This window comes from Nothobranchius furzeri, chromosome 8 (assembly GCF_043380555.1).
Source record: "Nothobranchius furzeri strain GRZ-AD chromosome 8, NfurGRZ-RIMD1, whole genome shotgun sequence".
NCBI lineage: Eukaryota > Metazoa > Chordata > Actinopteri > Cyprinodontiformes > Nothobranchiidae > Nothobranchius > Nothobranchius furzeri.
This window is the reverse complement of record NC_091748.1, coordinates 53,348,737-53,492,915: the sequence shown is the minus strand read 5'-3', so window position 1 is coordinate 53,492,915 and position 144,179 is coordinate 53,348,737. Positions and strand designations below refer to the sequence as shown.

The window sequence follows — 144,179 nt, the reverse complement described above, 5'->3', positions numbered from 1 at the left end:
GCGGATACAAGCAGCTGAAATGTATACAGTACAAGCCTCCGCAAGTAACATACAGGTGCTGGCCAGTAAATTAGAATATCATCAAAAGGTTGAAAATATTTCAGTAATTCCATTCAAAACGTGAAACTTGTACATTATATTCATGCAATGCACACAGACCAATGTATTTCCGATGTTTATTACATTTAAATTTGATATTTATAGGTGACAACCAATGAAAACATCAAATCTGGTATCTCAGAAAATTAGAATATTCTAAAGGCCAATGAAAAAATGTTTGTTTCTCTAATGTTGGCCAACTGAAAAGAATGAACATGAAAAGAATGTGCATGTATAGCACTCAATACTTAGTCGGGGCTCCTTTTGCCTCAATAACTGCAGTAATGCGGCGTGGCATGGACTCGATCAGTCTGTGGCACTGCTCAGGTGTTATGAGAGCCCAGGCTGCTCTGATAGTCGTCTTCAGCTCCTCTGCATTGTTGGGTCTAGCGTATTGCATCCTCCGCTTCACAATACCCCATAGATTTTCTATGGGGTTAAGGTCAGGCGAGTTTGCTGGCCAATCAAGGACAGGGATACCATGGTCCTTGAACCAGGTGCTGGTGGTTTTGGCACTGTGTGCAGGTGCCAAGTCCTGTTGAAAGGTGAAGTCTGCATCCCCATAAAGTTGGTCAGCAGCAGGAAGCATGAAGTGCTCTAAAACTTCCTGGTAGACGGCTGCATTGACCCTGGACCTCAGGAAACAGAGTGGGCCAACACCGGCAGATGACATGGCACCCCACACCATCACTGACGGTGGAAACTTTACACTGGACCTCATGCAACGTGGATTCTGTGCTTCTCCGCTCTTCCTCCAGACTCTGGGTCCTTGATTTCCAAAGGAAATGCAGAACTTGCTTTCATCAGAAAACATAACTTTGGACCACTCAGCATCAGTCCAGTCCTTTTTGTCCTTGGCCCAGGCGAGACGCTTCTTGCGCTGTTTCTTGTTCAAGAGTGGCTTGACACACGGAATGCGACACCTGAATCCCATGTCTTTCATGAGTCTCCTCGTGGTGGTTCTTGAAGCGCTGACTCCAGCTGCAGTCCACTCTTTGTGGATCTCCCCCACATTTTTGAATGGGTTTGTCGTCACAATTCTCTGCAGGGTGCGGTTATCCCTAGAGCTTGTACACTTTTTTCTACCACATTTTTTCCGTCCCTTCGCCTGTCTGTTAATGTGCTTGGACACAGAGCTCTGCGAACAGCCAGCTTCTTTAGCAATCACCTTTTGTGTCTTGCCCTCCTTGTGCAAGGTGTCAATGATTGTCTTTTGGACAGCTGTTAAGTCAGAAGTCTTCCCCATGATTGTGGTGCCTTCAAAACAAGACTGAGGGACCTTTTAAAGGCCTTTGCAGGTGTTTTGAGTAAATCGCTGATTAGAGTGGCAGCAGGTGTCTTCTATATTCAGCCTTTTCAGAATATTCTAATTTTTTGAGATACCAAATTTGGAGTTTTCATTAGTTGTCACTTATGAATATCAAATTTAAATGTAATGAACATTGGAAATACATTGGTCTGTGTGCATTGCATGAATATAATGTACATGTTTCACGTTTTGAATGGAATTACTGAAATATTTTCAACCTTTTGATGATATTCTAATTTACTGGCCAGCACCTGTAGTTTGGACTGAAAGCAATTATTGGACCATCCAGTTGTTGGTCTTGCTGCACTTCCCTGGATCCTTCATTAATCATACACTTGAGTACTTAGCACCAGAACACCACTGGTGTGAGAGCTTCTCCGCTCAGTAATATCAGAGAAGGAGAAACAGCCGGCTGCTACCACTTCAACTTTAGGACAAACTACCAGCGCCCCAAAATGAAAAGCACCATTTGAAGTCACTGACAACAAAAAACCATTGGACCTAGAAAATGGTGACTGGTGCTTAACACTGTTTTGTTTCCTCTGGCATTGCGGGGTTCTGGTTCCTGCAGACGTGTCAGGGAAAATACCCCAGGGGAGAGTTGAGTGGTCTGTGATCGTGATTGCGTTCAAACCCTAGCTCTCTCTGTAGATTCACTTTAACAGCTTTAGAAGTTTTATATCTAATGAAACCCAGCAGATTGCATCGAGTCACTGACTTGTGTCAGAGACTTTACAGCAATCCCTCATGCTAGCCATCTAGTGACAGTGGAGAGGAAAACTCCCCTTTACAGGAAGAAACTTCCAGCAGAACCTAAGAATGAGCAGCCATCTGCCATGGCCAAGAGGGGATTTAAGAAAAAAAGAATAAATGAACTAACAAATGAATGAATGAATGAATGTTTATTCCAATTGTACATACCCCTTTTAAACCTTTGTACAGTTACAGATCACTAAATAAATTTAGCTCAAAATTGAAAAAGGCTGACCCAAGGCTTATTTGAGCCTATCCCATATTTGCTTTGTGCTCAACTGTGCAGTTGTAATGAGAATAGTAAACAAAGTAGTAGAATATAAAACTAAGCATCTGAGGTGTGTTCTTGCTTTGGCGTGGTTCTAATTCCATGCTGTCGTTCTTTTTAAAACACAGAAACAGTTTTGTTTACCTGTTTTGTCGCTACGTTTCGCCGGCGGCTGCAGGCTGGTGCCAGGGTTGATGGTTCATCCCTTGGGTCCATGTGGCAGGGGTGAGGAGTGAGCACCACCTCACCCCTGCCACATGGACCTCAAGGGATAAACCCTCAATCCTGCTCAATGGTCAACTTTCCTCACGGGGTCACCCATAAAGACAGTGGGAGGGTTAAGAGACCTGTGTTATTTAGAGTTTATAGTTGTATTGATACCAAAATCCTAATAATCACATTTTTCTGGCATTTAATGCATCTATCATACCTTCTTTTTTCATCCTTCAACCAGTGGTGGGTGGTGAAATAAATTACTGGAGGGGAAAGTGTGAATTTATCTTCTTCTTTGGAAAAATATGACAATTTCAAATAATAATTTATTTCCCTTCTCCAAATGAGCAGTTTACAGGTGGCCACTGATCAAATTTACAGATAAACTAGATGATAATACAACTCAAATAAATACACAAGCATGGTGTACACCTTTAAGAACAACTGCAAAATGAATGCATTACTGCAAAAACAGGTGTTACGAGAGAGAGAGAGAGAGAGAGAGAGAGAGAGAGAGAGAGAGAGAGAGAGAGAGAGAGAGAGAGAGAGAGAGAGAGCAAATTAGAGAAAAAGAGAGTGAATTAGAGAAAGAGAAATAAAAAGTAAGAGAACAAGAGAAAAAGAAAGAGAGCAGGGAGAGAATAGAGAAAATTTGAGAAAGAGAAAGAAAGGGAATAAGAGAAAGAGAGAGAAAGAAAAAGAGGGTGGTTTAGAGAAAGAGAAAGATAAGGCGAGAGAACAAGAGAAAGAGAAAAAAAGAGAGTGAGAAGGAGAGAGAATAAGATAGAGAGAGAAAGAGAAAAATAGAGAATAAGAGTTAGAGAACGAGAGAGAGAGAGAGAGAGAGAGAGAGAGAGAGAGAGAGAGAGAGACTGTGTCCAAACTCAGGAGTTGCATGCTCATGAGTACCTGTTCTCATAGAACTCAGGAGAATGTGTTTTTCTGGGACTGGTTAGACCAGATGTTAACAGGTGTGAATTTGCACGTTCTAGCCTTAAATAACAGTCCCACCCCTACTTTGACAGATGTCCTCCTGTCACCTAGCCGCTACCGCACTAAGAAGAAGCTGCAGAAATGGAGCTCGCACATGTTTGAAACCTTTTCCTTGTTTTGTTACTGTTTGAAGAGCTGCAGCAGATGTAAGGCCAGCGCAGGAATATTAGTATGTCAGGGTGAGACACAATGATATGCTGGAACAGTATTATTTGCCTTTTTGTACGTCTAAAAGCTCTTACCAATTTCACGTCAACTTAAGCTAGCTTCACGACATGAGTAATTTGGGGTACTGAGAAACATGAAAACGCTACTGGGTTTCATATCCGTCTGTGTGATATCCCGCAGTGCATCTCTGGATTTATAGAGGTGAGGAGACTATACACCATACCTGTTCTCAAAATCGGGGAAAAGAACAGATTTCAAGACCACATTCTGAGCAGTCTTTGAATTTGGACAGTCTTCATCGCGGCATTGTGCACGCAACATCTGAAGTTGGACACAGCCGGAGAGAAGACCCAGCACCTTTCTATCCTAGCTAGCTGTTTCATCCAGCAGGCGTGCTACCACCTAGCATCAGATAAATTCTCCACTTCTCCCGATCAAATGAGACTGGTTATTTTGCTGTAAGTTAGGGGCAACTTTTTCAGCACCCCAGGACTGATATTAGTGAGTCTGATGGAAATTCACTGTTTAATGCCAGCTGGTGAAGAAGATGATGCGTAAATAAATTAAGACAGGCACACTGTCACGGCTGCCAGCCTGAAGAGGGGAAAAAGCAGCCAGGATCACCCAGCTCTGGTGATTGACTGGACACCGCCCCTCCTCCTCCTCTCTTCCAGGCTGCTGAGGAGCACAGCTGAGCTGAATCCTCCTGATGAGCCACACCTAGGATAAAAAGGCTGAGCCTTCAGCAGTCTGGGAGGCAGCAGTGCAGGGGTTCTGCTGTTCTCCAGGCCTCATTTAGTTTTCAACCCCTTTGAGTTGAAGAGTTTTAACTTTGGTAGTTTTAACTCTGAGTGATCCACATGGATCTTTTGTGCATGTCACCTAGTGTTGACTGTGTTCGTTGGTTTTTAAGGTTAACTTCGTTTGTTGCAATTTTATTGACTTCGTTTTTAAAACACCTTCTGTTCCGGTAAAACTTTTAATATAAGTTTTAACCAGGTGTTTTATGTCAATGAATTGTTTTAGAACTTTTATCAACTTTGTGGATTTAGAAACACCTTCTGTTTTGGTGAAACATTTAATAAGTTTTAACCAGGTGTTTTTAATGTTGGTAACTGCTCTTTTAATGTTAACCTTTTTGAGAGTATATTTGTTTAGCATTATCTTAATAATGCTCGCCATCTGTTTGCTTGTGTTTTTAATACCTTTTTGTACAAATAAACCCATTTTAAACTCCTCCGCCAGTTTTTATGTTATCCCCATCCTTCACATTTTACATCTCATGTCGGGGACGTAACACACACATAATTAAGCAAAACTGACAGATGTATAATAAATATATGAATAAGTTGTAATTTTAATATTCTTTTCTCTCATCAGTCTCGTCAGGGAGGCTAGCACCCAAAGGACGTCTATGGGCAAGCCACCACGGCCTTCATCTCCTCATTCCTGCTTCTTGCTGTTGAGGTAGCTCTGGTAGTAAAAATTACTAAAGAGGATGATGAGGCTGATGCAGTAACCAAACACCACCACGTTCATCGAGTCAGGGTAGTCGCACTCCGTGAACAGGTTGTAGCCCGTGTGCAGGAGGAAGAGGAGGAACTGCACCTGTAGCAGCAATTAAGAGTTTCCGTCAGAATAAACTAATAGTTCATGTACATCAAACCCTTGTGGAGCCACTTGCTCACCAGCTGCAGAGAGGTCAGGTATCGCTTCCACCACAGGTACTTCTGCATGTGAGGGCCGATTGCTGCCAGGCCGTAGTAGGAGTACATGATGATGTGAACGAATGAGTTCACCAGGCCGACGAAGAATGCTGCAGGATGTAAATGATAGCATCTTCTAGTTTAGGTCATTTGGTAAATTTAAAGCCATTAAACCGCAAAATTGCTCCCTAGCGCGGCCACAGCTGCAGCTCATTGCTCCCCACGGGGATGGGTCAAATGCGGAGATGAATTTCACCAGTGTGTGATGATGACTTTTACTCTCTTAAAGCACGAAATTATAAAGTAAAAATGCAAGTTATAACTTAAAAACCATTCCACCTTGATATATAAAAGGATATAACGTTATAAACATCAGAAAGTACAAGACTCTCTTTTGGAAGCATGCATCGAAGACATGAAATGTTTATAATCCATCCATCCATCATCTATACCCACTTATCCTTGCAGAGTTGTGGGGGACTGGTTCTCATCTCCAGCAGCCTTCAGGCAAACAGGCAGGTCGTCAGTCCATGCCAGCATGAAATGTTTTATTAAGTGTATCTAGTGCAAAACTTTGCATGATCCCAGGTAACTTACACTGTCCTCCTATTACATACTTGACTCCCGCCCAGCACTGCAGGATCATGGTGCTGTGATGGTAAACATGAAGGAAAGTCAGCTGGCTGTTCTTTTTCCTCAAGATGAAGAAGAGCTGTTTGAGAGAGACAAGGGTTCATCAATAGTCCCATCTTTGATCATTGCCATCGGCTTGGTGAGATAAACGCACCGTGTCGCTGAGCTCGATGATCTTAGAGAAGAAAAACCACCAGCAGACCCTGGCCATCTGCAGAGAGGAAACAATACAGAGGTTCAGAAATAAATGGTGGGTGTTATGTTCTTCTCCAAATGGAGGTCATTTGACACTTATATATGTATCGTACAGATGTGAGAAAATGGGGATCATCCTCTGGGAGACTCTTACCCTCATCGCCAGCGGACTGGTGCTGTAATCTACAGGCTGGCAGAGGAGGCTGTAGTTTGAGAGCCAGGACGTGACCAGAAACTGAAAATATTTAAGAAATGATGTGAGGTTATGAGTACTCAAGTCTTAAACCAAAGTTTTAAAAATAACAAAAGAAACAAGTGACTCTAAAGTGGGGCCTATATAGAGAAAAGTAGCATCTGAAATATTTATTCAAAGCAAATAAAAGCTTTAATTTTCTTGTACAGAAACACATTAAATACAACTTGTTTTAAAGAGCTAGCTGTTTAGCTACTATGTTTAAGGGTTTGTCTTATTGTCCGAAGGAACGTCAGGTGCATCTCCGTTTAGTTTGGTTTGATTCACACCGGACGCAGCATGGAACGTTTCATGCCTTTCCACACCACAAAAGATATCAAGGGTTTGCCATATTATGGCACGTCCTTGGGTTCTATTTTGACGAGACAAGCATCTGTGCAACTTCACGTTCCACAGACTGATCTGCTAATTTTCTAAATAAAAGACTGTCATGACTTGGTGATCTCGATCTCGGGAATGCTACGCTGACCGTGTGGGGGATCGACACACCTCGCATAATAGCTGTCAGCGAAAATGAGGGACTCACAATCTTCAGTTGCTGATGCATGACTTTGACATCACCAGCAGCAGGTTTTTCTACAGATCGTGAGTTGGGATAATTCAGAAACATTTTTCACCATTTGTACAGTATGTGGAACAACTTGTCTAGATCCTGATGTCAAAAGGCAGCTTTTGTCCGAAAGAGATGCAGATAATTGCCAAAGAATCTTGACGTACTTTGAAATTTAGATCTGAAAAAGGTCATTTTATTTTTCTATGTAGCAAACAGTTGTTTTGATGAAATTACGAACACGTTTGAAGGGATCTGTGTTTGCAGGTTTAACAAAAGAACAGGCATGTATGTAAAAACTTCGTGTTTTCATAACTGATAAAATAAAGAAAAGGAACAGGGAGAAAGCAATGGTTGTTGAAATCTTTTTTTTTTTTGTCTTTTAAATCTGTTGTGCTTAAAACTGATTTGTTTGTATTTATGTAAAATACACATAACACACACCTCGTAGAACATGTATGCAGACAGAAGAACCATGGTGAAATTGTAAAGAATAAGAACCACTTTGAGGTCGAAAGGTTGTCTGTGTTTCATGAGACGAGGACCGGCCCAGGTCACAAACAGGTAAAGCAGCAAGATGAGCGACACGGAGACAGGAGAGTAGACCAGCAGCCAGGGGTCTGTCCTCTTGTCTGAGGGGTGGGGGGACAGATTTGTCAGCTTTAGTGAGAGATAATCTGCTTTTGTTTCACACAATGCTAACCACTGTTGTTTTTGTTTTACTCCTTTAGAGATTTTTGAGCAAGCTCCTCTGCATGATCACTTTTGTGTAAACATGAAATTAAAAGTTCAAGAATACTACACAGCTTCTTAACTTGCAATGAAAACAAAGTGCTTTTTACTAGATTAGAACAATCTCCTCCTAAACCTGCGAGGAATATACAAAAAAGCTAAATAGACTTAAAAACAGTCAACATACCTCCATTGTCCACTATCCTCTGCTGAGCATACTGGACACTTTGCCATAATGAAGCCATCTAAAGACATATTAATATACACATGTACATAATAATTATAAAGTTTGACTAAAGCATAGCAACATAATGTGTAACCTTAGGTTAAAAATGTGCTTACCTTCTTTGCTGCAATGAAAGGACAAGAATCGGAGACAGTCAGTCAACCTTCACTGACTCATAAAAACTCATCTGATAAGTTCTGGTAAACTTTTAAAGCACAAATAAATGGAATGAGGAAGTTTGCGACACCGGAAATGTACTAAAAATAGATATCTTACAATTGATAACTGGTATTTCTAGCTTGCTAACATAAGAACACTATTGTGTTTGTTTTTCTTTCTCCACCCAGTTTCATCAATTTCACTGGAGGAAAAAGAAAGTGTCCTCCTATTACATACGTGACTGTGTGAGCGTATTTCAAGATAAAAATGCCAAGGCACACAACACAATAAGATGTAAAAAAGAAAAAAAGATGAATTCAACTAAACAAAAATGAAAAAAGCCAGAGCTAAAAATTAAAATTGTTAGATGGTGCTGTTTTCTACTTTTTTTTGTTGCAAAATTGAAACAGAAAACTAACATTAAAAACTTAAAGGTGCATAAAGTAACAATGACACCCTGTGGTCAAATAAGAGTATTGCACTCTATATATAAAAACAAACTAGTCCACTCTTTTTGTAACCAGCACAGTAATTCTCCTGACCTGGCAGTGCTCTGTCTGCTTTAGCTTAGCATAAACAATGGAACTGAATAGCAGGAAGTAGCATTTAGTGTGCAAAAGTGATTAAAATAACCTAATAATGACAATTATCCCCGATGAGCTCAATAATCATGACTGCATATGAAAAGTAAAAACGAACACAAAGGATTTGCAGTAGCCCACTTAGACTTGGGACTACATTGCGACAAAGCACCGCTGTAAGCCGCCGCTGCATGGTGCATGGATAAAAGACGGCAGTCAAAAAAGCCTCTGGCTTCCCTAAACAAACACACATGCATTAGCCACATTTCACGCTTATAGTACTTTATTCCATTCCATTTATTTGATAAAGCACATTTAAAAACAGCATGTGAGCTGACCAAAGTGCTGTACAGGGGTAAAAACATAAAAGGTTAAACGAATAATATAAAAGAATAAAACAACTAGAGCATAGCACAAAGAACCAACCAAGAGAAGTCAATAAAATCAGTAAAAGAACAATGTAAATAAACCATAGATAAAATAGCTAGGCAGTAAAAGCAAGGGAATAAAAGTAAGTCTTTAAGTGAGACTTAAAAACCCCAATGGAGGAGGAGAGTCTGATATTCAGCGGCAGATCATTCCAGAGTTTCGGAGCGCAGACAGAAAAAGCTCGTTCACCACGGGTTTTGCAGCGTTGACGGGGAATCTGTAGTAGGTGTAGGTCACCTGAACGGAGAGTCCTGCCTGGCACATAAGGAGTGAGTAGCTCGGATATATAAGGTGGTGCTAAGCCATTCAGCGCCTTAAAAACAAACAATAAAAATTTAAAACATATACGGTAATGCACAGGAAGCCAGTGAAGTCTTGCTAAAATTGGAGTGATGTGCTGCCGATGGCCAGTATTGGTCAGAAATCTTGCTGTAGCATTTTGTATCAGCTGAAGGCGAGATAATGCGGCTTTTGAAATGCCAAACAGAATTGCACTGGAGTAGTCCAACCTTGAGGCGATGAAAGCGTGAATGGTTGTCTCGAGGTGGCGCCCATTCAGAATGGGTTTTAGTTTGGAAAGACGTCTCAGCTGATAAAAACATGATTTAACCATGTGATTAACATGAGGGTCCATTTTATTTTTAGAGCCACATCCATTTTAATTCCAAGATTAACAATTGTTTGACTAATTTTAAAAGGAAGAGCAGAAAAATCAGGAGCGGAGGAAGACGAGCCATTAGGAGTAAAAACAATAAACTCGGTCTTAAAATCATTCAGCAGCAGAAAATTTGCTGACAGCCAGTCTTTAACCTCACTCAGGCAGTCAAGGAGCGGCTGGATGGAGGTAAAAGTCTTCAATGGAACATAAATCTGGCAGTCGTCCGCATAAAGATGAAAGTTAATGTTAAACTTCCTGAAGATTAGTCCCAGTGGAAGAATATAAATGCTAAATAAAAGGGGGCCGAGGATAGACCCCTGTGGCACGCCCCAAGGAAGAGCAGTAGAGGGAGATGAACAGTCGTCCATTCTCACTCTAATAGACCTGTTGTCAAAGTAGGAGCAGAACCAGTCAAGCGCGGATCCCTTAATGCCGACCAAATTCTCAAGGCGGGACAATAAAATGTCATGGTCAACCGTGTCAAATGCAGCTGAGAGGTCCAACATCACCAGGGCAACATGGGAACCAGAATCAGTGGCTAAAATAATATCATTAAAAACCCTGATGTGAGCGGATTCTGTGCTGTGATATTGTCTAAAACCAGACTGAAATGTATCAAAGACCCCAAAATTGTTCAGATGTGGCATAATGTGATTATGAACAGCCTTTTCCATCACTTTTGACAAGAAGGGGAGCTTTGAAATGGGGCGAAAGTTCCCAAGGTCAGTTGGGTCTAGGCCAGATTTTTTCAGTAGTGGTTGAAGCACGGCATGTTTAAAAACAGGGTATAATTCCCGAAACAAGGCTGGAGTTAATGTTGAGCACATGAGGGGCTCCCACTGGAAGAACCTCCTGAAAGAGTCTGGCTGGTACAATGTCATCAGGACATCCTGATGGCTTCATGGAAAATATTAATCTCTCCAAGGCAGGCAGTGTGATCGGCTCAAAATGGTCAAAGCATCCGGTACAAACAGATACCGGTAGCAGAACATCTCCGGGGGAAATGATTAGACTCCTAACATTGGAGACTTTGTCTAGGAAAAAAATTAAAAATTGGGGGCAGAGATCATCTGTGATTGCAACCGTAGGAGAGTAATCAGTGGACAAAACTGCATTTAGCGTTTTATATAAAACCCTCTGGTTCCCAGAATGGGTAGTAATAATGCTGGCGAAGTATTTATTTCTAGAATTCCTGATTGCTTTCTGATATTCATCTAGTGCATTTCTAAAAAGCTCAAGGGAAATGGATAGTTTATCCTTCTTCCATCTGCGTTCACACCTTCTGCATAATCTTCTGAGTTCGTGTGAGAGTTTAACCAAGGGTCAGATTTTGGCTTAGGGCGTCTAACCTTTAAACCTTTAAAGGTATCCATCACCATGAGACAGGCTGAGTGAAAAACACGCTAAGCATCATCTGGATTGGTGTAAAATAGGGTGGAGGCCGGCAGTTCAGTGAAAGAAGCACAACATCTATCAGCTGCAGCCGGGGTAATAAACCGTGTCTGGCGCAGCTCCACAGGCCTTAAGCTCACGGGACAATCAAAATCAAACAAAACTGGAAAATGATCAGAAATGACAGTTTCGTCAAAAGACAAATTATTAACATTTATCCCATAAAACATCACTAAATCTAAAATATGAGACTGGTTATGGGTAGGAACCGACACAACCTGCTTAAGACCAAAAGAATCAAGTGTATCAGTAACATCTTTCACAAGGGGCTTGGCAGGACAGCAAACATGAACATTAAAATCACCCATAATCAGGACTCGTTCGTATTTTGTTATTATTTCTGCCAAAAGTTCTGGCCATTCTTCAATGAAGTCCTTATTGAATTAAGGGGGGCGATAAACAAGCACAGACTGGATGGGTATTACCCAGTTCGAAAGTAATCAGTTCAAAACTATTGATGAATCCGCCCGCGCGGCCCGAAAGCCTGGGAGAGTTCAGCACCAAGCACCCAGGAGGAAGAAGTTCAGTTAGTAGAGCGGACTCACCGGGGGATCCAGGACTCCGTAATATAAAAAATGTCCAGGTCTTTATCAGAGAAATAATCCTTCAGGATAGCGGTTTTATTTCCAACGGAGCGGGCGTTAAGCAGAGCAAGCTTAACGCGAGTCGGAGGTCGGAGCAGGAGAGAGCTGCAGATCCAAAGTGGAGGCGAACAGGTGTCCAGCGAAAGCGCGCAGGTTTGCGTGGTCGACTCCGCGTCTCCATAGACGCGGGTAAAAGGGGCGACGCGCTGGAGCTGCCTCATCTATAGCTTTTGGCTTTCCATACTCCTCTGTACAGACGAACCAAGGCACAGACGGAGAATCAGCGAGGGGAGAATGGAGCAGGGCAGCCGGCAAGGTCTGGATAGACCCCCGGAAAATCGCCATGGCAGCTCGCGCCCGGACACTGCGACCCCCGCGCTTACCGCGGCGTCTTTTCCGAAGCCAGGATGGGCGTGGCAGCCTCCACAGGTAAGCAGGAATACCTGATAGCAGTGGATGAAACAGTTTCTGATGTTCAGTGGCATTGGTTACTGCATGATCCACAGGTAAACGAAGCTTTAAAAGGGTGAGTCTGTCATACAGGATGGAGTTGACACCATTCACTAGAATACTAAAAAAAACAGGAAAAACAGGAGAAGTAGAGAGCAGACGGCAGGCCGAGCACCTTGGCGCCATCATTATAATAGCCCAGTAACACTCAAGACTTTAGATTAAATAAAAGACCACTTACAGATAGTAATGATGCACTTCCTTTTGGTTCTTCACAAACTATGGATGGGACTGCCGTTTTTTTCAGCAGCCAGTGGCTTTAGAGTAAAAAAAATGCTGTGGCTTCTAAAAGTAGAAATCAAGGTTTTACAGACGCCACCATCAAGAGGCAGAAACATGTATTACACCTTAAGCCTACTTCTGTATTTACAGCAGAAAAGGCTTTTTTGTGAATGTGCACCAGCTAGCAGAGATAAAAGACATTGCTTTACAATTACACTTCTCCCAATGTTTATATGTCAATGTTAAAGATTTGCTTATCCATGAGAAAAGTTGCCAACTGCATCAGTCTATAGGTCAGGGGTGGGCAACTCCGGTCCTTGAGGGCCATTATCCAGCATGTTTTAATTGTTTCTCTGTTTCAGCAAACTTGATTCACCGGCTCAGCAGCTAGCAAAGCTCTGCAGAAGCCTGCTAATCAGCTGCATTTTAAAATCAGGTGTGTTATGGCAGGAAAAAACCCAAAACAAAACATGCTGGATAGCGGCCCTCGAGGTCCAGAGTTGCTCTCCCCTGGTCTAGTTCTGCAAACGCTGGTGCATGCTTGGTAATTGACATATGTATGTTAACAGATGTCTAACATTATTTGCTAATGCTGAGCGGCATTCAAGTCAAATTGCACAGGGCTCTACAGAACAGGGAGGGCTTACCAAAAAAATAAACAACTATGCACTGTCTATAGACCCTTTTACTGTTTGTAAACAATATGACGTCAGCGAGAATGTGCTTGCAGCTTGGCAACAGAGAATGGCGTTGTGTCAGGCTTCATCAAGCTACGCTGCGGGGTTATCACCGGCAAATCTTGAATGTTATATTATTAAACTCACTTTAACGAATGGCAACAGCCTCCCGGATCCCTGTGGCATTACGGAATGGGTGGAAGATGTAGGTGCGTGGCCAGATGTCCAGTGGCCCGATATGTATACGTTTTTAGTGGAGAGGCCCAGTAAGTACACACGTGAGAAGCTACGGGCATACAAATCGTTAGATGCATACAACTATGTTGTCTGTGGCCACGTACAGAAAGTAAAATATCATGACATAGACTCTGTTTTGCGTCTTGAAGGCAGAAGTCCTTCCTAGCCAAAGACAAGGACACAAGACTGCTAGGTACGAGGCTTGGGTCATAGTAAACAAACCAGAGAACTACGTCTTCACAGCCAACTGTACCTGCGTGGCAGGGTGAGTATAGCATAGGTTTCTTTTTTTTTTGCGTGCTCAGAGTACAATCGTGTTAATTTTAGAGAAATATAGTTTATACTAATATGCTGTGGGAAAATACAGATGAATTAGAATGAAATGTTAATTTGAAGCATGAAATAAAGCGTATAAATTTGTTTAATTCTGTCATTTTGATGTTCCAGACTTGGGTCATGCTGCAGCCACGCAGCAGCAATTTTATTCAAAGTTGAGCTTTGTGTTAGGATGGGAAAAACAGAAAAGGCTGCAGTTACATCTCATCTCTCGATTTTGTTGAAATGGATGTGCTCCCTTCGGAATTCTGTAAAGTTTCAGTCCACTGCTTGAAGAGAAGCGATTCTGGTGTAGCGTTGTGGTTTTATGCTCTTTTATGAAAGAGAAACCATGCTACGTATTAATTCGGAATATTAATTTTAATAAATCAATAACCAAATTTTATATTGTTCAGAAGACTCAAAGGTTGTTTTCATCGATAAACTGACGATAATATCTGAGTGTCTGTGTTTCAGTTCAATGAGGAAACCAGTTTCACAATTAAAAGTTTTAATTCATCAAATTAAACTAATGATTTTGAAATTGACAAACAGGAAATACAATCAACATTGGTAACTTTGTGGGACAATCTTTTTAACAGTTGATATGCTGTTCTGGCTCAAATAGCCCTGATGAATTTATGAAGATTGAGAATGTTGTGAGTTGTGCTGGTGATATGAGATGAGATGAATGCGTGTGTGCATCTGATTTTGCTTCAGGAAGAAACAGGTGTCTGAGTGAAAAGTGATGGTTTGAATAAACTTAGGTTTAGTGGAAAAGATGCATCAAAACGCTATCTGTCGTGTTTTGCCTCACCGAAAATCGGACCCTCTGTTGGACCCGGGACGTCACCTTAGGATGTTTCATCCAGGGCACCTTGGCTGGCAAAGAAGACAAAGATGCGCTGCGAACCGGTCCAGAGTTGTCCTCGGTACACCTTGATGGTAAAGCGTTTTGTCGACGCGCTTTCTTAAATTAATTCACTCAGAAATCAAAAGACTCGGTAATGAGTCTGCGTTAGAAGTTGCGATTCAGCTATTCTGCCTGGCGTGGCAGAAACAGCGTGAAAGGGGGGGGGGAGAAACGAGCCAGCCGGCTCTGCCCCCCTTTCGGTTTTCAGGTCCACACTCTTTCGTTGTCCCACAGGAACTGCTATAAGACTGAAAACTTACCAAAAACCTTTCTCTTCTCAAAGCAAAACCTGTGCGTCATCAAATGTGTCTGGAGTTTACTGTGGGAAGGTGTGTGTGGGTGTGTGTGAATGTTTGTGTGCTTGAGTGTGAAGGTCAGTACCAAACATTCTCAACACTATCTAATTATGGATTCATTAAGCCATTATAATTACCCCAAAGCATAAGAACCATTCATTTGATTAAACACATTTATAATGAGCAAAATGATAATGGTTATTTTAACATTAAAATCAAGAAAAAGAAGTTTAAACTTTATGTTTTGACTTGGTCTGGGTACAACTCATGTAAACACATCTTCTGGTAGACTGCAGGTGGCTGATGTTATGGTTTCCTCCCAGACTCGCTGGCGTTCAGGACTTAATCTGTGGGTGAAAGTTCTCAATGACCAAGCTTTGACCTAGCTGCGTCCAGCACCACCTTTGTGATAGAAAACCCATATTTCCTCACGTTACATTCCCCCCTTTTTGTGACGACATGGAGGTCAAGCAGAGGCCACCTGACGTCACAACCACAATAACGTGATGTACTCGTGAAGGTAGACATCCCAGATGAAGGCAGGAACGATGAAGCGTCACCACAGGTCTCGTGTAGAAGGGAGTCTATCCTGATCAGATGATTAAGGACAAAACTGTTGCAATCATTGTAAAGTAATCCACTTAGGGAATCTTGAAAGCAGAGATATTTCAATAGCAGTTAATTTTCATCAGCAATAATGCAAAGGTATTCAAAGGATAAGCAGCTCGTATGCCACACGGAGCTGGGCAGGTGACGTGTTCCTCAGGCGTAGTCCAGGCGAAGTCCAGTGACGACCTCGACACCGCTTGAACAACGACCGAAGCCCCATGCGACAGGAAACCAGTTGAAGGATGGTGAAGACGACCCCTCTGATGGGATGTAGTCCATACGAGCTCGGAGAAGGAGACAAAGTGAGACAGCCCACACGATAGATAGCAGTTGATGCAAAACAAAGAAATCAATCAAAACCTATCTATGGGTGCCTCTGGGAAAATGTGGATGCCCTTTGTGAATTATCTAAAGAAGAAATGTTCTGCACCCTGTTCTACATGTCATGTAAAAACGTGATGCAGGGAAAACACAAATAAAAGAAAGTAAATCCTAACTGATATGTGAAACTCAGCAGGCAGCATTAATTAAAGGCATATATATAAAAGAAATAATCATGAAAATGAAGGGCAAATTGGCTTCTGGCCCTTTAAGGGAAATAGTAACAAAATAAAATTAACTTTGTAATCAAATATAATCATGCTACACAAAGCCCTAATAAAAAGATAGAGATGTAAATCAGTTCTAAAAATGTAAATCAGTAGGTTAGTAATCCCTAAAGATGAGAGTTAGTAACAGGACCCTGGCTGGAGGCAGGTAACCTGAAAAAAAAATTCAAAGGATATCACATTTGTTAAAAATTCATCCCACAAACGAGAGAATTTGTAACGGTCCACCAGTCAGTGGAAAAGAATCCGGTCAGAATAGAGTTTTGAATCTGGTATTGCGGACCCACAGAGACACGAGTTTGGATGTATCTGTGGGAGCAGGCTCATAAGCGATTTGGTTATCAAACTGTTTGTATCTTGTGTTACGAACCCACAGGTAAACTTGTTTGAATTTACCTGAGGGTTCCGTTTGGAACTGGAGCGAAGCTGATGGTTTAGCTGTTAGATCAGAACCTGATTTTACCTGCTCAAAGTTGGGTTGCAGCTTAACGGAGGCGACTTTGTCGTGATCAGAAATGGTAGTGAACTGGAAATGCGAAACTGATGCTCGCAAAGCGGGAGGAGGCTCCCCACCCCCCTTTTATTTCTCAAACTTATGCCGTGTCTGCGAGACAGGAGAAGCATAACAAAGAACAGTTCTTAAGCTCTTAAAAGCCCTATTACCAAAAAGATGCACATCGTCACCTGAATCGTGCTGAAAGAGTAGGTGTTCAGATGTCCAAAGACCTGGAGGTTTTGGACTTGGAGGTTCCGAAAAGGAGTGATCCAAGGATGGTTGTGTCACGGGTGTCAAAGCAAACCTAGCCATGTTTAGAATCAGATACAGACATGATGCTAGCTTTAGGAACATGGTCCGTCCTGAAAACTGAAACCAAGAATACTTTATTCCCAAGAATGATGGAGGTTCCCACACTGAATCAGAAAAACCCGGTTTAACCAGAGTATTTACAGACTGACTAGAACTCCGCCCCGTAGAAGGAGCAGCACCTAACTCCGGGTCGGAGGTCAATGTTGTCAGCTGAATTGGAGGTAGGTCAGTGTCGAGTTCTGCAATGACCCGCCCGCTCGGAGGAGGCGTTCCCCCGAACCGGTTGAAGTCCGCAACGGAAAACTCAGAGCCACTCAGCACCCCCCCTTTGTCAGGAGGGGCCCCGAGCAGAGCATCACTGCACGCACCTACACCTCCCGGGCCGGGTTGCCTTCCCGAGCCCGTGAGAGAGGTGTGCGCAGCAACCACCGAGCCAACTTTAATATCGCCACTGACCACAGGACTGCTGGAAACCGCAGGGTTTTCCGCGTCGTCGTGGTCACCTGTAAGAGAAATCACAGGAAAGAGAGCACAGAGGCCCGAGACTAAGTCACACCCCTGTGAAAGGAGAAAGGAATTGGCCACCGTGTTAGCAGAGGTCACAAACTGAAAAGTGACAAGGTCATTCACATAAAGGTCAAGATGTCCGGGCACAAACCCCTTAAATGGCATGGTAGCTCCGTCCGGAGACCACAAGTGTTTCACGGCGGCTGACGTTTCCATCACGCCCCGATAAAGAAGCTGGTTTGTGCATGAGGCGGACTGACGAGTAAAACAGACCTCTGACTGAAGCGGTGGGTCACAGCCTGAAGATTTCACACCCATGCTGGAGAGATGTTCAGCCTTTAACATGGATGACAGAGGAGAAGCATTAGGAACCAAAGGGTTAAGCACAACCTGTTTGTCAGAGAGGTTAACCATAGGCACAAGAGATTTATTCAGCTTAAAAGTAGCAGAGAAAGTGTTGTTTATTTCAAACCTTGATGTTGATGGTGGGTTTTTGACCCCCTGGAAGAAATAAAAGTAAAGAAAAAGCGTTATGACTGTAAACAGCATGTTGCATGAATTCACGTCATGAATTGCAGACCAGAACCACCTCCGACCCAGTGCAGCTGGCACCGAACCGCAGCCACTAGTCCCCACTGCTCCCGACCGGCGGCACCCGCCTAAAACGGGCCCGTTCGGGCGGGCGGAGGGACCAGCGATGCTCGGCCGGTGAACAGTCTCCTGCGTCATGGCATTTTCTGGAAGCAGAACGTCAGAGAACCTTACACCAGGTGTAACAGTGCAAGAAAGATTTTGTCGTGTCTCGTCCATCTCCCATTAAGTTCAGAGCAACTCGCGTTTTTACCTTCTGAGCCGACGTAAAACTCCTGGCTGGCTCGCCATTAATGTAGCGTTGTGGTTTTATGCTCTTTTATGAAAGAGAAACCATGCTACGTATTAATTCGGAATATTAATTTTAATAAATCAATAACCAAATTTTATATTGTTCAGAAGACTCAAAGGTTGTTTTCATCGATAAACTGACGATAATATCTGAGTGTCTGTGTTTCAGTTCAATGAGGAAACCAGTTTCACAATTAAAAGTTTTAATTCATCAAATTAAACTAATGATTTTGAAATTGACAAACAGGAAATACAATCAACATTGGTAACTTTGTGGGACAATCTTTTTAACAGTTGATATGCTGTTCTGGCTCAAATAGACCTTCTGATGAATTTATGAAGATTGAGAATGTTGTGAGTTGTGCTGGTGATATGAGATGAGATGAATGCGTGTGTGCGTCTGATTTTGCTTCAGGAAGAAACAGGTGTCTGAGTGAAAAGTGATGGTTTGAATAAACTTAGGTTTAGTGGAAAAGATGCATCAAAACGCTATCTGTCGTGTTTTGCCTCACCGAAAATTGGACCCTCTGTTGGACCCAGGACGTCACCTTAGGATGTTTCATCCAGGGCACCTTGGCTGGCAAAGAAGACAAAGATGCGCTGCGAACCGGTCCAGAGTTGTCCTCGGTACACGTTGATGGTAAAGCGTTTTGTCGACGCGCTTTCTTAAATTAATTCACTCAGAAATCAAAAGACTCGGTAATGAGTCTGCGTTAGAAGTTGCGATTCAGCTATTCTGCCTGGCGTGGCAGAAACAGCGTGAAAGGGGGGGGGGGGGGGGGGGGGGAACGAGCCAGCCGGCTCTGCCCCCCTTTCGGTTTTCAGGTCCACACTCTTTCGTTGTCCCACAGGAACTGCTATAAGACTGAAAACTTACCAAAAACCTTTCTCTTCTCAAAGCAAAACCTGTGCGTCATCAAATGTGTCTGGAGTTTACTGTGGGAAGGTGTGTGTGGGTGTGTGTGAATGTTTGTGTGCTTGAGTGTGAAGGTCAGTACCAAACATTCTCAACACTATCTAATTATGGATTCATTAAGCCATTATAATTACCCCAAAGCATAAGAACCATTCATTTGATTAAACACATTTATAATGAGCAAAATGATAATGGTTATTTTAACATTAAAATCAAGAAAAAGAAGTTTAAACTTTATGTTTTGACTTGGTCTGGGTACAACTCATGTAAACACATCTTCTGGTAGACTGCAGGTGGCTGATGTTATGGTTTCCTCCCAGACTCGCTGGCGTTCAGGACTTAATCTGTGGGTGAAAGTTCTCAATGACCCAGCTTTGACCTAGCTGCGTCCAGCACCACCTTTGTGATAGAAAACCCATATTTCCTCAAGTTACACTGGCATCCATACACGCAACAACCCGACATTTTTATGTGCTCAGAACTTCAAAACAAAGGGTTTAAAACGCTGTTTTAGTATCGAGTGTGAATGATGAAGCCTTCACTCTCGTTGCCAGGCTGCGAGCGCAACTTTTGATGACGTAGGTAGTAAAAGGGTCTATTATATCACAGTATCGAGAGTAAAGGCTTTCTATGAAATCAGGAATCATTCCTGAAAAGAGGAAAATTCCAGATTGCAGATATAATGTGTCATGCAAGCCTTTCAGAGCAAAAATCGGCCTATACGTATATATGATTAAAATATTGCAGTTAGCACAATAGACACCATTGTTCAGAAATAACGCTAAGTTATCTTCTCACGACATTATATCAACCTGGAAAAAAGATGACCGGATGTGATAAAATCCTGCCTCAACCCATGTTAATTCCTCCATTTCAAAACGTAAGCCTAAATTCCCAGGTTAGGGTGATGCTTTGCTGGGTATCCAAGCAAAGCATCATGGGCCATAGAGAAAAACAAAGCAGGGTCAGGAGCAAGACACACAGAGGGTAAAAACCTGGTAACACCTTAGACAGCGGAAAAGGGAATCTGTCTCAATGTAATTTCCCTTCTAACATGACTGATACTATTGCTTTACTTAACTTTAAAATTCTTACTTATTGCACCTTTAAGATTGCATAAATGTTTGCATACCTGTAAAAAATACAGAAATAAGCACCAGAGACATTTTCTTTCCTATTTTATTATTTCCATAAACAAATATAGAAAGCTCAAGGGACATAAAACAACTTTCCCTAGCAGTATGAGATCGTAACAAAAGTCCATAATGCAAGTTTACTTAAAAATTCTGCTTCATTAGATCATTTAAAAAATACCAATATCTGAGGTAATACAAGTTAAAGCTTTAGATTATGGTACTTTAACATGCCACACAGTTAAAAGAACAAAAGTATCATTTTAATATTACGCGACATAGCCCTAAAAAGGCACTATGCAGGATTTACAAACGCTAACTTCATTCTGCTTTTACAGTGTTGAAGAAGGAGCTGAGCGAGAGCTGTTTGCCTCCTCCATTAGCTGCCGCCCCTATGGGTTTTTTTGCCCTTCGTGGTTTGTCAGTCTTTCGGCCTCCAGTATGACTTAGCCTTTTCCCACTCTGAGGCAAATGACACAAGTGAAAGTGTAGTTGAGAACAGGAGAATATTTCACACTTTTATTTTAAAAACTAACTTCACTGAGGCAACTAGTTTTATAGTATGCAATGGTTGTGTTTTATTATTACAGATTGTAGAGTCCATAAAATCAAATCCATAGTCCAGAGAGAGGAACGTGCGGGTCTTTATGTTTGTTTGTATAACACAGACTTGTTGTATATCAATGACTTACAGGGGTGTGAAAAACTATTTGCCCCCTTCCTGATTTCTTATTCTTTTGCATGTTTGCCACACAAAATGTTTCTGATCATCAAAGACATTTAACCGTTAGTCAAAGATAACACAAGTAAACACAAAATGCAGTTTTGAAATGATGGTTTTTATTATTTAGGGAGAGAACAAAATCCAAACCTACATTGCCCTGTGTGAAAAAGTAATTGCCCCCTTGTTAAAAAATAACCCAACTGTGGCGTTTCACACCTGAGTTCAATTTCTGTAGCCACCCCCAAGACTGATTACTGCCACACCTGTTTCAGTCAAGAAATCACCTAAATATGAGCTGCCTGACACAGAGAAGTAGACCAAAAGCACCTCAAAAGCTAGACATCATTAGCCTGGCAAGCCAGACTAAATAAATGGATTATTTAGTCTGGCCACGCTCCATTGACGGCTCTCGGTTGTGGGGCGGGTTCTACCGTTGTCTTTCAAATGATCTCCGCATTCCACTGGACAATGAATGTGACATACTCTTGTTTCACTCTGTTGCATCATCCCACCCACCAGGCACATAGAGCGCCCTGATTGGCCCACAAAGCGGATAAAGCTCTGTGATTTGTTCACTAAGCAGATAGAGCACTATGATTGACCCACCATTATGGACCAATCACAGCTCTTTATGTGTTTGAAACCCCTCTAGAGAGCTGTGATTGGCCAGCCAGAATGCTGTTGGGGCTGCCGAGTGGAGCAGTGGAGCATTCCTAGACCAAACTTTGCAAAGCAAGAATTTGATCTAGTTCACTAGGCTAAGACATCACGCCAAGATCCAAAGAAATTCAAGAACAAATGAGAATAAAAGTAATTGAGATCTATCAGTCTGGTAACGGTTATAAAGCCATTTCTAAAGCTTTGGGACTCCAGCGAACCACAGTGAGAGCCATTATCCACAAATAGCAACAACATGGAACAGTGGTGAACTTTCCCAGGAGTGGGCGGCCGACCAAAATTACCCCAAAAGCGCAGAGACAACTCATCCGAGAGGTCACAAAAGACCCCAGGACAACTTCTAAAGAACTGCAGGCCTCACTTGCCTCAATTAAGGTCAGTGTTCACGACTCCACCATAAGAAAGAGACTGGGCAAAAACGGCCTGCATGGCAGATTTCCAAGATGCAAACCACTGTTAAGCAAAAGGAACATTAGGACTCGTCTCAGTTTTGCTAAGAAACATCTCAATGATTGCCAAGACTTTTGGGAAAATACCTTGTGGACTGATGAGACAAAAGTTGAACTTTTTGGAAATGTCCTGTTACATCTGGCGTAGAAGTAACACAGCATTTCAGACAAAGAACATCATACCAGCAGTAAAATATGGTGGTGGTAGTGTGATGGTCTGGGGTTGTTTTGCTGCTTCAGGAACTGGAAGGCTTGCTGAATTCTACTGTCTACCAAAACATCCTGAAGGAGAATGTCCGGCCATCTGTTCGTCAACTAAAGCTGAAGCGATCTTGGGTGCTGCAGCAGGACAATGGCCCAAAACGCACCAGCAAATCCACCTCTGAATGGCTGAAGAACAACAAAATGAAGACTTTGGAGTGGCCTAGTCAATGTCCTGACCTGAATCCTATTGAGATGCTATGACATGACCTTAAAAGGCGGTTCATGCTAGAAAACCCTCAAATAAAGCTGAATTACAACAATTCTGCAAAGATGAGTGGGCCAAAATTCCTTCAGAGCGCTGTAAAAGACTCGTAGCAAGTTATCGCAAACGCTTGATTGCAGTTATTGCTGCTAAGAGAGGCCCAACCAGTTATTATTGGGCAGCAGTAGCTCAACAGGTTGAGCGGGTTGTCCAGTGATCGGAAGGGGTTCGATCCCGGCTCCGGACAGAGAATTCTGATGTTGTGTCCTTGGGCAAGACACTTAACCCACCTTGCCTGCTGGTGGTGGTCGGAGGGTTCGGTGGCACCTGTGCTCGGCAGCCTCACCTCTCATCTCCACCAGTGTATGAATGTGTGTGTGAATCTGGTGTGAATGGATGAATGATACACTGTAGTGTAAAGCGCTTTGGAGTCCTTACTCTGAGAGGCGCTATACAAGTGCAGGTCATTTATCATTTATTAGGTTCAGGGGGCAATTACTTTTTCACACAGGGCAATGTAGGTTTGGATTTTGTTCTCTTCCTAAATAATAAAATCCATCATTTAAAAACTGCATTTTGTGTTTACTTGTGTTATCTTTGACTAACGGTTAAATGTGTTTGATGATCAGAAACATTTTGTGTGACAACCATGCAAAAGAATAAGAAATCAGGAAGGGGCAAATAGTTTTTCACACCATTGTGTTGTATATCACTGACTTGTTGCAGCTTTTTCTTGTTAATCATATTGTTCTTATTGCATTGGTGTAGGGCAGGGGTCGGCAACCTTTTCCCATCAAAGAGCCATTATTACCCGTTTCCCACATTAAAGAAAACACTGGGAGCCACAGCAGCCGCGACGTTGTGGGTGGAACCCACCCTAAGACAGCCAAGAGCTGCTTTAACTGATCACAACAGGTAACAGCAACCAATACCGTTCGCTCATGTACCTCAGAGTTATCTTTCAACTGAAGATAATTAAAACAAGTTTAATAAAATTGATCCAGAATTTGGAGCCCGTCTGTGCTACAATACTTCGATATTTTTCACCGTTAGTTGAGCAGGTGCCGCTTTTTACCGTGTCACACATGTCTCCTTTTAAAACATGATTAAAATGTTCAGAATACATATCCAGGCTCTGTCTCGTTGGATTGTTGTAATTAAACTTTGTACTAAACAAAACTTTACATGAAACAATGTTGAAAAGGTAAGAAAAGGATCCGATCTATTCGTTTTTTTCCCTCATTTATAGTGACGGATATAGTGATGGACATAAGGGTGCAGTGCACATGGCTCTGGTGTTAAACAAGTTTAATGTTCCTGTTTGCAACAATCTTCACAAGAAGGCAAAACAGTTAAATGAAAGGGTTCACACTGACCGGACGTTTCCCGTATTTGATCGTTTATTTTGACAGAGAAAGCTCAAGCCTGCAAATCCGCTGGCATTTTTGTCATCACGCACATCAGAGGCACATCAATCAAGAAAAGATTCCCATCAGAACATCTGAGCTGGACACTGAGCTCAGCGCAGCTCACACGTAAGGTGGACAGCGAGCTGAAGATTGATTCAGCTGATGTGTAGATCGAGGGCTTGGAGCACGTCGCAGAACCAGAGCGCATGCAGGAAGATTCCTCTCACTGAAGCGAGTGTTTCCCAAACCCTGTCTCTCAGAGAGACTTGTCACTTAGAAAATGTTCCCTAATTATGAAACTTTGGCTGAATAGCGCTTGTTCCCGTCTCCAATGTGGCAACACAGCGATGCATTTATGAGCCTGTCTGAGGCAAAAGTCCAGAATCTTATATCCTTTTCAACTCAGAAAAGCCCCTATAGAGACATCTGCAGGTGACATGTCAGCCGTTGGACCTGTTCAGGTTAACGCAGACAATCTTTAAATTTAGAATTGGCATACAGATAAAAAATGAATGCAGTAAAATAAAATATATTTTAATTAAATATTCATTCATTATTTTACAAGAAGAGAGCCGCATCAGACGGATGAAAGAGCTGCACGCGGCTCCGGAGCCGCCGGTTGCCGACCCCTGTTGGATGACAAGTTTTGGTTCATATCGCCTAGGCCAGTGGTTCCCAACCTTTTTCCCAAGGGACCCCGTTTTTTACCAGTAAAATTTTTGACGACCCCCTCCCATTCTCTCTTCCAGTACAAACAGTATTAAGAAATGATAAAATTGTTCAAGCACATTTTAATATGCTTTGATTTAATAGATAACAGTAATAGTAGGCTCCAGTACAGAACAAAGTCATTAACAAAACCAAACAGAGCATAATGTGCTTGACAGTTTGTATTACTTCTCTGAACACATTGTTTCTTGTAAACACTGATAAATCAATCAATCCTTTCAATAAACGTTTGACACATAAAAAATACACTGAGCAAAATGTACTTAAACGTGTATATTACTGTTTATACTAGATTATTTACTGTAAAGGCTGTGATTAATCAACCAGTCCTATCTTTAATGAACTTTTGACACTTGAAAATAAAAGCGAGATGAGCAAAACGTTCTTAAAAGTGTGTTACTCTTTCTGTACTAATTATTTCCTGTCTTAATATCAGTAAACTTTTCACTCATTAAAAAAAAGTGAGCAAAATGTAGGCTATAAACAAGTAATACATGAAGTTTTAACCCCTTAAAGTGGAGAGGTCCTGGCGACCCACTGAGAGGTTTTGGCTCCCCCTTGTGGGGGTCAGGACCCCCAGGTTAGGAACCACTGACCTAGTCTAACTGGAATACTAAATAGAAACTTACCTTTGAGTTCTTGTCCTCTAAACCATCCGCAGAATCAAAAAGTTTCAAAATCTGCAGGATAGTAAACATAAAACTTGGTCTTGAAAACATAATCAAAAACTCACAAACATTCAAACAGCGAATAAAACAAACCTTTTTCAGCCCTGTGGACACAGCAGCTTCCTGTAGGGCAGATCTGTCGAGCCACTGTGTTTTTCCTGTGTGTGTTTGTGTGTCCTGCTCTTTCAGACACAAGCTGTACACCACATAGGTCTGGTGAATGTGGGAGAAGATGTGCACGACCTGCAAACAGACGATCGCTACAGCTACACAAACGGCAAGTTTAAGTGAATCAAACAGATCAGTGAGCTTACTTCTCCCACATAACGAATGAGCGTTTCACTCAAACAGGTTCTCAGTGTTGTGCTGATTTCGTTGCACAGAAGCTTCTTCTGTTCCTCCACAGAGTTTTCCTCCTGCAGCAGAAGACTCGGGAACTCCCATAAGCCTGCCAGCAAACCTGAAAGCACATGAGATTGAACATCGAGGGGAAACAAAGCTGTAGATGTACAACTTATTTTAAATTGTTATTATTTTTTTTTAAAAATCACCTTTCTATCTAAATTTGAGCAGAGTAAAATATAAGGATACAAATGTGGTGTTTTAAAAAAGATGTTTAGCAAATAAGACTCATTCAGGAAGCATCCTACCACTTATTAGAAAGTTTAAATCGAGTTTCTGGCTAAACCTAAATTAGGCCAGCTGTTCTTACAAACAGATGAAGCTGTAGCCGCAAAGACCCGATCACTGACCTTTGTTCGGTCTCTGTAGGAGCAGAAACTCCTCGTTCGCCTCCTCCCTAGTCCTGGTCACCACACAGGTCAGAGTTCGCTCCACTCGAGGAGCCTTCTTCGCTGGCTTTCTAGGGAAATTTTGGACACCAAGGTCATTGTTCCAGGGCTCAGAGGGACACAACGGACAAGCTCCGCTGTTTACTGAAGAAGAGGAGAAATTAGCAATATGTACTTAATAATATAGGTTTACTTGTTTTATGAGAAAATCAAGATGATGAAGCATACTACAGTCTTCTATATCGGGCAGGTTTGAACCCTTCCGGTCCAAAAGCTTCGCAGTGTTCTGTTCCTGTTTGACGTGAACCTGCTCAAACAAAAAAATGTAGAAGCATCAACCCAAACATAGACATTTTAATCTTTCTAAAGTAATGGCTTCTTCTAGCCTCAGTCTACCCGCCTACCTTGTGATAAGAGCGGCAGTGTGATTGGACAGGACACTTGATGCACAGTGGTCCTTTGGGCGTGCAGACCTGTGCTCCTAGCTCCATCAAGGCCTGGTTGAAGTCTCCAGGTCTCTCTGGGTCCACAAGCAAATTGGAAAGATTCCTGAAGAAATCGGGACAAAGCCAAGCTGGAATCATGACGCCCTCATGGACATTAAAGCTGTTTTGTTTACAGTATGTTAACGGAGAGCTTTAGCTGACCAAAGAGCTTCTGTTACTGTGGGACGTGTACTGTCTGCTCCAATGGCCCTCACGCGACACAGCACCCGGATCACGTTTCCATCTACAGCTCCAGTAACCTTGGCAACAGAGATTATATCAGTTGTGAGAACATTTTATTTTAAAAAGGGGTTTTTAGTAAAGATTAAACAACGCTCCTAGTGATGACTTAAAGCTTGTAGCTGCCTCCAACAATTTAAAAGCTAATTAAGCTAATATTCATCATGAAACTGCAACATTCTGTGGAAAATAAGCTAAAATATCTAAATATTTCTGAACCAGAGTATAAGACTTTTGGAGTTTACGCTGGTCGTGAACACATGAAGCAGCTTTTACTGATATTTGCTTCTCTTAGCTCACCTGTCCCAGTGCGATAGAGCCAACAGCTGCAGCGGTGTACCGTCCGACACCAGGCAACTGTTTCAGCAGGTCATCGACCGTTCGAGGCATCCTTCCCTTTAACTCCAACACCACCTGAAAAAAAGGAAAATCACACAAAGACCCTCTCAGAAACAAATCAAGTCAAGTAACATCCCTTCAACTTATAATATTAAACTCGGGAGTTACAAAAATGTGTGAACTGATTAAAATAACTGCTGTGATCACTTTTCAGAAGTCCAGTTATAAGCCGGGCAAATGTCTGATGGGTCAGGAAACAGCAATGACCTTCTGAGCTCCTTCATGAAGCCTTCTTCCACGGGAGTAGTAGCCAAGTCCAGACCACATCTGGTTTACCTCCTGCATCAATGAAACATATAATGTATCAAGTATAAAAACAACGTATGCTATAAATAACATTTGTAGTAACTTATGAAATATTACCTCAATTGTTGCTGCAGCAAGATCCTGAACTGTGGGCCACTTCTAAAGCAAAAATAAACACATTTCTGTAAACCTAGTGTTGAATACTTCCTTGATTAAAGGTGGAGTAGAAGTTCTTGGAAAAAGCTGTACAAAAAAAGCTAAATGTTGAAAAAATAAATAATAATTGAAAGATCCAACCCCCTTTCCTCAGGTTCCTCCCTAAGTGCCACAGAACCTGATGGTCTCAGAAAATGGTATGACCAGACACAACGCATGCCATAAAACTTTATGTTAGCTTATGTTTTTGAGCAGTTGTTGGCATTTTCTGCCATAATTCCCAAAGTAAGGCATCTATGTAACTGTATAACAGTTCAGTATGTATGCTAGCTAATATAGTGTGGAGTTCTCTTGGCAAGGCAGTTTTAGCTTTGTTGATTTATTCTTAACTTCTAAATCACTGCAGCTCAGTGCCACCAATAATCTGGAAAACCAGGTCAAAACTTCCAGAAGCCGACTTGAACCTCCTCAGACTCAACTACCTCCTCTCGGCCAGCACGAGTAGTGGCACGCACGCGCTAGACAGACGGCTCTGCCACCCAACAGAGAACAGACTGCGTTTCCAGACAATAACCCCGGCCTAGTCCACACGTAGCCGGGTTTTTTTTAAAACAAATATCCGCCCCTCCAAAAACTTGCATCCACACCACCTCGTTTAAAAAAAAAATGTCCACACGTACCCGGCACGTACGGCAGTACTTCCCCCGTTCTTACCCTCGTCCTTCGTCTGTGGTCTTCCGCAAGGAGCAGTAATTCCGCTTGCAAAAACAAACAAGCAAAAAGCGTTTGGACAATTGATAAAGCGAGCGCAGCTCTGAGGGCATCCATGCTGTCGGCTAGTGTAAACACAGGTCGCACACGTGATGTCAGCATTTTTTTGTCGCGGAAAGTGACGTTGCGGACCTTAAAACTCCGGTTTTGTCTGTCCACACGCAGACACCCAAAACGGAGAAAACGCAAATCTTCACTTTGGCCGGAGTTTTTAAAAAGATCCGTTTTCGTGTGAAAATACTCCGTTTTCGTGTGAATGACAGGCCAAAACGTAGAAAAATATCTATGTTTTAGCAGATCCCCAGCTACGTGTGGACAGGGCCTCCGTCACCTAAACATTTTCCAACTAGAGCAGAACCAGACTCTAAACAGAACATGTAAAATAACCTCAATTGTTTTTTTTCTTGCTTAAACCACAGTCGCCATCTTCAGAGCCGCAGAAAGAAACACAGGAAGAACATAACAATGAGACGTAAAACAACTTAAAGAGCAAGTCACCCCCAAATCAACTTTTTTCCCCTGATAAACTAAATAAACGAGTGTCTAATCATGCTGCAGACACGTGTAGTCCATAGTTTTGCACTTTAGTGCATTTTAGTTAAAATTTTAATTTTCTGCCTATAACTGTCAGTGTTGTGCCGTTGTCAGGTAAAAACTCTGCACTGTATTTGAATTTAAATCTGCCACCGCTATTGGCTAAGAGATATACTATGATGTAAACTGGTACATTATGATGTCACAATGCTGTGGTGAGCCTGTGTGTGTGTGTATTTGTTAGCGGCTCCGCCCTCTCGGTCTGCATTTGTTGCATTTTTTAAACATGAAGAGAGAATGGAGTTAGACTCTGGTAAGGGGTGACTTGCTCTTTAAATGAAATTTGCAATCGCAAACAGAACATTCTGGTCCGAGGCAGCACAGGACTGGATTCACTTCCTGTTCAGTTGCTCCAAGCTGCAAACACGACTTTTGTGCACATAGAGGGGTTTGTGCAGCAGGGGGAGGGACTGTGAAAGGACAGTTTGATGGACAGATCATGATCCAGTCATTAGTAATGGGACGTGCACAACAATTGTATGAGGTTCCTTTTGTTGACAAAACATTGAATTTATCAGTTAGCACCAGTATGTGAAGAGTATTTCAAGCAATGTGGCAAAAACTTACTCCAGAAAACATCTCATAACCCACCACATAGATCAAGTACTGAAAACATGGCAAATATTTACCTTCAGCCATCTTTTGTAGTACTCTTTTACTGTGGCAACTTGAGTCTGTTGCAGCATTATTTCTGAAACCCAAACTAAAACAAACATAAAAATTTCACTGTGTGAAGAATTAGGGAAACGTAGAGCATTTCAGGCATTCATTTCTTTTTTGTAGACTGTGTTTTTACCTGCATATGTTCTGATGTTTATGTCCGACTCTGCCAAAGCCTGCCAAAAACAGAGGCTGGGTTTTACTTTCAGATGAAACTATACTGTACAGTCACTTCTATAAATAACCAGGAGATGGTCTAATATGCAAAAGGAACACTGTAAGCTTATTTTGAATACTGGATGATGCAGATGGATTTGATTATAATCCTATAGATGCTCTAAAGTAAGTGTCTATAACAGGATGAATATTTTGACTAGCGAGCAGCTTTTACTGTGACTTCGTGTTGAAATGTTGCTGTGAAACAAGAACCCTGAAATGAATCCATCTCTTTAAAACTCACTTAAAGCTGTTATTGCGAATCTACATAACAAGTAGAGGTGCTGAAAAAAATCCATTCGAGTCTGAATCGGGATTCTTATTTATAAAGATTCAGAATCGATTCACAAAGGTTCAGAATCGATTCCAAGAACTGAAATATTTGGCATGTTACAGGTTTGAGATGCACTTTTTTATCTTTGTTAGGGGAGTCAGTACTCCGTTTACTTTTGGGCTCCCATAAATTGAGATGATTTATGTTTGAATCTGCTGATAAGAGGGCACTTGAATGTTATTTTTTCCATACTCAGAAATTTGAGATATTCTCATATTTATTTTCTAAGTTGATAGATGAGTACTCAGGATTACTCATGTAACTTGTTTCTATACATACTTGAAAAGTATTTGACTGTATTACTTTCAATGCTACTGTTAGGTAACTACAGATTAGTTATATTTTACAAGGTAAGCAAAAATAAATGTTGCCTTTTGGTCAAAAGATCGCTTCTGTTTACAATTTTAGAATCACTTTATTTTACATTGTAAATTAGCATTTTTGGAGCATGACCAGTTTAAAGTCAAATAAAAACGTCCTATAGCTTTAACTAACTTGTACAACAAAGTAGTTAGTCCTGGAGCTGACACTCGTTAATACTGATTGTGAATCGATTTAAATAGAGAATTGAGAATCGAGAATCGATTCTGAATCGAATCGGCACCCCAAAAATCCGAATCGAATCAAATCGTGAGATTCACATCCCTAATAACAACGCAAACACAGTCACGGAACATTCACCACTCCCCTCGGGTATCTCCCTGAGATGTGTCGCCAGAGGAAACGAGATAGCGCTAAACACCAGTCGCTGTTTTCTAGGCCCAAACGTCTTTTATTGTCCGTGACTTTAAATGGTGTTTTTCTTTTTGGGACTCTGGTAGTTTGTCCTAAAGTTGAACTGGTAGAGCCAGCTGTTTATCCTTCTCTGGTGTTATTGAGCGGAGAACTTCTCACACCAGTAACGGATTGAGGACGCAGGGAAGTGCAGCGGTTCAGCAAGACCGACAATCGGATGGTCAAATAATTTGTTTCGGTCCAAAACGTGTTATTGGCAGACAAATGGGAGAGAACCACTTTCTTTATTATTATTATTATTATTATTATTTTATTCTCCACAATATATTACTAGCTATACTATTTTAGAATGTTGTCAAGAGGCATGAAAAAATATTTTAAGATAATGTGTTTTTCAAATTTGCCTTTACAGCTTTAGTATAACATTTACCATATCCTGAAATGGCAAGAAAATGTCTATTCTCTCTAATAAACAAATGCGTATTAAAAATCAAGATTTCCTGGATGTACCAGAGTCCTCCACGGCAGCTCTCTCTTCTCTTTGTCATACCAGCTCAAGAGCTGGGAGCGCAGCTGCACAACATCAGCAGGATCAGAGAAGGTGTGGAAGGAAGACTGTGGCACTGGGGGCGTGGTGTCCTCTGGAAGAAACGCATTTTAAATTCAAAACACATTTACCAATTCTAAAAAGTGTTTTCGAATCGTGTCGCTGAAACTTCTGGGTCAGATGTAACCCATGGGTCAAGCTGAACTTATTACATAAGTCAAATCTCTAGAGGTTTCTCTGCCTCAACACAGCTGAGTGGATGGAGCTTATGACTGAGCCTTTATGTGAATGTTTGTGTAGCACACTAGAGGTTTCTCTGCCTCAACACTCCTGATTTCACACAGCAGATGATCAGACGTGTACAACAGAACACGACATTCACTCCTCAATTCAGGTGTGTTAGAGCACGGATCCCACTAAAACACGCTGGATAGTGGCCTACCAGGATGGAAATTAGAACGTACCTTCTTTAACTGCTTGTTTGGACCTCTTTCGAGTAGAGGCTGATGTTTCTACCGTCCCCATCCGGCCTCTCTTGCCCTTGGATACCGCTGAACGTAACCCATTCATTATCAATCTCCCCTCAGTAATGGCCATCGCTGTTACTCTTCAAAACCAGAGCGGAGTTTTGGCTCCCGGCCTCCCGCCACTACGTTAAGGAAAAAAGCAGCGTTTAGCCAATCAGCTGTAAGTAAACACGGAAGTGTGTGACGCCATAACCGGTCGGCAGGTCTACGCACGCACATGTATATATACATATCTTTATATATTTATATATATACATATCTATGAACGCACGGACGTAGACGCGCTGTGGGCGTCATTTGGAATCGTAGATGTCCAAGGATGATCCCGCCTTTCTCGCCTCTGATTGGTTAGAAGGGATCTAAATCGGTTTATTGAAATCAACAAAACATGGCACATTACAATATTCCATTCTTAACTGGAAATACAAGCAGACGAGAGAAATAAATTGAGTAAAAAGAAAATAAATAATAAACAAACATGATATAAATAAAATGCAAATTAAGTGAAATAGTCTAAATGAAAGTAAAACAACTAATAAAGTGCAAAACATCATTCAATAAATTTGCTAGGGGTTAGCATTTAGTTTGTATTTCTTCATAGCGTAGGCTTTGGAGCCTTTCATGAATTCCAAAGAAGAGAAGTAATATACTAATTATTTATGAAATCCAATGAAATTAAGGCAAGTTTTTGCATAACGGATTTGCGTATGTAAAATTTTCCATGGATAATTATAACATTTAAAGCAATATAAATATTGTCCTTGGCAGTAAAACAACCGATTAACACGTTTTCTTTAGAAAGTCTTGGTGGATTACATAGCCTCTAAGCCAACCAATTCTCTAATTCACTCCAAAAAGTCTTCACAAATTCACAGTCAAAAAACAGATGCTCAGTGGTTTCTATGTCTGCATTACAAAATGAGCAGCCATTATGTTCCAAGTTAAATCGGTGTCTCAAAAGCTCTCCAGATGGATAAACGCAATTCATAATTTTAAACTGCATTTCTTTCATCTTTGGAGCAACTGGAAGCTTGAAAAAAAACCTACTTGCTTTTTTTTTTTCAATTTCACAAGATTGTAGATGAGAAGCTAATGATCTGTTGGCTAAGAATGGATGCAGCTCTTGAATAAATAACTGTCTTAATACAATATTGGGTAACTTTTTTTCAGTAATAGAACATTCATTAAGCATAAATTCAGGAAGCTTTGGACTAATGTTATTGTGATGTAAATTAGAGGAGATTGACAAGACAAGACTTGGAATTGCTTTTATAACCTTCTGATATTGTTCCTTGACAGTCAACTTGAATTTGGAGCTAAATAGTTCATGAGACAACAGATTTCCAGAGTTATCAAACAAGTGTAAAACAGACCAGATATCCTTTTCCAATCAGTTTGGATAAAATATTGAGTTATTTATTGAGGTGATGCATCTACAATTCTAGAGAGGAGTATCATGCAGACTGAAATTATATTTGCAAATCATCTTCCAGTACATAAGTACCTGTTGATGAAATAAAGACAGCTTGATGGGGAGCTTCTTCAGATCATAATCACACCTTAAAAGAAATTTAATACCACTGAGTTTGTTAAAGATTTGGTTTGGTATGTGAAACCAGAAATTGTTGTTTTAAACAAAAATGTTTTAGCCAGTTATTTTTTATTGTACCATTAACACACTCGAAATATAAAGCTTTAATCCCACCTTCCTCATCTTTAACCAAATTAGCCTTTTTAATATAGTGTGCCTTGTTTTTCCAGATAAAATTAAAATTAACTTGGTTGATAGCTTTAATTGCCTTTTTAGGGATGGAGATTGAGTAAGCTGGATAGATAAACCTAGAGATTGATTCCATTTTCGTGAGAAAGGATCTTCTAATAATTGAGATGTCCCTTTGCAGCCATGAATTTATAAAAGATTTACAATTTTGCAGATTATCCCACTTCCTGTCTGGCTCATGTCATTTCTTCAACTTCATGACGATCTGCAGGCAATATCGTTAAAAAAATTGAAACCACGTGGAAAGAGTCTTCAGCTCCACATCCCGATCTGCTCTGCACCACAGCCGGTATAAATTCTGCTCCCATTCCGATCCTCGCCTGTTCCTCGCTCTGAGTAAACCTAATCGGAAGGTTGTAGGTTCGAGCCCCGCTCAGTCTGTCGCTGTCGTTGTGTCCTTGGGCAAGACACTTAACCCACGTTGCCTGCTGGTGGTGGTCGGAGGGACCGGTGGCGCCAGTGCTCGGCAGCCTCGCCTCTGTCAGTGCGCCCCAGGACAGCTGTGGCTACATTGTAGCTCATCCCCACCAGGGTGTGAATGTGTGTGTGAATGGGTGAATGACTGATTGTGTTGTAAAGCGCCTTGGGGGGTTCCAGAACTCTAGAAGGCGCTATATCAGACACAGGCCATTTATAAACAGGGCTTAATGCTGATCATTGAGGGCCACTATCCAGCATGTTTTAGCTCTTTCCCTGCTCTAACACATCTGATTCGGTGGTTGAATGACCTGTTCAACAGGTCAGCTCTGCAGAAGCCTGTTAATCATCTGCTTATATAAATCAGACCCGTTTGGGCAGACTGTGGCCCTTGAGGAGGACTAGGATTGAACACAACTGCTTTACTGCCTTCTGTGAGAAACTAAAACTTCTTCAAACATTGTTTTAGTTGTTCAGAGTTGTGACTAAGCTGCATGTTATTGTACCAACAGAAGTTGGTGGTTTTAGCAGTGAACTGAACAATGCAAATATTGCATTTCAGAGAAAATGTCAAATATTTAAACAATTTCTCCTCCAATCAGTCAGACCCTGTTATGATAGTTTACAACAGTCTTGTTCAATAGGTCTTCACACTTTCTGAAGGTCTTTAAAAGTTCTTCTGCTTTTATCATTCATTTTCAGTCCAGTCTTCGCAACTGACTGCTAAAACACACTGTTTGGTTTGTCTTAAAAATGAGGAGCTTCTTCTTCTCGTCAGAAGTCTGACCTGATACTCTCCCAAACTGGAAAAGGGTAGAAGAAACAAATGAAGCTGAGCAGCAAACAAAGCAAACACCAGAGATTTTTTTAACCTAAAAATCAGGTTAAATCTCACCTTGAGATACAGAAACCTGGTTAGACCTCAGAGCTCTTGCTTGTCTTTAATCCAAATGTATTTAGAAACAATAATCTTTGTTCTGGTGAGACAAGGTTGCTTCATACGTTAGTGACAACTCTCACACACGTTATGACATTGTGGCTTTCAGAAAGTCAGCCACTTACAGTAAAGGCTGCAGATATCGGGCTGCCCATGACTCTGCACATGTTCTTCAGTCCCTGGGAATGAGCTGACAGAATGCTACAAGCACAAGAACAAAGCACACATCAGGAGTTCATAAAGGGTGTCCGGCTGTTGTGGGTCTCAGGATTTGTATTTGAGAGCCAGAGGGAAAACCGAAAAAAAAAGTCACAGAACTAATTATGTTCAGCTTTGTTTTAATTGTTTCAGCTGGTTTTGGAGCACATTTATGTGGTTTTGTCTCTTTGTCTTTTAATTTGTCAAGAGAACAAAACCGAACAGACTTACTGGAACATAATTTACCACAAAATAAAAGACAGCTGGTACCATCTGTTCCCCCGTCTCTGTGGCGTTTCCCATAAACTAAATAATCAAAATAAAAGTTATGTGAAATACAAAATACAAACCGTATTTGAAGCACATACCTCTAAGATCAGGCTGACTTGTATTTGGACATGAGCGTGTTCCCTGTTGTACACGGCATAAAGAAGTTGTTGGATCACCCCAAGAGAGAGAAGCTCATGACAAACATTTGGATCTTGCTCAGAAAACACCTTCAAGACATCAGAGTTAAAGGTAGTGGAAAAAACCAGCACTAATTAGGTATAATACACTATTAAATAGATCAAATCATGACATTTTCCAAAAATATACCTTCATAGCAGCATATTAGATTGAATAAAATGTTTTTTCCATTACAATCTAAGTGGAGGTGTATGTATGAGATTCCAGATGTACTGTAAAGTTTTAGCTGTGGCAGCTTGTTGCACAAAGACAGAGCGTGATCGGTAAACCCCTCAACGTCTAATACATGATCAACAAAGCATGAGAACTGTGACATGACGCAACAGGTTTAAACAGTAGGCGCCCACACCTTCTGGGGCTGTGTTTTCTTTACTTCCATCAAATCTGGTCTTTGTGTCTCAATGCTTCTGCTCCAAGATCAGGCTATAGCTGCTAAATAGGCTGATTTAATCCAGGAAATAAATGAATCATCTGGTACGAGATTATTTAAAAAACGTACCGTATTTTCCGGACTATAAATCGCTCCGGAGTGTAAGTCGCACCAGCCATAAAATGTATAATGAAGAAGAAAATAACATATATAAGTTGCACTGGGCTATAAGTCGCATTTTGGGGGGAATTTTTTTTATTTTTCTTACAAAATCTGAGACCAAGCGTTTCCCATTGCAAGACAAGTACCGGTAGCAATAACAGAATAAACAACGCGGGCGCAGCAGCGCGCCACGGTCTCCAGCAGAGGATGGCTGTGTTTGAAACCCTCCCAGCGGGACAGGGGAGCTCATTCCTGTGTCGGAGCCGGCTCACAGAAGCGCACCACAGGCTGCAGCAGGTGATGGCGGGGCAGAGGAGCTGAAACCTGGGCCGGATCCAGAGCGCAACGGCGCACAACAGGCTCCGGCAGGTGATGGGTGTGTGTTTTTAATTGGCTGCGGGGCAAGTGAGCTGAAACCTGGGTCAGATTCAGCCCACAGCTGCGCGCCACAGTCTCCAGCAGGTGATGGCTGTGTTTTTAGTTCCCTGCGGGTCAGGGGAGCTCACTCCTGTGCCGGATCAGGTGTGTAACGGTGCGCCACAGGCTCCAACAGGTGATGGCTGTGTTTTTTATTCCCAGCGGGGCAGGGTAGCTCATTCCAGGTCAGGAGCCGGTACATAATTTGGTATATAAGTCGCTCCGGAGTATAAATCGCAGGACCGGCCAGACTATGAAAAAAGTGCGATTTATAGTCCGAAAAATACGGTAACTAAAACTTTCAGGACATTTAACTGAATTGGGATATTCTCTGCTTACCTTCATCCTGGACCTGCAGGAGCGTGTTGAGCAAAAGCTCCACAATGCTGGGATGAGCATCGTCTGGGCATCAGGTTTGATTGCAGTCGTCTGGAATTTTCTGTGATGCTCACGCTGCACAAGGTGTGCAGAAGAGTTTTGTAAGCTGTTGGAGACCAACAAGTCATCAAATCAATCAGGTGTTTGCAGATCCAGTCTTGATATTAAGGATTTTCATGAGACTAGGACTTCAACAGGGCCCCCACTAACCATGTCAGCTGTGTTTAGCACGGTCAGATACACTGCTATGACTTTCATACCTGCTACAATGCAAATGAAATACAGGAAAAGAAACAAAACTGCTAAGGAGGTTTCGCTTATCAAGTTTACCCTGGCTTTCACAAACAAACTCCTATATGGCCCGCATTTGATACAATGATCAGAAGCTGAAGGGCCTTCTCGTCCTCTTTGCTCTGACAGTGGCTAAAAATCTCGAACCCTGCCAGATACGAATCTCAACGGTTTCCCATTCATTTCCTGTTTCCACATTGCACCCAGCCAGGCTTTTACTGGGTTTTAACCTCACAGAAATGTGACATAATAAAAAATGAAAATGATCTAAATGTTGCATGTTTAAAAATGAATAAAGTTTTGCATGAACCAACTTAGTTGAAATGTTTATTATCATTATTATTATTGTTGTTGTTGTTGTTGTTGTTAATATTATTATTGTAGGATTAGCATACATATTTATTTTAGGTGCTTTTAAAGCTTTATATACTACACTACACTTAGCAGCTATAGCCTGACGTTGTCGTCCTCTGGCAAAAGAAATCAGCAAAACCATCAGCCCGATATTAGGTAACACAGATCAACATTGCAAAAATAGCATAGAACTGGCAAAATAACTAAAAAAGATTACAATAGAAGATAATGACATACTCATCTCACATCACGTCACATCCCTGTTCACAAAAACACCAACCCAAAAAACCATAGACATAGTAGCTAACAGAATCAGACAGGACAAGACTTTACACAAAAGAGCAAACCTCACAGCAGATGACATAGCACAGCTGATAGGACTGGTAGCTAACTCCACTTACTTCACATACGATAACACTATATACAAACAACTGGAAGGCTTCGCCATGGGTAACCCGTTATCAGCCACCCTGTGCGAGTTTTTCATGGAAGACCTAGAGCAAAAAGTCATAGCCACTGCCCCCCCAACTGCAAAATAAAACTATGGAAACGCTACGTAGACGACCTACTGGAAATCATACCAAAAGGACAAACAGAAACACTAACACAACACTTGAATAACATTGACGACACAGGCAGCATAAAGTTCACATATAAGTCAGAAACAGAAGGCGTATAGCATTTATGGACATGAAAATAACCAGGCAGATCGACGGGACCCTAAACATAAACACATACAGGAAACCAACACACACAGACCAATATCTATTATGGACATCAGAACACCCCACCATACACAAAATGTCAGTAATCAGAACATTATATCACCGAGCAAACATGATAACAGAAGAAAGAGACCGTAAACAAGAGGACAAACACATACAACACGCTTTAAAGACCTGCGGATACCCGACATGGGCAATAAACAAAGGAAAACAACAAACAACAACAGGAAGACAAGATCAACCTAAGCAAAGAACCAGAAACCCAGAAAGGCAAAAACAAAAACCAGTGATAACCCTACCATACATCAAAGGCATAACAGAAAAGATAAGAGCAACAATGAAAAAACTCAACAAAAACACACCAACAAAACCATACACAACAGTTAGAAACAGACTAGTACACCCAAAAGACAAGATACCAGCTGGACTTAAATGTGGAGTCGTTTACGAAATCCCATGCTAATTCTTTAATAAAACATACATAGGAGAAACCGGACGCCAACTCAACACACGAACAATAGAACATAGAAAGGAGTGCGAGAAAGAGGCAAGTCGAAGACACACACGAGCAGCAAAACAAGAAGCAGAAAGTACAATAAAGAAGTCAGCCGTAACAGATCACTGCACAAGAGAAAACCATATAATGGACTGGGACAACACAAGGATCATAAACACCGAACAAAAGAAATACAAAAGATGGATAAAGGAAGCCATAGAGATAAGGAGACGTGGATGTGGGACCATGAACAGAGACAATGGGGTTTAAACATTGGATCGAGCGTGGGACTGCATCATCGGAGATGGGAGAGCGGGCAGCAGAGGGCGACAACGTCTCCTGCTGCCTGCAGAAGGAGTAGGAAATGCCACCATCAGTGTCAGTTCTGAAGTTGTTTGCAGCCACAAATGAAATTGTCAGCAAGGTCAAGAAAACCTCTATCTGTGTTTAAAAAAGAACCAAAAATGGAGTAAGTGTCCTAAAATAATTAGGACAGGGGCCAGGTGGTTGTGTCTGCTTAGTAATGATATGGTTAAGCAGTTGTTAATACTTTATCTAATAGTTTATCAATGCTTAATAATGCAATAAGTAGCGCTAATAAAGAGACTCTTACTGCTAAGTGTTGCCAAGTACTTTTTTCAGTGAGTCAGAGGTTTGAAGTAGTCTCTGGGTCTTGCCACTAGATGACGCTATTAAACACGCTGAGAGGTGAGTACTCTGCTGCCCTCTGCAGGCCACTTCTTGTATTTCTGTTTTCAGAGATAAAGAAAGTAGCCACATCTTGGCGTGGAAAAGAAACGAGTTTATTACATCGTATTTAACACACACATCCCTGTTGCTTCTGTGTCATGCCTCCATCACAGAGGTGTCTTACAACCCCCCGGGTGCACTTTTCTTGGCTGCACCAGAGACAAATATCGGTTGCTTCACGCGCACGAGGCGACAATTGATTTTAAACGCTGGTTTATCGCCGAATGTTTCGAGGTTTTCACAAACATTCAATGTCTTTTCGTTTTCCCCGCTCGACCCATGCCGTCGTATCCGGTTTCTGTTTAGGTTTTAGCTGTGATAACGGAAAGTAGGCTAAATACCGGCCAACAGACCGGCCGGGCACGTCAGACGAAGCCGTTCAGAGGAACACAGGGAGAGTGACAAGGACGGGGAGAGGGAGGAAAGAAAGGGGAGGGGAACTGACATTAAAGCAACACAACAAGGAAACTACACTGCGGAGCCACGGACGCCTTCATTTTATGTTTTTGAATAATAGCCGGAGCTAGTGTTTCCAAGTGTGTGCGGAACCAGCCCGAAGCTGCGGCTCACAGCCTCAAGGGTCCCCCGGAAAGCAGCGGCTTCAGCCCGAGTTGGATTAAAGGCGCTCTCCGTGGTTTCACAGATATGGGTGAGAATAATAAAAGAGGGCTTTAACTGATTCTGAGTGAAATTAACTGAGAGGGGGGAGAAGCACACACACAGGCCTCTTTCTGCCCTCAGAGCCGTGTCCGAAACGGGAGCTGGAGACAAAAGCCAGCAGTTTAACCGCAATTAATACAGTTCATATTCAGATTATTTCTGTGTGATTTCGGGCTATTTGGGATCCATTTAATCGATGATGAGGACGTGAATGCTGCTGACTGCCATCATAAAGCAGCGTTCAGTTAGAAGTCAGGGTTATTACAATTTTGTAAGCGTTACTTTTAACCCAGAATTATTCAGACTGTGACCTTGTGTGAACTCGAGTGTGTAAATAACAAAAATTATGATGATGATGATGATGATGATGATGATGATAACAAAACAAGCCAGCGGGTTTTTTTTTCTCCACGTGCACCCTCACATCACCTGGTGACTTTTTATGGTTTAATGTTTTTTTTTTCTGGCTCAGAACCACCCAACTCCCCACAGGTGGAGGATGGAGGTGAGGAGGATGAGGAGGAGCTGAGTGGCGGTGAGGAGGCAGACTACAGGACCAGTTCAGGACGGGGCTCCCTGCTGACACGGAGAGGCATCACCCTGAGAGTGCTGCTGAAGGATGGCCTGGTGGAGCCGGGGGATGGTGTGCTGGCCATCCACTACCTGGTACCAACACACCTCACGCTATTATTTATTATGATTGTCACAACACACTAATCAATGGCTCCTCTCTCACCTACCTCCCCCAGGGCAAGAACTTTGTAGGAGACCTGTTGAATGATGGGAAAATCAGATGGGTGGAGACGGGCCAGATATTTAACTCTCCAAGCGCCTGGGCGACACACTGTAAACGCCTGGTTAATCCAGCCAAGAAGTCTGGCTGTGGCTGGGCGTCTGTGCGCTACCGTGGTCAAAAGCTGGCCCAGTACAAAACCACCTGGCTGCACAAGTATCAGCCCAGTGCAGACATGGTGAGACTTCCGTCTTTCAATCTACAGGACAAATATCATCATCCAGGTTTAAAGTTGACATTCAAATGGATTTAGTAAGAGCTTAAAGATAGGATAAAGCCTATAGAAGATGGCTTTCATGACAAACATCGTGTCTAAATCTGTAAGACAGCTAACAGGGCTCCTGAGTTAATCACAGCCTGGATATCTCAAAGAAATAACAACTTAAAATCAAACGAATGAGAAGCAGAATTTTACTGAATTTGAAATCAAGCTTGAACTACATTTTTTTGTGTTCAAATCAAAAACTTTTGAACTCAAACTTTAGCTGTGCTGGCTAAACCGGCCAAGCAATAAACTCATAAAAGAGACCAAAAAACAAACAAACCCCAAACTAAAAGTGTCAGTCCTTAACACATCTATAATAGTGTGTCGGGTGTATCAGAGATGGACAGGAAGCTGAGTACAGAGAGCTGGTGGAGCGCTTTGTGGTGTGGAAACAATCATCTGACCTTGAACGTGAACAAAACAAAGGAGATGATTTTAGACTTCAGAAGAAACAGGGTGGAGTCAAACAGTGTTTCCATCATGGGAGAAGACGTGGAGGTGGTTGAGGAATACCTTGGAGTTCACCTGGACAACAGACTGGACTGGAGAAAGAACAGCCAGGCTGTTTACAAGAAGGGACACAGCAGACTGCACTTCTTGAGGATGCTAAGGTCCTTCAATGTCTGTAGCAAGATGCTGCAGATCTTCTACAAGTCTGTTGTTGAGAGTGTAATCTCTTCAGCCATCGTCTGTTGGGGTAGCAGCATCAGAAGCAGGAACCTGAAAAGGCTCAACAGCCCAATAACAAAGGCTGGTTCTGTTCTGGGGACGACTGTGGAACCACTGGAGGAGATAATGCAAAGAAGGATTCTCCAGAGAATCAAGAAAATGATGGACAACCCTGAGCATTCTCTTCACAAGACTGTCCGACAACAGAAGAGTATCTTCAGTCAGAGGCTTCTTCAGTTTCGCTGCAACACTGACCGCTACTGGAGATCCTTCCTGCAAACAGCCATTGTAATATACAATAACTCTTTGATGACTTGATTATTATTATTATTCTGAGCTACTACAGCAATCAGTTTCCCTCTGGGATTAATAAAGTATTTTTGAATTGAATTGAATATAAATAATTATCACACACGTTATGGCTTTTCAGAATCCTGTGTGAGTGTTCAAGTTGACTTTTTTTAATCACAAATAATTTTCACAATAAAACTAAAGGAAATGATCACGTTTTTACTATCGTAGGACGTTTCCTCCAATTTAACCTGCAAATATTTAATAACTTTAAATTAGTATGAAAAAGTATTTGTCATTAAACCTGATAAACCATTAATAAACAACAGTGCGTTGATTTTAAAATAGAATAAAATAAAAATCTTCCAATTATTGCTTTCTAATCAGTTTTATTACTTGTCGTTTTTAGAGCATGGTGAGTGAAGAAGACGATGATGAAGATGAAGAGGAAGGAAAGACAGCTGTGCAGACGGATGAGAAGAACAAGAACAACAAAACTGGATTAAATGGTCTCCTCTTTTTCCGAGTCTGTTCTTTTCTCGTCTCAGACTTTTCTAAAGTTCATCTTTACTTTGTTACAGACGTGATGGTTTCACGTCGAACCGACAGAGAGAGGATCCCTGTCAGATATTGCACCTTGGGCACCAGAGATGCTACCAGGTACATCTTTTTTTTTTTTACTTCATCCGTCTGGTGTGCTGCAGGAGAGAAGAGTTATGATTTTGCTTCCTCAGAGACCCACACACACTAGTGGAGCTGTCAGCGTTCTCGGCCATCAACCGATTCCAGCCATTCAACGTAGCCATCTCCAGTAATGTTCTGCTGCTAATGGTAACTTCAGATAAGGACTTTTATATATTAAGAAAAAGCAAAGCAGCAAAGATGTTTTCTTGTGGTCCTTTACAGGACTTCCATTGTCACCTGACCACCAGTGAGGTGGTGGGATACCTCGGAGGACGCTGGGATACCAACACACAATGTGAGTGTAACTTTACTGTCAAGATGAAGTACACACAGATTAAATGTTACAGGCCAAGTTAGCTGAGAAACCATTTTTACTTGTTAATTGTGAAATATGATTGGTCACTTACATGGACGTAATTTGGGGGGGGGGGGTGGGGGGGGGCATGCCCCCCCCCACCTTTTCCAAAGTCAAGTTTTGACCCCTGCACTTTTTACCATCCAAAAACAATATTACGCTATATTAAATTGACACTGGTTGAGCTCTAGGACCAAGCGGAAAACAACTGTTTGTGTTGAAGCCTGTTTCCCATTAGAGCATACTGTAAAGATACCCCCACCCCCACCCCCGTGTCCCACCCACTTCTAAAGTGAAAATTACGTCCATGGTCACTGAAAATAGTCTTCGACCTCTACTTCCTGCATTAGTCGCTGATAGAAAATAAACGGGGGAAACGCTCGCATTAAAAATGCCTGTCAGACCTACGTCACACTGGAAATTAACATTCATGGGCTCACCCATCTTGGCTCATGACAGGGAAGGCAAAATTAGCATCCAGGAGAGAGAGCAGAAAACGTCTTGGCTAGTAGAAGCTAATTGTTAGCATTAGCAACTCTACAACATGGCAGAACTCCTCCAGGCCTGTTATTTGTAGAGGTAAAACATCAGTGTTGCAAAGCAAATGGTCAGCGGTAAAGTCGCGTTGCTGTTAGCCAACACTCGTTTTTTCAACACACTTGCAGAAGTCTCTAGAATAAATGCATTCCTTGTGAGTTGACCTGGTTGGATAACAGCAACGCGACTCTACCACTGACTGTTTGCAACACTGATGCTTTATCTCCACAAATAAAACAACTCTGGAGGAGTTTTGTCACATGACAGAGTTGCTAATGCTAACGGATAGCTTCTACAAGGCCGACACGTTCTCTGCTGTTTTCTGGATTCTAAATCAACAACAGCCTTCCTCGTTGTGAGTCAAGATGGGTGAGTCCATGAATGTGAAGTGACAGTGTGATGTAGATCTGTCAGTATTTTCAAATCCCCGAGTTTCACCGTCTATTTTCTATCAGAAGCTAATGCAGGAGATAGGTGTAGGAGACTATTTTCATGTTCAGCCTGCATGAAAAACTCACCGTGGCCAATAATAACCAGAGATAATAATTAAAAAATGCTTTTTTTCTTCAAAGTTCTACACCTTTAAACAACCTCCTGACGTGTATCTCTTCTTGATTTTCAGTGCTCACAGTCCTGAGGGCGTTCCCCTGTCGAACCAGGCTGGCAGACCGAGAATCGGCGTCTGCTGTTGAAGAGGAGGTAACGTATGCATCATTCAGGAGACGAAAGAATAAAATACCTAGTTTTTGTTTTACTTTTTCAAAAAAGGGTGTTTCTTTAGCTGAGGTGTCAGAACTTGTCATCATTCATCACTTGAATACCTTTTTTTTAAATGTAATGACCTAAACCTCTTTGGGACACACGTTGTTCAGTCAATAATTAGGATGTTTAATTTTATCCAGATTTGTCAGAACCTGTTCATGCGTGGGCTGTCGTTGGTGGGCTGGTACCACAGTCACCCGCGGGGTCCAGCCCTGCCGTCGCTGCAGGACATCGACTCACAGATGGATCATCAGCTGAGGCTGCAGGGTTCAAACAACGGCTTCCAGCCCTGCCTGGGTATCATCTGTGGTCAGTGGATAGAGTGTGGCGTTATAATACCACAATGGCTGATCTGAACAAGTGCAGCCCTTTGAAATTCATTTTGGCTTGGAAAAATGTGTTTTAGTGCTTAAAAGCTTGAGGTGCTAACATAGTGTGAGGTTACTGTTGAAATGGTTAGTGAGGGGAGAAAAGTATCGCACTTAAATCACTAAAAGTTGCCTCAGGGTGAGTAAACGGTTGAAAACATCTATAGAGGAACTGAACCGCGGTAAAGTGAGGTGAATCAAGCCGATTTAAAAAACCAAAACTATAACATTTGAAACAACGTCTGAATTTACTGCTTGTATTAGGATCATGTCCTTTCTGGTTTTCGTAAGGTTTCATTGAGCTTTTAATGATTTCAGGTCCATATTACCATGGAAACCAAGGTGTGGCCTCTACAATAACTCCGTTCTGGGTCGTACCACCTCCTGAGGTCAGGACACAAGGATAAGCGCTGTCTATTTGGCTGTTCGGTCGTGACTTACTATGTTCATTTAGAAACACATTATTTCTCACCACTTCTCCGTGTGTACAGCAACGGCCCAGTGACTACGGAATTCCAGTGGCTGTGGAGGTCACCTACGTGCAGGACAACTTTCTTACCAGTGATGTCCTTAATGAAATGGTACTGACCGAGCAGCTGCAGTCCTGTAAAACAAGTCACAATTTAAGATGTTTCTATTTCTTCCAAAGATGCTGCTGGTTGAATACTACAGAGCAGCTCCAGACCTCGTCCAGTTCAACCAGTACTGGTGTCCTGATACCACCATGATGGACAAGATAAAGGTAAGACGTCTAAGCAACCCACTCCCAGGTTCTTACACCAGGTGCCTCGGCTGACAGTGACAGTCTCACTCCACAGGGCTCCCTGAGTTGCCACGCCCCCAAAGACCAGGCCTACTCCCAGATCTTGGAGCATGTCTATAGTCAGCTGAGTGTTATGCACTGAGATCTGCGCTGCTTGTGTGACCTGAACTTGCTTATGGTCAAGTCCTCTCATTTCAAACACTTGTCCTGTGGATCTGATGGACCGTGCATGGTGGGCACTCGTCGTTAATTCTGCTTGATAAACATCTCTAGATGCCTTGAACGAGCTCACGCCTGAGTCTAACAGCATTAATGTGAGTCAGACACATTTGTGACTGTAGAGGTGCTTTAATATATGATTATAGCTGCTCCTGGAGGTTGTACTGTATTTATGAAAAGAGAAACACAAATGAAATCATATCCCATTCAATCAGAAAAAACCTATTGTACGAAATCCAAACGGGTTCAGATGAAGGCAACTGGACTTCTTTAGTTTCATGGAGACGTTTCGCTTCTCATCCGAAGAACTTTGTCAATTCTGACCAGAATATGGGAGAGTCAAGCTTATAAACTGTAGGAACCAATATTGTTCTGGGTAAGATGATAAAGCTGCTTACGTTGGTTTCAGTTAATTGCATTGTGGCTTTGATTTCTTTGAATCACTGGTAGCACCTGTGGAGTCTATATAAGTGTAAAGGTGGCAGTGTGCTGGTTGTTTTTTGGGTGACGGGGGGTCACACGGTTTTTACCGCTTCGTTGGTTTTCATTACACAAACAAATTTGCAGTTATAATTTTTGTCGTTTGCATAAATCTCAATAAGAAAACGCGGCGCTGAACTGTGCATTTCTGATCAACGTCTTCAACAAATGGGAATACAAACCCAAATGCACCTTTCGTCTGGACAATGATGTTGAAGCGTCTTTGCCTCCACCCGCACCCAAGTGTGACTGGATAGTCACTACAGTAGCGGTCTATTGTTATTTAACATGCAGAAACTACTCTGAGCACCCCTCCTCTCTACCCCGATGAGTCATTAGTCTCTATTGAGAGGGAATCATGTTGATGAGGAAGGTGTGACCTTCCTGCAACAGGAGGTACTCAGAGTAGTGTCTGCTCATTAAGATAACAGCTATAGTTTATAAGCTTGACTCTCCCATATTCCAGTCAGAATTGACAAAGCTCCTCAGATGAGAAGCAAATTGTCATCAAGACACCAAAGAAGTCCAGTTGCCTTCATTTGAACCTTTTTGGATTATCATGACCTGGATGACCGAGAACCTTCACCAGCACCCGTAGAAAACACATGTGACAGTATACACTCTAGTGGTATTCCATCAGCCAGTCTGGATAGCCTTTGGCCTTCCCCACATGGACCTATGTGCCTGTCTGTGACTACATGACCAGATATTGACGGATAAGTACTGTTTTAACTGTTGACTTCTTGTTTTTGCTTTATAGTCTCAACCAATGGAATAGTTGTGGGGAAAATGAATAGTAGTGCAAAACATACACTATAACAAATGTGCAAAGGTCTCTGTGTTAGAACTACTTTGCGATAGGTGTTGTTTTTGTTTGTGCTTTTTTAAGTCCGTTTTTTTTAAGGTTTTTGATGAAAGTAAGCCAGTTATTCCGATACAACAGGTGTGTGTTAGTGCGTGTGTGTGTGTGTGGCATTGTGTTGTGAATGTACCCTCAGCTGTCCCGTAAAGACAGATATTTGCTTCCTTTTGAACGTTACTGTATTTATTAACTGTGTACTGTGACATACATGCCTTAAGCCTGCTGAATATTGATCCACAAATAATAAAATAAACACACTGGAATTATTTAAACACGACTTACTGTTATTTTATATTATTTAATGCATAACTTCATTTGTTCCTTGTGAGCATCTGTTGGGACTGAAATCTATGAAACACAATATTTATATATTTCTTTTTTATTTTCTGGTAAGACTGCAGGGAACAAGAAGGAAGCACATACTCATAATGAAGGGGTAAAAAAATATTGCAGTTAAATTCTGTATTCAGACCAAAAGTAAAAAAAAAGGCAACTTAAATCTAAGACAAACAAGATGTAATACAAGTGTACATGCAAAGATTAATTTAAATGTTTTAAAGTTTTGTATAAAAAAGTAATACTACAAAAATCTGTGGTGAATTAACACTGGAAAGGCAAATTTAAGACTCATTCTACAAATATGTAGCCCTTAAAAAAGAAATGAGTGGGACATTTTTTGAAACTGATCTAAATTTAAAAAAGCAAGTTTCCACTGGCCTTCTGATAAGACTCAGTCTAAACGTGTCCAGGAAACTGTCTGTAGTGTCATTAATGTGCACACATTTAACCCTAAATACATAAAAGTGCCAAATAAAAACAAAACAGTTGGGTTAAGTTTCTTTCTTTTCCACAGGCACTAAAATAAATCACAGGGATTTTTCTAATAATCCACAAAGCATGGCCCTAGGCCCTGATCTACATACAGGCAGTGAGATGTAAAACCGATGTAAACGTAGAAGATCAGGACCAAACTCAGGAGTGGGAGGGTGGAGTGATGGAAAAGAATCACATGACTAATGGGCCATTCCCATCTGTACCGGGTCGGCCCGGGCCGGGTAGCCCCAGTCGGCCCCAGCCTGGCCCGGTTGATTCCACACATCCTTGTTTAAAGCTGATTCTACCCACCAATCAGAGGCTTGCTCTAATGGAAGGTGAGAATTTGCTGTCAGCAGTGGGTGTGTTGGCCCTGGTCGGCCTGAAGCAGACCCCCTCGAGAAGAGGGCTGAGAATGAGCCTTGGTTGGCCCGGAAAAATACCAGGCCACCCAGATATGTAAACAACCTACGCTACCCGGTCCGGGCCGGCCCGGTACAGATGGGAATGGCCCATAAAAGTCACTATTTCAACTTTTTCATGTCCTTACGACTGAAAGCAAACGGTGCATTATTTTAGGTAACAGCTGTCCAAAACTCCTCCTGGATGTTTTCCCTTTTGAATCAACCTCCTTCCTTCATTTGCTCTGCAGCGAATGTTGGATGCAGCTGTGCTAAAGTCCACGTACAAGAATCCAGCCTCATCTGAAAAGATGCCACATCCGAGTTAATGAGCCTAAAGTTGGGACAGACGAAACGTCTCTGAACGATCAGAGTTACAGGATCAGATAAGTTTCACATTCTCTGAGACACAGACAGTAACAGCGGGGACTTGGTGACGAATAGAAAAGACTACGTCGCTGCCAGCAGCTTCTTCTAATCAGGCACTGTGTGGACTTACCTGGTGCCTTAAACAGGGCTGACATGGCTTTAAAAAAAAACAAAGTGTAATAAGTACAATAAACAGCACAGGAACTACATGTATATATGGCTGTTACAGAATCATTAGCAGGTTAACAAACAGAAGCGTTCAACACTTATATTGCATTTTAAAGTCTTTTTGGCTCCGTTTCCTCTGTTGAACAGACTGGCAGGTAACCATATTTATCGGTCGTTTCTTAGCAACAACTACACACCTGCATTAAGTGACAAAAAGGGTGCAACCTCTGCATTTACCTTTGGGTCTGTGAGTGGAGGTGTCCCGTGTGCTGTTACAGCTGTTTCTCATATATTCTGTTACCATAAAACCTTTTAACCCGCTGAAGCTACAGGGAAACCACTCTATCGGATCTGCTGGAAGCTAAAACCAATAACCAGACAACTACTTTAAAATGAAATAAAACAAAACTGGAGTCAGAACTGTCTAAATCACAAGTTAGACACTATTTTGGCTCAAGTTTCTACAATACTTTCCTTTTTGTCAGGTAACTAATTTCACAAATTCTAGTAGTTCATTTTAGTTAAGATGGGTGTAAAACTTGGTGATGCCCGCAGGAGGCATAAAGGGCTCATTACATTTGTTCTAGTTGTGAAATGACAGTTCAGTCCTGCTTACACACATTGATTCAGAATAAAACCTATTAAGTGGACCTACTTAAGTGGGTCACCCCAGTGAAACTAGTTTCTGTGTCTCTCATCTGGGATGAAGAAGTACTGCTTAAAACCGAGTCACCAGTCCGTCTTTAAGGAACTCTTCTTACTTTCAGATGATGGATCAAAATGCTCCGTCTCTGTTCTCCGCATCATTCATTCGACTTTTCCAGAAACCAGATGGATAACTTCTGGTTTGATATCATTTCAAGATCTCATAATGACGAAAGTGCTTGTTTGTGGCGATGACGCTGGAGCTAAAAGTGAAAATGAAACCTTATCTTCCTCCTCACTGGTTCTGCTCCTTCCTTCCCTCTGCTCCTCTTTCAGTCTACTTGTATAGCTCCATTTTTTATATTAGTGCGGTAACGGAACAAGGACCTCCACGTAGTTGAGAGGGAAGAATCCTGACTGGCCGTTCAGCATGCCCTCATACCAGTTTTCATCGATCTGATTGGTCAGGGTGATGACGTCTCCCTCGTGGAAGCCCAGCTCTCCCTCGTTCTCTGGCTCAAAGTCGTACAACGCCTTGCAGCTCGGCTGCTCCGGAGCTGAAACAAACAGGAGGCGAGGAAGAAATTATTAGAAGGCAACTCAAACATTCAGACACAAAGGGCCCGCACAGTGCTCAGCTTTTGCATTTCACTAAGCATGTTTTCTTTTACTAATGCAAACAAGTTGAGTTTATAAATCCTATCGAGGAAGTCCTTGACCATGAACCAAAACACCAACACCAGGTCCCTGTGGGACTGGCCTCATTGGCTTTGTCTTTCTGCCTCTGACCTCACGTCCACCAGCAGCAATGGACGCTCAGACAAACTCGGCTTTTTGCTGCCAGACAATTTTCTCATTGTGTCAAGTTCACCCACCACCCTGCTGGCTGGGCCGGGAAGGGACAGCCTTGGTCACTTGTTCTCATTTACTCACTACCACTTTACAGAAGCAGAAAAATAAAAACACTTTTGTAATGAAAAAAGTCAACTCTGCTGCGCTGGCACCGTCTCACAGTAGCCTATTTCAGAGGAGCCTTCAAAGCCCTACGACTCTTATGAAGAAACCCAGAATCCTTGTGAACATTTTGGGACAATTTGGAAACTTCCTCAAAAACTTGCAAATCTGCAAAGTGAACCAACTGTCACAGCCCAGGCTCAAAGGAAGGCTGCTTGGCCTCAAAAGGAAAGGAGTAATTAAAGTTGCACTATAAGCACTGGGTGACAACTTCATCTGAGAAAGGAAACGTGTAAATCTTAGGAAAATATCTGAGCTACGGTCTTAAAAGTGAATTATTTACACATGGTTAGACCAGCTCGCTGGCTTAGTGGTATGAGTGTCCTCCCTGAATCTGGGAGATTGGGGTTCAAATCCTGGCCGGGTCATACCAAAGGCTTTAGAAATGGGACCCAATGCCTCCCCGCTTGACAGTCAGCTTTAAGGGGTTGGGTTGGATTGGGGGTTAAACCACCAAATGGTTATAGAGCATGGTGGTGTCTAAACACAAACACACACACACACACACACACACACACACACACACACACACACACACACACACACACACACACACACACACACACACACACACACACACACACACACACACACACACACACACACATACACACACACACTAGGGATGCACCGATCAGGTTTTTTGCTGCTGATCACCGATACCGATATCAAAGAATGCTGATCACCGATACCGATATCAAAGAATGCTGATCACCGATACCGATATCAAAGAATGCTGATCACCGATACCGATCGCGTGGATTGGCCAGAAATTTTCTACAACATTATAATGAGTGCTACAAACTACATAATCTGGGAATAAAGGAAATGTAACCTAATCTAAAATGGTCTATCGGTCTGCTTTGATCTTTTTTTAAAACTCCGATCAAAACCGATAGGGGCGCTATCGGCCGATTGGGATCAAATGCCGATCCATCGGTGCATCCCTAACACACACGTGTGTGTGTGTGTGACAACTAATGGGACTTCAACTTTATGGTTAAATAAAAAAAAAACCAAGAGCTTTTTTCCACAGAGGGCAGCATCTAAAGGTGGAACAACATTATTGCAACCTTACCCACCCCCTTCATCCATGATTACAGCTGGTCGGAATCCCTCCTTGTTCGTGAATGTGCATCTCTAGTTGGCCAACCAAGTTAAAACACTATTTCTTCTGTTTTTCACAATAATTATTCTCACGTTGTGCTATTAATTCTTACATATGTTTAAAGGCTTGTCTATAAGCTATTTTGCTGACTCCGCATCAGTCTAGGTACTTTAGCAAACATGTGTGTACACTCTGATTGACATCTGTATGTAAGCAGATGACCAACACTGGTGGTGAATGCTGAGCGGCTCTCAAATCAGATTTCATGGGGCTCTTTGAGGTGGGGGCGGGCTTAGCAAAAACAAAAAGACATATTGCCTTCATCATCACAACACAGGGTAAGACTTTCACTTTTATAGATTTCTAAAAACAATCATGCAATTCCTGACAGAGGGAAAACTCCAGTTTGATGCTTTAAACATAGAGTAGGTGTATCATAGGGCTACTTAAAAGAGAAAAAACAGAACAAGAATAACCAAAATACTCTAAAAATATATTTAAAAATATGTGTTAATCACTAAAAAAGTCAGTTACCACTACTCTTGACAGTTACTTATGTGTTACTGATAGTTAAATGTTTAACACCATCCCAACATGCAGCCTAGGGGTGTAACGGTTCACGGGGGAGTGTTGAACCATTTTGGTTCAGCCTGTTCGGTTCGGCCCACTTGTGTACCATTTTGGTTTATTTTTTACGTTAAAAAATGAATTTTTATTTGCATGATTTAAGTGGAGCAGATAAAATTTCCTGATGCTGTATTGAGTGACGTTTAAAAAATGTGATCTGCAAATTCTGATCAACGCCTTTCAAGGTGGATTAAACCAGCTGATTGTCGCTGCTACTGTGGAGCCTGTAGAGATGCTGAATGGAGCGTCGCCCCTCCCTCCCTTCTCTCACACTGCAGGCACACAGCGTCAAAATGTAAACAAACATGTCTGCTGAACTTCTCGCCTGGGATAATTGATGTAAAGTTTTCATCCTACAACGAAAAATACGGCACAGAGGAAGCTTGTTATTAATACGAGTTTTAAAGAAGACACTCTGGGTGGTGTGACGTGAGTTTTTACGGCTCGCTGCAGAAATCAAAACACGGAGCATCAACAGTCAAACAACGCTTTTCTATATGAGCGTGACGCTCATAGCTGCACAAATAACCTGTGAAATAATTAAAGACATCACGCTAGATCAGCAGCTTGTGATAACACCTGGTTCTGCTCACTATAGGAGCCACTTTAGATATTAAATAATTAAATAATTATAATAATATATACAGAAAATGTATCGAACCAAGCTCTTCAATGACACTGAACCAAACTGAATACAATTTTAGCGTACCGTTACTCTCCTAATGCAGGCTGTCACATGTTAGTCCTTTTTCATGCTTCACTGTTTTCAGATCAAAGAGCAGACAAAATGCTAAAACAACAAGACAGTTGAGTTTAGTCAACTCAGTTTTAAGGTTAAGGTGGAATGGTTGAGGAGACAGGATGTGGGCTTCAAACAAAAACGACACACTTCTTTCTTTTGTTTTCACAACACATCATAATGAAAGCCACTGAGGGGCAGCTGCTGTTAACTACCATGTATATCATATCATATCATGCGCGCGCACACACACACACACACACACACAATTTGTGACTCACACAATCCTGGTTTCCGAAAGGACAATGAAGCAAAGAGAAAGGAGTGGTCTGCTGATGTCACAGGAAAAGGGAGCAAGGTCAGTCGGAGAAGGGCCAACTAGATAACAAGGCGGGACACACACTTGCACACACGCACACGCGCGCGCACACACACACACACACACACACACACACACACACACACACACACAGAGAGAATACCTTACACGTTAAACTATTTATCAGTTTGTCTTTGTCAATAACTAAATTATGTAATTTTAAGAGTTTTGAACTAAAATATCTAGAACTGTCATTGAGAAAGTAAACTACAAGAGGAGTTTTAGGTTGTTTTTGTTCCTTTGTTCTTACTGGTGTTTGTTTATGGTGCAATCATGTTGGCAAATGTACAGACTGTAGATTAGCATCTGCAGGATTTTAAAGGAGAGGAGAGCTCAGAGTTTTGAACGATCAGATCAACGACTCCTCTTCTGGACCCCCACAACTACCAAAGGGGCATGTTATGACTTTTATTCTGAAGTTGTAACGGTTCTAAGATTGACACCATGAAGTTCTTTCCTAACAGTTTCAGTACCTTCCAGAATGAGCAGTTTCAGGGTTCTGTCACTTTAAGTAAATAAGCTGGAGCTCACCCATCCCCAGATCAGGCTGCTATTAGCTGAGAAGCTCTGATATATAGGAGGGGCTCGGAGCTCGGACTTGCACAAGAGAGGTGGTTCTGTGCTAGTTTCTTGTGTGTGACATCACAAACAGGGAATTTTTTAAACAGCTTGTTTTAAGCACATAACTCCTAAAACCAAAAACTCATTTTTTTAACACAGAGTGTTTATAGAGGCAGTACAGACACATATAGCAGGAAAAATTATGCAACAGGTCTAGCCTGGCCTGCCAGACACCTCCTCTGTTTAATTCTGCACAGAGAAAGGCTCTGGGAACTCTCCTATTCAAATAAACCCACCCCGTGAGAATTCTAACCGAGCCAATCAGCGGTGAATGTCATACGTCACACACCATAACGTCGAGTTTGTTGAACATGGGGACTGAAGCGGAGTTCGCTGCGTCTTTCCTCTTGTCTAAATGACTTGGACACGTCTTTACAACAACAAGTAGAAGCGCTAAAAGCCTTGCTTCTAAAGAAAGATGTTTGCACCGTTGCCAGACTCCATTTTTGACTACAGCTAAAAAACTACTGCGTCGCGGACGTCACACACAGCGACAGTCAGTTTCTCATAAACAACGAAGACAGCGGCGGAGTTCGTTGCGGCTCTTTCCTCAGTTCTAAATGACTCAAATGTCTTTAAAACCACGAGTAGAAGCGCTAAAAGCATTTCTTCTAAAAAAATAAAAGATGTTTGCCCCGTTGCCAGATGCCTTCTTTAATTTTTTTTAAAAACTACAACTAGAAAACTACAGCGTTGTGCGGTTCAGTCGGCATTTCTGTCTTTTTTCTGATTGGTTACTTTTGAGCTGCCAAGTCCCGCCCTCAAGTGCCTCTCTGCCTGTGAGTTACCAGACTCTTTCTATGTGCAGAATTAAGCAGAGGACGAGTCTGGCAGGCCAGGCTACAAAAGGTAGCACAATATTCATCCATTTGAACATTTTGAAATTCAGTGACTTAGTCAATTTCATCTCAATACAAATACAAATTATGTATAAAGCAAAAAGCCAACTTCTGCCTAATTGTGTTCAGACTCTGTTCCAAATGAAAACATCTATTTATGACCTGAGAGGTTCTTTATTATTCATAAAAACCAGAGACCCGTACTGTGGTTAAAAATCACTGTATGTCTGTCAAAGGTATAAATATCTGGAACTGTTGTCCTGAAAATATAACTAACATGTTGAGCTTTAAGGGATGTTATAAAGAAAATATTATTTTTTGTTATAGTAGAGAAAATGAGGTTGATATGCCTTGTAAATTTCTTGTTATGTGTTGCAATAGTTCTTTTGTTCATTCTTTCATTTCCTGATATGGAAGAAAATTAAAGTTCTTAGACACATTTTTAAACCTGTATGTTTTAGAGTTGCAGTGTCATGGTGATAGTCTAAGGTAAAAGGGGTAGGCAAACACTAAGCTTTGCTTCTGCCTATACCCTTTTGGAACCATAGATCAACTGGATTCAGTTGTTACTTGTACCAAATAAAATTCATTCATTCATTCATTCATTCATGTCCCCTTCAAAATGTAACTTGGAATTTGTCTTTGACAGTAACGTAAATAGAAGAATGAATACAGAAACAATCTACATTACATCGGTGTTTTACCTGTGCTGCGTGATGGGGGAGGGGCCATCGAGGTAGAGAAGCCACCGTTCGAGTGGTTGTTGTCTCCAAAATCAAACATGGGCTTAGGTTTAGGTGTGTATTCACGTCTTGGACGAGACTGAGCTTCGTTCATTCTGTTAAAAAAGATTAATTCATATAAAAAAATCATATAAAACATAAGTCTGAATGAATCAGCTGCAAACCTGGAACAGCTTCAAGCAGAGGACTTGTTGGTGTGTCCTGTCCACTTACCTGTCCTGCAGTTTGTCAGATAGCTCCTCTAGCACTTGTACAGCTTGTCTGTGGTACTGCAGCTGAGACTCCACCAGCGATGCAAGCTGGCTCACCTGCTCGATCTACACACACACACACGCACGCACGCACACACACACACACACAAACACACGTTGACGCTCTGTTACTAAGAGAACTGATTGCAAATCGATTCAGAACTGAATCACCAACCCAAGAATCGGAATCACAATAGATCGTGAGTAGTTGTAAAAATCAGACTTTAAATTATACTTGGTGGAAAAAAGAAGCCACCACACGTTTAAGCTGTAAAAAGGTCCTCACGTCAGTCTCAAGCAAGTTGTACATGCTGGTCTCAGCCACTTCCTTAGACTCGTGAAATTTCTCCAGGGCTTGTCGGACTTCCTCGTCTGGTATCTTGCCCTGACGCTTCTTCTTGTAGTCGTAATCCAGTCGACGACCTTCGAGCTTCTTCAGATGGTGCTACAAAAGGTCAGAGACAATGTTTAAATAGTAGTAATACATTCACTTTACCAGATAAAAAAAAACAACGTTTTAAGATTTTACGAGTGCTAAACAACACTTGTAAAACAAATGAAAAGCATTACTGACCTGTATTTCTCTGAGGTCCTTGTCATACAACCCTTGCAATGGATCAATAAAGTTCTGTTTCACATCGATGTCTAGAGAGTCTTTGACTTCTGCTAATCTCTTCATGGCCTCTCCAACGTCTACTAGAGCTATTCCTGAATGCCAGAGAAAGACAAAAATATTTCAGGGAAGATTTCCAGGAATGGGAAAAGTATATCGTCAACAAGTCATCTACAAGCCGTGTTTTTCTTCAGCTCAGCAACTAAACCAGGTGATTTCAATCAGCACAGTGAATGAGCCTGGTCCAGCTGCTGAGCAGAACAAAACCACAGCATGGCGATGTCTTGTTGATGTCACAATTCCCATTTCTGAAGATTTCTAACACTAGAAAAAATGTGACTCCTAGTTGGGATCTGTCCCACCCAGATATAGATTGACCCCAACCCCCTCCCCCCCCCCCCTCCCCCCTCCCCCCCCCGGGACGTGATGGATGTAGAAATGATGGTAAAAACACCGCTAACATGACAGACGTAGAGACAATGTAAAAAAAGGCCATAAAAAAGGGGCAGATGCGATGCGTTAGATATGGACGTCAAAGTGTGCCACATAATCATAAAAATGAAAGTAAAACATAACATTTAAAAAGAGTTTTATTTATGTATATATAAATTAAAACTTTCCAAATTTAATGAAAATTTCAAAATAGCTTAAAAATAAGAAGTAACATCTGTAAAAATTATGCATTCAAATACGGCAGCCTGATGACATCATAATACGCAAATTAGATGAGTGAATTTGCTCCCAACACAAACTTTGGGTCCTACTAAAGATTTTTCTCTTCTATAGTTTAGCTTTATCTCTAACCATATCCAAGCTGCGACCTTTTGAAATAGTCATGCTAAAATTTAATATTTTCTTGTAAAAACTCTGGCGCCCAAAGGGCTGGACAGTTTGAGCAGACGTGAAACTGCCCAGTATTATGTAGAGGGGACTGGAAGAAGGAGAGAGGTGTTTGGGTCCTTTACTTCATCTTTTTTTGGACAGTTCATTTGTTTGCCTGAGTGAATTTAAAACTGTCTTGTAGACTACATGTTTTTATACTTATATATATATATATATATATATATATATATATATATATATATATATATATATATATATATATATATATGTATATATGTATATATATACATATATACAGTATATATATATATGTATGTATATATATATATATATATACTGTATATATGTATATATATATAGTTCATTGGTAAGCAAGGCACTCTAATTTAGTCCTTCTCAAAGTTGGGGATGGGACCCCACTTGGGGTCACAAACATGTAAGTGTGGGGTCTTGAAATCCTCTTGAAAAAAAAATGTAAATATCAGAAATGTAAATATCTCTAATGGCAATTAGAAAGCGACTAATTTTTATAAATCAAAGCAAACTGATAAAAGCAAATATATTGGTCAATATATATTGGTTATTGATGCTGATTGTGTTCTCATTGTGCCACTTTTTCAACTAACTCAGAAACCAAGAGTCGGGGTGATAGGCCTCATAAATTTAAATTTTGTTGGTCAGAGACTGAAAGTTTGGGAGCCACTGCTCTAAGTGATGTGAATATCGTTTTTTATTATATTTTATGTGCAGAATTTTACATAGGGCTTTTTTATGTTTTCTGTAAAGTTTGGTATGCTGAAAATCAGTTCATGTTTAAATAAAACATGCTTTACATAAAGCATGAGGTTTTGGTTAGTGATTGATTGACTGACTTGGACAGTGTTGATCAGGCAGAGCTTTGTTGCCAGCGTTCCATTGCATAATGGCTTCAAACACGTATATAATAGTGTTCACTTTTTTGTAAACCATTGGATGAAATTACACAAACTGACTGAGCTCTAGTTAAAGGTTGGTTTATGCTTGATGCGTCCGCGAGGTCCGCACGGCTCCGCGTGGCAAAATTGCGTCATTTTAACAACCACGTCCCTCCACCGCGCCTCCGCACGGCCCAAACTTTCCGCACCGCGCACCTAGGAAATTTACTAACCACGTGGACGGTCGGACGCGGAAATACATGGCGGACTGGCAAGAACTAGTATGGCAGAGGTTCGTAAATACAGACATTTGTATGATTCAGCTCTCAGAGATCACCGTGATCAACATGTTGTTAATAATTCTTGGAGAGAAATAGCTCGCACTGTCGGAAAAGACGAGAACGCTGTTAAAAATTCTGGAATGCCATGTTGTAAACAGTAATTTCTACTTCTACTATGGTGTAGTGTTGGATGCATGCCGTAGAGCTCCATGCTGCCCCCTACAGTTTGGGAGAATATTGGCTCACCGCAGAGACAAGCCGCATGAACCATAAACGCTGCAAGTTGTGAAGCGCGTTCCATCCGCGAGCCGCATCATCAAGCGTTAAGTAAATGCATCAAGCATAAACCAAGCTTAAGGCTCTTGCAATTGCTTGTGTATGTGTACGTGCGTGTGTACGTGCATGTGTGTGTGTGTGTGTTTGGGGGAGGGTACATTGGAACTTTGTCCCCCCCAGTTTGAAAATCCTATCTGCGCCCTTGGGAAAAATGCCCAAAAATTTAAAAAGGCAAAAGGAATTTTACAAATACTGCTTTACTATTTTGGCTGTTTAGTAATGAACTATAAACTTATACCAGGCATGCACACACATGCACCTCACCTACTAAACAGGTAATTACACACTTTACTCATTCGCTGCATTAAACCAGAACAAACCAGTCTTACCAAAGTTTGTGTCCTCCCCGAGTTCGCGTCCAAACTTGGACATGCACTCCCCGAGCAGCCCCTCAGCTTGAGGGTAACCTGGGTTCTTCACCTGACCACGGATCTTAGACATGGTGTTTAACATGGACAGCTTGGCCCGCGATGCTGCAAAGGTAAATCAAAGTCATTTCTGTTTAAATAATTTAATTCAATTCAAGTTTATTTATATAGCAGTAAATCACGACAAGAGTCATCTCAAGGCACTTCACATAGTAAACATTCCAATACAAGTCAGTTCATTAAGCCAATCAGTAAAAAGTTTCCTATATAAGGAACCCAAAAGATTGCATCGAATCACTGACTAGTGTCAGTGACTTTATAGCAATCCTCATACTATGCAAACATTTAGCGACAGTGGAGAGGAAAACTCCCTTTTAACAGGAAGAAACCTCCAGAGAATCCTGGCTCAGTATAAGCAGCCATCCTCCACGACTCACTGGGGATCGAGAAGACAGAGCAGACACACGCATACACCAACACCAACCCACCCACACACATACACACACACACACACAACATAAATACTAAGTAATGTTTCTGTGGTTACATTGTGATTTCTTAGTAAATATTCTATTTAGTGAGAGACAAACTTTATTGTATTTATCCTAGTGAATCTATAATTTAACGGGTAAACTAGTCGTAGCACATTCAATGTAAAAGAAAGTAAAATGTTATCAGGAAAGGGAGAACGTTTAAAGCCGGGCATACACTGTGCGACTTTTTCACTTTTTTGAGCCGATTTTCCAGTCGTGCGAGAATCCACGACATCGGGGCGAGTTTTGCGCCGAGCGGTCGTGTAGTGTACAGGGGGTTACGAGAGGCGATTAACACCACGTGACCAGCTACCGATCAGCAGTGGTGAGGTCGCACGGACTTCTGGTGTGTTTAATATTTCGCTCGTCTCTCGTGAGGGTATCGCACTGTTGAAGCGGCGCTGCGAGCAGCCACGATCCAAAATGTATCAGAACCGCTCACGGCGCATGCGCAATCCTGCATCAACACCGGTCGCTCGCTATTTCCCTAATAACACACGCTGTTCGTTTTTGTTTCTACACGTTTTTTTACTGACAAAGATTGTCAAGAAAGCGTGTTTGTCGTGTTCATGTCAAATTAAACTGATCACAAAACACAGATTTACTCTCTTTATTTTGTTTTCCTCATCCAACCCCCATAAACCCCTGTGTGTCCTCCTGCAGCACTCCCGAAGGACAACAGGCAAGACAAGACAAAAAAGTCTGACGTGTTGAGTAAAAACTGCTATTTTTAGCATATTTTTAAGGCCGACGTGTTGCTACCAGACGTACAGTGTGAGCAGTCAGGACGCATCCGAGAACTGGGTCGTGCAGTGTGAGCACACGACTCGTGAGATCTGCTCTGCGAGGAAGTCGTACAGTTTGAGCTGAAGCTGAGTGCTACGAGTGAAAAAGTCGCACAGTGTACGCCCGGCTTAAGTGGTTAGCAGCAGTGTTCAAGCCGATGGCCCCCTCCATGAGGCCACCACTGTGCAGCAGAGCACCACTGGAGCTTCTTCTGGGGAGAAAAACACTTAGACATACAGATGCAAACAGGATTTCCTCTCACCTGGGTTGGGTTGGAGGTACTCTGAGGTTTTGGAGATCACCTCCACTACAGCTTTACTGGTTACATCTACTTTCTACAAGGACACAAACGGAACCATCAGCTAAAGAACCAACAAGGACAAGCAGAGGAGCGAGATTTGCTAAAAATCTGGTTATAATGCCAATATTCTATTTTCTTTTGCAGAGTCTCGCCTCAACAATGTGGTCTACATAATTTTGACTGCAATTAGTTTCAAAGTTGGTCTCAAACAAACTACATAAATATGATCAAAATTTTTCTAAAAAAGCCCACAGTGATGGCTCCTTCTGGCTTGTTTTGACTTCAAAAAGTTAAAACCCAAAGAAACCAGCAGTACATAAAATATTTACACCACAGAAGCAGCAGCTTGTTCAGTTAGACATTTTTGCTTATTAGTGCAAATGAACATTTATGCGATCTCATGAGCCAACTTTTAATTTTCTTTTAAAAAAAAAACAAAAAAACTTCCAAGTTGAAAGAGTGAAGCTGCTGACATTTTATGGAATTGCAAAATTTTCATGGAAATATAAACAGGAAAACAAGTTTGTTTATGCAATGTGTAAAAAAAAGATCCAGTCCGATGACACTGATTTACACGGTCTCTCATGCCTCTTACCCGTTCCAAGTCTCTGAAGTCATCATCTAGTTTGGTTCCTTCTGCTCCACCCACTTTCTCACTAACCATCTACAAGGAAGAAGACAATGTGAAGAAATGAGGGAAAGCAACTGAGAGCCAAGTCATTAGGCTATCATCTAAATGACAAACTCTGATGTCCACTCATTAACACATGAACATGGGAAACGCAGTGGAGTGTATGCAACCTTTGACCTTAGTCCCCAGGGATAGTTATTATAAAAAAAACGCATCCACCGAAGAAAAAGTTATTGTGAATAACGCTAAATAAAAAAAGAAACATTTTTACTCCACTACTTATACATAAGCCAGTCATTTGATTCCTGGACACACGTTTGCAGATGACGTACGACACTTTGCTGGACATATCACGTCCACATGGACTCACGTTGTTCCTTTTCTTGGTGTATTCACTCATCTGTGAGGAAAAACAGATTTTAGTCCTACACGACTCTAATCTACTGTTGCTGTGCAAACTGGAACAGTCTAGATTTTTTAAATTTTTCTCATGACATTAAACTTGAAACATCATAAACGTACTTGACTCAACTTCTCCGTTGACGTTTGAACGTATTCAAACAAACAGCAAGCGGAGGAACTGGTTTCTCTGAACCAGACTTGTATTTTCTGCTCTGAGCTCGTGACAGGAGGCCTTGAGGGATTCAGGTCACAAATGAAGATGCAGCTGAGACTCAGCATTTAATTATTGCTCTGAGAAGATCTAAGATCGATGTCAGCATCACACTTCGTTCTGCTCTTTGGAGAAGCTAAAAAAGCTCAAATATTGATCTAGTTCCTGCAGTGTAGGTTAATCTTGCAACACTCTGGGTCTTAGTTGTTGACTACTAAACAAAACTGTCCAACATTATTATTTATATGTAAACAAAAGGTCATGAAATGGGAGCAGAAAACTTCCACAAATAAGAAGATTTGGTATAAACAGGATGAGAAAGAGGGATCAGAGCGATCTACATACCAGTACATCATCTCAAAGCCAAATCTAAGCTCAAGATAAACACTACAGTGGATTTATAAAAAGACAGCAGGGAAAACAACATTTTCAGTGGGTCATATTTACTCCCACACACTCAAATGGGCTGGAGCTCCAACTCACATCCAAGCTATCAGGATGCATTATGCCATATGCAAGGAGTCTGAAGCACAGGAATAAAGCCACAACAGGAAAACTAGTTATCATGTCCTAATAAATTCCACACTGGCACCAATGCTAGAAACGCCAAGAAACAGAGAGCAAAGTTAAATATTTATCAAACAAGGAAACAAAGAGTGAGTGCTGCCTCTGTCATCATGGCTGAAGTCAAGTAGTCTCAGGTTTAGATTGCCGATATGTTGATTTCTGATTCTTTTACAGCTTTTATTATATGTTTTTAATATTTCTGGGTAGTCTCAAAATCATGATTTTGAAAGTAAAATCTTCCACATGGCTGATCTGGGTGATGCCATCAATAATTAAAAATCTGGATTTTCAGAATGACCAATCACAGATTATCCTGATCATGTTGGCCAATTCCAATCACCAGCCAGATTTTTGGTGTATCTATATTTTACTGGACATCAGTTAAAACTGTAGCTTTCTAGTTTTTAATTATTTCAAAACGCTACATTTGTAATAAAAATTTACTTTTGACCTGATCAGTCACTTTAGACCTTTAACAAAACCATTTTTACTGAACATCAACATCAGTTTTCAGCCGCATGTCATCAACCTGCACCTGAATAAACAAAAACAATCTCAGGAATCCATTGCACATATCATTCCTTGTGAATCGGTTTTAGCCCAAATCAACTTGGCACTAAACTGTAATTCAGACTAATCCTTCCAGATTAAGCTGTACTTTAACTCCTGATATGATCTACGTGCTTCAACGAAGCATGTGAAATGTGTGCATGTTGGAACAGCGTACCCTGGCTGATGTTAATCCCATCATTTTGTTCAGTAGAATGAAAACAAAGGCTAAATCAATTAATATCTTTTAACAAATTTAACTTATGCTCTGTGTTTTCTTCCACCCTTTAAATTTGAGACATACTAAATGACAATTTACACCATAAGATCAATGATCTAGCTTGGCTGGTAGTAACTGCCTGCAGATAACTGGAATATACACTGCCAAGCCCCCAAAAAGTCTCCACCTGGATTTAACTAAGATACCAGGTAGGAGCCTCCTATTGGATAACTACTGTATGGGTGATAATCTTTCAGCTGGCAACAAGTTATTTAACCCCAACTGGTGCAATGAGTTGCTTCTCGTTACTTACACAACCGTGTGGAAAGACACATCTGATGGTCGTGGAGAAGATGTAAAGTTTGTTAGGGAAGGGTCAGATCATTGGTACGCATCAAGCAGAGAAAACATCTAAGGAGATTTTAGAAACGACTAAAACTGGTTTAAGAACTGTCCCAACACATTATTAAAAACTGGTCTGATGCATCCAGATGGACCCTGTTCCAGAGTGATGGTGCATCAGGGTAAGAAGAGAGGCATGCCTAGTGCCTACTGTACAAGCCTGTGGGGGCAGTGTTATGATCTGGGGTTGCTGCAGTTGGTCAGGTCTAGGTTCAGCAACAGGATGTGCTCCAAGAATGAGGTCAGCTGACTACCTGAATATACTGAATGACCAGGTTATTCCATCTTCCCTGATGCCACGGGCATATTCCAGGATGACAATGACAGGATCCATCGGGCTCAGATAGTAAAAGAGTGGTTCAGGGAGCATGAAACATCATTTTCACACATGGATTGGCCACCACAGAGTCCAGACCTTAACCCTATTGAGAATCTTTGGGACGTGCTGGAGAAGGCTTTGTGCAGCGGTCAGACTCTACCATCATCAATGCAGATCTTGGTGAAACATTAATGCAACGCTGGATGGAAATAAATCTTGTAGAAGCGTATTGAAATAACGCCACAGCAAATGTGTGATATAATCAAAGCTAAGGGCGACCCAACAAAATATTTTATATCATGTTTTAATTTTTATCTGTACAGCACATAGTCAGCTGTCATGCTATTTTTAAATGTGCTTTACAATTACACTTGGTATAGTATAGTATAGTATTAGAGGTTGTGACCTTGTAATGTATAACTGCAGAATTTAAATACTTTCCAAGTATTAGACATTGACATCAACACTAAAAACACTGTTAATTATTAAATAGTACTGCATATGTTTCAATTTCCAAGTGTCAAGATTATTGAAAACAAGAACACACAACCGCACAAAAAAGCGTTTTCATGAGCACTGATGCCAAATCTCTATTTAGACATCCAAACGCTTGCAGTGGCAGCCATTTTTTCTTTAGGTGACTAATAATCAGCTAGACTATATATATATATATATATATATATATATATATATATATATATATATATATAATTGATTTGATTAACCATTTCTGTTTTAAAATTATGTCTGAACATTAATAAAACAATCATTTGACTTGGTACACTACGACAAAAGTAATGATCAAAGTTTTAACTCTGACATTCAGTTCTGTTCGCTACAATCACATATAAATGTGAAGTCTGATTTTATGAGGCTTTACATAACATCTATTCTTAAAATAATGCAATATGCATTCAAAATATACAATTATGTATAAATCCTGTGAGGATGTAAAGCTTTAGTAAATTAAACTCAGGTCATAAGAAACAGTTGAATCATGCACTCCAATTTTGAAGTGCAGCACCACAGCAATGTTTTCACCTGAAGGGGAGAAATAAATGAAGTGTTTCCCAACTGAATGAGAAATCCTGATTTACAAATTTAGCAAAAATAACCACAGTTATGATCGAACATCCCTAATGTCGACTGTTTACGTTGTACAAACTTGTTCTACATTTACCATCTGTTACACTCATGTGACAGACCGCCTTTCTAAGTACTTGTTTTCCACCAATATTAACATTTGAGGGCTGTGATTAGTTTTTACAGAGATCCACTGGAACAAAACACAGGGGAAACAGCAAAATAGAAAAACAAGGAGTGGGATAGAGCCCAGATCTCATTGCCACATCCACCTCCCTGCATGCTTCCTCTTCACTCTGAGTAAAATGTGAGCTATGTGGCCTGTTATTGACTCTGGTGGAGTTTTGGCAGGAAAAACAGCTGCAATGCAGTCAAATAAAAGTAAAGCACACAGTGATTACACCATTCACGGTGTCTTTCCTGTATCAAGCGCTAATCTACTTCAACTCTCCTCTGTTAATAATTTTCAACACAGTTAAACCCAAACAACTTCTAAATGTGATTTTCTTCACATCACGAAAGGCCAGCAGAGATTTGTCTCTAACAGGAAGAGGTAGAAACCAAATGTCTTTCCTGCTTAGCTCAGCAGGGGTAAAGGAAAAAGACTAGATAAAAAAAAATGTTTTTTTTTCTCCTCCCTTCAGTCAGATGGATCTGATTAAAAGCATTCACACTAAGATTACGACACCTAACGATACATGTTTAGTTCCATAGCGTTGAAACATTTCTGAAGTGTTTTTAAACTTCAGAGAAGAAAAGTTGGCTTAATATCCTTTCAGACTGAACACCAAACTGTGTTTTACTGCTATAAAAACACAAAGGACTTTTCCGTTTCAGTCCTGACTGTAGTGCTGCAGCCAATTGCTCCGAACGGTGTTTTCTTTTTCACACTGGAATAATTCCTACTCATCCTTGGGCAGACAACGTTAACGTTAATCCCAAGATGTGTACTCACAAAATCAGATTCTGTGCATCTGTATGAAGCATTAAAAACAACAACCTCTAAAAAGAAATGTTTATATACACACTAACGCTAATTTATTAATTGTAAACACACGACATGGTAATAAACATTTTAATGTACTATTGAAAAATGTTTAGAGCAAAATTAAAGTCAAATTTTCACAAAATGACTCAAGCTGTCAACAGCAGCTAAACATGAAGCTGGTTAGCTCTCCATGCTAAAATAAGCTAGCAGCTAACGGTATCGGAGAAAAGTTTGCAAACCTGGCTGGCTTTATAGAATTGCTTCTTCAACCCCGCTACAGACATTTTGAACCCCGGGGCTTTTCTCTGCTTCCAACTACGGTGTAAAACAGGGCGCGATAATCCAAAAATTAACGATAGACTGTGTCAAAAAATGGGCCGGTGCAAAAAACACTTCGGAGAAATAATAGGTCTGCCCAGCCGTCACTCCGAGTCGGGACACGCCAACTGAACACGTCCACGCTAGGAGTGACTCCTATTTCGAATTATGGTGCAAAAACGATTTAGGGAAATCTAAATGTCAAGAAAACAATATGAACAATAAAAACATTACGAATCGTTATTTTAAATCAACAACCAGCTGGAAGCTTAATTTTCCGCAGTTTACATGAAGGTAGCAAAAGTAGATGGCCAGCTACTGCTCCCTGCTGGATGTAGCAGGTATTTTCCAGGTTTTCTAGTGAATTCATTTATGCTTGTCTTGGTTTATTTAGATGATGTTTTATCATTTAATGAAATACGAAACAGAACAAAATACCATTAATAACATCAGAAACACTAAACAATAGCATTTACAAAACAACATTCATTCGCAAGAGAAAATGTATTTGCATCAAAAACCAAGCCCCCTTCATTCTGCAATGTACAGTTAGTGGATAAACTGTGTTGCTCAGTGGTCTACATTAGTTTTGGACAATACTGTGCTACCTGATTGACTGTTGTTCTGAACACCTGTGCACTTTCACACTTTCACAGAGGATATTACAGTTGGACGCGATGGCCAGACCTCATGAGTACCTCTTCCTGGATGAGGCTGGCTTCAACCTGCAGAAACTAAGGCAAAGAGGCCGTAACATTGGCCAAAAAGCCATCACTGAGGTTCCTGGCCAATGGGGGGGTAATACTCTTTGTGCGGCCATGGGTTCGGAGGGGCTTGTCCATCGGCATGCTGTCCTTGGGTCTTACAACACCCAACATCTCCTCACCTTCCTAGAGGAGCTAAAAGACATCCTCCTGGACCGCCAACAACACCATCCTGGGCCCGCACATCACATTTATGTGATCATTTGGGACAATGTCCGCTTCCACGGAACAAACCAAATCAGAGTGGTTCACCACCAACAGTAACCACTTTTTAAACGTCTGTCTGCCACCCTACTCCCCTTTCCTGAACCCTGTAGAGTTCTTATCGTGGAGACGGAAGGTGTATGACAGACAACCATACACTAGAGAGAACCTCGGGCAGTGGAGGTGGCCTGTGGTGATATCCCAGCGGAGGCCTTACAAGGATGGATTCGCCATTCCAGGGTGTTTTTCCCGCGGTGCCTAGCAAGAGACAATACAGCCTGCGATGTGGATGAGGTGATGTGGCCCGATGCAGCTCAGCGACATGATGCCGCACAGTGATTGTGGTGTGTGTGTGTGTTGTGAATAAAGTAAATAAAAACATTTCACACCCTGCTCATGTTTTCAAGAGTACTGTTGTGTGAAATAGATTCTGTTTTTGCATGAGTTGTGTTACAGTAGTGTACATGCAGAATTTTCTATAGATTTATACCCTTCATATGAAACTCACAAATCTAAATGCCTGATCCTCTGCAGAGATCTAAGAAGATCCGTAACTGTTAAGTTTCTAAAAATGGGCAAATTGGCAGTTATGAAACAAAGAACCTTCTCACAAATTGAGCATTGTGTTTTCAATTGATTTGCTGTAGTGTGTAATGATGTGCATAGTGTTTACATTTTTGAAGGTTCGAGCTGCTCTTTTGGTGTGAAAGTTTGAGTTTTGAAGTGAGAAGGTGTGGTTGTGTTTATGTAGTTTTAGAAAAGGGTGTTGTGTTTAGACATTGGGGAACATGGAGGAAACGTTTGTGAAATGTGTTTTAGCATTTGAGAAAAACTGTAATTAGATGTAGCCGTGGCTTGTGAAGCACCTTGGGGGGTTGTAAAACCCTAAGAAGGCGCTATACACATACAGGCCATTTGCCATTTGCCATTAGGTTTACCAGCTCCCACTAAATTCCTCCTGGTGTTAAAACCCTCAGCAGCTGAGGCTCACAGACTGGAGCCTGGAGCACTGTTCCATCTGATTTGTAATATTGGTCCTCTAAATCTCTGTCATTGCATAATTTGAAGTATATTCTGAAGAGCATCACTGCGCATATTTTAATATTCACTCATGACCTAGCTATTATTCTTCCCAACTTGCCCACTAGATGTCGCCAGAGACTAATTGTGTTAACCAGCCATGAAGTAGGGTCAAAGGGAATACACAAGGATTGTGTGTGTGTGCATGTGTTGCCCAAAGCATAATTTTACAGTTCCAATTCTGCACACGTAAAGGCGGGAGAAAGGACATGCACATTACTCAATCGTTTTTGTTTGTCGAAAAATGTGTTAAGATTCTCATAAACCATCTAACGATATAACTTAAATATTCTGAAATGCTCACAGCAGAATTAACTTTTCTAATAAAATTGTCTAAAACTCAATCTGAGTTGAATAAGTACAGGAGAACAGCTGCATTGCTCAGAGCAATAGAAGAATCAACTGACTGTAAAAGGTTAAATATAAAGAACAAGAGTGCAACAACGTTTAGTTTTACTTGTAAAAAGTCTTTATTACATTCTTGAATCCACATACAGTATCACCGTTGTGCAATAACACTTCACTGTGTTAAAACCTCTAGGGCCTCACAAACAATGACTTAAATTACTCCATAATAATCTGGCTGGATTAAATCATCTTAAAATAAAGTGAAAAGATCATAAACAGAAGGATCATGACAAAAGTAAAACCTTCTGGGGGACATTTTATTTTTAAAAACGCTCTTTAGAAAAAATAAAATTACATCTCTTTGAGACAAAAAGGACACTAACCTGACGAGGAAATAAAACAAACAGTACAACAGAAAAGGAAAAAGATCACAACAGAATAAAATTCAGAGATTAGAACTGATCTTTTATGTTTACTTAAAAAATCCTATTAAATCTATGACTTAAACTAGAAAAGTCTTGATATAATAACGAGACAGGGTAAAATCTTTGATACTTATGTAATCAAACATTCACAAGGACATGTACTGTACACAGTGATCAAGGTTTAAAGGTCTTTTAGGTAGGTGCAAGGTGCCTTGCTAGCTCGACTAACTGCAGTTGCTGTAGGATAGAGAGCCCAGCCATCTCCCTGAGTGACTCTAAAGGGAACGGACAAAACAGATCAGAAGTCTGATATTTCAGACTACACAGGCCTTTAGAGACTAGGCTCCAAACACAAAGCATTGCACTTTGCTACAATCTGTGGGTGCCACCTGGCTGATTAATCTGATCTGTAAAGATGTTAGTGAAGTTTTTGGTATATTATGCTGTGAATACTAATGTGTTGTGCTGTGAGGTTATAAAGCTGGAGTGTTTGTGAAAACAGTGATTGTAATACATTTAAACTAGGGCCCAACATACTGAAAACAATGGGAAAGACATTATTGCACGATCCCACAATGCCACTTTTTTAAAGTACCAAGACGAGGGTCATGCTCCCTTCATACTGGGTGAAGTTAATGGTGAACAGCACTGTCCCAGCAGCGCAAAGCTTAATAAATGTTACCGAGACATCAACACCTGTCGTGTGATTGTCATTAAACTTATTTACATATGTATGTATATCAACATGTTTACTCCAAGGATAGCCGTTGCTTTCTCATGTCCTCTTTATGTTTGTTGGTTGAAACTTATTGTTTGACAGAAATCCAATACATCCTTCCTCAAATAAAGACTTCTCATCTGGACACACCCATTGGTATCCCCGGAGATGTAACTTGAGATACATCTGTACACATCCAGAACTTCCTGGACCCAAAAGGCAAAAAGTGCTATGAAAAACCAGAATGTGTCTTTAGCACATGAAGATCCAGTGTTCCATTCATTTGTTTTCTTCTCCAGTTTCAATAACAATGGTATCATTTTGAATTATTGCCTAGTTGCTACTCCACCTCTCAGTGTTGCCACTAGGAGTTAGAATTTTCTGAAGAGGCTCTCTAGTGTGCAACACTGAGTTATGAACCCTGTGCTTTGCCCTCTAGTGTTTTGGAGAAGGTGAGGTAGTTAGGCGGTGGGGAGTTAAAGAATAGAGGTTATCATTCTCTGATCAGACCACATAATCAACCCAACCCAAGAGGAGCGATAACATCTCGTGACGCATGGGAAGCTTGAATAACACCATCACCCATGCTTTGTTGTCCCTTCATTGTAAGCTCGACTTCAATATCAAGTCTCAGGCCGATGAGACATTTGTGCAGATAACTCTTCCCTCTCAGCATCATGCTCACAGGTAGCGGGTTCATCTAGCTTTTCTATCTGGTTTAAATACAAGCATCCCAGCTGGCAGTTTGACTGCAAACCTATAAAACCCTGTTTCTAAGAGATGTTTTGGGTCCTAACAAGGAGGTGTAAGTGCTGATGAAACACTTTCTTTTTCATTTCTGCTACAATGTCTCTCCTGTTTAATCCCAGAACCATAAAATGTGGACATTATAGCCTGAGCCCAAGACCTGCTCTCCTCATATGTTCTTTTATTTTTATTTTTTTTACACATTTTTATAGATGCTTTTATATATAAATATATTTATATATAAAAAAGTACATCTGAAAATATGTCCACAAATACCTTTGTAATCGTCTCACTTTCTAAGTGGCATTTGCAAAGGGAAAAGGTATTTGGGTTGAGGTCACTGATTGCATAAAAGTAAAAGATAAAAGTCACCATTTACTGACAACGGTGTCTAAGGTGTGCTAGTAGCAACGGCTAACATCATTTAGCTCAAGTGCTGTGTCTTGTGCTCTTTGTGAAAGTGTTTGTTGGTGCACGGCAGTAGCCGAGCTCAGTATCTGAATGTGATTTACAGTTAGAAAAGAAAATGACTTTTCTGCTTTTAACTTTGATCATGGTCCCTTTACACAGTTTGATCATGTCACAAAACTGCAATCTTCAGAATGAAACAAAAACCGTTTCTAGACTTTGCAACAAAAACAGGCATCTTCACTGTAAATCTCCCAAAGTGGGTGAGGAGTTTACTACATTCTATTTGAAGCCCAGGGCTGTGCTGGATGGTTACAGGAAGAGGGAGGTACATTCAACAATCTTATACAGAAGCCATGAGAATGAATACATCAAAATATACACCAGAAACTGTTTAGATTTGATGAGTCTTATAGAAAAATATTTCTGCAAACTCAAATGCTGTTGACTATTTCTTCATTCTTTAAAAAGAAAACCAAAAGGAGACACTGATGAGCCAGAAGCAGCCCCCACTGAGTTAAGCTGAGAGGGTTGGCCTGCAGGGCAGTGGAAGCTACTCCACAGGGTTTGGACTTCAGAGGTGAGAGGATTGTGTGCTAAAGTGTAACGTGCAGGATTGTCATTGGGCTACTAGTTGGTTTTGCCTCTGATGTCCGCCACATTTTTTAATCCTCCTCTATATAAACCTCAGTGTCGCTATGTTAAACATAACATTCAAACTAAATGGATAAACTAGCCCTCCGTAGAGTCTGGAAAGGTGATTTCACTGCCAAAAACTTCCCTATACAAAGGTGGAAAAGTATAGGCGGTCTCAGGGTGGACCAGACGGAAAAACTCCAGTTTATCAATGTGTAGGTTGCAGATCGACCGCATTACAGGAAGTTTAGAAACCATCTAGAAAAGAACAACAAAAAACAAAACATCAGGTAAACAAAATGTTTTTACAGTGGTTACATTTACATTTTAACATCATTACCAGGTATGGGGCACTGATTAAAAAATATATTAGGAAACTTTAAGGAACTCCTCATATCAATAAAAATGAAGTATGACATTTTTAAGTCACTGTTTTGCCAATTTATTTAGTAAATTACAATATTATGTCTCAAGGTTTGAACATAAATACAAAAATGAAATATTTACTATTGAATATAAATATATACAGCAAAACCTAAGGCTTTGAAATCAGATCACTTAAGATAACTACAATTTAAATTTGAATCTTGCAGTTTTAATCTAAAAACTCAGAAAATGTGCAAATCCAGACTGTAAAATAGAAGTTGCCCTTACCAAAATAAAAGCATAACTAACACCTCAGATTCCCTCTGGTGGTGAGACCAAGAGTCCATGCAACCATGGTCAATAGCCTGTGTACCTGTCTTTGTTCTCTAGAATATTTTTGATTTCATTTTAAAAATATAGATGTATTTTATGTATTTAAATTTTAAATCATTTATGTATAATTTTACAATCGGCACCCCATAGTCAAGTGCATATTTTGACAGAACACCAATCTGTACCTTGGCTAGCTTCTCCTCTGATGCACCTTCTTTTTGCAGACAGCGTTGCAGACTCACATAAACCTTTTCTTGCAACTTCTGGATCTTCTGGACATCCGTTAGCCACGGTCGGTCTGATAAGGTAGAGGAAACGTTTGAGTAATTATTACACAGTAAAAAACAATCAAATCCTGTGTCACTGCAACTCTGGGAAAGTATAATTTAACAGTTTCAGATAACATTTGGTTCCTCACAAAATATAATAAAATTTACTCTTTAGCCTGTGTTAAATGTTCAGAGTTAATTTTACTCAAATTAGTGTCAGAATTAACACATTTACAGAGTTCAAATATTCCCCTTTAAAAGTTGAATATGGAACATGAACACCATAGCGACATCTAGTGTGTAGAGGGTGTAGTTGCAGCAATAGAGCAAGGTTTCCAGCTGTGGGACGTCACTGCCGATACGTGAAATGACCAGCCAGCACCATGTCCAGTGGCGAACCGTACAGGGTAAGGACCAATTTCTACTTATAATTTTATTTTACAACAGTATTTAACGTTAGATCATCTTCTGGGCTCAGAAGTAGCTGCTTGACTTGCCGAGGCCACCATTTAGCCTCGCTGTGCCGAGCAGAATTGTAACATAATGGTGCCCTCTATTGGCTGGTAGATGTAAACATAAACAATATCGTACCCGTCAAAAGAAATTTGATAATTTTTTTAAATTAAAATATGACTTTTAAAGGATGCACTGTATTTTCCATTCTGCACACCTCTAAACGCCTCGTGGAGGTATCATTTAAAAAAATATAGCTTATTAAATTGTTCCATATTCAACCTTTAAAGTTAATTTAACTCAATATTCAGATGTAAAAACACTCTCCAGTGTTTTTTAATTTCTCTAGTGTTCTTTTTATTATTTAGTTCATATGTATAATTATTTATATAAAAATCTATATATTCTTAAAGCAGAAACTCTACTTTCAATGTAGCTACATAAACATGACTGTTAATTTGCAAAAACCTACTAAAGGTTCACATGATTGTAGCTGAATTTGTGTTAATAACTTAAATCACCACTGACGTGTTGAATGAGATGTGGCTAGTTCAGCAATAAAAAACTTGCCAACTTCCTCAGGAGTCATAAGTTGTCTGTGTCTATATAAGTTCTTATGGAGGCCTAGACACTGCCGCCTGCACATTTTATGACAAGTCATTCACCCACGCACATACACATTCACACTGTAATATATTATACTGTCAGCCTGCTAGCCATCCTATAGTTTTATTTATATAGTCTGGCCATGGTCCATAGAAAGAGATGAGTCATGGGGTGGAATCGACAGTTGTCTTTCAAACTGTGTCCACATGCAACTGGACAGTGCTAGGACCAATCAGACTAACAATGTGACCTATTCATCAGTACGGAAATCAATCAATGGGGCAGTCTGCCATGCACCATCGAAGAAAAGTAAAAAGAAGCAAACACAACCTTTTTTGAACTAAATGACTTAAGCATCTCTATCTGCTCATGTCTCAAAGAAAGGGTCAAGTTAAAATCATCCAATTTTGATGACAAAGCCGTTTCAAATGAATGCCATTTCTGAACAGATGCCATTTTTGTAGTTTTTCTCTGCTGCAGCTATGGTGGAAAGCCCGCTGAAGGTCTTCTTAAACACATAGAGCACTGTGATTGGCCTGACCTAAAGTAGTTCAGGCCAATGGTAGACCAGCTGAGGCTACAATGGAGCGTGGCTAGACGGATCTGCAGAGAAAAATCTTTCATTGTTTTTCCATCTTTCTAGGATATTTTACTGCCTCATCTTGGCATCATTCAGTGTTCATCATGGTTCAAACTTGCCAAAAACCTGCCAAGTGAGATTGTTACCATTCCGGGTTTGTACTGGGAAGTAGTGAACAATATCGAGATGTTCCCACACAGACATGAATAATGAGGTTTAATTAAGAGGAACTTTGCGAGACGGCTCATTAAAGGGCTTGGCATCTCCTAAATGATTACGTAACAAAGCTGTATTTTTTATTGTAACGTTGTATCATAATAATTATTATATAAATATATAAATGTAGTGTTAAATTTGCCAAGGAGTTCTGCCAAACACTAACAAATGTAATCTGCAACCAAATGCTGCAAATCAAGCCAATTTTAATTGGTTTCATTTACATATAGAAACTTTTTTTATTCTGTGAGTCAAATTGTTATAAATGATTTTTCCAGGACATCTTTAAGTTATTATACCCACTTTTTGTCTTACTTGTTTAAAAAATGTTTGTAAAGTCAGTAAAACGTACTAAATATACATACCACACACACGCACAATTAGATACATTTTGTTTCATGTCATTTAAACACACATCAGCATTTTTTGGCCAATTCTGATTTCACCAAAGGATCCATTCTGCAGTGAAAAATTAAGACGAGGCGACCAGTGCCAACTGGAACCATCCTAATATTCAAACTCATACAACAACAACATAGGTGCCAGATACCTGTTTAACAGATTTATCATGTTGGGAACATTTTCTCACCTGGTGAGAGCAACACAGTAGCACTGAAGAGCGCCATTTCCTCCTCAGACATCGATACACGACTCAGGCTTTTTGCCAAGTCAAACACCGCACTCACGAGGTCATCACAGCCTTAAGCGAAATGACAATCAAAACAAAAAAAATCAAAACAGGAAGTGCTGACAGTAATTATTGTGACACATGAAAAGGTGACCCAAAAATACCCTACCCAACTTTTCATGATGCTCATAGAAGAGAACGAGAAAAACACTGAAAGTTGCTGACTCACCAAGAGCTTTAAAAAGCTGAGGAGTGGCAAACTTTCCATCAAAGAGCAATGTATTATTGATGGGGTTGTAGGCCCGGCACATACGGATCAGAAGAACATCCATGCAGCCTGTTGAGACACAGATACACTCATGAAAAATGCAGGAACATCTACAGAGTTTAGTCAGAGGAGCTGATAAAATGACACAAGACTTGGACAGTACATGTTTTTGCACAAATGCCAGTTGAATGTGTTACATGTGCAATCAGAGGACCTGTTCTATTACAACATTCACGTTAATGAGTGTGGCGAGGACCCTCTGCTGGTACAGCATCCAGACAAAACCAGCTAATCAAAAGGATGAGACAAAGGCATTTAAGAGTTGACTTCTGTGGCTTTGGGCCGTGCCTGCCCGGGGAAGCTCACCAGTTTTGTTGGTAACAAGTTGAAACTCTACAGTATTCAGGAGTCACCGCACATCCGAGGACAGTTGAGCTCTACTTAGTTCTGGGCAGAAGTTGTTAAAAGACTTCTTTTTGTAATTTTTCTGAACATTATGATCCGTGACTAAAAGTCTCACTGCAGTGACTGGTGTTTACGAACCAAACAAACTCCATGTTGTAGAAGGATTTACCTTGTTTATGTCATAGCTCAGTTACACGATTTTTGTTGCATCACATGTCTGTTATGACATCTGCTTTATTCTGAGATGCTTTTACCTTTGGGTTATGTGATTAACCCACTGCAGCTCCTGTTTTCTTTTATCTCCATGAAAAGATCCACAGGCTTTGTCATGGCTGCCACTTAGAAACTGACTGAACCAGCGTGTGCCTTTTGAATACTATTTCATGTCTATTTTTGGCAGAGTGAGTTGGTGCAAACATGCTAACTGCAACAGGCTCTTACATGTACACGGTTAATTGAATGGCATGCCGTATATGCTTCTCTAATTTGTAGGTTCACACACACTTTATGATTGAAAAGATTTACATCTGTGACAGGGCAGTAATTGGGTTGGGAGTATTGTGTGTGTGTGTGTGTGTGTGTGTGTGTGTGTGTGTGTGTGTGTGTTGTGGGTGTGTTTTCAGACAATACTTCAAAGCCAAGGCTGACAAAATGAGAATGCTAAATGGTTCTGTACTTGAACTGTAAGCAGGTTCTGGCTCAAACCAGCTCACTGCTCTGATAGAGAAGACTACTGCACTCAAAGCATCAGACCCTATAAATGTTTGGTGCTAAATCACATAACTTTGTGTTACATTCTGTATTAATACATACTAGAATAGGTGTGACTGGTGAGAAAGCATCTCATAAGTCTGCCTGGTAACATTTTTTGTGCCAATTGGACTAAAATGCTTTTTGAATAACTTTATTTATTAGGGATGCCCCTGTACCAATACCAGCATCAGGTATCAGTCTGATACTATAGTCATGTACCTGTTCTCATAAAACTATGCTGATACCACGCATAAACCACATCATGCATCATAAAACTCATCTCTCAGATGAGTTGTAGCAGGGGACAACAGCAGCCAACCTTGGCTTTCCCCCAGATGCACAAGCGACAAGTAACAGACACTTTTTCCCAGCGAGTTCAGCAGCATCTCCCTGCCCTCTGGTGCTGTTTCAGATGCAAATCGGCCACTTGTATTACCACTTTTAATTTTGGCAGTTCACAAGATAACTAGCAAGGCGAAAGACGGCAGCATGTATCCAAAGGGTCTGTGCTTTATGCAGGCGTCACAGGTAATCGTATTTTGTTTCACTAATTCAGCTACTGGAAATAAGCATGTGACTTTTAGTTTGAAAGTTGCCAGATGTTTTCCACCGCTCCAGTGTAGGACTTCCTGCCTGTTCCGATCTGAACTGCTGAGCTTGACGCATTCTCGAAGCGTAGCACATAAAAAATAGACTAAGCATAAATTCATGCGTCACTACGCTTTAGGGATGAGTCAAAACGCTCTGGTCCACAACGGAAACACACCCATTTACTGTAACATGTGGCTTAAGCGTCGGTGAAATCCTCATGGTACCACAGTTTGGTTCAGGTAAAGCTGTCAGTCACAGCTGATCGACACTAATAAAGCAGCAGCACGCTTTAATTTGACACATTTTGCTAACATCTATGACAGAAAAGAAGTAGGTCTAATGAAACTACTACTCTACGCACAGAAACTTCATGATCCAACAGTTTGGTTCTAATCAGGCGAGGAAAAGTTTGATTTGTGGAAGCCTTGAGCAACAGCTGCAGGCATAAAAGGAGTCATTTTCCCACACCAGGACTTACACAGCTGAAAAGTTTGGTATGAATGTTTCACAATTTATTTATTTAGTATTTTCACATAAGGAGATGTTACTCTGTTCAAATTTACTTAAAATTTACACAAAGTCCAGATCGGATTAAATTAAAGACATTTTTTATGTGATATTTTCAAACCTAAAAAAAAGACAGGAACTGCTTATGACACAATAAAAGAGCCCAGCTGACTGATCCTGTTTAGTTTATGAGCGACCTGCTACTTTACTGACCATTCTTGACCTGTACCAAGCCATGAATTAGGTAAATGGTCTTTATGAGTACTTGGTATTGCCACACAGAGCCGGCAGGTACTCAACTGCAGGTACTATTTCTTGTTTTGGGAAATGTGGTATTGGTGCATCCCTGTTATTTATGTTAAAATGCCATATCATGTAATTTTAAAGCTTTGAGAGCAAAGGTAGGCACAGTATATGCTAAAATATTACCGCTGGCACTATTAAGATGCTATTTATCCTAAATACTAGTTATTTTTGTCAGCCTGAATTTATATCCAAAAATAAAACGCTTCATTTCAGTGAAACTCCGCTGATGCCCACTCTGACAAAACGTGCCTACAACAGCGTCTTCGGCGAGTCTGTTGGGGTCTTGGCTATAGTAGTCCAGTGGTCAAGTTGTCTTCCTGCCATCTCAGTGTTGTCATGTGCTGGCATGGACTCGAAACACGGTCGTGTCGGCAGTGATTAATTTAGCCAGCTGAAGCAGAATTCACATTTTTATATTTTTGTTTTATTAATAATTTTCTACAGAATATTTTGTGTCTCTAAACGGCTTTGAATTTGGTCGTTTCCAAGTAGCATTTTAGTTGATTTACTCAGCTCACCTCACATGGACTCACACTGGCTAAATAAAAGATGAGTCCTTATATTTTAAACAGTTTAACAATAAAGGGTTGAAAACCTAATACTGGCAATAGCTACCGCTGAGACTGGGATGGGAACCTGCACAGAACTGCATGTCAGCACAGCACTCCAACCACTGGACTACCAAGTCTGCTGCATCGCATGGCATCACTCGCCTGAGTCACATATCCTGTGCTTGCCAGGAGAGACAGGTTTCAGACCAGAGACTACTTCTGGAAGAGCAGCAGGGCCTGATGACGAGACTAGTTTCCACTGATGCTTTACAAGATAAAGCAAGTAAAACTTTTAACTTGCAGCTGAAACAGGAAACTGCATGAATATAGCCAAAAATGGGTTTTCTTTTTTCTCGTGAGGGAATAATATCACACGGTAAAAAGCTCCAAAAAGTGGATTTTCCATGATATGATATGATATCTTAAATAAAAAAATTTAAAAAACATTTGCTGCTAAACATGCTGCATTAGATGAGGGCTGATTTGTTGTTTTGGGAATGTTAACGTGAAAACAAGCACAAGTTTATCTTTGTAATTTATGAGCAGAAGTTATTCATTATATGATTATAAAAGAGATGAATTGAAGAAGCTGTGTGAATTAAAACAAAGCCAGCCATTATTTAGACGAAGAACAACCAACTGGAAGTCACTCTGCAAGCATGTGACGCTGGGAGTCTGGAACTCCCCCACCACTTCAGACTAACGCAAATTAACATACACACAAAATTGGCTGCATAGGCGTCATTTTAACCGGGGACGCCGGGGACATGTCCCCGGCAAAATTTGTGATTGGCAGCTGTGTCCCCCCCACTTTAAAAAAAGCCTGCCTTTATTGTCCCCAGCAATTTTTAAACCCCACTCATGTGTATGGTTATTGTCCCCAGCAATTCTGAAAACAAACCGACGCCCTTGATTGGCTGTGTGTAGAACTGATTAAAGGCTGCAGGGTGTGTGAAATGGTGTCATGCACTGACCTGCTTTGAGGAGGATGATCTGATCATTCTGACAGAGGTCCATGAAGCCAGAGATGCGCTTAGCAAACTCTACCACGTACTGAATGGCATTGGTGATGTGAAAAGCACATTGTTGCCACATCACCTCAGCTGACTGAAAGAGAAAGAACCATAATGCAATGTTTTAGAGGACTGCAGCTGACATCAGTTTTGTTTGATGGTTGCCTTTTTTACTTTGTAATTTTTGCGTTATATCTCATTTAAAAGTCTTTGGATTGTTCGATTTATGTGCGAAGTAAAACCATTAATTCACTTAAGTAAAAAAGAGCCCAGCACAGAATGAGGCGAAGGAACCCAAGAGATAAAATCACAGTTTACCTGAAACATATGTCCAGGAGAATAAATACAAATTTTTAAAGGTTTTCTTCCAAAGGCCGCTCTAATAATACACGCAGAGGAGAGGGTGTTTCTCTGTTACCTTGGTCTGGTATGAGCGCGTCTCTTCTGGGCTGTACAGGTTCCACGCCATTCTCTTCAGCTCCTCTGTTCCGTACTGACTTGTCTCAATATGGGACTTAACCACACTCTGGGTTATACGCTCTGGATGGAGGAAAATCTTACTTTATTCATGTTTAACTTGCTACAAGATCAAGAATTTTAGTTTAAGGAGTAATACAGGGTTCCTACTTCCTACTGACCTATCTCCAGCAGGGAGCAGCCCTCTGGAAGTGGGTTGAGAATAGCATGTGAGAAGAGTCCAGACTCATGCAACAGCTGGTATTCATGTTTGATGCCGTGGTTTCCATCTACAAAGTCCAAGCTGGATTGATCTGGTGAGCTCTGAGAGGAGGAACTGCTGCCTGCACTTCCTCCCAGCATGTCCAGGTTACAGTACTCCCCACCACCATCCTCTGGAGTCAGCTGCAGGTCAAAAAGCAGGCCCTCTGGCAGGGTAGAGATGTCGTCCAGGTCGCTGAGAGCAGCGCTGGAGCCTCTTCTGTAGGTGCGATTGTGGTCAGCCATGTCACCGTTCTCCTCGCAGACGCCGACTCCGCCGCACTCCTGGGACTGCTGGTGTTTCTGGACCTCTGCATACAGACTGTCTCGCTGCTTCTTGGACATGCGACCAAATTTCACAGCTACGACAGGTGAGCGGAGGGGTAAAATAACTCAACTTTAACATGATGTGCAAAGAAGAACTACGTGTCTCAACAAGTGTGATTAAAAGTAGAAAATGTCGAGGAAGCAGAAGTCACCCTGAGGTGGTTAAAAGGAACGGAGCGACTGAACTCACCATCACGGCTCATACCCAGAGCGAGACACTTCTGCAGCCGGCAGTGCTGACAACGATTGCGGTTGGTCCTATCAATTAGGCAGTTTCTTTGCCGTGAGCAGGAGTACATGGCATTGTTCTGCTGGCTACGCCGAAAGAAACCCTAAAGAAACAAAGACAGGGAATTTAAATACCCACCGAGTGTCGAGGGTGGCTGGTTAAACCTTGTGTCAATTTCTTTTACCTTGCAGCCTTCGCAGGTGATGACACCATAATGAATGCCTGATGATTTGTCACCACAGATTTTACAAGGAATCACTTCTATTTGTGCTGAAAAAGAAGCAAACAAGTTATTAAATATCAATCTAGATTTTATTTTAATAAGACCAGCAGCTGTGGTGTAACAGTTTTTCACAGACCAGATGCTCATCAAACAAATTCAGACAAATGTTTTACTTTTTGTACTGGGAAACATACTATTTGCATGAAAACACAGCCAATTAGTTATTAATCAAGCCCATTGTTGGATAATAAAATAAAAAAAAAAGCAGTTCAACATTTGCTTTGCAGGGCTGACGCACTAACAAGTGTTACGATCAATAAATCTCTTCAACCATGTAAAACGAGGCTGGCGGTTTATAACAAATCAATATTTATTCTGGACGGCCATGATTTTAAACTCAAACAAGTCCACCATCACCACGAATGAAATGCTGCTCCTCGCATTCGGTACAGCGTTACTTCTGTCAGATAAACAATTGTGTGAGACGGATGTCGGATGTCGTTTGTGCATCATGGTGTCTGCAGCAACGATAGTAACAATGGGAAAAAATCCCATTATGTTGCAAGACTGCAAAGAAACCAGAGAAGTGTCAAGAGCGCAAACCGAACTGTGCATACATTATACATCTCGTGCTTGGAGTGGAAGCCTGAGCCTTCTTAATCAAGAACAGCCTGTTCTTTTCATTATGCTGTTTATCTAAGTAGCCGGGCCTCCACAACCCCAGAATAGCAGGTCAATTGCATTAGCTGAGGCCTGGGGTTATAAAGTTTCACCAGTCTCCGATGCTCCTCATTCAAGATGAGCAAAAAGTTAGCAGATTACTAAATGAACGCTGAATTAGAGGCTTCGTCTGGATCTTAGAGCCCTGCAGCCTTAAGTCTGCTCAGATGGTCATGATGGTTGACTGCAGTTCTTTTAGAGTAAGACAGACATAATGAGATTTTAGAAAAGGTTTGTTGTTATAATGTAAAATTAAACTAAAGTGAAAACGGTTTGTTTCAAAAGCTCGTCTCAAACGGTCTGGACGAGGAAAATGGGAGAAGCTTCTACTGCTCTAGACTCAACTGCACCCTTTGCCCTGCCTGCTCAACCAATTGGTAGAGCATTTCTAAAGTCCCTACATCACACTGAGGCAATAAATGAACTTAAGAAAACGTTTTTTAAGAAAGTTCTCCAAAATGTGGAGTTTATTTGAGGAAAAGGCTCAACATTACATTGATTTATTGTACCTTAATATCATTTCTATTATTTTATTATTAAAACAATTCATTTACATTAAACTAACACCCTTACTGCCCTACATCAAAAATGCAAAAGTGGAACATTTTCATCGCTTATTTCTCGGTGAGGGAGTTAAAGGGTTAAAATAAGAAAGCTCCAAACTTCAGTGAAAACACCAAGTGATCTTTTGCTGCGAGTGAAGCAGACGATGCTCATGCAAATGAGAAACATTGGACCAAAAATTAATCTTTAGAGATGTTTAACAGATGACTGGATCAGAAAAGGTTTGACTTCTTGCGTCTTGACAGAGCGCTTGTAGCTCCAATCCGAACACCCAGCACTACGTTGATGTTTGTAGCCCACAGAGCAAGTGAAACGCACTGCTGTAGAAAAAATGTATTTATCTAGAACAAGCCAAACAATCACTAAAACCTTTTAGTTAGGTCACAAAGGAGTGTTAGGTAACCGGCTAAATCACAAAATAGGATTAAACTGGTTTTCGCAGCTCTTCAGAAAATTGTTGGGGCTTTTTTAACGATGTTTTCATTTAAAAAATCCTCAAATCCAATCAATCACGAGTCACTCTGCGTGGGGAATGACGTGCGTCACAGACTGAGCAAAAGCACAAGCTGTTACTAACACTGTCCTGTGGTTCTGGCTCAGGGGGAAAGAAACGTGTAAAAACATTTCTGTGTTTTCCCCTGAAATACAGAAAAGATATCCCAGCAAACAAAACGTAAATGAGAAATACGTAAAAAAATAAATAAATAAAGGCGCAAAATAAAGCTTTTCTCTACTGCTTCCTTCATCCCACTCCACCCCGCCTCCCTACTGTCTGTTATATAACTCCCATCTGGTGCATTCCATGAACACACGCATTCAGAGGTGGTTGTCCGGGCAACGGTCCTCCCTCGTCTTACTGCTCTCCGATTGGCTTCCGAGCGGGAGGCTTTTCCTGTGACTTGACGTCTCGCCTGCCAGTCAGCTGAGTACGGCCTGAACAGGAATTGCTCCACTGACACAGTTTACATTTAGAAAAGGGGGTAGGCGGGACTTGTCATGGCAACTTTACAAGAAACACAATCTGGTTTCTTGCAGGTTTTAAGGTGGAACCAAATCCGGCTCAGTCTTTAAGTAAGGGAGACGGTTGATGTTGTCATTTGGCTTCAACCAGCAACAGCGAGATTTGATTAGTCAATGAAACAAGATGACCAGAGACTCGCTGTAACACTATAGACTCTACAAGTGATGCAACATTAGGAAATGTTTGCAGAAATATTAACTATATGTCGGCGGGGGGCAGATAAGCTCATAGTAGCTCCTGAACGAGTTGCAGCATGCCAACTATTTCTGTGTAATGTCAGCTGTGTCTCAGCTAGACCATCAATCTATTTTTACTCTGGTGGAATCGACTGCCGAGGATTTTCTCTGCAAGTCTGGTTGTTGCACGATTCACAACACCTGAATCCTCCTTTAAATAAAAGTGAGCTGAGCATTTCTTGAACTAAGCGTGAAGAACAATGTGTGACTGTAACGCAACTCCAAACGAGTAAAAACAAAAGCTCTTTTCTTCTTTGTGGGACTCATTTGGAAAACTTCCATTAATCGTTCCTTCCTGTAAAAACGGAATGAAATACCATTTCTATTAGTTTATCAGAAGCATTCATAACAGCATGTGTTCAAACAGATGATCCTGTGTGTTTTAAATGCCAATGTGCTTCATTTTACTCTTTTACACATTCATTAGTGGCTTTAATAGAGGACATTTGCTATAGAAATTAGTGTCACAATTGAGGAAACCAGAAGCAGAAATTCACAGTTCTACAATAAAAAACTTAATGTCACACCTGCTGGTTTTCCTGTGCGTGCTTTAGTTTCTGTCAGCCGACACTTTCTCCACCAGTGCTATAAACGTTGAGCTGCTGAGACTTTGTCCTCCTATCCTGGCTAATCAAACAGAGTCCAATGTCTTATTTACCTTGCACTTCACGTTTCCCTGACACGCTCTACATTTAAGCTGCATTTCTTAGAACCTTTAGGGAACCGTTTAGGAGAAAAGTGTACAAGTATCACGTAGCGGCTACAGAACAGACGCACTTATTTTTTGAAAAATAATTCCTTAACGTGTGAACCCAAGACTCTGTCACCTGTTGTCTTTACAGATTCAGTAGGTGAACACAAAGGTAATCTAAAATGTCCTGCTGCTAACCTCACACAGTTTAAATATGCATGACAGGTGTAAATGCAATGGAACCAGAATAAACACAAATTCTGCATTAAAACCGGGGACAGAAGACACACAATCGTCTGATTTATTGGTTTTTATGGGCTGCATGAAGTTTACTCTATGCAATTAAAAGTCTGCTCTCTAACTTCTCTTTTTATAATTATGCACATGAACAAGAGAGGCCTGTGAAAGCAATGTAATGCTACACCACTGTTAAAGGGTGACTTTTTTCTTAAGTGATAATAGTTTTATGGTCGATGCAAAACATGTTCATTAATTTCTTTGCTCTAAATCCTTCTCAAATAAAGCAATTTCAGCAGTTTTTGTCTCGACAGTTTTAGTACATTCCAGAATTTGCTGTTTCGGGGATCTTTCAGAAAAAAAACAAGCTGGAGCTGGCCACGCCTACTACTCGGGCTGCTATAGGCTCAGAAGCTCTGATGTCTGCGAGGGCTACGAGGAGAGCAGCTGCTCCTCTTTTCACGTTCAGTGTTTACAGAGGCAGTAGAGACCCGCATGGCAGTACAAAAGGATGCTAATGGGGAGTTTTGCATGAAATGAAGTGCATTACTTTGTCTGTGCTGCAAGATCTTCTCCAAACTAAAATGGGCCTCTGCAACACAACAAGACCAAGCTGGAGTCAAGTTTATCGCCTCTACAGCAACAACAGTAACCTTGAGTTAAACTCTGACTGTTTCACTTATTGCCATTATCTTCATGCATACTTTGAAAGTAGATATAACCAATCAAATTGGATCCACATTTATACACACTGAAGTCTAAATAAGGAATAAAGCATTCAGTTTACGAAATCTGTTTGCAGGCAAAACACACGATAACAGAGATGCCAGATTTTGTAAATTAAGAGTTAAAACTTTAGTTAAGAGTATGATAATCTTTATGCAGTTGTCAGAGAGAAAGGGCACCTTGACACATACTGTAACTTGCCGTTACCATCCCCAAGGCCCCAATCTCTTAACAGATAGTGGCTTTGAGGCTGAGTTCTGCACAGTGATGTCCTTGGAGAGCAAAGTTAACTCTCCTCTATAAAGCCACCATGGCTTTTTGACAGAGAGCTAAGCTCAGATGGAAGCTTGCTGTTCAGTTGATCGTAGTACCTAAAAGTTCCCTGAAACTTCATCCAGTGCTTCAGTTTTTACCCCAAATAATGTTTTTATCAAAATAAGATGGACAACTCATGCTTAAATGCAAATATTTACCCATCAGTTGATGATGGTAGCCTTAGCCAAAAGGAAGATGTGCTTAACTGACTGCTGCATTGCTTCATGGTTAAAACGTGGGCTTGCTGTGCTCATTTCCTGCTTCTAGCAGCAGTGCGTGATGATCCAATGTCTTGAAACAACTAACGCAGTGGTCACCAGCCTATGTGATGCTGAGAGCTAATCAGGGGTACTGAGCCATACGAAGAATACCAGGATGACACAATACTGACCTTTGAACTGATATAGATTAGATTTAAACTAAATTTCATGTATAATAAACCTAATTTATTGCTTTTAAAGAATTTTGGAAATTGTAAATTTATATTAATGTATATTTGACTAAAAAGATTGCAGCAAAAATATTTTTAGTTTATTGTAGACTTGTGCTTTTTGGACAAAAGGCCTATGGGCACCTTATACAGCCCCTGAGAGCACCATGGTGCCAACAGGCACCATATTGGAGGCCCCTGAACTAAACTATGACTTCATCTTATTAAGTTATATATTAAAAATGTATTTAAAAAGAAATGTAATCTTTGTAATGGCAAAAATGTAATGAAAAAATGTGCCATTTGTGAACAAATCTGATAAAGCTTGTTGATGGATTTAAAACGACTCCCTAGTTATTCAATGTTTCAAACGTAATGACACGCACGCGCACGCACACACACACACGCACGCACACACACACACCCTTGCTGTAATCTTTAATGACAGATCTAGGTCAATGGAGCGCCTCTTCTCCCTGCTCATCACGGCCTCCATACTTCTGATACTGACAACAAAACAAATGGCTGACGAGGACCTGTGATAGTGAAATCAAGCCACAGCGGCGCATTTTTACGCATAACATGTTTTCTTATCAAACAAATGATAAAAGATAAAGCAGAATTTTTTTATTTTAATTTCACAAAGTATACCACGTATCAGAAATTGTATATATATAACGAATTATTAAAACAGATAAATAAATAAACGTATAAGAAATGAGACTCCGATTTAACAACAACCAATGCCAGCAGATTTTAATGCGACTTGACAGCGCATGAATCACTCCCTCCCTCCCTCCCTCCCCCCAGTCTTACATAACTGGAGTCAGCGGCTTACAGGTGAAAAAGTAGCAGAAACAAGGTAAAGCATTTCTTTTGGCTACAGGCAAAACAAAATCTAATCCACTGCAATTTATCCAAACGGACCGATTACAGGCATGCTATTATCTAAGTCTGTTATATTTTAACTGACTGTTAAAAAAACGCTACAATTTTATTTTTATGCATGCTTGGTGGTGTGCTGCGCGCATGAAGTTGACGCACTTCGGTCAGCCACAAAAGCAGCTCCTCGGCAAAAGCTGTGCACAAACACCAGGCTGTCAGGTTGAAAATTTGAAACATTCTCCCAAACTCACCTCTCATGTTGGCGGTGGTCTATTGGACTCTTTGGGACATGTAACTCCACGAGCAAGAGAAGCAAACAAACCAAAAACAAAACAACCACCAGAGCGCAGGACAATTTCTGTTATTCGCTCCAAACCGGAGCAGCTGAAAACTATCACAACAACGAATTCTCATATGGATTTTCTCCTGCTCTCTCTTCAAATCGTACTAAAAGCGACGCGTCTTTGTTGTCTAGCGCCTGCAAAGTGTCTCAGCTCCGAGCGGCTGAGATTAAATTACATAAAGTGGCAGCAGCTCTTCTTCTTCCAGCTTCTTCTTCCAGCTCCGCTTCTCACTAACCCAGTTTCGGCGCGTGGACTACACATGATCCTCACCCTGAGGTCCGCCCGCCTCGTGCCCCGTGAGCTGACGAGCGCGCGCCGCCCCCAGCGCGCAAGGAGGTGCTCGCGTGCGTGGGAAAGTGTGGCAGTGTGTCAGTTCGGAGTCACTCAGCATGGGAACTGATCGACTAAAATAACATGGTTGGTTTAATTTTTGTCATTTAGCTAATAAATGACAAAACAGATTATATATATATATATATATATATATATATATATATATATATATATATATATATATATATATATATATGTGTGTGTGTGTGTGTGTGTGTGTGTAATTTTTACAAATTCACCGAATATTAATAACAATAATCTAATTGACTACTGTAAACCAAAATAAGGTCAAGCATTGTACCAATCATGCAATTTTATTACTGTAACCATCTACGACATGTTTTCCTGAATAAATGCTTACATTCATCATATTACTGTAAAATTGGTACATTCTCTGACATTGTAAAGTCAGGTTTATTTATTTATTTATTTTTTCAAAAAATAAATTTTTATGTTCAGATTTGATGCTTTCCCTGGTTCATTCCAGTCAATTCTAGCATACTTAGAAATAAGGAACTGGAACATCCCCCCAAGTCAGAGAATATGTTTTCAATCAACTTCAAGGGTCAGTATGGCAGTGCCTAAAGCTGTGGTGGAAACATGATTATTTTACCAGATAAGCTTGTAAGGGTGCATCTAAAATCAATGTTATGTACAGTGTATATTGTATTCTTTCCGAGATAATTGTAACACACCATGACGCCCGTCCTCCACACAGCACTGGCATAAGAGAGTAGACAATGCATCGACCACTACTGCCTATGGCGGCCACATTTCTGGGGTCTGCTTTTTTATGAAGTCTATGGTTAACAGGACGTTTAGCTAAGGCTTTAGCCCCGTGGAGATCTGGAGCTCAAACGGCAATTGAGCGCCATTCATAAGTCATAAACCCGTTCACTTATGCAAGAAAGTGCTCACACTTTCAGACTCAGACAAAATACGAGCAAGTTCAGTTCACGTTCACAAAAAATATGAGTTCTCGATTGAGCGTTCAGCAGACGCATTCAAGCACAACACTTGACTCTCCTCTGTTCTAGCAAAGCTGCTACTTACCACACAGCCAGATCTATGGTGGTTCCTTCCTCCTGAATGAAGGATTCAAAGTTTGCTGAACTTACAGCCTTTTTCCCTCTGCTCTTCTGGTTCAATGATGTCAATTTGGTGATGCACATTTTTAGTTCTTGACGTATTTTCACACAAAACCTGAAATAACGTTTTGCCTCACTTGAAAATAATAATTTCTTGGCATTAGAATGTGTCATTAAAATTCACGGGCATCATATGTGAAATCCACGGCACATATCAAACAGGAATAGAAAAAAAACTTTTATAGTGGGTGGCCCATGGTCTGGAAGTAGATCGGCGTGACTTGGGCTCCCTGCATTCACATATAGGATGGCTTGTGAATGTAACATCCTCTTGGTCCATGAAACAAAATCATAAAAACTACAGAATGTCACAGCAGCACAAGGTTGTAACAACATCGCCCAATGGGTGTGGGAGAGTGAAGCAGAGAGGTTAGGAGTTTTTGACCTGTTGTTCGGGATTTTTTCCCAGATTGTTGACGGCAGTGCAGCTGCTGTGATTTTTGAAAACTAATAAACCAAAAATAACAAACTGCCAAATTAGCCACAATAAAACTCCACAATGTGCAAGAGAATAAATGTGGTTGGGCTGGCAGAGTGACACTGAAGTAGTCATCCGCAACCAAATCTATTTAACTAGTAGTGGTAATATTCTAATTTCATTTTATTTACTAGGATTTTTATTTTCTTCTCATTTTCTTTTGCACAAAACTGACTTCTGCGATCCAACACCTGACTCCTTCCTGGAACAACGTGAATGGAGACCAATGCTTGTAGTGCTTTGCTGCATTCACTTAAATCAGACTTTTGAGCTTCACTGTGAAAATGTCATCTTACATTTGATTTTTTAATTCTTCATATGTTTTATATTTAATGTGTTCTTTTCTGTTTATTTGTTATAGATGTTTTAGTGTCACAGTTTTAGTGGTAGCACCTGGGGTGGCCATCTTTTTTGCGAGGGAGGGCATTTCCCCCCCAAGTCCCCCCTTTGGACACACTGCTGACACCAGACAAAAAGGAAAATATTTCTGCGGTTGTTAAAAATTTGTCACTGGAACAGACTTCATTTAGTTTGTTATTTATAATAATAATAATAATAATAATAATAATAATAATAATAATAATACAATTACACAAAGAAGTCAGTCTTTTGAGCAGACATGAAAGGCCCAAAATAATTTGAATATTCTTTTAAATAGGATTTGTTTCAAACAAAGAAGACACATTTGAATTATTCATATGTTTAGAACACAAGTGCAGTCATGTCCTCAGGTTTCCCTCCAGCTTGATGCAGGATTGCCAGAACCTGTAATTATATCATAGGATTAACTAACTAATCTTAGCAGAGGAATTAGGTGCGGACCCTCGCTGTTGTGCTGCTTTTTGTTTTGTTTTCCTGCTGCTTTGAGCTTCAAGGGGGGAACTGATCAATAAATATCAACATTTATTTTTAATATTCAATTGTTTTTTGTAGAACACAAAAAAAGTTGTTGTAGTGTTTGTTGCTTATCCTACCGTGCATTCTTCTTTCTGCTAAAGGTTTGGATGTGTTTGGATGCACGATGGAAAACAGTAAAACCCAGCTGGCACTCAACATCCTAACAAAAGCCAAACCTATTGATAAGAGTTCTGATGAAAATAATTGATTTGAAGGCATGGGCGAGATGATGAGTGTGTCATGTAATTTAGGCACAGTTATGAAATGGGGAGAAGAGCGGGATTATGGTAAGTAGGTTAGTGGAGCAACACAGAGCCTTCACACCCCTCCTCTCTTGTCTTTCTGATGAGCATGCGTGTTGAGGCTAATGTTTCCACAATGGACACCGTTGTGTCCTGGTGCGTATCATAACGCCGTCTGTCAGTACGTCCCGTGTATGCTTTGTGTTCAAATGTTTGTTCCTGTATGATCTAATGCTGCTGTGCACACAGGGTCTTTTGTCTGTCGTTTTCTGTAAGTTCAGCCTCTCCCACTTATTCCTAAGAAATTAGACATATGTATAAAACACACACAGAGACATCAGTGAATGACAGGATGCTATAGAGCACTATTAGGCTTCCTGAATGCAATAGGAAAAACCCACTGGCTACTTTTGCAGCTCTAAACTTCCTCTTCCTCCCCTTTGTGTGCTTATTTTTATTTCAAATGTCTTCTGTTGCATCTCTTTGCTTATGCTATGCTGCAAACAATGCACCAAAACACTGTTAAACAGCCATCCGGTGTTTGCTTGCAACGCCACTGACCTCCTGACCCTCAATCTTACGTAACCATGGCAATACCCAAATTAGAACATGGAGGATGGCAAGGAGCAGGCGCTTAGCGCTTCACATACACACGTAGCTCTCAACCAGCTTTCCAGATTAAGGCAGATGAGTGTGTGTGTGTGTGTGTGTGTGTGTGTGTGTGTGTGTGTGTGTGTGTGTGTGTGTGTGTGTGTGTGTGTGTGTGTGTGTGTGTGTGGCATAGAAACAGAAGCCACTTGACTAACACCTTCTCAACAGAAATGTCAGATTTCGGAACGGTCTTCTCATATGGCATGGTGATTTCTGCTCTTTCGGAGTTTGGTGCATGAATGAAACGACAACTTAATAGACCAAACTGGCCTTTGCCCCACACTGCAGAAAGCCCAGCACACTGAGAGGATTATTTTAGGATCCAGACTCGGCCTTTGATAATCCTCTCTCCGCTCCCTCATCCTGCTAAACCCGCTCCCTTCTCCTCTTTCAAATGCCCTCTAATCTCTCTCACTTGGACTCTGTGCGCCTGTAATCTGGGTTGTACCCATCTTTCACCTGAACCAAGTTTGAATCAATAGGTCATTGAGAGGGTACCACCACCTTTTCCTCCTGTTGGAGTTTAGTCACCTCCTCTTTGGTCAGGGTGCCTCTGCTGCCTCTTCACTAAACGGCTAATGTTGGTGATTAGGCTTTCAGAGCGCATTCAGGAATCACTTTGCAGGAAGTACGGGACATAGCTACTCTGATTTCAATTTATCTTAATTCTGTTGATTTCAATTAGACACTGCTATAAGCAGTGTCATGGAGACTGGAACATGAAGAGCTTGAAAGCTTTGTCTCTTCTTTTATTGGTAGAAACTAGAGAAAGCTTGAGGGGATGTGCAGTCTGAGAGAAATGTAATCTGTTGGGAAAATATGAAATAATAATGCATCATAACTTCATCCTCTCCTAGCAACTAAAAACTCAGTGGCTGTGAAATTGTCAGTGTTCTTCACAGTACCCAAATCAAACAGGAGAAGAAACTTTTAGCTCGTTTCCAGGTGAAGTCCTTGGTTTCTCATCTTGCGTCATTTCTTTTTCATCTCTGTTTTGGTCAATGTAAGTCTTTTTTAAGTCACGTTTTGAACCTATTCAAGACAGAAATTGAAACTTAAACATTTCTCTTTAATAATTCAGCTTACTGGTCTACCCGAGCTACCAGGAAGTGTATGGATGCAGGGCAGATTGTAAACAGTGACAACATCTCTCTTCAACCTTTTTAAAAGGTGAAAACCTGACAATCACCCAGCCGGCTGAGAAGGAAATCTGTTTCCATGTAACCTTCCATCCGGCATGATTGAGACATTAGACTGTTTTGTGATTATTTCACTGTAAGACTATTATGAGTTTTACAGCTGTAGGTGGAAACCATAACACCCAGATAGAATATGCTAACTCTGCACAGAACCACTACAGCCAGGAATTGAACCAGCAAACTTCTCGTTCCAAGGATACACTACTACCAACAGTGTCACCATGAAGCCCCATGTAAACAGTAAGCAGTAAAACAAAAGTTGCTAATTCATCCATCCCTTTTCATTTGCTTATTCAGAATTGGGTCATGAGGGCAGCAGCCTAAGCAGGGAGGCCCAGACTTCCCTTTCCCCAGCTGCTTGGGCCAGCTCCTCCAGGGGAATCCCACGGCGTTCCCTGGCCAGCCGAGATATATAGTCCCTCCAGCGTGTCCTGGGTCTTCCATTCGGCCTCCTCCTGGTTGAACATGCCCGGAAAACCTCAGGGTTCCCTCCATTCACCTCAACTGGCTCCTCTCATCCTATCTCTAAGGGAGACCCCAGACACTCATTTGGGACGCTTTTATCCGCAATCTCATTCTTTTGGTCACTACCCAAAGCTCATGACCATAGTTGCTAATTAAAACATTCAATTCAGTTTGGACATATGGAAGCTTTTACCTGTACTATCATGCATTTGAAGTCAAATTAAGCTGCAATGGCAAATTTGGAAAACAAGTACGCTTAAAACATTTTCATTGTGCCTCTTAACAATGTGCTAACGTCTTAGGTGTGTTCTTGCGTAGCGTCAAAAACAGGTAACAAAACGTTTCTGTGTTTTAAAAAAGAACGACAACATGGAATGTGCTAACATGGCTATAATTATATGGCGACATGTGGAGATAAAAAGATTAATTAAATGGTTCTCTTGTGTTTGTCTAAACATGCTAATAACATGTGTCGGACCAAAGCAACTTTTGGAAAATACGGTTGTCGGTTTTACTGTCCTTGGATCCTTCATTCATCACACACTCACATATTTAACAACAGAACACCACTGGTGTGTGAGGTTCTCCGCTCAATGATATCAGAAAAGGAGAAACAGCCGGCTGCTACCACTTCAACTTCAGGACAAACTACCAAAGTCCCAAAAAGAAAATCACCATTTGAAGTCAAAGACAACAAATGACGATTGGACCAAGAAATCATGTGTTCGGTCCTGGCAGAAGCGTCTGGGGTGAGTGCTCTGTGACCATGTTTACGTTCAAAACCTAGCTTGTTATGTAGATTTGCTATAACAGCTTTAACCTCTTCAATATAAAAAAAAACTTCAAAAGGGCCATTTGAGACTTTTTCACTTGAAAATGTCATCATTCACTAGTAACAGGCATGATATTTGTAGGAGGTTGAACTAAACATAATCTAAAGAAAGAAAGCTACCTCACTGCCCTTCAGCTCAGTTCTGACCTGGCATTTGTCCTCCCTGCAGCTGCCGACACCAGGGAAGGCAGAAATTATTAGCCTGGGCTGCACACTAGTTTCACATCCTGTCATCAGGAGTCATGCTGTTTATTTAGTCTCTACAAGCAATATTTGAGCAGCAGCCAATTAAAGCTGACATTCAGCATGGTGTGTCTGTCCGTGGTCCTTCCGCTCACACGGTTAATCCTGCTTTCTATCGATATTTCTCCACTACCATAGTCTTGTCTTGTCTAAGTCTTGACAGGAACTGCAGACGTTTTAGGAGTTATGACAGAAATGTGAAGGATGTAGAAACAAAGATCATTTTAGAAAGCCTAATGGATAAAACTGGGACCCAGATGAGATTACGGAGGGGATTGTGTCTGTGAGATAAAAAAAAACAAGTTGCAGAGGAATAATAATTAGGATGAATGAGAGGCAAGGCACTGCAGCATGCTGAAACTCGTTAAACCTTCTCAGAATGATGGGACTGACCAAAACTCATGAATATAGTGTAACAAATCAGTGCAGTGGTCTAAAACAACTACAAGCTTATATATTATTACTATTTAACCCCAAATACAAGCATCTCTCTGCTTCTGTTCATTTTCAAATTTTGATCATTTGTGCTCATGCAAAAATGTTGTTATAATTTATTCCAAATGTCTGAGATGCACACAACTAATAAATAAATGTGTTCAGCAGCTGTTTGTAAAAACAACCAAAAAAACAATTTTCACATCCCGCTTTAATGAATCGTCCCTGCAAGCGAGTTTCTCAGCAGCAGAAAGGGGAACAGCTGGACACAGATCAGTAAGATAAGTCTGTCAGCTGGGTCGTATGAGTTTCTGTGTGTGTGTGTGTGTGTGTGTGTGTGTGTGTGTGTGTGTGTGTGTGTGTGTGTGTGAGAGAGAGAGAGAGGGAGAGAGCGAGAGAGACATTCTGAGCCACACATTTAAAAACAGTATTTGACACGACAGGATGAAGAACCACTTGTCCATTCCACGCTCTCTCTATAAATTTTGCCAACATAAATAATGTTTTTGGCAAAAAGCCAACGTACCATTTCACCATCTGATAGCCAAAACCAATCAGGATGTTTACGCCAACTCTTTTCTGACAAGGACATTCTTAGATCATTATATAACAGATGGTAAAACGAAAAATCGAATTCATCAAATTCATCTTCTAGTCACATAAACACACAAACGTTGTCCCTCCAGTAAACCTTTGTATCGCCTGATTTCAACAGCAAGAGGCAATACCCCGGCTCGTTGTTGTGCAAAGAGATCGCTGCCTTGTTTTGAAATCACACGCTACACAAGGCACCGCCACAAAATGACTTTTGAGCTGATTTTAACTTCGTACTTTAGGCTTTATGAGCACATAAAATTTAACTGATATGTGAATATTTGAAACAGTTTGCTTGAATGTTGGAAGCTTGCATTGCAAATTATTTTAAAAAATACTATTTGTTACAGAAAATATTGCTAATACATCATTAGACTAAGGATATATCAGGTAAGGCATTGGGTAGGTGCACAAAGTGCATCACTTCTGTTTTCTGTTTGATCAGACAGGTCTCCCATCCCATATCACCCTCCATGGCAGGGACATGGATTTCTATTTTGAAAGAAACAAAATGTTTAAGGAAAAAATAAAATGGTAATCAATATGAAACAGCTGAGAAGAAACACACACACATGCTATGAGAAAGCCAGATGGATGAAGCAACAATCTGAAGATGATACTGGGAAGAGATACTGTTTCCATCACTTGCTTCCATGACAACAGCCTTGCAGGGCCCCCTACCCCATGGTTGGACTGCAATGAATCATTTTCCCTGAGGGTGCTGTAACACACTCTGCTACACACTCACACAGGTGAGCAATCACACACAAAGACATGACAGAGACACGTTCTTTACATGTGAAAACACACTACACATTCTCACAGCCGTGTTCTGTTCTTTCCAGGAACCTCAGCTTCCCTCGGGCAGATCAGGAGTCAGAAACACTCATTCTTGTTCACAACACTAAGTGACAGGACAAGCATGTGGAGCACGAGTGTCTTCTTCATGCATATACCTTGAGACACTCACACATAGTATATATGTGTGTTTCTGTTAACACAGTGTGTGGTTCACTTTCACTCAACAGACAGATGCTCTAGAGAAACGAGAAACAGAGCTGAGTCAAAGATATCTCCTAAATATTTTCATTTGAAGGTACTTCATGATTCCTCTCATGTAGTTTTTATACTTTAACGTGAAGAATTAGTAAAAAATTCAGATAAGGTTTTCACATTAGATTAAAACGACTTTGGGCTAATATCTAATATTTCAAATGTCTAATTTGCCCAAAACTTGATCTGATTTCTCTCATAAATACATTTAACATGAATTATAACTGCATGGCTAGTATAACTGTTTTAATGATCTTGACATTTCTAAAGCAAAACCAGAAGGTCTCTCAGTTCTGGTTACCATAGTGACAGAAAGCATGTTTAAATACTATATAAAATAGGCTTATTAAAGAGCAAGTCAACCCCTACCAGAGTCTAACTCCACTCCCGTTTCATGTTTGAAAAATGCAACACATGCTGTTGCCTGGCAGACCGAGAGGGCGGAGCCGCTAACAAATACACACACACTCAGGCTCACGACAGCATTGTGACATCATAATGTACCAGTTTACATCATAGCATACTTCTTAGCCAATAGCGGTGGCAGATTTAAATTAAAATACAGTGCAGAGTTTTTACCTGACAACGGCACAACACTGCCAGTTTTAGGCAGAATATTTAAATTTTAACTAAGATGCACTGAAGTGCCAAATTATTGACGACACGTGTCTGCAGCATGATTAGACACTCGTTTATTTAGTTTATCAGCAAAAAAAAGTTTATTTGGGGGTGACTTGCTCTTTAACGTTTGAAATTTGTTTACAGGAAGCCCATCCATCTGAAGGCAATAAAGGTTGTTTAGAATGTTGCTTTGAATCTTGCTAATGAAACCACCATAGCGCTACCTTCACCATCTGTGTGTGAATGTGTGCGTGAATGGATGAATGATACACTGTAGTGTAAAGCGCTTTGGAGTCCTCTGACTCTGAAAGGCGCTATACAAGTGTGGATCATTTATCATTTACCTGCAGCAACAGGAAATCATGATCCTGTCAGACAGAATTTATCAGACCAAGACTCAGAAGCGGCTAACTCTTCTTCACTAATTAACCGTTTGATTAATGAGGTGTATATACATATATGTTTATATATATATGTATATATATATATATATATATATATATATATATATATATATATATATATATATAAACATATATATATATATATATATATAAACATATATATATATATATATAAACATATATATATATATATATATGTATACATATATGTGTATATATATATATATATATATATATATATATAGAGAGAGAGAGAGAGAGAGAGAGAGAGAGAGAGATGTTTATACATATATATATATATATACATATATGTATACATATATGTATATATATATATACATATATGTATATATATATATATATATACATATATGTATATATATATATATATATATATATACATATATGTATACATATATGTATATATACATATATATATATATATATATATATATATATATATATATATATATATATATATATGTTTATATATATACATATATATATGTTATATATATGTATATATATATATATAACATATATATATATATATAACACACATATATATATATATGTTATATAAACATATATATACATATATATATATATATATATATATATATATATATATATATATATAGAGAGAGAGAGAGAGAGAGAGAGAGAGAGAGAGAGAGAGAGAGAGAGAGAGAGAGAGAGAGAGAGAGAGAGAGAGAGAGAGAGTAAATCCTCTATTACAGGCCCAGGCCTTCATTTACTCAAGTGCATACTGGTGTGTTTGTGTGTGTGTGTGTGTTTGTGTGTGTGTGTTGCAAATATCAAATTTTTCTGAATGGCTGAAATGGCTTGTAAAACAAAGTACACGTTTATGCGCACAAAATAAATGAATCTAATTAAGAGTAACTGCTTTTAAATATGCTTATTAATGTACTTTTGTTCATTTCATTCTTCAGGTTTATCTAAGCTCTGGTGTAAAGCTCTCAATAGTTTTTATCAATCGTTTTTCATCAACCCTCTCAGGCTCAAAATAAGTTAGGATGAACAGCTAAGTCCTTCAGGGGTACTTCTGAGTTAAAAAATGCTCATGAAATACGTATGTGGAGTAACCAGGTAGGTAGATTTTAACATTGCAAATCTGCAACGCCTGCCTCCAGAGGGTTAAATGAAAAGTTTCTTTAAGAAAATCTGTTTAAGTCTGAAAGATGTCCCCCGTGTCCTAAATTTCTCAGCACTGTCTCTTTAAAAAGTGAATTAAGATGATGGGTTATGTACAGGCCACCGTGCTACTGAGGATTTACTTATCCTTGATGGATCTACATGATATGCCATGTATTTCTAACCTACTTACCAAAGCATGACCTACCTGTGTAGGAGCAAAACCCCACACCCACTGAGCAGTAAGGAGCTGGAAATCAGACAGGAGCTTTCTCACACCCTAACTTTTGTTTAGGTTTGTTGTTTTCCGTTTGTTAATCTGCTTGTGTTTAGATTTCATACAAATATAAAGTAGATCAGACGAGAAACGTTCCACTGTTGAATCGACAAGAAAAAGTAAAAAAATAAAAAAATCTACTCTCTTAAACAATTTTACATTAGCTTTATTGTCTAACAGGTGCTGTATTTATGTTTGATATCTTCTTATGTCTTTATTGTATATTTAGGCCCGAGCAGTGAAGCTGCGAAGGCCTATTGTATCTGCTCCGTTTCTTCTTATTATTATTCTTTTTTCTTCCGCGTCTTTGGGTGGCCTTTAGGGGGTCTTAGCATATCCAAAAAGTCACCAAATTCTGGCTCAATATAGAAAGTGCGTGAAATTTACGTTTTTCACTGGCGATGTGAAAGTTCATAAAAAAGTGGCTCGACAGTGCCCCCTAGAAAGTGAAAAATACCCCTCTCCATAAAGCTTAGTTTATCGTACAGTTATGAAATTTGGTATACTGATAATACTCAACAGTCCGCACAGAAAAGCCTCTTGCAACCATGGTCAATATAAAACAGGAAGTCGGCCATTTTGGGTTGAAATGAGGATTTTTAGCCGTTTTGGCCAATTCTAGGGTCTATATTTGGTTGAACAGTTTGGTCATTTTTCGCACCATCGTCTCAAAAATAGTGCGAGATCGAACAGAAGCGATGGACGATTCAAATGAGACAATAAAATTGACTTTTCGTAAATACTGAAGGGGCGGGGCCAGGCCTCAAAGTTCGAGCACTCGCCAAAAAAATTCAAATTGCTATAATTTCACAAATGAAAGAATTACAGTTAAAACAATTTCTAAGGACAATTGCCATCGCCCCCCGAAGACAAATGAATGGTCGATAGATGATGTCACACAAGCCCCGCCCCCTCAGGACTTAAAAGGTCAAGTTTTACTGGGAAATTTTCCAAAATTCGCCCTTTCAAATAATCACCCCAAATTTGTAGCAGGTAACTGAAGACAAGTTGGGGTTGCTTGGCGTCACTTTATGGGAGTTTTCTGCAGAAGGCGGGGCTGTGGCGGCGCGGCGAAGTCAGGCGTACCGCTTAGGCCTTACGTTTGCCTCCCATTTCGTCATTTCTAAAGATATCGCCACAAAACTTCTTGGGAGTGATCCTAGTCCTGCCCCCCAAAAAATGTGATGTGAAAATCCTGTGGGCGTGGCCTATTTTCTGAAATAGCGCCCTCTAGGACCATTAAAACTGTCAGCCCCAAGCCAGGCTTTGACTGAGGATTACGAAATTTGGTACACTAATGTGGTGTCTCAGGACCTACAAAAAAGTCTCTTGGAGCCAAGCACCAAGTCGCACAGGAAGTCGGCCATTTTGGTCCAAGTACTCGATTTAGTGGTTTTCGCACACGTTGTTTGGAGAGTGTTGCACCATCGCCCTTTTCACCAATCACCTTCAAACATCTGCTATACACTCTTAAGACATAGATGAAAAAATTCAACCGTCGGATTTTAAATAAGTATAAATGTGTGGGCGTGGCTAAGCCTCAAACTTTGACCTGTCGCCACGCCACTCTTTTTTTCACAGCTCCCTATTGGACTCCTTTTAACCAATCACCAGCAATCACTGGCAAATAGCAGCAGACAAGTTGAGGTCACTTGGTTTATAGTACTGGCAGGTTTCGAATAAAGGCGGGGCTTTGGGAGCATGGCGACATTCACCATCACGCCATGGAAATACGTTTGTCTCTCATTTCTTCAATCATTGTTACATCACCACACAATTTCTGATGAGTGATCTTACTCTGACCCCTAATAGAATTGGACAGCTGAAGTTTGTGGGCGTGGCCTATTTTCTGAAATAGCGCCCCCTAGGACCATTAAAACTATCAGCCCCAAGCCATGCTTTGACTGAGGATCACGAAATTTGGCACACTAATGTAGTGTCTCAGGACCTACAAAAAAGTCTCTTGGAGCCAAGTCCAATGTCGCACAGGAGGTCGGCCATTTTGGTCCAAGTACTCGATTTAGTGGTTTTCCCACACGTTATTAGGAGAATGATGTCTCGTCGTCCTTTCCACCGATCACCTTCAAACTCCTGCTATATACTCTTAAGACATAGAGGAAAAAATTCAACCGTCGGATTTTAAATAAGTATAAAGGTGTGGGCGTGGCTAAGCCTCAAACTTTGACCAGTCGCCATTACGTTACTTGACTTAATAACTCCCATGTGCATGATCAGATCAATTTCAAACTTTGTCTGTGTGATCACTGACCACATCTGAAGACAGTGACAATGTGGACAGCTGACATCACCTAAGCCCCGCCCCCTGACTACAGGAAGTCTACTGTTTTATGGTGAAATGCCCATATTTGTCCCCTCTAATTTAGTCAACATGACACTAAGGTCATGCACTGTCTTCATGATGTTGTAATGACCATTCAGATCTGATAGCTTTTCAGAAAGGGAGGGGCTTTGATGCCATGGCGATTTCTGGCGTGAAGCTGTGACCTTACGTTTGACTGTAACTTCCACAAACAGCCTCCGATTTGCCCGAGACTGAACATCACATCACCAGTGTGGTAAAGATAGAGTATCTCCTAGTGGTGAGACGTGTAATGGTGGGCTCAGAGGGGATGCTGAGTCAGGGTGAGGTGTGGACGAGGAGGCCATTCACGGTTTCTGGTGTCGGGGTGGTTGACTGTCTGTTCTGCCAGACGTGCCCTGGTGCTCCCGGCTGCCGGCCAGGATGGAGAAGTGCAGAGCTGGGTTTGGAGAGCGTCGGGGATGGAGCGGAGGGGGTGCGGAAGGAGGGCGAGCTGCTTCGCTGCGAGGGCCGAACGACGCTGCTTGCAGCTTTAATTTTATTTTCTTCTTCAGTTCTTACAAATAGTCAGCTGATGTTCTTGAATGCACAGATCTCTACTGTGACACATTTTATTCTTACTTTTTTTCTTTTACCATTAGTGTGGATGTGCATGATTACATTGACCTCAGCTTTGGCTGGTGAACCTAAATACCGTCGTCACTGTGGGACAATAAAAAACTTTCCATTTCCAAGAATGCATGTTTGTTTTTTGAAGAGGCAGAATCTTAAAGAGCAAGTCACCCCCTACTCCACTCCCACTTCATGTTTGAAAAATGCAACAAATGCTGTTGCCTGGCAGACCGAGAGGGCGGAGCCACTAACAAATACACACACACACAGGCTCACAATGGCATTGTGACATCATATTGTACCAGTTTACATCATAGCATACCTCTTAGGCAATAGCGGTGGCAGATTTAAATTCAAATACAGTGCAAAGTTTTTACCTGACGACGGCGCAACACTGCCAGTTTTAGGCAGAAAATTTAAATTTTAACTAAGATGCACTGAAGTGCAAAATTATTGACTACATGTGTCTACAGTACAATTAGACACTCGTTTATTTAGTTTATCAGCAAAAAAAGTAGATTTGGGGGTGACTTGCTCTTTAAAAAACAAAAAATAATAAAAATTATAACAAGTTGCAACGACCCCTGCTAGCCAGATGCATGAACTGTCATCGCATTACACAGCAAGCCAGCTGCTCTCAACATCCATCATCAGATGTAACTGAGTGTTTATGCAGCTCGGTGATTATAATGAAGGTTTATAATTCCCTTCATGTGTGTGTTTGGGAATTTACCCATTAATGTTCTCTTTAATCCAGATTTATCAGTTGAGCACACAAACACAGTGACTCGTATTACGCAACAGTGCTGATGGCGGAGAGTTTGTGATGAGCTGCATTTGTTTTTGTCCGTTTCATTAGAGTTTTATACCATATGGTAACCAACTAAAACTATGAAGACCAGTGCAGCTTTTGCTTCCTTTTAAAAGATGTTAAGAGTACCTAATGGAGAACAATCTGGATAACTGAAGGATTGATAAATGAAACCAGCTAATCTATTACATATTGATTGCACATTTTCAGTTTAACCCTAGAAATGGTAAACATCTGATTATGCCAGTCTTTTTAAATTTTAGAAACATACAACAAATGTTTTTAGCAGCATTGCACAAAGTGCCACTCTCCTTCTAGTCATTCAATTCAATTCAAGTTTATTTATATAGCACCAAATTACGACAAGAGTCGTCTCAAGGCTCTTCACATAGTAAACATTCCAGTACAGGTCAGTTCATTAAGCAAATCAGTAAAAAGTTTCCTGTATAAGGAACCTACAGTAATCCTCATACTAAGCAAGCATGCAGGGACAGTGGAGAGGAAAACTCCCTTTTAACAGGAAGAAATCTCCAGAGGATCCTGGCTCAGTATAAGCAGCCATCCACCAAGACTCACTGGGGATGGAGAAGACAGAGCAGACACACACACACACACACACACACACACACACACACACACACACACACACACACACACACACACACACACACACACACACACACACACACACACACACACACACACACACACACACACACACATCCTCTGTCGCGCCTCTGTTAGTGTGCCCCAGGGCAGCTGTGGCTACATCGTAGCTCATCACCATCAGTGTGTGATTTTGTGTGTGAATGGATGAATGATACACTGTCATGTAAAGCGCTTTGGAGTCCTTACTCTGAGAGGCGCTATACAAGTGCGGGTCATTTATCATTTACAGCCCCACACACACAACAAATATACCAAGTAATGTTTCCATGGTTACATTGTGATTTCTTAGTAAATTTTCTATATGGTGAGAGAAACTTTATTGTATTTATCCTAGTGAATCTATAACTAAACAGGTAAACTAGTAGTAGCACATTCAATGTCAAAGAAAGTAAAATGTTATTATCAGGAGAGGGAGAATGTTTAAGTGGTTCGCAGCAGTGTTCAAGTCGATAGCCCTCTCCATGAGGGCACCACAGCTCAGCAGAACATCAATAATGAATGCCCTTTAATGATCTGATGTGTTTTTTTTTACTCTTGTGCTGGTTAAAGTGGATACATTCAGTCATGGTGCATCATTAGACAAATTAAAGAAAATCAGCACAATCTCAGCATCAGGTCTACCCACGCAGAACATGCCTGGTGTTGGAATCGCATTAAACAGCAATTCTGATACAGTTACCTAGATTTGCATGAAGAAGCAGATGCAGTTTTCAGTTTTCAGAAATGCCTCGGGGGTGTTACAGTGTTAGCCTAGAAACTCCCCTGGATCCAGTACTTTTAACAGGAGCTTTAAAGGGAACAAGGCAGTTATAGCTTGCTTTTAGCACCCCCCGGTGTCCGTTTATAGAACAGAAAACAAAACCTTACTGTGCGTTTGTCTTTTTAACACCTAAAAGCTGAAACATCTCCCAGCCTTCCTTACAGGAAGTGTTTTATCACTGAATTAAATAAATCAGCTGTGCTCATGATCTAAACATGCGGGAAACTTGTTGGAAGCAGACTGCAGCTCCAGGTATGTCAGCTCAGACGGGGCTGACAACTCTGAAGTTGCAAGTGGAATATTCTGGCCACAGGGGGCGATAGGGGCTATGTGGCCTTTCATTCCCTGTAAAGGGTCATTTTATCATACCATAACATACCAGTTTATTTGTAACCGTGCTTGAACACAGCGTGAGAGCTGTGCAAGTACGCAAAAATAGGTGCACTGCAGTGTGAGATTTTTAAATAATATGTGTTTAGATTATTGAACTATTATCAAGTTATATGAAAGTAACTGTTATACTAGGTGCAGCGCGCGCGCGCGCACACACACACACACACACACACACACACACACACACACACACACACACACACAGAGTTCCTTCAGGGTGTAGGATTTCTCATTATAAAACAAAGTATCATTAAACAATCTCTAATGAGTTGACCTGATACATATTGTGCCAGAAGATGTTAATAATAGATCAAAGTCAATCCTTAGTTTTTTTTATGTTATTTATTAACTCATCTCATTATTTTTCTATTTTGATTTAAATGTCAAAGACCAGAATCAACCCTTGTGGTTTGGGAACTTTTAATCAACATGTTTTCTAGGATCAAATTCAATTTGTTCGAATGTGCCAAAGCATGCTGGCAACAGAAATGGGGACACAAGCAGGAAACAAAGACATTGCTGTGCTGCAGCCTGCTCCACAGGGTTAGTGATTGGTCCACATCTTGTCACTGCAACTTGTGATCAGTTGTGCAAGACCTCAAAAGCAAGGAATGGGTTATGGTAAATCATAGAGAGAGACAGAGACATCTGAAGCTGTGAGCACTATTACCATTTTAGTTACGAGTCATGTTGGTCTCCAGCTTAATGCTCACGTTTTATTTATCCTCACTGACCTGACTTCCTGCTTCATAACGTACCTGATGCTCCATAAATAGTTCTTCATGACTCTTTTGGGCTTCAGCCTATTTGTCACTTTAAAGCCCAATTCTTGCAATTCCCTTTAACCTCATCTGGCCATGCAACAATGATTTTGGCTGTGCATCGTATGTGTGCAAATGTTCACTTAGTCTGATTGCTAAAGATCTGACAAACATCCCTCCATCCATTTTCTATACCCGCTTATCCACACAGGGTTGTGGTGAGGCTGGTGCCTATCGCAAGCTGTCAACGGGCATGCAGGCGGGGTAGACCCTGGACATGTTGCCAGTCCATCGCAGGGCAACACAAAGACACACAGGACAAACAACCAAGCACACACACACACTCATGTTTATGTTTATGTATTTAGCAGACGCTTTTGTCCAATGCGACTTACAAGTTATAATCGGCATAATGCCCTTGAGGCTAACAACAACAACTTGACATCAATCATGGAGAGGAGGGAACAAGGAGTGGACAGTAGAGAGGGGGACGGGTGCTAGTTTAGAAGATGCTCCCTGAAGAGCAGGGTCTTCAGGAGTTTCTTGAAAATGGAAAAGGAAGCCCCTGTTCTTGTAGTGCTTGGTAGGTCATTCCACATTTGTGGAACGATGCATGAGAAGAGTCTGGACTGTCCTGAGTGTGGTGTAGGCACTGCTAGCCGACGATCCTGTGATGACTGGAGCGGCCGGGCCGAGACGTATGCCTTTGCAAGAGGATTCAGGTAGATGGGAGCCGTACCATCTCGGACTTTGTATGCTAGTGTTAACAATTTGAATTTGATGCGTGCTGCTACTACTGTAGGAGCACTACTACTAAACTTTATTTATATAGCGCCTTCACAAGGCCCAAGGAACAAACAAAGAGCTGCACAGCAGAAATAAACATTAAAAAATAAAAACATATAAAACCATTTAAAAATCAACAAAAACATGCAGATCTGTTAACGAGGCTCTTCTTGAATAAAAGCTAAAGAATAAAAGTATGTTTTTAGCTGGCTCTTAAACTTGCCGAGCGTGGTGGCCTGTTTAACACATGTAGGTATCTCATTCCAGAGCCTCGGCCCCAGCACCGAGAAAGCACGACTCCCTCGAGATTGTAGTCTGTGTTTAGGAACGACCAACAGTCCTTGTTGTGCTGACCGAAGATTCCTTGCGGGAACATAAGGATGGATCAGATTCGCCAGATAACGTGGAGCCAACTCATTTACACATTTAAAAACAAACACCAGAACTTTAAACAAAATTCTAAAAGAGACTGGAAGCCAGTGTAGAGATGTCAAGACAGGCGTGATGTGTTCAGATCTCCTGGTACCAGTCAGTAACCTGGCTGCCACATTTTGGACCTTCTGTAGTTTCGCTATGGAGGCCTGCTTGATGCCTGCATAAAGCGAGTTACAGTAGTCCAGTCTGGTGGTAATGAAGGCGTGGATGACAGTTTTCAGATGCTTACGTGAAAGAAGCGGCTTAATCCTAGCTGCTAGTTGTAGCCAGTGGAGCTCAATGAACAGAGAGGTGACATGTGCTCTTTTTGGCAGATTGAAGACCAGACGCGCCGTAGCGTTCTGGACCATTTGAAGAGGTCTCACAGTACAGGCTGGAAGATCAGTTAGAAGGGCATTGCAGTAATCGAGGCGGGAGATGACAGTAGATTGCACCAGGAGCTGGGTGGCATGTTGTGTTAGGTATGGTCTGATCTTTCGTATGTTATACAGCGCAAAGCGGCATGAACGAGCAACAGAGGCAACATGATCTTTAAAGCTCAGGTGTTCATCAATCACAACACCCAGATTTCGAACTGCCTTTGAAGGAGCCAGAGATAGGAAGTCATTTTGGATTGAGATATTGTGCTGTATGGATGGTTTTGCTGGGATGACAAGTAGTTCAGTTTTAGAGAGGTTGAGTTGGAGATGGTGGGATTTCATCCATTTTGATATGTCAGAGAGACAGTTTGATATTCGTGTAGAGACAGTGTGGTCGTCCGGTGGAAATGACAGGTAGAGCTGGGTGTCGTCTGCATAGCAGTGGTAGGAGAAGCCATGTGATCGAATGATCTCACCCAGTGAGGTGGTGTATATGGCAAAGAGAAGAGGTCCTAGTGCAGAGCCCTGGGGGACTCCTGTGGCAAGATCGTGCACGGTAGAGATTGTCCATGCCAAGATACACTGAATGATCGTCCTGTGAAACCTAAGGATAATTTAGAGAGACCAATTAACCTGACTGTCATGTTTTTGAACTGTGGGTGGAAGCTGGAGTACCCGGACAGAGCAGAAAAACCTCAGGCCATGATGTGAACCCAGGAACTTCTTGCTGCAAGGCAACATCTAGAACTTCTTTACCTTTGGAGACAACCCCATTCAAGATGTCTGTCTGGAACTGAATAAATTTCACAGATACTGAGCTAAAACTTCCCTGTGCTCATAACCAAGAGTCACACACTCCAAATGTTAATAGCTCGCACAAAAATCTCAGATTTTTCATGAGATTGAGCCTGGCAAGCCATCTTGTATGTGAACATATAGTCTGGCCAGGACCCATAGACGGATCTCAGTCGTTGGGCAGAATCTCTAGATGTTTTTCAAACTGTCTGCACATGCTATTGGACAACAAACAAGATGATGCACTCACCACCACGGTTGTCAATCAATGGGGCAGTCCAATACACACTGTTAAGCCTTTGTGACCACCATTCTGATGGTCAGTGCCAAAGCATTCCTTAGCAACATTTTACAAGTTTTCTATATAATAACACCTGATTGGATTTAAACTTCAGTCACAAAATTGTAAAACTTGATGATTTATTAAATATTTAAGGGTAAAATGCTCAAGAAAAGAAGAAGCAGGGGTCTCATTTATCAAACATTGCTTAGAATCCTTACTAAAACCGTACTTAAGCTCAGCAAAAAAAGGAGAATTAGAAGAAGAAGAAGAAGAAAAAAATATCTTTTCTATAGCGCCTCTCAAGATAAAAATCACGAGGCGCTTCACAAAAACAAAAATGTAAAAATATAAAAAAGAATTTAGAAAATGGTTAAAATATATTCATAATGAGCAAAAAATAGACTATTGTGATTAAAAAATGTTTAGAAAGAGAGAGTGAATAGGAAAGAGGGAAATCAGTGGATCCTGAGGAAGGTGGAATAGGTGAGGAGAGCAGAATAAAGAGAGAGTGGTGAAGGTCATACAAAAGCCACTTTGAACAGGTGAGTCTCCAGCTGCTTTTTAAAGGAGTCCACTGAGTCCACTGATCTCAGGCTCAGGGGGAGAGAGTTCCAGAGTCTGGGGGTCACAGCAGCAAATGATCTGTCACCTTTGGTCTAAAAGACATAATACATTATTTTTTGAAATAGTACCTCTATCTGCTCTTGACTCAGAGAAAAGCCCTAGTCTAGTCTTTGTTTCACTAAGTCATAACACCCCGCCCACCACAGTACTGGTCTGGGCTGCTGAGGTTGCAATGGAGCTTGGCTAGACCGACATGCAGAGCAAAATCATTTTGCTTCAGCTGCTGTCGGTCTAGATATCTAGGTTACTTTACTCTTACTTAAAATCTCGCATAAACGTATGCAGGTCATTCCTCTTTTATCATGCCTATGTGTTTAGGATAATTTTCCTGCTTAACTCACCAAACATCAACACCAATCACCCACGATGCTAACCCAAACTCAATGAACCTGTTTTTGCCATCAATAAATTAAGACCAATAAACCTTAAGATCTCAGTTGTACAAATAAACCTATAATCTATAATATAGTAACAACATTGAAAGAAAGTAAATTTTAAAGAAAACTTCATTAAAATTCAAACAGTAGTTGTATGGATTTTGTTTTTTTATTGACCATATAATGACATGTTAATGCTGACTGCAGAAAGTAATTATAAAAGGATTACATTCTCATTTGTTATCAACAAAAGAGACTCACAGAGCAAAGATTTGAATAAACATCTTAAAAAATAACAAAAGCTGCTAGTTTATAGAGTCCTATTGTACCTGTATTTCACTGTTGTAAACTGTTTTTCCTGTGATTTTATGATGTTGTGCCACTTTCTTAAAGTGACCTTGCTCTATTATGTTGAAGTAACATGTATCCCTTGTCAAAATGACCTTGAGAGTCCTGAAAGGCGCTTACAAATGAAATTATAATTATTATTGTTGTTTAATATTACGTGTGTCTAACTAAGGAAAAGTGATTCTTTTTCAGCATCTCTTGACAAAACTGTTGAAACCGGTTCATCGGTTTGTGTGAATTAATTTTCAAGAACTAAATTTAAACAAATAGAGAAAGAAACTGAATTCTGACCAAATGATGCCCATCAGATGAAAATACCACCTACATTTAAGTATAGCATAAACCATTTCAGAGCTGAGAAACGTCCCCAACCATTTGGCATTCAATAGATGGTTTGAGATTTTTGTTTATTAATTAAACAGTGAGGCTTTCTTGGCAGGATGCTCTCAGACAGACCCAGGACCCGCTGGATGGATTTATGCCTCCGAGGGAACACCTTGGGATCATCCCACTGGTGGAGCTGGTAGAAGATTCTGGGGATGGGGTGTTGGGCCTCTCTGCAACCTAGACCCAGATGCACAGACAACTCATAAGCAAACGAACCAAGGCCACCATCATTTGGTTTTTCAATAATGTACCAAACACATTTCTAGAATTAGAAAAAGTGCATCCTCTCTGTCACTCAGTCAAAGCCAGTTTCCCTGAACCTCTTAGCCAGGTTTTCAAAGCTCTCAGTCACTATCAGGAGTTGCTTTTCCAGTTAGTCCACCTCCTCTGAACTGATGTCTCTTCATCTAAAGATAGACTAGTTCTAAAACTCATAACCGCACAGAACATGCAAAGGCCCCATGGCTTAAGTCAGACGTTGTAAGGTGGCTGCTCGTCCGTGAGTTCTAGTTTGAAACAAGAGACCAACAACACATACAGCTCAGCTGACACAACTCCTCAACAACTCCATTATTGTTGCTCACAATACATACATCTGAATGCTAGAGCTACAACAAAGGTTTGTTCAGTTATTGTCCGTATAAGAGCTCACACCTTGTGAAGGGTGACTTGTAATGCAGTAATGTTTCTCTGAACAAAATCTGATCAGGCAGAGAGTGCTTCGTATCAGTGCTGTTGGTGTCGTATTCGGTCAAGGTGAGGCTGATAGACTGGCAAGTCAAGGCACAAGATAAGACTATCCCAGCAAATTATCTGCAGTGGCTCAGAAGAGGATCAGTTTCATTTAACCCCTGGTTGCAGCTCGTTGACCAGTACATGTGACACACTGACACAAATATGTCGCTGCCAAGAACAAACACGCTGAGAGGCTCTCCCAAGACTGTCAGCAAAATCATTTTTACATCTTCGTGTGAAACCCCAACGTGGCCTTTGTAATCTAAACACAGTCAAATACTTTCAAAAGAAAAAAATATGAAAATAATAATTTTAAAGGATTTATGCAAAAAGGTCACATTTATTGGAGTGAGGTTCTGTGGAAACATTGAGAACAAATACTATTTTGCATGTTGTTGACAGCTCTTTGTGTGAACTCAGCTTGGAGAAACACAGATTAGTTCTGACTGGATTGATAAGCTAATGGCTAGTCACAGCAGATCGAGGAACAAAGTACAAGTATGCAATCTTTAAATATTTCTATCCAATAAAGTGTTTTTGTGGTTAATGCAAACACTAATTAGCAAATTTTTACTTTGTTGTCAATTTTTCATGATGTGGTTACAAATACAGAATCTCATTATTAATGCTGTATCTGCCAGAGTACTCATCTAATGCAAAATGAAAAAATGCCTAAATGTTTACAAACCAACATTTGGACTGCTGAATGTTTGGAGATTGGAATCATTTTGAGACTGCAGCAGTCAGTTTGGCCACATCCAATTTAGCTCATCATCAGTCAAGCTAATAGTTTCCTCCCCATCCCGTTGGCTTATGGTTCCCCAGAACAAAGACAAATATTTACTGCTAGAGAATGGGGCTATGAAAGCTTTTTAGTAATCTGCTTTGCCCTGGATCACACATGTAGTACTTCAAGTTAAATGAAATGCGAGTTTCGACTAGGTCTGTCACGTACTTTGAGATTTGTTAGCTTGTTAAAATTTGTAAATAACAGGACTACAAATCAGCTGCTGCATAAATGACGTCACCGCAGAATCTCACTTACCACATGGCCAAATTGTTGGCTTTGGTTTTCCCCACATTGATGCTCCTTCTGTCATCCTTGAAGAAATATTCAAAGCTAGCTTAGCTCACAGCAGTTTTCTTCTCAGTGTCTGGTTCAGTGATTAAAAGGTGTGATGCAATTGTAGTCCTACATTTTCACACAAAACCTAAAATACTTTTGCCGCCTTTTGAAAATAAGCACTTTCTTGGCATCAAAATGTGTCTTTAAAATTCAGACATCATGGCACGTAGGATCAGAAAATAGTTTTAATAGCCCCATTGGCCTGAATTCTTTTTTTTTCTCTTATTTCCAGGGACCCGTGGTCTGGAAGTATGGGTGTGACAATCTCTCTAATTCTAATTCCCAGAACCGAAGTTGTTTATAAAGCTGTGTACAACAAGTAAGATATTATTTGTTTATGCATGTTCCACAGAACACAACTTATTTATAAAAAGTTATAAAGTATCCCTTAAAGGTGGAATATGGAACGTGAACACCAAAGCGACATCTAGTGTGTGGAGGTTGTAGTTGTAATAATGGAACACAATTCCCAGCCGTCGGGATACCAGGATTGAAATGAAATTTTTTATTTGGGTCCATCTGTTGTAGGCTTCACCGTAACTCACTCTGGATTTAGATCTTTTATGGTCACGCCTTTTCTGAGAAGGACAACTACATCTTCTGGGCTCAGCAGCAGCTGCTTGACATGCCGAGTCTGCCATTATCTACAGAGCCAGCCTCACTGTGCTGAGCAACCAGCAATAGTGCCCTCTATTGGCTGGTAGATGTAAACATTAACCCAGCATCATGCTTGTCAAAAATAAATATTAGATTATTTAATTAAAATAAAGCTTTTAAAGAAAACACTGTACCTTCCTTCTGCACCTTTAAACGCCCAAAGGAGGTATTATTTTTAAAACATTATAGCTTTTTATTCAATTGTTCAATATTGAACCTTTAATATTGAAACTATTACTGTGGTAAACGCGTTGTGACCAAATAATTTTTATCAAAGTGTAAGTGTTGAGCATAGGTCATGCAGGATTTGGAGCCTTGGACAATATAGAAAACATAAAACACTCTAGTATAGAAGTTTTGAACTGAAGGGGAACAAACACTCAGAACTCACCCAGAGTCTAAAACGTAACTAAAAATCTTGGCAAAGTTCATCTTCTGTGCACTAACCTCTGAAACCTGGTTTCCACGAGGACACCTCGACGAAATACAAAGCCCCTTTGTGTGGAAGCAAAAGGGAAAGAAAAATAAAACTAGGACAGTGCGAGTGACAAAAGGTACAGGAAGAGATGGAGGTAAAAATGGAGGAGGCATTGAAAAAATATATTACAAAAGATGATCACAGATTGAAAAGTATTCTGCGTTGCTGCTCCAATAAACTCTGACATTCACAAATTGGCCACTTTTCAGTTTTGTCACACAGGAAGCTCAGTAAAGAAAAAGACCACACACACACACACACACACACACACACACACACACACACACACACACACACACACACACACACACACACACACACACACACACACACACACACACACACACACACACACACACACACACACACACACCTAGATACATTGTTTGACAACTGCTGAGCATAAATTTATAGATTATAGCAGTCGGTGACACACTCAGATGATGAAATGAAAGGATGCTTTTATTTGAACAAAAGAACATATTTTGGACAAACGTGGGCTGATTTGTTTAGTACAAAGTCTGCCTTTTTACCTACGCAGAAACCCTTCGTAGACTGAAGAGAGCAGCTTTTGAAACGCTTGAAAAATTGTACATTTTAGGTTATAATGAACAACCTTCTGTCCTATAATGACACAGTATTAAACTGGAAAATTGTTAGCGGTATCAAATTAGAGCCACAATTATTCTTTGTTCTGTCAACAGCAACAGAACAGATCCTGCAGTTTCCTTTGAAAAAATCCTGCTCAGAACTGAGAAAATGATCGAGGAGAAGCAGAGACAGTTCACAGACGTTTTTGGTGTCTTTCTTTTTATATTCCTGTCTGTATAAATGATCTGAAAGCCGAAAAAGATTTTCCCAATGTTTTGTGGCCAAACTTTATTATTGCTATTATTATTGTTAACATTATTATTATTATCAATGACACGAAAAGATACCTGAAAGTTTATCAGTTCTTTGCAAATGATGACATGGTCAGCTCCTTGTAGGTGAAACAACAAAGTCAATCTGCATTTTATTCATTAGTTTAAATCTTGACTGAGCCACATTTTGCAGCCAGCTTGTCTAAAAGAATTAAACCACGCAGAGATGCTGCAGGTTATTCTAACTGGATGGTTTCTCATATGGAAACAGCTTCTCAAAGGTTTGTTCAGGGTCACGGACGTTCTTTTGGAAATAACTTACCATCCACCTTTCTTTCAATAATCAACTTTCCACAGTTTATGTGGAACAAACATTGCTGCAGAAGTATAATCCTATGACCTCTGTCTCTCAAAATGGTGTTCCAGAATGATGTCAGATGCTGGGTTTGTGTCATAAACAACTTTGGGCTTAAAAAGCAGCAGAAAACTCACCTGGGGAGGCTGCCTTTGGTGTGACCTTCATCACCACCCTCTGCTTATTCAGCGTTTTCTACAAATGCCGCCTTTCCCGGCAGGGGCGGCGTTAGGCCCGGCTACTTGGGCTGAAGCCCCGGATGTTTTATGAAAAGCCCCGGATCTAAATCGCGGAAGTAACATGCAGTACCAAAGTCCAACAGAGAGAGAGCAGCTGGCAGTAGTTTGTATACAGCCTGCCTGAGCCTCCACCACTGAAGAAGAAGCCCTTCCGCAGCCGGCTTCTTCTACTCTGCCTGAAACGCATGAGTGAAGATGGACATAAGGACGTTTTTAAGACAAAAAGTACCACGACAGAACCCCAGCTTTGATGAGACTGGTGCTGACAGGTTTGTGAGTCTTATTTGAAAATATTTGTTGTGCTGCTGGTTTGCCTAAAGTTAGCTTATCAGGTAAAGTTGATGGATAAAGAAAGGGAATATTTACAGTCATCTCACACTAAACACTAACAGGAACAATACTCTGCCCTGAAAATGCTTAATATGTAGCTTCAGATTAAAAATTATGTGGTACAAGACATGTATATATGATGCAGTTGACTAGTGCGAGTCGCGTGTGTGTGTGTGCGCGCGTGTGTGTTAAGCCCCGGATCTTCTTCAGTTCTAAATCCGCCCCTGTTTCCCGGGACCCACTGATTACCTCTTTCTTATTCATTTTCTCTTTCCCTTTCCTTACTTTTTTTAATCACAATTTTTAACTTTTTTCATTTCTATGATATTTTTAACAATAAAAAAAATACTTTTTGGTTTTCATGTGTTTACTGAAATTTTGTTTTTGTGAGGCACCTCGTATTTAACTTGAGAGGTGCTATATAAACCTTTGTTGCTTCTTCTTCTAAAATAGTTCACTTTTAGCTTCTTCTGACAACAGCATACTGTTCAAAGTGTGTCTTTTATTGTGAACTCTACCCACTGGCTACCTGTTAAGTTCAGAATCATTTTCAAACTTCCATTAATTTTCAACGCCATCCACAACCTCGCTCTTCCCTGTTTGTGTGACATTGTCAACATTGCTGCCTCCTCCCGCTCCCTCCGACCTTCCTCCTCGATCCATCTTGCTGCGTCCTCTTCCCACCTTGTCACTATGGGAGGGAGAGCTTTTGGTTGTTCTGCCCCTAAACTCTGAAACTCATTAGCTGACATTCGTAACACAGACTCTCACTCCCTTTTTGATCCAGGTTAAAAACTCACCTGCTATGGGGATCTTATTGTTTGTAGTTACACACTTGTTTGTCACCTTGTTGTTTCTACCTACTGTTTGGTTGCTTTTACTAAGTGTTTATTGCGAAGTGATCTTGGGTGTCCTGAAAGGTGCTTTAAAATAAAAATATTATCATTGTTATTATTATTATTATAATTTGTTATTGTGATACCTCTCCGTGGGCTGCCACCTTACCGTGGTGGAGGGGTTTGAGTGTCTCAGTGATCCCAGGAGCCAAGTTGTCTGAGGCTTTCTGCCTCTGGTAGGGTCACCCATGGCAAACAGGTCCTAGGTGAGGGATCAGACAAAGAGCAGCCCGAAGACCTCTTTTGATGAATTATATAAATGGAAACCGTGTTCCCTCACCTGGACGTGGGTCACCAGGGCCACCCTCTGGAGCCAGGCCTGGAGATGGGGCACGTTGGCGAGCGGCTGTGCCTACACCACGCTCAGGACAATCCAGACTCTTATGCATCGTTCCACAAAAGTGGAATGACCTACCAGGCACTACCAGAACAAGGGCTTCCTTTTCAATTTTCAAGAAACTACTGAAGACCCTGCTCTTCAGAGAGCATCTTCTAAACTCGCACTCAGCCTCCACCCATTCCCCCTCTCTACTGTCCACTCCTTGTTCCCTCCTCTCCATGACTGATGTCAAGTTGTTGTTGTTAGCCTCAAGGGCAACATGCCGATTATCACTTGTAAGTCACTTTAGACAAAAGCGTCTGCTAAATACATAAACATAAACCTCAATGCATGGCTCTGGCTCTGGAACCAGTTTCCTTGAGAGGGTTTGGACTTTCTACCACTCTGGAGTTGCTCCCACTAAGAGGTGTCGAGCAGGGGTGGGCATACTAGTTGCCCACCATCTTGTTGACTGTACGTTGGGGTTTACCCCAGCGAATGAGAGGGAAGCCTCCCTCCGCCTACGTGTGGGGGGACAGATTCTGACTGTGGTCTTTGCTTAAGCACCAAACTACAGTTCAGACTACCCACCTGGAGACCTTGGAGGGGGTGCTGGAAAGCGCTCCTACCAGTGACTCCCTCGTTCTGCTGGGGGACTTTAACGCTCACGTGGGCAACGACATACATTTCTGGAACAGCGCTTCTCTAGGTGGCTGCATTTTGGAGTAGCTCTTTTGACTATATGTAAGTTAAGCCTTTTCTTGGACATTTTTTCTTCTAGTTTCTTAAGAAAAACAGTATTTTTTGGAAATTTTACTTTTCTGTTTCTGGTGCTGTGAAGCTTGGAGGATTTTTACTGCTATTTTTTCCACTTTTTTCACTTTTTGAGCATTTGTTATGACGCGTAACCATGGCAACAAGCTGGTTTAAAATCGGGAGCAGCTGATTAATATTGGGAAGGCTGAAATAATACCTCATCTGAAGCCACAAATCCCAAATGAGCTAAAATGCAAGAAGTGTGGGTGCAGAGCAGGAGCAAAACGGAGACAGAGAAAGAGGAAATTCAAACCATCTCTTCCATCGATCATAATGGGCAATGTGAGATCACTAGCCAACAAGATGGATGAACTCCAAGCCCTTTCAAGGACTCAGCCAGAGTATCAGCAGTGTAGTGTTATGTGTTTCACTGAGACATGGCTGCAGGGCCATATCCCTGATTCCAGCGTCTCTCTGCCAGGATTCCTGACTGTACGAGCAGACAAAGATCTGAAGAGGAGCAGGAAAAGAAAGGGAGGTGGAGTGGCAGTGATTGTCAACAACAGATGGTGCCATCCAGGTCAGAATTTAGTGAAATATTGTCTCTGCAGCCCAGATGTTGAACTCTTGGCAGCAAGTTGTCGCCCATATTATTTGCCAAGAGAGTTCACCAGTGTTGTCTTGGCAACCGTTTATATTCCACCTTCAGCCATTGCTGAAAATGCATGTGATGCCATCAGTTCCGTTGTCGCTAAGCTACAAACCCAGCACCCCAATGCATTTGTGGCTATATCTGGTGATTTTAATCATGCCTCACTCTCTGCTACACTTCTAACATTTCAACAGTTTGTCAGCTGCTCCACCAGAGAAAACAAGACATTGGATTTGTGTTATGCAAATGTAAAGAATGCATAAATGTCCAAAACAAGACCTCCTCTGGGACAATCAGATCACAATCTTGTTTTTCTCTGCTCAGAATACAAACCACTTGTTCAGAGGCAACCTGTGACAAGAAGAACTGTGAGAAAATGGTCACAGGATGCTGAAGAAGCCCTGCAGAGTTGTTTTGAGACCACAGACTGGATGACTCTGCCAAGGATATGAAGAGGACATCAATGCCATGACTGGATGTGTCACTGACTATATAAACTTCTGTGTGGACAATATCATACCTATCAGAACAGTGAGATGCTTCGCTAATAACAAACCCTGAATCACCAGTGAACTGAAGAATCTGGTAAATGAGAAAAAAAGAGCCTTCAAGGAGGGAGACAGGGATTTATTGAGGAGTATACAGAAGCAACTGAAGATCAAGATCAGAGACGGCAAGGAGGCATACAGGAAGAAGCTGGAGAACAAACTACAGAGGAACGATATCAGATATGTCTGGTCAGGGATGAAGAAGATCACAGGCTTCAATCAAAGGAAGGATTGCACAGATGGCAGCCTGGACACAGCCAATGAACTGAACAAGTTCTTCAATAGGTTCAGTTCAGGAACAAACCCAGCATCCTGCTTGCCTGTCCCCAGCCAATAAGACATCCCATCCTCCTCTGATCCAACATTTTCCTGTCACACGCCAGCTCTTTTGTCCGCAGTCATGGACTCTTCTGCTTCTATAAATCTGTCTTCAACCAAGTCAGGAGATGCTGCTGCCCCATTTACCTCCCCCTCCCACCTATCTGTCTCTAGAAGTCAGGTGAAGAGGCAGTTGGAGAAACTGAACAGGAACAAGGCTGCAGGTCCAGATGGTGTCAGCCCCAGGGTACTGAAGGCCTGTGCAGAGCAGCTCTGTGGGATTCTGCAGCACTTCTTCAACCTCAGCCTGGCCCAGGAGAAGATTCCAGTCCTGTGGAAGACATCCTGCCTTGTTCCAGTTCCAAAGAAAACTTGCCCATCAGTCAATGATGACTACAGACCGGTTGCCCTGACATCCCACATCATGAAGGTCCTGGAGAGACTCCTGTTGGTCCACCTGAATAAGCAAACTAGAACATACCAGGACCTGCTGCAGTGTGCTTATCGCCATGGAGTTGGAATTGAAGATGCCATCATCCAGCTGCTTCAACCAATCCACTGTCATCTGGACAAAGCAGGCAGCACTGTCAGGGTCATGTTCTTTGATTTCTCCAGTGCATTTAACACAATCCAGCCTGATGTACATTGCCAGAAACTCCAGAAGACACAGGTGGGGGCCTCAACTATCACCTGGACTAAAGACTACCTGACAAACAGACCACAGTTTGTGAGGCTGAATAACTGCACATCAAACCAGGCAATCAGTAACATTGGAGCACCACAGGGGACTGTACTCTCACCATTCCTTTTCACCCTGTACACCTCAGACTTCCAGTACAAATCAGAGACCTGTCATCTACAGAAATACTCAGATGACTCTGCAGTTGTCGGGTGTATCAGAGATGGACAGGAAGCTGTGTACAGAGAGCTGGTGGAGCGCTTTGAGGCATGGTGTGGAAACAATCGTTTGACCTTGAATGTGAACAAAACAAAGGAGATGATTTTAGACTTCAGAAGAAACAGGGTGGAGTCAAACAGTGTTTCCATCATGGGAGAAGAAGTGGAGGAGGTTGAGGAATACAAATACCATGGAGTTCACCTGGACAACAGACTGGACTGGAGAAAGAACAGCCAAGCTGTTTACAAGAAGGGACACAGCAGACTGCACTTCTTGAGGGTGCCTAGGCCCTTCGAAGTCTGTAGCAATATGCTGCAGATCTTCTACAAGTCTGTTGTTGAGAGTGTAATCTCTTCAGCCATCGTCTGTTGGGTTAGTAGCATCAGAAGCAGGGACCTGAAAAGGCTCAACAGCCTAATAAAAAAGGCTAGTTCTGTTCTGGGGATGACTGTGGAACCACTGGAGGAGATGATGCAAAGAAGGATTCTCCAAAGAATCAAGACAATTATGGACAACCCTGAGCATTCGCTTCACAATCAATTTCTCTCTGGGATTAATAAAGTATTTTTGAATTTGAACAAGACTGTCCAACAACGGAAGAGTGTCTTCAGTCAGAGGCTTCTTCAGTTTCGCTGCAACACTGACCGCTACTGGAGATCCTTCCTGCCAACAGCCATTGTAATATACAATAACTCTTTGATGACTTGATTATTATTATTATTCTGAGCTACTACAGCAATCAATTTCCCTCTGGGATTAATAAAGTATTTTTGAATTGAATTGAATTGACAGTGAGACCTGGAAAGGTGTGGTTGGGAGGAACGGTCCCCCTGATCTGAATTTGAGTGGTGTTTTGTTATTGGACTTCTGTGCCAGTCATGGATTGTCCATAATGAACACCATGTTCAGACATAAAGGTGTTCATATGTGCTCTTGGCACCAGGATAACTTGGGCAGCAGCTCATCGACTTTGTTGTTGTTTCATCTGACTCCGGCCAGGGCCGGATTTAGGAGGAGGTGGCCCCTTTTTTCAAAATTGTTACACACACACACACACACACACACACACACACACACACACACACACACACACACACACACACACACACACACACACACACACACACACACACACACACACACACACACACACACACACACACACACACACACACACACACACACACACACACACACACACACACACACACACACACACACACACTTTTACTATATTATTTTAAGGACTACAAATTTAAACTTTTTTTTAGATCACACATCTTTAATAAACCAATTCACACACACTACAATAATCCTTGAATGAATAGATTTGCATTTTATAGAAAGAAAACGTTATTTCAACTTTGGCTTCTAAAAGCTCTGTGAATCAATAACCTAACATTAGGTAGTCATTTACACATTGGACATTTTAATACAATTCAAATTCTGCTTTTGCTGTCAAATTACTTAAACAAAAATAAACAAAAGGCAAAAGCGCACTCATCTGCCACTAAGATAGAAGACTGTGCTAAAAGCAAATGATGGATCAGGCAACCAAGCTCTTTCACTCATTTGTCAAAGTTTTTAAAACCCATCAGCATTTTGAGAACATGCTTACTTTTCTGGATTTTTTGGCAGCAAAGTCCTTGACAAGATCACTGAAGTCCGGCCTTCTCATTATAGCACTCTCAATGGACATGAGAGCCAAATTGTTCAGTCTTTCTTGTCCCATTGTTGATCTGAGTCTGTTCTTCACTATTTTAAGCTTAGAGAATGATCTCTCACCACTTGCATTTGTGACAGGGAATGTCAGGTAAAGCCTAAATGCAATATCCACATTCGGAAAGATGCTCTGTAGGTTTTTTTCTCTGATTAACTGTAAAAGTAATGGAGTAGAAGTGAAGCTTCTACTCTGAATAAAATCTTTGAACTGGACAATCTCCTCTACAAAGTCCATCTCCAGATCGGCTGAATATTTTCTTTGGAGATTAGAGGCTTTGTTTCATAGTTCTTGGGCAGTAACATTAGAAAGGTTGTTCAGGAAGCCAAAAGTGTTGTTGAGGTTATCACATGCAGCATACCTGCGATCCATTTCAGCAAGTAGTCTATCAACAACCATCAAAAATACACTTGTGGAGAATTTGTGTCTCGCTGACTGCTCCACCTCTGAAGTGGTGGCACTTTCTCCTTTTGTATTTGCTTTCTTTTGTCTCTGAGTGCTTCCTTTGTAAACATGTGAAACTGTTGGAGGCAACTCCTTTGCTTGCGACTCAAACCTGTCAAACTGATCTCTCAATGTAGTCCCTCAAGGATCTTACCAAATCCACAGCTTTGCACAAGTCTAGCTCCACAGCCTGCAACGCTACACTTGCCTTTTCAAAGCGCTGGAGGATGAAATGCCACACAGTACACATGAAAGCAGTTTCAAGTTTGTCCATTTTTTTATCAAGTGACCTGGCTTCATTTCTAGTTGCTGCATTGTAGTTATGGTGTCATGTACAATATTCTTTAAAGATTTCTGAATGTTTGCATAGTTTATGCATATTGCCTGTGTGGCATCTGCATGTGCAGCCCATCTTGTGTTAGAAAGTGACTTCAATGTTTCAATGCACTTATTAGCATTGGGCTTGAGTCCAGATGTCACTATGTTCCAGCTTGCTGTTGACTTGGAGCAGAAATTAAAAAGGTTTTGCACAAACTGCAAAAAATCAACCAACCAAATTCAGGGTGTGTGCTGCACATGGGACCCATTCATTAAGGGCATTGACTTCTTTTATACGTGCCTGTAGTCCTTTATATACTCCAGACATGTTGGCAGCATTATCATAACACTCCCCCTTGCAGTTTGCAATGTCAATGTTCATTTCTCCCAAAATCTTGAGTACAAGCTCACATAAAGCTTCCCCAGTATGGCTCTCTATGGGAAGAAATTTAAGAAAGCGTTCCTGGGAGTGCCCTTCAGGTGACACATATCTCAGAATAAATGTTAACTGATCAAGGTGGGAAACATCTGGTGTGGAGTCAACAGAGATCGAATAGTATTTGGCCATGTTTACTTCACCGACTATTTCAGACAGAACACGATCACCCATCAGTTGAACAAACTCTTCACATATTTTAAAAGAAAGATATGAAGGTGTCCCTGCACCTGCATTTCCATATTTCTCTATGTGAGACTTCAAAAAGGGATCAAACTCACTGATTAACTCCAGAAGGCCCAGGTAATTACCATTATCAGTCCTGCCAAAAACATGACTAGATCCTCTAAGAGCAAGTCCTCTCTCTGCCAAAAACTTCACAACAGACACAACTCTTCTCAAAACTTCAGTCCAATATGCACTCTCAGATTCTAATAGTTTTTCCAGCTCTGTATCTATCCTTCCAGCAGCTGACCCAAGTGGGATATATGTTAGCATAGCCTTTCTGTGAAGTTCACTGTTTTCATGCTCTTTCATCAGGTTTGTGGCATGTTTCCAGTCACCGAAACCAGTTTCAAAGCACGATTAGCTTTTAGCATCACTGAAAATGCAGCATGCAAAACAAAACACAGCTCTGGTAGATGGAGAGTAAAGCAGCCACTGTCTTTGGACATACTCACCATTGGCTAGTCTGCGTTTAAAGTGCAGTCTGGAGAAGAACCGCTTCTGCTGTTTGTACACTCGTTCGGACGCTTTAAAATTTACGTCCATGTGTTGGCAGCTCTGCGGTCCTCGCTCAGCCCAGTAGGCACGCACAGATGCATCACATTTTCCCCAGCAAGCTGGATCCGTACTGTAACAAGGTTCATCCAAAGTTTCAATCCGTGGCCCAGACGCACTTTCGGTCGCCAGTTTTCCACAATCACTCTCCGATGGGAAAAGATAATCCATGGAGGATGTGGTGGTCTCAGATGCCTCCAGGTCGAGTGTCTCTGCTGCCGGAACATCAGCCGCGGATTCAGCCGCCAATTTTCCACAATCACTCTCCAACAGGAAAAGATAATTCATGTTGTTGGACGTGGTCTCAGCAGGTGCCATCGGCGCCGCCGCACACTGGGGTGTGTCAGGCTGCAAACGCCCGCCGTGATGCAAGAAGTGTGAGAAAACTTGGACCAATTATAAGCAGTCATGACAGATGTTTGCCAAAACAAATCCCAGTGCTTCTCAGCTAAATGGTAGCATCTTGTTAGAGAATTACATACAAAAATAAAAATGCTTTTTGGACCGAGGGCGGGGCCTCCAGCACGCAGGGGCCCAGGGTTGTAGCCCAGGTAAGCCCATGCGAAAGTCCGGGGGTGCCTGCGGCCGCATGTCTTGGACACTCGAGTGAGGAGAGAGGCAGAGCTGTCAACTGACCACTACCTGGTGGTGAGTTGGCTCAGATGGTGGGGAGGATGCCGGTCAGACCAGGCAGGCCCAAACGTATCGCGAGGGTCTGCTGGGAACGTCTGGCAGAGTCTCCTGGCAGAAGGAACTTCAATTCCCACCTCCGACAGAACTTCCAAGATGTTCCGGGAGAGGCGGGGGACATTGAGTCTGAATGGACCCTGTTCATGCCTGCACATTTGAGGTGGCCGACCGGAGCTGTGGTCGCAGAATCGTCTGTGCCTGTTGTGGTGGCAACCCCCAAACCCGCTGGTGGACACTGATGGTTAGGAATGCTGTCAAGCTGAAGAAAGAGTCCCATCAGGTCAGGCCTGTAGGACTCCAGAGGCAGTTGACAGGCACCGACAGTCCAAGCGGAATGCGGCTCGGGTGGTTGCCAAGGCAAAAACCCGGGCATGGGAGGAGTTCGGTGAGACCATGGAGCAAGACTTCCGTACAGTTTCGAGAGATTCTGGTCCACCATCTGGCACCTCAGGGGGGGAAGCAGTGCACTAACAACACTATCTATAGTGGGGACGGTGTGCTGCTGATCTCTACTCAGGACGTTGTGGATCGGTGAGCAGAATACTTCAAAGACCTCCTCAATCCCACCGACACGTCTTCCAGTGAGGAAGCGGAGTCTGGGGACTTTGGGTTGGCCTCTCATATCTCTGGTGCTGAGGTCACTGAGGTGGTTAAAAAGCTCCTCTGTGGCAAGGCTCCGGGGGTGGATGAGATCTGCCTTGAGTTCCTTAAGGCTCTGGATGTTGTTGGGCTGTGTTGGCTGACGTGGCTCTGCAATATCGCGTGGACATCGGGGGCAGCCCCACTGGACTGGCAGACCGGGGTGGTGGTCCCTTTATTTAAAAAGGGGGACCGCAGGGTGCGTTCCAACCACAGTGGGATCCCACTCCTGAGCCTTCCTGGTAAGGTCTATTCAGGGGTTCTGGAGAGGAGGGTCCGTCGGATTGTTGAACCTCAGATTCAGGTGGAGCAATGTGGTTTTCGTCCTGGCCGTGGAACACTGGACCAGCGCCATACCCTTAGGGGTATCCTGGAGGATGCATGGGAATTTGCCCAACCAGTCTACATGTGTTTTGTGGATTTGGAGAAGGCGTTTGACCGTGTCCCTTGGGGGACCCTGTGGGGATACTCCAGGAGTATGGGGTACCAGGCGCTCTGATATGGGCTGTTAGGTCCCTGCATGACCGGTGTCAGAGCTTGGTCCGCATTGCCGGCAGTAAGTCGGGCTCATTCCCAGTGAGAGTTGGACTCAACCAAGGCTGCCCTTTGTCACAGATTCTGTTCATAACCTTTATGGACAGGATTTCTAGGCACAGCCAAGGTGTGGAGGGCATCTGTTTTGGTGGCCTGAGAATCAGGTCTCCGCTTTTTGCAGATGATGTGGTCCTGTTGGCTTCATCAGAACATGATCTTCAGCTTTCGCTGGAGCGGTTCGCAGCCGAGTGTGAAGTAGCTGGGATGAGAATCAGCTCCTCTAAATCTGAGACCATGGTCTTGATTCGGAAAAGGGTAGAATGCCTTCTCCAGGTCAGGGATGAGGTCCTGTTCCCAAGTGGAGGAGTTTAAGTATCTCGGGGTCTTGTTCACGAGAAAGAGAAAACTGGAGCATGAGATCAATAGGCGGATTGGTGCTGCATCTGCAGTAATGTGGGCATTGTACCGGTCTGTCGTGGTGAAGAGAGAGCTGAGTCAGAAGGCGAAGCTCTCGATTTACCGGTCGATCTACGTTCCTACCCTCACCTATGGTCATGAGCTTTGGGTAGTGACCAAAAGAACGAGATCGCAGATACAAGCGGCCGAAATGAGTTTTCTCCAAAGAGTAGCTGGGCTCTCCCTTAGAGATGGGGTGAGAAGCTTGGTCATCCAGGAGGGGCTCGGAGTAGACCCGCTGCTCCTCCACATCGAGAGGAGCCAGTTGAGGTGGCTCGGGCATCTGATCAGGATACCTCCAGGGTGCCTCCCTGGTGAGGTTTTCCGGGCACGTCCAACCGGGAGGAGACCTAAAGGTAGACCCAGGACACGGTGGAGGGTCTATGTCTCTCACCTGGCCAGGGAATTCCTTGGGATTCCCACAGAGGAGCTGGCCCAAGTGGCTGGAGAGAGGGAAGTCTGGGCCTCTCGCCTTAGGCTACTGCCCCCGAGACCCGACTCCGGATAAGCGGATATGGATATAGATAGATGGATGGATGGATGGGATGATTATGATAATAGGGGCTTCTCTGCTAGTCATGGACTGTCCATAATGAACACCCTGTTCAGACAAGGTGTCCATATCTGCTCTTGGGACCAGTATACCTCAGGCCGCAGCTCGATGATCGACTTTGTTGTCGTTTCATCTGATCTACGGTTGCATGTATTGGCACAGTCGGGCAAAGCTGTCAACTGACCACTACCTGGTGGTGCGGTGACTTCGATGGTGGGGGGATTCCGCCATTTTGAAGCCAGGCGACCTGAGCTGCGACTGCAAGGTTGACAGTGTCTGTCATAGCAGCATCCCCCGAAACTGCTGTTGGACACCAGTGGTTAGGGATGTTGTCAAGCTGAAGAAAGAGTCATATCAGGTAATTTTGGCCTGTGTGACTCCAGAGTTAGCTGATGGGTACCAGCAGTCCAAGCAGAATGCTGCTCAGGCGGTCACGGAGTCAAAATCCCGACCACGTGTGGAGTTGGGTGAGACCATGGAGCAAGACTTCTGTATGGCTTTGAGGAGATTCTGGTCCACCATCCAGTGTCTCAGGAAGGGAAAGCAGTGCTTCACCAACACTGCTCGGAACGTTTTGGATTGGTAGGTGGAATACTTCAAAGACCTCCTCAATCCCATCGGCACGTCTTCCAGTGAGGAAGCAGAGTCTGGGGACTTTGGATTGGACTCACCAACCTCTAAGGTTGTGGTCGCTGAGGTGGTCAAAAAGCTACTCAGTAGTGCGGCTTCGGGAACTCTGCTTGGAGTTCCTTAAGGCTCTGGATGTTGTAAAGGAGTGCTGGTTAAGGCGGCTCTGCAATATCGCGTACACATCAGGGGCAGTTCCACCGGACTGGCAGACCAGGGTGGTGGTTCCCCTATTTAAAAAGAGGGACTGCAGGGTGTGTTCCAACTACAGGGGGACAAACTCCTGATCCCCCTTGGTAAGGTCTGTTCTGGGGATCTGGAGAAGAGGGTTTGTCGGATTTGTCGAACCTCAGATTCAGGAGGAGCAATTGATTTTGGCCTGGCCGTGGAACACTGGACCAGCTCTAAAACCTTAAGCCGGGCGTACACTGTGCGACTTTTTCACTTTTTTGAGCCGATTTTCCACCCGTGCGAGAATCCACAAGATCGGGGCGAGTTTTGCGCTGAGCGTCGTGTAGTATACAGGGGGTTACAAGAGGCGATTAACACCCCGTGACCAGCTACCGAGCAGCAATCGTTACCTCGCACGGACTTCTGGCGTGTTTGATATTTTGCTCGTCCCTCGTGAGGGTATCACACTGTTGAAGCGGCGCTGCGAGCAGCTGCAACCCAAAAAGTATCAGAACTGCTCACGGCGCATGCACAATCATGCATCAACACCGCTCACCCGCTATTTCCCTAATAACACATGTTGTTCGTTTTTATTTCTACACGTTTTTTTACTCACAAAGATTGTCAAGAAAGTGTGTTTGTCATGTTCATGTCAAATTAAACTGATCACAAAACAAATGTTTACTTTCTTTATTTCTTTTTCCTCATCCAACCCGCATAAATCCCTGTGTGTCCCCCTGCAGCACTCCCGAAGGACAACAGGCAAGACAAAAAAGTCTGACGTGTAAAAACTGCTATTTTTAGCATATTTTTAAGTCCGACGTGTTGCTACCAGACGTACGGTGTGAGCAGTCAGGTCGCATCCGAGAACTGGGTCGTACAGTGTGAGCACATGACTCATGAGATCTGCCCTGCGAGGAAGTCGTACAGTTTGAGCTGAAGCTGAGTGCTACGAGTGAAAAAGTCGCACAGTGTCCGCTCAGCTTTAGGGGGTCCTGGAGGGTGCGTGGGAGTTCACCCATCCAATCTACATGTGTTTTGTGGAGTTAGAGAAGACGTTCAACTGCGTCCCGTGGGGGGCCCTGTGGGGGGTACTTAGGAAGTATGGGGTACCAGGCCCTCTGATACAGGCTGTTATGACCGGTGTCAGAGCTATGGTCTGTAATTGCAGGCAGTTAGGCGAGCTTGTTTCCGGTGAGAGATGGTTTCCACCAAGGCTGCCCTTTGTTACCTCAGACCTGCCATATTTTAACATTTTGAGAGGGAGGAGAAGTAGCAGAACAGTTAGATGTACAATATTTGAATTGTATGTAAATGTTGTGTCATAAAAGACTGAAAACCAATATTTTCCAAAATAAAATGTTAAATAAAAAGTTAAAAGCAAAAATCAGTCAATGTTAATAATAGGCCAATAATATCAAACATCCCTGTATTATTATTATTATTATTATTATTGTTATTATTATTATTATTTCTTACTTTACTGATTTTCTTCTAATCGTTATGAGCACCTGTCTGCAGAGGTGAACACTGTTCACTGAACAGTCTTTTGTGTTTGAAGTTTGCATTTTTTTAAGAGTTACTTTATTAATCTCTTCCCAGAATTAGTGATCTGTTCTTTCTATGTACGTTTGCTTTCATACCATGTCCTTTGAACATTTCAATCAATCAATCAATCAAATTTTATTTGTATAGCACCTTCTACAACATTATCCGAAGCCCAAGGTGCTGAACAACATCATTAAAAGAAAAACATTCCCAATACATGGGCATAAAAGCAGGATAAAAACATAAAATCGTAAAATAGCAAGCAAACAGCATTACAGATAAGAGATATTGGAATAAGAGATATTGGAATAAGACCAATCGATAAAAAAAAACAAATGTCGGACAAAATAAAATCAAGCATCTGGGTTAAAAAGAAGAATAGTTAAAACCATAATGTTAGGGCAATTCAAGTGACCCTAGCGCTGAAACGCAATCAGATAAAAATGAGTCTTTAAACGACACTTAAAGACGTGAAGGGATGGTGCCTGCCTAATGCTCAGTGGCAATTCGTTCCACAGAGTTGGAGCCAAAATAGAAAAAGCACGACCACCCCTCGATCGAAATTTCGACCGGGGGACCACCAGAAGTTCCTGCTCGGCTGAGCGAAGAGACCGAGATGGGGTATACCTGTTCAAAAGCGCAGTAATGTACGAGGGGGCACTGCCCTGGAGGGCCTTATAAATGAGAGTTAAGATTTTAAACTGAGCTCAATATTTTACCGGAAGCCAGTGCAGAGCATCCAGCACTGGGGTGATGTGCTCTCGACATCTAGTGCCTGTCAGGAACCTAGCCACAGAGTTCTGCACAAGCTGGAGCCGTGCAACCGTGCACTGGGCCAGACCAGCATACAGAGCGTTGCAGTAGTCCAGCCGAGACAGGACGAAGGCATGCAACACAGACTCCAGATGAGCTCTGGACAGCAGAGGCCTGATCCTGGATAGTTTTTTCAGGTTAAAGAAACAGGACCTCACCACTGTATTTACATGAGTGTCAAGATTAAGTGCTGAGTCGATTTTAATCCCCAAATTACTGACCATTTTCTTTTCATAGGGTGTCAATGGGCCAAGGTCAATATCAGCACCAGAGCCATTTCTTCTGCCAGGACTAAGTATTATAAACTTCTATTTTGCTCTCATTTAGGTGCAAAAAATTAGAAGCCATCCAGCATTTTATGTCCTTCAAGCAATCCAGTAAAGGAGAAACTGATCTATCCTCCCCACGTTGAAGAGGGAGATAGATCTGGCAGTCATCAGCAAAGAAATGAAATTTCATATTATGCTGGCGAAGGAGGACTCCAAGAGGAAGCAAATACACTGCAAATAGGAGAGGACCAAGGACAGAGCCCTGTGGCACACCCCAACGAAGTTTCACGCTGGGTGACGTTACCTCACCCATCTGAACACTAAATGTCCTGTCTTGAAGATAAGAGCGAAGCCATTGGAGGGCCTGCCCAGTTATCCCCACCCAATGCTGCAGTCGGTCCAGAAGGACTTCGTGGTCGACTGTATCGAAAGCTGCAGATAAGTCAAGCAATAGCAGAACAACATCATTGTCCATGTCACAGGCTAAAAACGTGTCATTAAAAACCATTAAAAGAGCAGATTCAGTGCTGTGACCTTTCCTGAACCCTGACTGAAAGGTTTCCCATAAATCATTTGTGTCCAAAAAGGCAACCAATTGTGAATACACGACCTTCTCCAGCAGTTTGGAAAGAAAAGGGAGTTTTGAGATGGGCCTGTAATTAGCTAAGGTTGTCACATCCAGCCCCGGTTTTTTTAACATTTATCAGAAAATAATTTATTTTATTTTAAACATCCTCGTCTCATTGTGCTTCAACATTTTATCCAAAAGATGTCAGAAAAATCCTCATTTTTGGTGTTGAGAGATTTTTGCACAGCAGATGTGTCTTATTATGGGATATCTGGTGTGATCAAAAAGCCCAGTTTACAGGTAAATGGAGAGGTAACTACACATTTTCATTTCACGTTTCATGTTTTAACTTGTGCTTCTTTTGCACATTTGTCACATTAAATGTTGAAATTCATCCTTTTAATGTACCAATAATAAATGTAATCAGGATAATTGAGTGATTACTTTGGCACAGCACAGAACAAAAAACTCAGTGAACAATAGTTTTATCAGCATTGTTTCATTTTGTTTCTTCTTCTGCTTCCTTTTTCTCTTTCACACCCAAATCTTGATGCATTTCATAAAGTCTGTGAGTTCACTACAGCAGCCTTGCTCGTTTTGATCTCTAGATTCAATCTGCTGCTGAAGCTGTATGCTGCAAGCAGAAACCTACGGCAGCATTTCAAGCATTCAATCTCACAAGCCAAACATCCCTGAAACGGTTAGACACATTTTTACTGAACATGTTTTGGAGCGTGAGCTTGGACATCAAAGACAAACCAAACAAACACAGATCTCAGAGCTATTTGTCTTAAAGTTGCCTGAGTCCTGCCTACGCTGTTCGCTCAGGGCGCAGCTGCAGACCTCGCTCATTTGCCAATTAATCCTGCACATTTAGTCTCTTACCATGCTGATTTTCCAATTACACCTCTGCGGTCACGCACATGCGCACGCGCGCGCACGCACACACACACACGTTATTTTAATTATGCCGGCACACCCTCCTCCATTTGCAGTTGTACACCTCATGTAGAGCTGCTGAGGTTTTCACTCTTGATGCACAGCTGTCTAAGTCGTCAAACTCAAGACTTGTTGCAATGAAGACACATTTAGGATTAGGAATTATTTTTAGGAATTATTTTTAAAAAAGCTTTAATCTTTGGCACATTTTTTAAATTCTTATTTGCAACCAATACGATGAATTGAAGTCAATCAGTTTCATTCTTCACAAATTTAAAGCTAAACTATTTAATCCATGATTGTTCCAGCCTTGTTTTATTCAAATGTATTTTATATTGTTGCAGGTCAAGGCATAAGACACATTTGTTCTACATTCGCAGCAACCCTGTCAGCAGATCGCTTCTAATGTTGTCCTGTTTGCTGAGGCCTTAGCTCGGCCTTGAGAGTGTTGCTAATACTGCAAACTCTTAATTACATTACATAACGAGGAAATGGCTGTGTAAAAACACCATGTTTTTGCAGCTTTCTGTTGCTTTGAAAGCTTCAGAAATTCTAATAATTTGTTTTTGTAAAATATTATGCTTGAAGAGCTTGACTTTTTATGAGGCATTTAAAGAGATACTATGCAACTTTTTCACATTTTAAATAATTTTCTTGAGCCAGTATGTGGTAAAAATGTCCCTTTACAGGATTAATAAAAAGTCACTCAGACCAACACCACCCTCTGTGGCCAGAATATTCCACTTGCAACTTCAGAGGTGCCGGTCCAGGCTGCTGGACTTACAAAAACATTGGCAACTGCACTCTTTCGTGCCTTCCCACTTGAGAGGGATAAACATCCACCCAGAGTTGCGAAACAGGATTTCACTCAGAGACTGAAATGATGCTTTACTTTTTGCTTTTATGTTTGTTTTTCAGCATGTCAACTCAGGTCAGTTTAGGTGAAAAACCTTCAAACAAGCAAATATATACCCTTAAGTTAGATTTACAGACTTTACATAATTTTTTTAGCATTAACTTTTAAATACCTTAGAAAAACAGAAGCTATTTATCATAATTATCAATAATATCAATAATAATTGGAGTCTAATCACACAACCCAAAAATGGACAAACCTTTTTGTGAGCAGATTCATCACCACATGAAATATTGAGAAATCTGCAACAAACAAGCAAAATAGATATTTATCTCACAATTTGGCAAACAACCACAATGTTATGGTTAAACCAAACCAAACAAATCACCCAGAATCTCAATTGTTTGGGCCACGCCTAGGCAAACAAACAATCAATAATCAGGTCAACAATTTCTTATTTAACCAGCAGCAAAAGTCCATACGCAACCAGCAATATATTATACATTTATCTTACCGGCTGCCTCTCTGATTTTGGTAGACATATTTAGTTTTGAGCAGACTTTCTGACTGACTCAGACCCCTTTATTGTCCCTGTGGAACCCCTTCTGCTGAAGATGGTTCCTACTCTGAAAAGAAAAGAAAAATCATCATCATCATCATTTATTTATTTATTTCCAACATGCCAATAACATCACAATTAACAACAGGATATGAATCAATAATAAACCTCACAAGATAAATCAATAATAAATCAAGTTGACATTGTTGTAGGCATGTTCGAAAGGGAGTGGGCGGAAGCCAAGCTTATTCAAGCCCACCCCTATTTTTCACTAATAGTTTAACATTCATTATGTAGAAAAAACTCAAATTCAACAACCTTATGACCAAAGAAAATCATAATCATAGCAATAATAATAATAATGGTAGTCTAGACAATTGAACAATTCTTGTCAATATTATTAATCATATATCCCCATACACCTTTACTCTCATCATTGCCCATTCTCATTTGTAATGTATTTTAACCAAACTGTTCTTCTGTAGTGTGCTTTAAAAATATGAATATTTTGACATTATTTGTGATCAGTCTAAGTTATTCCATATTTTTATCCCACACACAGACACACAAAAGCTTTTACGTGTTGTTCACACCAGTGGTAATTTAAATATTTTACCTCTCCTTAGGTTATGTGGCAACTCTTTAATTATAAATAGCGTTTGTAAACTATTTGGTAGAAGTTTATTAAATGCTTTGAAAATAATTTGAAGTGTTTGATATTTAGTTATATCCTGTAATTTTAATAATTTTGATTGTAAAAAAAAGTTGATTTGTGTGTTCTAAGAATCCAACCTTATTTATGATACGGACCGCTCTTTTTTGCAATAGAGGCTGTAAGGAGCATTGGTAATTATTCCCCCATACCTCAGCGCCATAAGTAAAATAAGGGAGAAGTAAGGAGCAATACAATACATGAAGTGTGTTGCAATCAAGAAATGACTTGGCTTTATTTATTATCGATAGACTTTTTGAGATTTTTTGTTTTGTGTGTCTGTTGTGAGGTTTCCATGACAGTTTACTGTCTATTGTGATTCCCATAAACCTGCTTTCTTGTACCATTTCAATTTGAAAACCATCTATCTTTATTGGCAACTCAAACTTTATTTCTTGATTACCACATTTTATTGCTTTAGTCTTGTTTACATTTAATGACAACTTATTGCTGTCCATCCATCTTTTAACAACAATCAATTCTTCATTTATTTTTTAAATAAGATTTGGATAATTGTCACTGCTATAAAATATATTTGTATCATCTCAGCTGTTTCAAAATATCATTAATGTACAAATTGAACAAACTAGGTCTCAGTACTGATCCATGGGGTACACCACACACAATGTCAAGATTTTTTTTTACTTTTTTTGTCCAATATTAATACACTGTACCCTTCCACTTAAATAACTTCTTACCCAGTTCAATGCCACTCGTCTAATTCCATATATTTCCAATTTGTCAAGCAGAATTGAGTGATTTCTTGTATCAAAAGCTTTTTTGAGGTCAATAAAAATTCCAATTGCATAGTTTTTGTTATCAAGTGCACTGGCAATTTCTTCTACGGCATCTATTATAGAAGTAGTTCTTTTATTTCTGAAGCCATATTGTCCATCATTAACTATGTGATGTTTATCAATGACATTTTCTAGTCGTGTATTAAAGAGTTTTTCCAAGATTTTTGAAGACTGAGGCAACAATGAGATCGGTCTATAGTTGGTAAACATGTTTATCATTATTTTTGTAGATTGGTACGACTTTACCAATTTTCGTTTTGTTTGGAACAGTGCCGGTTTGAAATGATAAGTTGCAAATGTTGGTGAGTGGTTTGGAGATATGATTTATAACTTTTTTCACCAGGAACATATCTAACTTATCTGACAGTCAGTAGATTGTTTGTTTTTGCATTTATAAACAATATTTATAAGTTCTTGTTCGGTTATAGCTGCAAGAAACATCGAGTGTGTGCTTACTTCAATCTTTTCAGCCCAAACGTCGAAAACTGCACAGCTTGACTTGACAACTGAGCTGACTTACCTGGTGCTGCAGTCTGCTTCCAGCACATTTCCTGCATATTTTTGACCAGGAACACAGCTGATTTGTTTAATTTAGTGATGAGTCACCCCTCTAGACACTAATGAAGGCTAGGAAGACAATTCAGCTGTTAGATTAAGGTGTTAAAAAGATGAATGCACAGCAAGGAGGTAAGTTCTGCTTTCTACAAATGGACACTAGGGGGTGCTAAAAGCAAGCCAAAACTGCCTAGTCTCACTATAAATTTACAACAAATAGGCCTCTGCATGTAATTTTCTATCTGGTGTGAAAATGAATTCAATGCTAAACAAAATCATTGAACAAAATAATTGAATATGTGCAAAAACATTTACATATACAGTTCTGTTTTGTGCAAAAAGAAAATTAATGTTAGATGTTCATTTATTTATTTTTTTGTCTTTTAGCTCACTGTTGTGCTGCACTCACCTGTGTTTATGTGGGGCTGTTCTCTGGTATCTATTTAAAAAGGTGCAAATGCTTCTAGGCAATCTTACTGTTTTTATCATGTATTAATGTGAAGCACATTGGCCCTGCATAGTTTTTAAGGTGCTTGATGAATGAAGTTTTATTGGACTGGATAATTTAGTGCATGGCACAGGTGCTACTGTTGCCCTCAGCAAGAAGGCTGCAGGTTCAAATCTGCTTGGAGTGAACATGTTTTCCCAACATGTGGGGTTTCCATGGGTTTCCTTCCACAAGCAGAAAACATGCATGCCAGGTTAACTAAGTGCATCGTCACAATTGTAAGTGGCGCTTTGATAAAAGTGTTAAATAAATGAATGAGCATGAGTCTAACATTTAGGAATCTGTGATTAATCTAGTGAAGGAAACAAAACAGGCAATGATCTTCAAAGTGAGATACACCAAGACTTAAACCAGGGGTGGGCAATCCTGGTCCTCGAGGGCCACTATTCAGCATGTTTTAGTTGTTTCTGTATCTAAACACACCTGGTCTGAATCTGCATGTTGACTAACAGGCTGCTACAGAATCAGGTGTGTTGGAGCAGGAAACATATTAAAACATTATGGATAGCGGCCATAAAAGACCAGGGTTGCCCACTTCTGACTTACACAGTCCTCTAATACTTCATGTGTTCAAGCACAGAAAATCAAGTAAGTGCATGTTTGGAATGAAAATGTTTAGAATCAGAGTCTAAAGTTTTTCCTCTCAGGTTCTGTTTTTCTCCCTCCGTCCACCTGAGGGCTCCCTGCATCCACCTAAAGGACCACCGGATTTAATGCGCCTGCCTCTTAACTCATCAAACTCCACTCATATCTCCCTCTATTGCACATTTCAAATCTCTTGGTTTTAATTTCATTATCTCCTCTTGTTGTACTTTTCTCTCACTGTTCATCACACAAGATTCTCACAATTTCCTCTAATGGTTTTCCAGCACTGAGACCAAAACGTTTAAAAGATTTCAGATTAGCATAAAAAGCGATGATGAGTGTCTAGTTAGATAATAAAGCTGGAGAAGATAACTGTAATGCAATCATTAAATGTAAGACATGAACAGCCACTTCTGCAGGAAATACTGCCCTCTGATGGCTGAGACTGATATTCAAAACACTTCATTCCTGTTTTATTTTATTATTAAAAACAAAAACTGGTAGAGTTCAAGTGCTGCCGTGTCTTTTTGTGCTCTACAAAGGTGACAGACAAGAACTCATAAGTGGGGGCACAGTTTTGTTTAATCTTAATAAAGATGCTTGTGGTACCTTTGGAGTCCACAGCATAAAATAAAGCTGGATAACATTTTTCTAATGCAGTAGCTGCTTTTGGCCAGAGTTTATGAGTGATTCATATGTGTGAAATACTGTATGATTCATGAGCACAGCACCAGACTGTAAAAGGTCAGAATAAACAGCACAATCTGATTTATCAGCCACGTTGAAAGGGAATTCATCTTTGAAGCAGCGTTTTTGTCCACTCAATGTCCCGATTTTCTTGTAAAAAAAAAAAGGTTATTGTGACTAATTCTTGGTCTTCCAAAAATCACAAAGACAAAATTTAGTTTGGTTAATTGTAGCCACCTTTTTTTTTTTAGAAAATGTAATGATTTTTTTTTAGAAAATCCAAATGATTAGATCTAGTGCTGGAACAGTTTAGGGTTCAGATGAGATGGAGATCAAATCAAAGAGAGTACCTGCTGGCACAGTTTCAAGCTCTTAGTCAGATTCATCATAATGAGCGAGTGTTTCTGCAGGAGAGAAGTGGATGGATGGATGGATGGATGGATGAAAGGATGAATAGATGGAAGGATGGATGGATGGGTGGATTGATGGAAGGATGAATGGATGGATGGATGCATGAAAGGTTGAATAGATGTAAGGATGGATGGAAGGATGGATGGATGGATGGATGAAAGGATGAATAGATGGAAGGATGGATGGATGGGTGGATTGATGGAAGGATGAATGGATGGATGGATGCATGAAAGGTTGAATAGATGTAAGGATGGATGGAAGGATGGATGGATGGATGAATGAATGGATGGATGGATGGATGGATGGATGGATGAAAGGATGAATAGATGTAAGGATGGACGGATGGATGGATGCATGAAAAGTTGAATAGATGTAAGGATGGATGGAAGGATGGATGGATGGATGGATGGATGGATGGATGAAAGGATGAATAGATGTAAGGATGGATGGATGGGTGAATGAAAGGATGAATAGATGGAAGGATGGATGGAAGGATGGATGGATCTATAGATGTATTTGTAAATGTATTCATGGATTTATGGCTGGATATATTGATGGCTGGCTGGACGGATGATGGATGGAATGTATGTATGTATGTATGTATGCATGGATTAATGGATGGATGAACGTATGAATGGATGGATGGATATCAGAGATATTTTGGACCAGTTTTGACGTGGCATAAACAAGTGGTAAATCATCCCATAGGTGGCACATGCAGTCAGCCTCTGCGCTCCTGTCATTCGAACTCTGCAGCCCCTAAGGGCTTCACTCCCATAAAACATCAGTGAAGGAGAAGCCCTGACAGATCCTCTCAGCCCTGCACCGCTCAACAGATGTGAAATGGGCTGATAGGCTCCCTAGAGAGGTGAAGAAGATTGGGTGGGGAGGAAGAGGAAAGGAGATGGAGGTGAGGACAGGTGGAGGTGATATAAAACAGTCTCCTCTAGTTTATTCTATTTGGTAATGATTATTTTGGGTACAAAACATGTTTCCAGGTTTTGACATTTAATGAACCCTAACCCTGCAGTTCAGGAACACTTAATTTAATTTTCTTCTGCTGAAAAAACACAAGTGACCTCCATATTTTACCAGAGGTGTCAAAAGTATTCATATTTCTTTATTCAGATAGAATTAAGGGTCCTAGGATTTTAAAAGACTTCTGTAGAAGTTGGAATATTCGGGGTGAACTCTGGGAACCAGTGATGGTTGTACCCCTTGTGCAGCAGTACTGGGACCAGAGTGAATAGGGTGTGTATGGGAAGCATGAATGGGTGTCTAGCGTTCATTTTTGTAAGTCTTAGGTTGTATGTTAAGGGTTTAGGATTTTTGGTGGTTGCTTGGTGGGATCAGAGTCCCTGGGCTCTGAGGGTGCCCGGTGGGGTGGGGCCGCTGGGTTCCGGGCTTGGCCAGCTTGGGGGTAGGAGGCTGGGGGCGGGCCTGTTGGCTTGCTGCTGATATTTCCCGAGGCTCTGCCGGCTGCTGGTTGTCCCCCCCCCCCCCCCCCCCCCCCCCTGCACCTCTCGAAGGGGGCAGGGGCTTTTCTTGTTGCAGTCTCCCTGGGGTCCCTGTGTTCTGGGGCAGCTCCTGGGTCTCTGGGACTTGGAGCTCCCTCTATCTTCTACACATCTTTGGGAGGCAGATCTGTGGCCCCTCACACTTTCTATTGGACACTCCTATAGAGAAAGCTTACATAAACAAGCGCATGTACACACAGGTGCTCACATGGTGCTCTCATAAGTATGGTCTCGGGCATGTTCAACACATGTCTTAAGGCTGTGGTTGGCACTTAATGCACTGTGAGTATTATTGTGTGATTGTTCAGGAAAACAAAGTCCAGTCAATAGTCAATCAGGCGGGGTACACCCTGGACAAAGTGCCAGTCCATCGCAGGGCAACACAGAGATACAGGCAAACAATCATGCGCGCGCATGCACACACACACACACACACACACACACACACACACACACACACACACACACACACACACACACACACACACACACCCCTAAGGACAATTTAGACAATTTGAGGAGATGAAGGTGTGGATAACTGTCTCAAGTTCAGAGCGAGACAGAATGGGACTCAGCTTAGCAATGTTCCTGAGGTCACGCCAAGATTCCTGAAAGAGGGTTTGGTGTGAGAAGCAAGCTGACCAAGAGAGTCTCTGACTTTGGGAACCAGCTTGTCTGGGGCACAGACGAGGATCTCAGTCTTATCTTCATTCAGCTGAAGAAAGCTCCCAGCCATCCAGGTTTTAATAGAGTCTAAGCAGGTGTGTAAAAGCTGCAGCTTAGACATCTCATGGGGCTTAAAGGAGATGTACAGTTGGATGTCATCTGCATAAAAATGGTAGGAGACTCTTTTAAAACAGCTGAGGATGTACTGAAAAGGGAGCAGTTAAAGGAGGAAGAGTAGAGGCCTCTGCACAGAACCTTGTGGGACACCATGAGTGAGGGAGGTGGTGGAGGAATGAAACTTGGAGACAGCCACAGAGAAGGAACACTCAGACAGATAAGAGGAGAACCACTCCAGGGGACTTCCTGATAGGGAACCACCCAGACTTCCTGATAGGGAACCACCCAGTCTCTCAGCCTCTCCAGTAGCAGGTGATGGTCAACAGTGTAAAAGGTTGCAGTCAGGTCCAGCAGGACCAGAACAGAACAGTCCCCTACATAACTGTGAGTCAGTGTCAGAATGGTCTATCCAACGGCTGTCACGGTCTGAGGTGAGTTGCGCACCTAACCCCTCTCAGCTAACTACAGGTGGGCGGTTACCAGGAGAGCGGCTCAGCTGCTCCAGATCCAGCACTGATGGCCGGCCTATTTAAGAAGCTGGGAGACATTTAACCTTGCCGAATGATTACTCGCTTTGGGTATAAGCTCAAGCTGTGTATCTCGAGCCATCTATAAAATTTTGAGTTTTTCTAGGTTTTGTTTTTTCACTCATCTTGGATCAGAACTTCCCGTCCTCCCTGGAACTACGTGTCTCGCTCCAGCTCGACCATCCGCTCTCCACCACTCACCTGTTTCCCTGATCCTTCTCCGAGCCCTGAACTTCCCGAGCCCGCCACCACCTCTGACCTGACCACCTCCATTCTCGGACTTCCCAAAGAAACCAGTAAGGACCAACTCTCAGTCTGTTACAAACCCACTGCTTACACCAGCCCTAACTGAACTCTGTACTTTCAGAACCCTCTCCCAATTTTGGATCTATTCTCCCACCACGGCGCACACTTAGTGATCGTTGATTACTAATAAATATTTTTATTTCTGAAGACTCTGTGTTTGATTCTGTATGTCCTAGATCAGGAAACTCTGCCCCAACATGACAACAGCACTCAAATTCACTATCAAGGTGGTGCAATTTTTCTAGATTCCTTTTTTGTTTTTGAGTAGAAAGCAAAGATAATTGAGTGAAAATGTAAGGAAGAAAAAAGTCAGCTATTGTTTAATTACTCCAGTGATGTATGAATACCAAAAATTTCTACTTAAGTAAGGAGACAAAGTATTTGTGCTGTGATTTTGACCTAAACTCGTCTCGTCAGGGTTCGTGTCGCGGGGGCAGCATCCCAACTAGGGAGTTCCAGACCGTCCTCTCCCCAGCCACCTCCACCAGCTCCAGCAGCTCCTCCAGTAGGACCTCAAGGCGTTCCTGGGCCAGTTCGGAGATGTACTTTCTCCAACGAGTCCTGAGTTGACCGGGGGCCTCCTGCTGGCAGGACATGCCTGAAACACCTCCTTAGGGAGGCGTCCAGCAGGCAGCCTAAGAAGATGCCCAAACCAACTCAACTGACTCCTCTCAATATGGAAGAGCAGTGGCTCTACTTCGAGTCTCTCCCGAATGTCCGAGCTCCCAGCCACCCCACGGAGAAAACTCATTTGACCTAAACTGAGTTGTTCAAAGTAAATCAGACTAAATATCTGAATGTTTTCTCTCAACCAACAAATTGGTTATTAAAATTTATCATTTATCATATTTTAGGTTTCTTTTTCAAATCTTTATCTGTTATCTAATACAGGTATGAAAAAATGTATTCAATAGCTCCCCCATGGCTGTTTAATTTACTGTACACACTTTGTTTTCTTAAGCCTTTAAATCATGTCTTTAGTATCAGATTTGTTCTATAAAAAATCAAGAGTTTAACTGAAGTTAAATATTTCCAGGCATCAAAGAAGTCAACTACTTTTAAAACTCTGAAACGTTTGAGATGGTTTTGGTCCATCCAGAATCTGCTGAAGGTTTCTTTTCCTCTCCTCTGCTGCTCATCACACTTTGATTGCATTACAGTGAAGAACTGATTTAATCTACTGATTTCCCAAAACAGGAACTATTTTTATAATTGGCTCTGCAACATACTGAATCTGATTACATTACCATTTGATTTGAAATTGGACTTGTTTTCTGAGGTTTTCTTTGTTTCCTTATTGTAAATTGGCCCAAGGGGGAAAAGATGCTGCGGAGCTGTTTATTCCTCCATGTATGAAAGTCCTGCGCTATTCTCATTAAAGCAATGAAATTATTCAAAAGAACACATCTGAATGCTAAATATTATAACAAAACTGTGTTTTCAGAAGAAGCTGAGTTTTTATTTTCATTTTAGTGAAACCTTTTAGAAATATATTAAAAATGGTTTAACTGGCTATTTAGCAACATTTTTTAATTATTTAATATGGTTATTGGAAAAACACTGCAATCCTCCAAATTAACCTAAGGGTTTCTTAGATTTTAGTACACAAACACACAAAATAATCCTTTGAATAATTTATCCATCTCTGGAGGCAGAATAAAAAAAAACATATTTAAAAAACTAACTCGGAGGATTTTACAAAGGTTAGAACCCCACAGAAGACTTTAAGTAAATGATTAAATAATTTTCAAATGTATTACTTCAAAAACTAAAAACCTGCCTCAAAAATGAGCAAACTAGCATGAACATCTTAAAACGTGTTTTTCTTTCTTTTGTAAAAGTCTCTAATCAACACACTCTCTTACCAATAAAACAAATTGTAGGGAACTCAGAAGTGACAGAGTAAACAATAACGACTTAGAAAAAGAAACGTCTGAGGGGTTTATTAGAATAAGAAAGTTAACACCGAGCAAAGTCTCCATGAGGAGTGACAGGCAGAGCTCAGGACGTGGTGGAGAATGGTGAACAACTGCTGGAGTGTGTGTGTGTGTGTGTGTGTGTGTGTGTGTGTGTGTGTGTGTGCCTTTCTGTGCAGTTGTTGAAGGGTGCATGCACATGTTGTGTTTTGGTGTGACAACAAACACATTTCTTTGCAGACACGAGCACACACACCTGCTTGTACTGTACAAATTCACACATCGTTACTTCTGTACACACAGAGGCTGTGTAGTCATGCAGCTACTGCACTGAAATCACATGTAAGGATTTGGGTTATGTACACGTAGAAAGGACACGTGTTGTCGTCTGACGACAGCCGTCCCCTTGAGACCCCCCTGGGATGATGAAGGGGGGTGCACAGGACAGCAGGGTCTGTAGCAGTAGCAGGAGACTCCAGTCTTTGTCTGTTAATCCAGCTTCTCTTACACTTTTCTGCACCCAAACAGGACATAACACTTCGGTTTTCACAGTACTGCTTAATAATAATAATAATAATACCAATAATAATAATAATAATAATAATAATAATAATAATAATAATAATAATCATAAACATTATCACTATAGTCATCAGTTTCCACTTCATTGCCATCATCATCATCATCATCATCATCACCATCATCATCATCATCATCATCATCCTCAAAACTTTAACTCATACACTATAATATCCAATATAAATTTTAACTAAATATTTACCACAGAAACAAGATATAGTTAAAAAAAAATGACAGAAAAAACACTGTGCTGACTAAATACATCTAAACACTTTACAAAACATTGCTAAATTTGATTAAAATCTCATTTTTGTGCTTCTCCCTTTCACACGTTGGCTTAGACGAGAGCAGTAATAGTGTAGGTAGATACAACACGACTCAGCCACCTTTAAATCTTCTATTTTAAAGCATTAGGCAGGTAAAGTGGGGGGAAGTGGCAGTTATTTGCTTTGGAGGGGGACGCACTGCAGGGCCATGTGGTTAAAAACAACACACAGAGATGTGGTGCATTCGACAAGCACAGACACCATGTGAGGAATAGAAACACAAGGTGAGTTTTGTAGAAAAGGACATAATATGAAGAAAGAATGCATGCTACTTTTTTTTAGTTGACATAAAAAGACAATTTTCTGCATGAGGGTTTCAAAATGTCTTTTAAAAACTGTTGCACAGTAAAGTGTTACTTGGATTTCTGTCTCTGACCCATTTAATTACCCAGAAAAACCTTTAAGAAAATGAAAATATGATTCAGGCTTTCATTTCTCTACTGATGGTCTGCGAACAATTAAAGAGTCCTCAAGGAACGAGACAAAGTGCGGCTGTTAAAAAGGGAGTTATGGGAATTCCATGAAGTATGTAGAGACAAGGGAGGAGGATGGCTTTTGATAAACAGAGTCTCCTCTGTGAGGTTCCTCCAGAATTCTTTAGCTGTCTTGTAATGTTGAACTAAGGTAATCAAATTGTGCAGTCGGTGAGATAAAATCATGATGAACTGAATCTTTCCTCAAACCAGTCTGAGTTGGCCCGTGTCAAGCCCGAAGCTCTGTCTCTCCCCTTAATTCAATTACGTTCCCAATTTGTTAAATGGCCCACGTGTGTGTGTGTGTGTGTGTGTGTGTGTGTGTGTGTGTGCGGTTGGTGGTAAGTGTAGGGTCATAACAGGCTGGCTGAACGAGTAGCTCCCCTCTCAGGGCCGATGTGTCTGCAGTAATCTTCTCAAGGGCACATTAGAGGGCTGGGCATGTACTTTGCTTAATCAGGCATGTTTAGTGAAACACCAGAAGAGACGCAGAGCGAGGACATGGCTGAGTGGGCACGGCGGCCAAGATCCAGAGGCCTCGTTCACTTAAACACGCAGCACTCACGCCACAATGGAGACGGGCAGGACAGAGGAAAGAGATGAGGGACAAGCCTCCTTATCCTTAACACTAATGACCTGATTCTGGGTGGGATGTGTAAAGAATACACTGCACTAATGCAGTAATGTGGTGAAAACACGTGTGCCTGCCTGACTTCCTCCTCCAATCCCAAATCGCTCTCATTGTTTCGTCTCATAAATGATCCCATTAATTATCGATGCAAAGCCATTTTCACATAATAGAATCTGACATTTCTTTGATGCTGGAGTGTTTTAAGGAGGCAGAACTCCTCTTTGATTTTAGCCCCGCTGGGATCTGCATCAGTCATGTCAAAATGAAGACATCCTTTTCCAAACTAAGGCTGTTCAAAGAGCTTTCTCAAACCCAGGGGCGGTTCTTGGGGGTGTTCAGGGTGGGCCGGTGCCACCCTGTCGGCAAGCTTGAACCCCTGCCCACCTGCTGAGGCAGAGCCTATTAATAACTTGTTTTAAATGAATTTTTTTCTGTGTGTGATAAATTTACCTTTTGCAAGATGTAGAACCAAAACACACGAATGTATTTATGTGACAGATGCTGAGAAAAATACTTTCACACTTTTTTGTGGTGTAGATAACCAGGACATCAAAAATGTTTTTAGCTAAATAGTTAATAAAACATATTTTAAAACTTGCTGAATTGCTGTTGTTTCTAAAGGAAACATTACTTAATTACTATTATTAAATTGTTTTAATTACACAATAAAATTTGAAATACTTAAAGGCAATGCTTTAAATGTTTGATGTTTTTCTTTTTAGAAGTGTGCAGAGCGTTGAGTCCCTTTCACACTGGATGTGGTGCAAAGCAGATCAGGATGCAGAAAATTTTGACATGGAGTCTATTTAGTCCAGATGCCGCATGCAAATTGTCATGAATTTAATAAAAATTACACACATCTGGCACACCTGGTAAATCAACAAATAAAATCAGTGTTGCTTTACTTTTGCTGGCTTTTGTTTTATTTTTAATGCCAG

At 41.3% G+C, this 144,179-nt stretch overlaps 5 protein-coding genes and 1 long non-coding RNA gene across 7 annotated transcripts; 1 reads left to right on the top strand and 5 right to left on the bottom strand.

The window, feature by feature from the left end:
• Positions 1–2,284: 2,284 nt before the first annotated feature.
• Positions 2,285–8,904, bottom strand: LOC107393254 (very long chain fatty acid elongase 4). The gene is made up of 8 exons (XM_015971495.3): positions 8,215–8,904; positions 8,060–8,117; positions 7,585–7,772; positions 6,492–6,572; positions 6,297–6,353; positions 6,107–6,221; positions 5,492–5,619; positions 2,285–5,411 (listed from the first exon to the last, which is right to left on the bottom strand). The coding sequence occupies exons 2-8, from the start codon at positions 8,115–8,117 to the stop codon at positions 5,247–5,249; spliced, it is 792 nt and encodes a 263-aa protein (XP_015826981.3). The 5' UTR covers positions 8,215–8,904; the 3' UTR covers positions 2,285–5,246.
• Positions 8,905–20,624: 11,720 nt separating this feature from the next.
• Positions 20,625–32,645, bottom strand: mutyh (mutY DNA glycosylase). Its single transcript, XM_015971497.3, has 15 exons — positions 32,356–32,645; positions 31,855–31,985; positions 30,196–30,235; positions 30,029–30,102; positions 27,996–28,037; positions 27,840–27,911; positions 27,534–27,647; positions 27,156–27,253; positions 26,913–27,057; positions 26,737–26,815; positions 26,470–26,652; positions 26,032–26,177; positions 25,811–25,960; positions 25,679–25,729; positions 20,625–21,056 (listed from the first exon to the last, which is right to left on the bottom strand). The coding sequence occupies exons 1-15, from the start codon at positions 32,486–32,488 to the stop codon at positions 20,916–20,918; spliced, it is 1,599 nt and encodes a 532-aa protein (XP_015826983.1). The 5' UTR covers positions 32,489–32,645; the 3' UTR covers positions 20,625–20,915.
• A 7,973-nt stretch (positions 32,646–40,618) lies between these two features.
• Positions 40,619–46,649, top strand: mpnd (MPN domain containing). Of its 2 annotated transcripts, XM_015971498.3 has the most exons (13): positions 40,619–40,810; positions 41,294–41,487; positions 41,571–41,792; positions 43,249–43,348; positions 43,421–43,499; positions 43,574–43,670; positions 43,746–43,818; positions 45,038–45,114; positions 45,318–45,486; positions 45,864–45,934; positions 46,037–46,126; positions 46,195–46,287; positions 46,364–46,649. In XM_015971498.3, exons 1-13 carry the CDS (start codon positions 40,807–40,809, stop codon positions 46,448–46,450), a joined length of 1,356 nt encoding a protein of 451 aa, XP_015826984.1. In that variant the 5' UTR covers positions 40,619–40,806; the 3' UTR covers positions 46,451–46,649. The 2 variants fall into 2 exon arrangements, with proteins under 2 accessions (XP_015826984.1, XP_070410215.1); XM_070554114.1 differs by having other exon boundaries at positions 43,249–43,499.
• A 3,760-nt stretch (positions 46,650–50,409) lies between these two features.
• sh3gl1b (SH3-domain GRB2-like 1b) lies at positions 50,410–67,403 on the bottom strand. Its single transcript, XM_054729982.2, has 9 exons — positions 67,173–67,403; positions 62,157–62,225; positions 61,523–61,595; positions 59,903–60,046; positions 57,161–57,294; positions 56,873–57,031; positions 56,549–56,652; positions 56,297–56,430; positions 50,410–50,822 (listed from the first exon to the last, which is right to left on the bottom strand). The coding sequence occupies exons 1-9, from the start codon at positions 67,215–67,217 to the stop codon at positions 50,629–50,631; spliced, it is 1,056 nt and encodes a 351-aa protein (XP_054585957.1). The 5' UTR covers positions 67,218–67,403; the 3' UTR covers positions 50,410–50,628.
• Positions 67,404–72,452: 5,049 nt separating this feature from the next.
• Positions 72,453–88,225, bottom strand: rorca (RAR-related orphan receptor C a). Its single transcript, XM_015971500.3, has 10 exons — positions 87,999–88,225; positions 81,884–81,969; positions 81,661–81,802; positions 81,065–81,505; positions 80,845–80,966; positions 80,388–80,520; positions 76,262–76,369; positions 75,994–76,104; positions 73,466–73,578; positions 72,453–72,839 (listed from the first exon to the last, which is right to left on the bottom strand). The coding sequence occupies exons 1-10, from the start codon at positions 88,003–88,005 to the stop codon at positions 72,678–72,680; spliced, it is 1,425 nt and encodes a 474-aa protein (XP_015826986.1). The 5' UTR covers positions 88,006–88,225; the 3' UTR covers positions 72,453–72,677.
• Positions 88,226–109,283: 21,058 nt separating this feature from the next.
• On the bottom strand, positions 109,284–131,988 carry LOC139071396 (uncharacterized). Its single transcript, XR_011521298.1, has 3 exons — positions 131,884–131,988; positions 131,629–131,671; positions 109,284–110,015 (listed from the first exon to the last, which is right to left on the bottom strand). It is a non-coding gene; the product is annotated as an uncharacterized lncRNA (long non-coding RNA).
• Positions 131,989–144,179: the final 12,191 nt, after the last annotated feature.

What these genes read in the sequence shown, in the direction of transcription:
- rorca (XM_015971500.3), bottom strand. An exon ending in TCACCTGCGAAGGCTGCAAG is followed by an intron (nt 81,803 to 81,883) that starts GTAAAAGAAATT and finishes TTGTTTCTTTAG; the next exon opens with GGTTTCTTTCGGCGTAGCCA. An exon ending in CTGCTCCCTGCTGGAGATAG is followed by an intron (nt 80,967 to 81,064) that starts GTCAGTAGGAAG and finishes TCCTCCATCCAG; the next exon opens with AGCGTATAACCCAGAGTGTG.
- LOC107393254 (XM_015971495.3), bottom strand. Translation starts at nt 8,117, where the DNA reads ATGGCTTCATTATGGCAAAGTGTCCAGTATGCTCAGCAGAGGATAGTG. An exon ending in CCAGTCCGCTGGCGATGAGG is followed by an intron (nt 6,354 to 6,491) that starts GTAAGAGTCTCC and finishes TCCTCTCTGCAG; the next exon opens with ATGGCCAGGGTCTGCTGGTG. An exon ending in GTATGTAATAGGAGGACAGT is followed by an intron (nt 5,620 to 6,106) that starts GTAAGTTACCTG and finishes TACATCCTGCAG; the next exon opens with CATTCTTCGTCGGCCTGGTG.
- mpnd (XM_070554114.1), top strand. An exon ending in GGCACCAGAGATGCTACCAG is followed by an intron (nt 43,500 to 43,573) that starts GTACATCTTTTT and finishes TTGCTTCCTCAG; the next exon opens with AGACCCACACACACTAGTGG. An exon ending in CTGGGATACCAACACACAAT is followed by an intron (nt 43,819 to 45,037) that starts GTGAGTGTAACT and finishes CTTGATTTTCAG; the next exon opens with TGCTCACAGTCCTGAGGGCG.
- sh3gl1b (XM_054729982.2), bottom strand. Translation starts at nt 67,217, where the DNA reads ATGTCTGTAGCGGGGTTGAAGAAGCAATTCTATAAAGCCAGCCAG. An exon ending in CGGGGAGGACACAAACTTTG is followed by an intron (nt 57,295 to 59,902) that starts GTAAGACTGGTT and finishes TCTGGCATTCAG; the next exon opens with GAATAGCTCTAGTAGACGTT. An exon ending in TCCCCCATCACGCAGCACAG is followed by an intron (nt 50,823 to 56,296) that starts GTAAAACACCGA and finishes TGTTTGTTTCAG; the next exon opens with CTCCGGAGCAGCCGAGCTGC.
- mutyh (XM_015971497.3), bottom strand. Translation starts at nt 32,488, where the DNA reads ATGGCCATTACTGAGGGGAGATTGATAATGAATGGGTTACGTTCAGCG. An exon ending in TTGCTGCAGCAACAATTGAG is followed by an intron (nt 27,912 to 27,995) that starts GTAATATTTCAT and finishes TCATTGATGCAG; the next exon opens with GAGGTAAACCAGATGTGGTC. An exon ending in TAGAGGACAAGAACTCAAAG is followed by an intron (nt 21,057 to 25,678) that starts GTAAGTTTCTAT and finishes CATTTGCCTCAG; the next exon opens with AGTGGGAAAAGGCTAAGTCA.